Source organism: Typopeltis vanoorti, chromosome 7 (assembly GCF_054136105.1).
Source record: "Typopeltis vanoorti isolate ZY-2024b chromosome 7, IOZ_Tvanoo_1.0, whole genome shotgun sequence".
Classification (NCBI taxonomy): domain Eukaryota; kingdom Metazoa; phylum Arthropoda; class Arachnida; order Uropygi; family Thelyphonidae; genus Typopeltis; species Typopeltis vanoorti.
The window spans coordinates 127,365,209-127,471,155 of NC_143555.1; the positions used below are offsets into that span (position 1 = coordinate 127,365,209).

Consider the following 105,947-nt stretch of genomic DNA (forward strand, 5'->3'; position numbering starts at 1 on the left):
CTATAGGAAAATGTCTTGGCTTGGGGCCCCAAAGCTTGAGGCTCCCTAGGCACGTGCCTCATTGCCTTAATGGGTAATCCGCCACTGCCTTTAGCCAAACTCCACATACAGCACTTACAGGATCAAGCAATCAACTGGCATTTAAATAGCCAACACCCTATAATTCACGTTCCACTTAAACTGGAATCTAATTACTAAATAAATAGTCAAAAAGCTTCAGTTCAGCGATGTAAAATTACATAGCAAAGTGGATACTAGATCCATCATTATTTCAAAGCCCAATGTTTGTAGAAATTTAATCGGGAATCTGGAATCTAATGACTCTCTGCCCTTCCTAGATACATTAGTCACATGTCTTCCAAATGGTTCACTATCTTTTTCGGTTTATAGAAAACTATACATATTGGAAGATATTTGTACAAACAACCATACCGTCATCCATTTCGAAAATGTGTATGGTATTTTGAAAACACTAACTCATAGAGCCAGAGCTATCTGTTCTAATGATAATCCCCTTACCACCTCACTTACCTGCGCCACACTTTGTTTAACGAATGTCTATAATGCCCCCTAAAATTAAAAAAAACACTAAATCCCCTCATCGAAATGCCCTTCGTCACCTTATATACAAGAACAGAAAAAACTTACCATCCTATGCATTCAGGGCACATTGGCAAAGAGATCGCTTAATAAATATCAGCTCCTCACCACAGTTAAACAATATATCAAATAGGCAACTTGTATCATTTCACCTGACAAACTCTCTCCTTCATCAGATCTAGTAGTGTATGAAGTGCCCTATACTTGGGACCTGGCTTACTATGGACAGACAGGAAGAAAGGTTGACATTTGTCTTGAAGAACATAAAAATTACATTCGCTACCATCGTTATGGCAATCGGAGCAGATCATGCACTGGATCAAATGGGGAAAAAAAGTGCTACTTTATAAGTCAGAGAAACTCTTTCTGGAATACATAGCAGCTTTAAAACATTCCCTAAACCTCAACAACTATGGCTGTATCCAGTACCGTCGACAGGGTGAAGCATAGAGGCAGCCTGCCTCACGGCGCGGCTTAATAAGGGTACTCGTTCAGCCATATTGCGGTAGGCGTCACTACGCGAACAATTCTTGTTTAGCGTAGAAAGTGTGGAAAGAAGTTTTTCCAAGCTCAAACTAATTAAAAATTATTTGCAAACAGCAATGATTCAAGAAAGATTGGTTGGTCTAGCAACTATATCGACAGAGGCGGACATAGCTTATAATTTAAATTTTCAAGAGCACATAAACAGTTTTATTGTCGATATTGTGATATCGACAATAAAATTAATAATATTAATTGTTTGCTCAACTGTGATTAAGCAAACAATTAATATTATTATGTAATCGTTTTGCATTAATCTTGTAATAAAAAAATAGCAATTTGAGATTTTCTTATATTTTTGTCTTATAATCTATCACAGGAGATATTTAATTGTTTGCCTCAGGGAGCGATCTAATCTGGCGACGGCCCTATCTGTTTCAGTATACCAAAATCTGAGAGACAGTCATTTTAATATCATATTAATACTTGTTAAGTCTCTTTTTCCAACATAGATGGCGCCTAATTAGGACTTTAGTTCCTTGTGTTGTCCGTTTTAAAGTTTTAAACTGGTCCTACTGTTGAAATGAACTGTCAAAACAGAACCGTATCGGAGTTTTAAAGAAGATTGTTGTCATATTAACATATTATAAGCTCTTTAAAAGAAATTCATCTTTATTATAAATAAACATGTATAGTTTTAATTTTTATCCTATATTTATATATAACAATTTTATAATCTTTATTATAAATTAAAATTATAAAAAATATTTCAGAATTTTGAAACTTTCAATAAAAAATTAATATATTACAAAACACCATTCAGAATTATATGTCTATTTCATATATTAGTACTGAAGGAAAAAAGCATAAGCGGTATGTCACCTGGCATAAAAAGCACGGTTATTTGGATTTCGAGAAACACAGCAGCGTTGACCAAAGTGCTGTTTAATTACTAATTTAAGTACTAATTAATCAGTTTTGAATGGGAAAAAAGTTTAATAAGATAAGAGATTTTACGAATCTATCAGTGCCATATCCATCATATTAATCAATTTTGAATGGGCAAAAAGGTTAATAAGAGATTTTACGAATCTATCAGTGCCGTATCCATCATATAGTTAAACTACTTGTGTTGGTAAATATACATATTTTTTATCCCATGGTATTATTACATAGTTAAACTACTTATGTTGGTAAACAAAAAATATTTATATTTTTTTTATTGCATGGTATTATTACACCAGATCATAGAGGTCAAAATCATGTATTTTATACAGCACCTTTTCTGGGTTGTTATTAAGTTCACATTTGGAAATATTCATACAATTTAGTAAATGCATTGGCGATGCTTCCTCGATGTTACAGATTTTGCAGATGGGGAAGACTTTTATGCCATTGCCTAAAATAAACTTGGTTGGTCTTGAGGCGAGAGATAATGGTAGTGGCACAGCAATTAAACTTGGAGTTGATGGTAGCTCCTGGTTTTTCTGCTGAATACCAGTGGTGAATCATGTCCCGGAGAATCGTTCTTTTTATGTTTTCATTTTGAGTGGTTTTAATAAGATCGAAATCTGTGGTATCACTTAATGTTGCAGCCATTTTTACTATTTCATCTGCAGTTTCGTTTCCCTTTAATCCCACATGGGATGGAATCCATTGAAAAATTATTTCGGAATCCTAATGTAGTTTGTTTATGTTTTTTGCTATGTCTCTAAGTATTTCTTGATGGCTAGAGTAGAAATGTTTAATAGCTTGAAGGGCTGCTAAGGAATCTGTGAAAATATAAATTCCTTTGGGTTTTGTTTATCCAAATGTTGCAGTGCTGTGTTAATGGCTAATAATTCTGTATGGTATGAGTTGCATCCAGTACTGTCAGTTGTTTTTATTTATATATTTTGAGAGCCATAGATGAGTATTCCACTCCCAGAATTGTCATTTCAATTTTTGTAGCCATCTGTGCAGATCTTTATTGAGTCAGGTCCATATTCCATTATTTTTGAAAGAGCTAATGTTCTCCAGATTTCAGGATTTTCTAGGCTTTTTTTTTCTCTTGTTTCCCAATTTCAAAATTGATAATTATATTTTTCCTGTCTTGATTTGGAGGAAATGCTGGGTAGTTGGCTATTTTGTTTGGGCAATCCAAGGGAATTTTATTTTCAGTGATTTCGTGCATTGTTGATTTTTTCTTTATTCTGTTTGTTGGTTGCCAATTTTTAAAAAGTTCACTTGTTCTATGAATGGGCAAGGTTGGCTCTTTTTTTCTATAAATTTAGTAAGATTTTATTGCCACCTAATTTTTAAAGGAACAAGGTTGGATTCGAATTCTTCTATTTTTCCAGGAGTTGTATTCCTTAGTCCACATATGATTCTAGCTGCATTTTTCTGATTTTTTATAAGCTTGTCTAAACTGGTTTGCGATCTTTGCATCGAGATAAGCGAAGCATATTCCATTATGGGTCGGATAATAGAGGTGTATGTGACTTTTAAGGTTTTATCATCGGCTCCTCACTCTTTACCTAAGATGCTTTTCATGATATTTGGTCTTCTTTTTGCTATGACTGCAACACTGTTGATATGTTTATTGAAGCTTAGTGATGAATCCAGAGTAACTCTAAGGTATTTGGGGTTTTCATTAAATGTAATTGGTTGACTGTTTAGTTTAATCTTTGGTCTCCACTTTCTGAGGTGGTTATTAATGGTAAATACACAAATTTCTGATTTAATAGGGTTAATTTTGATATTTTGGTTTTCTCAGTATGTAGATAACTTTCAATTGCTTTGTTTAAGTGACCTTCTGCTGTTTCTAGGTTGCTGTGAGCTGAGAATAGGACCAAATCATCAGCAAACATAGCTATCTTTGTTTCTTTATTTATATTGTTATCTAAGTCGTTTAAGTAGATGTAAAAAGGAGTGGACTCAAAATACTGCCTTGAGGGAGTCCCTGTTTTATTTTCACTTTCTTGGAAAAGGTGTATTATTTATTTTTAACTCGAATTGTTATATTTCTTAGATAGTCATAGATCCAGTTTAGAAATTTCCCTTCTGTTCCAATAGGACAACGTTTGGAAAATAGTTTTTGCCTCCACACCTTGTTAAAGGTTGCTAAAATCTAAAAAAGCTGCAATGGTGGATTTGGTGGGTTTAGTCTGGAAGTTATCTTGAATTGTCGGGGTTAAGTAGAAACGTTTATCAGTTGTTGAGTGATTTCTTCTAAAGGCGCCTGAAAATGTGGTAATATACTATTTTTGTTTAGATAGTAATTCATTTTTTCTATCACTTTGCCTGGAATTGAAGTGTCAGTGAAATTGGTCTATAACTTCCTGGTTGGTCTTGAGGTTTGTTAGGCTTTAAGAGTGGTATGATTGTGGCTGTCTTCCAGTCTTTTGGAGCTTTTCCTTGTTTTAGGCTATTGTTGTATAGGCAAAGTAGCCAATATAGGGCTAGGGAAGGAAGATGTCTAATCGTAATTCCTTTTTTCGAAAAGTAAAATCAGGAGTGAGAGTTATATGCGAGGGCGAGTTATATGTGAGTAAGTACGGTATTTCAATTATGGATAAGTACATTGGTACCTTCTTTAAATGGAAAAATAGCTTGGATGACAGTGATAATACAAAACGAGTTTGTAATGACAGTTTGTGAGTAGTTTCTGAAGAGAAAGAGGTCTGTAACAAATCCACAGAAATACAGAATTCCCATCAGTTGCAATGTGATAATATTAATACGCTGAACGAAAGGAAAGATTTGCTGAACACTCGATCAGTGGATCTCATTCAAAGGTAAACACAATTGTTATTTTGTAGGAACATTTTTCTATTTTGTGACTTTTCTCCCTTTACGGTAATTATGTCTACATTATTGTGTTATTATTCAACAATTGTTTACAGTTTTGAATGTGTATATAAAGCAATATCAACAGTAACCTGATTACGAACGCTTGATGAAAGGGACGGGGAGGTTTGGAGCTTCCCCGGATAGTATTCAAAAGATAAATGCAATTGGTTATTTTGTATAGGGTCTCGAAACTTATTAGTTTAGAATTTAACCCCTGGGAAATAACTTTTACAAGAAATTTCTGTGGGTTCACGATCCATTTCAGGCTTGCAGTCACCAGAACGACCTTTCGTTATCGAAAAAAGAACAGCTAATTGAGCTCTGACTGTGGGCTTAAAATGCAATTCCGTGATCGTGTTTTGGCTCGATTCTGGATCTCGCCTTAACTGAGAAGTGAATTTCCCAAATTATCTGAAGAAGCATCGAAAATCGTCATGCAGTTTTTTACAACCTATCTTTGTGAGAAAGGATTTTCATCGCTTCTTCAAATAAAAACAAAATACAGAATTCGTCTTAGCGTGTGTGGCGATCTTCGATTGAAGTTGACCAATATTGAACCAGATATCCATTCATCTCATTAAAAGTAAATAGTAAATAATTCTATCATATTATTTATTTGTTTAATAAAAATTAAAACTTTGTTCGTTGATGATACACTTTTAATCGTTTACTTCCAAGTTAATTATGTTTCCATATATATTCAAAACATGCTTTTAGATTTATTATGTTATAAATGGCACAGTTTTTCCCAAATGTTGGTAATCCTCACATACGTTTTTTAAAAAAAATACATAACTTAGTGGTCCATAGAATTGTTTTAGGCATTTTACTTTTCCTTGGTCTTAAAAAAAAAGTGAGAAACACTGTCCTATAGTTGTCTGAGCCGGGCCAGAGAGGATCATGGGTATCATGTATTAGCGAATCATTGCAGATGCTCAGTCATAGGTCGTGTGCGATAAGCTCGTATTCTGTGCTATTTTGCATTGAGTGGTGTGTTGAAAAGCATGTCTTGAACTTGAAACTTCTTTCCATCTCTGAAGAGTTCAGAGATGAAAAGAAACATGTTTTTTTTTTAAAATTTACATGGCTTGTGTACTCTCAAGTTGAAAATAGTGCGTACTGTAAATATTATGTGTTTTTTGCACCTGCTAATGTTGGAAAATCTAAATCTGAAGTACCTGGGCAGTTAGTTACGCAAGGCTATAATAATTGGAAGAAAGCCATTGAAAAATTTAATAATCATCAAAAAACAAAATATCATATAACGGCTGTTATGACTTACGAAAGGCTAAACAATATTCGAGATAGAAAATGTATTCCAATCAATCGACAAATTGATGTAGATAGTGCATCACAAGCAGTTAATCGGAAACTATTAGAGCCGATTATCGTGATTATGGAGAATTTTTATTTGAACAGGAGTCAACCGCCAATGAAGACAATTTTTGAACTTTGTTAAGAACGAGAATCGATGCGGGTGACAAAAACTTGGCTGAACATTTTAAACATTCTGCCAAAAACGCTACCTACATTAGCTGGAACATACAAAATCAAATTATAAATGCATGTCATGAAATCATTTCGAACCTTTTGGTCGAAAAAATTAATTCGGCGAAATGTTTTTCAATTCTTGCCGATGAAACTTGTGACATTTCTACCACTGAACATCTTTGTTTGTGTGCCAGGTATATAGACGAAGAAAATGACAACAAAGTTTGTGAACAATTTTTACAATTTGTTCCTGTAACACGTACTACAGGAAAAAACTTATCTGACAAAATTTTATTAGAAAGATTAAATAATTATGGCATCGATTTGTCATATTTACGTGGGCAAGGTTACGACGGTGCCGCATCAATGAGCGGAACGTTTAATGGTGTCCAATCTCACATATCAGCTATATATCCACAAGCTTTATATGTTCATTGTGCATCACATAGTTCGGATTTGGCAATTGGAATCTCTGACTGAAATAAGAAATTGCATTGGCATAATTGAACAGGCACACAATTTCTTCAATACCCCTAAGAGACAGGACGTCCTTGTTAACAACATTGATAAATATACACCGGATACTAAGAGACAGAAACTATGCCAAGTTTGCCCGACTAGGTGGGTGGAACGCCATGAAGCCATCATGACCATGGTAGAATTATATGATGCAGTGATTCATAGTCTTGAAACAATCATTTCTTGGGAAGACAGAGACTCGTCCTCTAACGCAAAACTTTTGAATAATTCATTGTGTGAATTTGGTTTTATAATGTCATTATTTAGCTTGCAAAAAATATTTCTTGCGATTGTCTAAAATAATGCAAAAATCTGACAGTGACCTTTTAATTGTCCTAAATTTTGTTGATGATGTTGTGGCTCAATTAAATACCGTTCGTGAAACACCAAATTTTTCATTTAAAGATATTTACGATGAAGCATGTATAAAAGCCAATAATTTTAATATTGACATTAAAAAGCCAAGGACTTCATCAAAACAAACATTAAGGTCCAATGTTCCAGCCGATTCTGTAGAAGAGTATTTCAGAAGAAATTTTCATTCCATTTATTGATCAAATATTGACTCAACTTCAGAAACGTTTCACTCGGCACCGCAACATTTTGAAATATATTTTTTTCTCTTCTACCAAATGGAAAAGATGCTCCACCAGCAAGTGCAATGGAAGATTTTCGTCAGTTGTGTGAATTTTATGGCTGTGATTTGCCTTATACAAATCCAGCAATTTTGAACGCCGTATTCAATTTGTGGTATAAGAAATTTGAAAAACCGTTTGCAATAGCTCCATGCAAAATGCCGTTGATGCAGTTTCAATGTGACAAAATGATGTATCCTAACATCTATAACTTATTAAAAATATTTGCAACGCTTCCGGTAACAACATGTGTCAGTGAAAAGTCATTTTCTAACTTACGCCTTTTAAAAACCTATTTAAGATCTACCATGACACAATCACGATTGAACGGACTGGCTTTGTTGTATATACACAGAGAGATTAATGTAACCACGACTGAAATAATTCAAGAGCTCTATATATATATAAAAAAAAAGAAAACTGGATTTTATTCTTTAAATAAATTTTTATAATCACCTAATGAATTTTATTTAATGAATAAAATTTAACGAATTTTAGTTGAACGGATAAAAATATTTTTAATGCAAACTCATTGTATTAAAAATATTTTTATCCGTTCAACTCGTCCCCCACCCCCCAAGATTAAATGCGCCACTGCCTCCCTTATAATAATAATTTATGAGTTCAACAAATCTTCATCATCGGCCTGTAGAGTAAGATAGGCTGAGAGTCAGCAGATAGTAGGAGAGGAAATAAAGATATAAAGATAGAGTGCATAGTGGTAGAATCGGTAAAAGAGGCCTCACGGTCGTTGATTTTTCGCTTTAGAAAAAGGAAAAATCCTAAAAAGGAAACATGTAACAAAAACAAAAACATGAAGTACACTCCCTTATCCACGGGGTAGGTTCCAAGACACCCCGTGGATACCTGAAACCGCGGATAACACCAAACCTTATATATACTATGTTTTTTCCTATACATAAATACCTATGGTAAGGCTTAATTTACAAATTAGGTACAGTAAGAGCTTAACAACAATAACTAATAATAAAATAGAATAATTATTATAACAACATACAAATAAAAGTATGTTGTTATAAAAGTAATAAGTTATCTGAATGTGAATTGGAATCGTAGCAACCTCAGCACACGTTTTTTTATGATTTATCTATTATTTTATAAATTCGAGAACTTGCATCTTTTTTACTTAAAAGGAAGCACTCTGCGGATTCTCTCTGGCATATCCGAATTGCCAGTATCACTTCACTTTCACTTTGGAGCCATTATTAACTAAAATAAAGGGTTACTTGAACCCAAGCACTGCGATATCGTAACAGGTGATCTGATAAGCGAGAACTACTTAGAACGGCGACCAATTGATATTCCTGATTTCCGAATGGCTGCAAGAAGCGTGTAGCTTTCTCCACCTTTGCAAAGAGTTGCCCTGTTGTTGGACTACCTCTGGATGCAGTCGAATTGTCTATTACTAAAAGTCATACGGCTTCATTTCGGCAATGGAAAATTACATCGGCAAAGTAATCCAACATTATTTCAAAGCCATGTTTGTAGAAATTATGAAAGTTTCGTAAGTTAACCTGAGAGCTTATGAGAATACTATAATCGGCATCCCGAGTTTTTAAAAGGCAACTCGGGAATGCCGACGATTGCATTCTCATAAGCCCTCAGGTCAACTTAACGAAACTTTCTACGAATATTCGGTTTTGAAATAATGTTGAATCTAATATCCACTTTGCCGATGTAATATTAACTGTTTATTTCTAGAATTTTTCATTTAATAATTTCGGGCCGGGGTTGACCGTGGATAAGGTAGAACTGCAGTACTCTAATTTTGAAATAGAGTACGGGGGGGACGTTCTTCTTCACTGTTATTTTTATTATTTTTATTACAGTACTAAGTTACGAATATAGGTATATATCACATAAGCCAACGTGGGAAAAATTCTCATGTTCAACTTATGTCAGGTACAGCAGGTGACGGTTTGTTATAACCATTGGTGAACGTATTAAATCATTTGACTTGTTTTATCCGACTTTCGTAGACACTGTTCATCTAAGAAGTAATACATAAGTTGTCTTAAGCTATAGAGCAAAAAATTAAAAGAAATTGAAAAAATGTGAATAACAAATGCACGTCAACTGAGTATGTACGAGCTTTTATACAGGATAGTAAACTGAGCTCAGTTTTAAATGTGTTAAAAAATTTTAAAACATTTAAAATGAATATAATATTTATGTATAAAATAATCTTTTAACCTTTATTATATATTATATATTTAAATAATATTTAGAAATATTTAATATATTAAAAACAATTTGATATATTATATTATATAATACCTTTTATTTTTATATATATCTCTTGTATATATATTTAGTCGAGCGAAATTTCTTTGCTATTCGCTACTTCCGGCCGTTGCGAAGAGAGCAACGTGTTTCCTATTTCGAGAATAACGCTGTGAAGCGTTGCATGTAAAAAATGAAATTATGGTGATAATAATTTTTCAGAGCTGAATTGATTGATCCCGGTTTTACTTCCGAGTACTCACCTACATTGCAAGTGTTGTATTCTCTTGTTCGATATCCTTTTTCAACTGGCTCATCAAAAGAATAGTAAGTAAATCATTTAAATTCACGAAGTGAAGCCTTTTGACTCTTTATTATTTCATTAAGTAAATCATATTTAGGTAACCAGCCAATCTGCACAATGGCAATACCGGTAATTCAGTACTATCCGTTCCCGTATGTGGACTGGTTTATTACATTCACATTTATAGCTTATCTAATTCATATTTTCCATTTCTCATAACCATTCCATTCGTAATAAATAAATGTATACAACAGTGTTAATAAATATTATGTTGCTGTTATCGATATTACAGCCCTATGTAAAATTATACAATGGGTATTAAATTATTCTGGTATTTTATCTATTATTACTCTTTAACAGGAGCTAAATCATCAAATTCCAAGAAACTTGGAAGAATCATCTGAAAACAAGAAAACTATCTATTATATGGCATAACTATAAACTTCAATTACTTTACTAACTGTTTTCAGAGAACTTAATATCAGCGTAATATGTATATATTTTATAAAACATTACTATTTGATTTAACAAAAGCAAGTTAATATTTTCTAACCCCGTGTTTGCAGAAGCATTTAATACTTGGGTACCTTTGTTTTTCGCAAAGTTCACATAGTATGTCAATTGCAAATTTTTGGATAGCATTTTATTTATATTAGAATGAAAATATTCTTATATAAATTTATATAAGATTAATATATAAATTTATATAAGCCTTAAAGTACAAGCCGTTAGGAAAAAGAAAACCAGGACGTCCTCTTCAACGATGACTTCTAAGGCCGGAACAGGCCATGCTGGGCCTAAATCCTTGATACGCATGATGATGATGATATAAATATTTATATAAGAATATTTTTTTCAGAGATCAACGGACGCAGTGCACTGCGTCCATTGATCTCTGAAAAAAAAAAAAAAAATCTCGCATATGCTAGTATCTTGTTATTGATAGGGTAGAAGAGATCCTAATTAAAAAAAAAAACAAAAAAAACTCACGTAATGAACGTAGGATTAACGAAATAATTCCGAAGATGATTGGGAATTATTTATGTATATTTTACTATGCAAAAAAATGTATACCTCTCGTCAAAAAATAAAAGAAAAATTTTATAAAAAAAAGCGATATATATATAAATAAAGCGAAAATAAAATACTGGTCTAGTTAGTCGAGTAGTTAGCTGGTTCGGATCCCATTGTGGGTATGGATATTTGTGATTGTCTTTAGTCGTCCAGTGTGGCACTTGGGAAAAGGATTAAAACCAAGTATAAAATTTCTTGGTATCTTTAACATATATTCATTTATTTAACATGATGGGGATTGATGAGGGATCAAGAATTCCATGAAGGGTCGATGGTCTAAAAAGTTTGCCGATCCCTGAAATAGAATAATGTTACGGAGGTTAGCGACTGAGCTAGGCACTGGCATCGATGATGGATGCTGCATTCCACATGATCCCAGAAATGTTAGATAGATTTAAATCAGAAGAATAAGTGCGGTCAGAGGAGTATACTGAGTACTTGGATATTCTCCTCGAATCATGCTTGCATAAGGCGAAGTTTTATATACGAAAGCTCAATCGTCCATACCGATTGAGCTTTCGTAGCTCAATCGGTATGGACGATGCCCCGTGTTTGGAAAGTTCTTTGTTTGAATCCTGTTAAAAATGCATAGCGCGTTTTAGTTCAATTATCATCTACCAAAGCCCAGTTGCTATTTATTATTATTATTATTTTTTTACATATATATATATATATATATTTAGAAACATCCTGCAATGAGTCTTTCAACTCCATGAAGGGCTGATACGAGATAATGTCGTCGTTTATTGTTATTATTTTTAAGTTGTAGTCATTAACAGAAGGTGATTCATCCAATTACAATAATCCAGTGCTTTATTTTGAGAGACGATGGAGTACGGGCACCTTCATTAACAGTGGCGAATGACATAGTTGGATGGTGCAGTACAGCAATCCCTCGATTAGTGCGCCTAATGCGTTCTTTAAAACAGGCGCATTAATCGAATATAATAACCTATAGGAAAAAGTATAATTCGTTCCACAAATTTCTTTTTTGAACCTTAATTTTTTTTATAAAAGAATTAAGGTATATCTCAGGGCCTAGTTAAAGGAAAACCATGAAGCTGAAAGACAATAAAACATCTTCAGAATATAAATTTTATTATTCTGCTTCTTAACAAACAATTGAGCTAACGTAGTTTGGCTGGCATTTTGTTTCTCTTTTTTCATACAACCGACGGTATGGCCCTATTGCTTCTTCTGCAAATTTTACTGCTTCTCTCTTCCTCAGGGTCAGCCTCGAAGCATTGCTGCTTAAAAATTTCGATTGGACGAAAAATATTTTCAAATTGTTTCTGTGAAATCTCTTTTGGCTGACTATCAGTGGTTAAATTTTCTTCATATTCTTCGGTATCTTCCCGCTGTGCATCTAAATTTAGCAGGTCAGAATCACTCAATTCTTCAGAATGAGATTTAATTAACTCTTGGACGTTTATCATTGAAGGGGAGAAAGAAATGAAGGACGTACGAATTGGTTGCCAACACGCGAAACACGTGCTTCATAGATAAAATTTCTCAACTGTTATACAAGCAAAATAGTTCCCACTTTAAAAACTACAATGATCATAAAAGAGAACTTAATTTTCCGACGTGTAAATAACTCATCCCAGAAGACGGATTGATTACCCTATTATGGGAATGGATTCTACTTTTTGTGACATGTGTCGAAGGGTCTCGAATCTGTGGGCATTATAGCATACGACATAAATTTTGGCGGTAAAAATTTGGAACATACTATACATGGAAGTAGTATAGTATGCCATTAAAAATAACTTTGTAAAATATTTTAAATCGGTAACTAAATTATTTCATTCTAGGGAGTGATTTTTTAAAATAGTTAGCCAGAAAATTTTTAAAATCTGTAGCATTTATTTTTGAGATGTATATAGGCTCACGAATCGAATTTGAGTATCGAAAAAAAAATGACGCACTAATCGAAAGCGTTCTAATCAGGGGAGCATTAATCGAGGCTGTACATTTATAAATATGTAATATTTTTTATCTTTAAGCTTTGTTATTTAACGAGATGTGCCTTTTCACAAAGTCTGTTGTTAAGATATTTGCTATATAAAATTTTAGATCTATTTTTAGACTTTTAAATTACTTTCGTGTATATATATTAACACTTTCACTCTAGAATGTGTCTCTGTTGAGTTGCACCTTGTGCAGGACTTTAGCTTTACAATAAAAGCAGCTTTGTTCGGTTTACGACTAGGGAGCATGGTGTCTATTGAGGAAGGAGATTCATATATATAGTCATTTTTTAGCCCAGTTCTTTCTAATTACACTAAATACTCTAATTTTTCACTAAATACGGTGTGCATTGACAATGCCGGTGTATGTTTTAGTGGTACAATATAACAGTTTTAATTGCATCTGTGCAATAAGGTGTCCTAAGAAGTGTGTGTGTGGGGGGGGGATGTTCTTCAGGATCATTTTTATTATGCTAATTTACTAATATATCACTCGGGAGATCGCGGCGGTAATTTTGCAGTTTAGGAAGCTCCATATCTGAGAGATACGGTACATTCATTACTAGTATAGTACGCCCACAGATTCGAGCCCCTTCTGTGCATCCATTCCGATAATCAATCCATCTTCTGGGATGAGTTGTTTATTATTACATACCGGAAAATTAACTTCTCTTTTATGATCATTGTAGTTAACTATGTTGCTTGTATAACAGTTGGAAAATTTTACCTATAAAGCACGTTATTTCGCGTGTTAGCGACCAATTCGTACGTCTTTCATTTCTTTCTCCCCTTCAGCATGAATCGACTATTCTTGGCAAGTATCCAAGCGAAGATCTGTAAAGTGGGCATACAGATCTTTGCTTTTTTTTTTTTTGTTTTATTGCTAAAATGCAATAAAACATAAAGAAAAAACACTGCAAATATAATACTTAATCAATATCCACTTAATATGATTACAAATTAAGTGGATATTGAATCCAACATTATTTCATAGCCGAATAGTCAAGTTTGCGCCTGCACATAGTGCAAGTCTGAGGCAACTCGTTGCAAAGGTGGAGTAACCTCAGACTTGCACTATGTGCAGGCGCAAACTTGACTATTCGGCTATGAAATAATGTTGGATTCAATATCCACTTAATTTGTAAGTGGATATTGAATAAGTAAGGTAAGATCCGATCACTTTTCTTGGTATTTTCCTCTAATGCAAAGCACATTTTCATTGTCACAAAATATGCATTTTCCTCTAATGCATAGCATCATACATCCCTTGTGGAGATGTATGATGCTATGCCTTAAAGTTAATGGTCACTACCCAGACCGGTTTCGACCTTTATTGAGGTCTCGTCAGTGGAGTCAGACCGACATCAGATGTTATAACATATCTTGTTACCCTAATACGGCGCGTACCGCAATATGGCTGAACGAGCGCCCTTAATGAAGCGGCGCTTGAGGCAGGCTGCCTCTATGCTATACCCTGTCGACGGTACTTCTCGTTCCCCTATTTTTAAGATTTCACAATAATTTCCAAAACGTTTTGACACTTAATATTTATCTCATGTATTCTTACTACTAAAGTCTTCGGATGAGTTCTGTTTAACTAAATTTACACGTAGCTTGACGCGCTTTTCTTTTTTAAAGTTCCTATCAGGCATCGTACCTGTTAGGAAACTTTCCGTACGCTTTTTTTCTTTTCTAGGCCAGGAATGTTTTTCTTCTTACAGTTATGTATCCGCCATGCAGTTCTGATTTTTCAATCCTTGCAGACGACATCACAGGTTTCCATATCTAAATTAATTAGTGTTTTCTTCAGAGTTTATCACTGAATCTTTAAAGTTTGGGTCTTGTTTTCGAATTATTATATTTTTTTCTAAAATAATATTGAGGTGAGCATACAGTCGCCTGTAAAAGCTGATGTACTTAATTTTGTAAAACTTCCATAGATTTTTTCTTCTTAATACGATATTCGTTTTCATTCTGCATAAAATGAAGTGACACCGTCCAAGTGCTCTAACTTGAATTCTCTCAAAAATTATGGAGAAGATCATCAATAGCAAACTTCTGCATTACCTGGAGACCTACCAACCGATTAAAGACGTGCAGTATGAATTTCACCACTCTCGATTCGCCATCCACCTCTGGACTCAGGTCGTGGAAAAATTCGAAGAAACTCACATGATAGCTCTCGATATTTCAGAAACATCTGATGGGATTTGGTACAGCTTCAACTTAGCAAACTGCTAAATCTGTAATCTGCTTTCCACCCTTCGCAAATGGATCGCCAACTTTTTTTTCTGTTTACTCACCACGAGTCATGGTGGAAGGTCTACTCTCCTCAGATTTCCCAACCAATGCAGGAGTTTCCGGGATTCTGTACTTTCCGTCCCTCTCTTCTTCCTGTATATAAATGATCTGTTTTCACAAATTTCAAATGCTATTCATAGCTTCGCAGATGACAGTATACTCTATTCCTCCTTTTCATTTGACACTCTTGTAGTGACTAATTGTCGAAACATCCACCATGACGAATGTCCTGAAATCTGTTCTCCTCTCTATATTTCTATCAGGTAAGGACAACCTTGTAGACTTCAGTGCCACCAAAACTTAGTCCTTTCTGATCTCTCGCGAGAAAGAGCTTACGTCCATTCCCCCAATTTTCACTAATACTCAGATATCCAAGCATGATCAGCTTCCCTTCTTGGACTGACCTACACTCCCAACCTTTCCTGACACAAACATCTCAGTCAGAGCTTCTGCACCCGCCAAAAAACTCAGTTTTTCGTTCAAGACGCTACTTCACACTGCTGCTAATTCTATACAAATCTCAAATCCGCTAACTATGGAATATCTTCATATATATATGTTAAAGATACCAAGTTATTTTAAATATAAAGCTGTTTTTTTTTACTCCATTTCCCAAGTAAACAAACAGACAAGTCAGTCAAGTTTGCGCCTGCAAGTGTTGCAAGTCTAGCTGACCCTGCACGTAGTGCAAGTCCAAGGCAACTCGTGGTAAAGGTAGAATAAGATCTGATCACTATTCTTAATATTTACCATTAATGTACATCATTATCATTATTATTTCATCATTAAGGGTAAACATTAAGAATAGTGATCAGAGCTTATTCCACCTTAATGATGAAATAATGATGATAATGATGTACATTAATGGTAAATATTAAGAATAGTGATCAGAGCTTATTCTACCTTTACCACGAGTTGCCTTGGACTTGCACTACGTGCAGGGTCAGCTAGACTTGCAACACTTGCAGGCACAAACTTGACTTGTATGTCTGTTTGCTTATTTGGGAAATGGAGTAAAAAAAAAAAACCGGTTATATTTAAAATAACTTGGTATCTTTAACATATATTATACCCAAGGTAAAAAACTTTCTACATATATATATATATAGAAAAGTACCAAGGTACCAAAGAAATTTTATTCTTGGTTTTACACGCACATATAAATACATGAAAGATTACATCATTATGAGCTTCCTATCTACAGTTTTCAACCAAATTAGTCTGCCAGGACGACAATGCGGTCACATCTTATGCTCCGTATTCCAAGTCAGCACATAAAACTGGATCAGTATACCTCGTTCTTGGTCTTTCTCTGGGTTTTTTCCTTTCACCACAATGGTTGCACCTGTACCTTTGTGAGATGTGACATTGCTTGCAGACATTGGCTAATTAAATTCTACTGCTTTTAACCTCCTCTTTCATCATGTGTCCTTGCCTCATTTATTAAAACCCATTTGTTGAATTCGGTCTCCAAATTCCGCCAACCACTCTGACCTCTTCATTTTCCTTTCCATAAAGCTCTATCACCTGCAATTCAGCTGTCCGAATATTAATGTCATCTTCCTGAGTTACCATAACGTCCACACCGCGTCTCGTTTCCAACATCACCGATCAAGTTGGTAGAGATGTGGAAGTCTTTCCTATAAGCAGTGATCTAACACCAATAGTACATCTGCTAATCCGAATTCTTGTCTGTGTTAATCCTCTTTAGTCTCCCAATCTGTTGATCTCTTTTTAACCTGTCTCTTTCCAGATATATCTTAGAGATCATCTCTATACTCGGTAACTAAGTTCTCGATCTTCGCTAGTCTTCTCATAGAACGTCCTTTCTATAACAACTCCCTATCATGAGTCCTTTGGTATCTTGCAAGTGGGACTATATCCGGACTTTCCATGGTCTCAATATTTCTTCTGCTAATTTGATCTAAACAGCTTTAACGAGAGTGTGTGTGTGGTGGTGGTGGGGGGGATTTACATCAAGAACGCCAGCTGCATACTCAGCCTATGCTGAAGCATGCAATAAATTCATTAGCAAATCGGTCTTCTTTCTTAATTCTAACCATGACACACCTGCACCTGGACGGTTCGGGTGCTTAAAAGGGCCCGTTAAGCGCCGTGAATAAATAAATAAATGTGTGGGTGGAGGGAGAGGGATTAATTCAGTACTCTAAACAGTACATATCGAGGCAACTCTTGGCAAAGGTGGTTCAAGCTCTGTGCTAATAGTCGTTTAGCCTCGGTTTAAAAATACGCATTTTTAGTTGTCGTTAATGAGTATATACATTGGCTAGGTGCCTAGCTAGAGAGATATGTGAATCGTAAACGAAACAAACAAAACAAAAGAACGAAATTGCCGAACGATATAGTTTACGATAAAGATCCATCGTCTACTTAACTGGCGACCAGCAAAATGTTTGCCTAACTCTAAAGAAGTAAGGATAGTGTAAGACTAAAGTTAAAAAAAAGTTAGGAAAAAAAAAACACAAACAGTCTTTTGCGAAGTCCAAGACCAGCTAATATACTTACATCCCGCGATGAGTCTTCGGACTCCTTGGAGGTATCAGGAATAATAATAATACCGGTCAGTATTTAAGAGAATGGGGGAAAGTTTCATTCGAAAAACAATGCGCTGTATTAATAAATTGAGAGGGGACAATTAAAAAAAAAAAAACACAAACCGACTGCGAAATCCAAGACCAGCTAATATCTCCGATCTCAACTATGTTTCAATGCTAAACCAGCTATAAAATAAAATATAAAATAACAATTCTGATAAAATATTAACAAACTGAGAGGGGGCAATTAAAACAAACAAACAAAAAAAAAAAATATTAGCGAAGTTCAAGACCAGCTAATATCCCCTATCTCAACAATGTTTTAATGCTAAAATATAAAATAAAATTCTGATTTTATAGGCAATTAAAACAAACAAAAAAAAAAAAATTAGAGAAGTGCAAGACCAGCTGATAAATATTTGCGAAGTGCGAGACCAGCTAATATCCCCGATCTCAACGATCTTAATGCTAAACCAGCTATAAAATATAACATAAAATTCTGATATTATATTATTAGCCCTGTTTTTGTATTATATTATAATTGCATATGTTTTTGTATTATAATTTCATAATTAGCCCTGTTTTTGTATTATAATTTCATAGCAATGCCTAAAAGACATTGCGTTTAAGAGATTGATAAAGAAAGAATGTTCCAAAGAATAGAAGTGATGAACATAGCGTGTATAGCAACTTATAGGAATATGATCTAATAATCAAATAGGTGTACTAATAAAATCTGAGTTATTATGAAATAGTTTTTCTTTAACAATAATATTTTCAATAAGTTACTTCTAATAATTTATTTTAAACATATTTTATTAGAAATTAAACACTTATAGATAAAAATATTTAAATCGAATTGTTTCTACGAATGAATAACACCAAGCACTCCTATATATTATTTAATTGTGTTTTATTGTAATGTATATTGAATCATTAAATCAATACCCGATCTGGGTTATGACCCTTCCCATACTGCATAGATCATACATACGACAGGAGAAGGGTACTTTGTAGTGGGGGGGGGGGAATACTGAGGCAATTAATATAAAGCAACAGCTTCTCTATACAAGTAGCTTAGCCGCAAAGATACTTCACGTCAAACTTTGTTTACACTTTTTTTAATACACTCGAGTCAACATTATGACCACCCACCTATTAACATGTTAGGCCTTCTTTGGCCGAGATAATCTCTTGCACCCATCTTGGCATTGACTCCACTAGACCGCAGATGGTGATGTCGAATTGGACAGAATAACGTCCTGAAGGTCATCGAAGAGCAACGCAGTGGCATCAACCCCAATGTTGCATTCCATAAATGTTCAATGGGATTCAAATCAGGAGAATTAGGTGACCAAGGGGAACAAATGGAATGTGCTTTTTGAACAATATGAGCCTTATGACAGTATGCCTATCTGAAAGAGTCCGGATCCAACAGGCCACATTATTTCCATGTAGGACAATACCCTATCCGAAAGAATATCCTGATATGGGAATTGAATTCATGGGCATCACTGGGTCCTTTCATTCCCATTAAACATACCTTAGGCATACTTACTGCCAACAGACTGAATGGTTGGTCGGAAAGAGGCTGGTGCTCATAATGAGTATTAATCTCTTGTCAAGTACAAGATCGTATTGAATCCTTAAATCGTGTTTTCTGACAGGATGATATTACAATATAATTGTAATATCATCCCATTTCAGACATTTTCATATTTATTTTTAGCGCATATCTACAGTGGTAGTACCATTCCAAGAGCCTGCAAACAATGTACATATTTTGCTCAAATATAAGATAATCGCAAAATTAATTTTAAAGACATTTTTAATGATAATAAATGTTAGAATTTTTCAACTTTTTGGGAGTTTCTTTTTTTCTTTTTTTTTTTTTTTAAACTCTTTTCCTCATGATATTATTTCTGGTGTGAATCAGAAGAGGGGAAAAAAATGTCCAATTCTATTAGTTTTCTAAGCTGTATGGCGTACTTCATCAGGTAAAATATTTTGAATAAAAGCAATTATTCAAAACAACTTATCTTAACAGATTGATTCCTAATACAAAGACTACTATAGAACTCCCTTTTGTTGTTGTTGTTGACGTTTCTTTTTCTTTCTATCTATCCCCCCATTTTTAAATATTATACTTGAGTATTATTTCTGGGAAAACTCCCATGTTACCTCTTAAAATCTATTATTTTTATTTTTAGACATTTATTTTATTTTAGACAATAGACAGACAAGACAACGAAACAATGCTTAGAATATCGGAAACGATAGCCATAAAATGTGACGAGAACTCAATCAACATCCACCGATCCTACATAATGTTCGAAGCTCCATAACATAAAAATCAGGTCACAACCCCGACCAATAGGCGATAACACGAGCACTTCAAAGGCAGAAACACCAAGCCGACATTACATGGCATCCACTTCCTTCATGAGTTCAGAGACGACGACGACACACACACACGGTCGAAACGGCTCGCACCACGTTAACTCTCCCCCCAGCCCCCTTTTCCCATAAACTCTTCCCCCTCCCTCAAAAAAACAGTTTCTATTTTAAGCCCCCTCTTTCATCTCTTTTCCCACCCTACAAAAAAGCGCTTTGCCCACTCTTAAAAATAATATATATATATATATATATATATATATTATATAAAAAAAACAGGGTTTTTTCAAATTAATTCTCCAACAGTGCCTACCCTTACTTCCCTTTTAACGCGATAACAGCAGAAGTATGCACATCGCAGAAAGAAGACAGGCAACAACATCCAACTTCTATTATGCTACATATATTTTCTCTAAAATACATCTGCAGTGCCCAAAGAATGAGTAAAAAAGCCAATGACATTAAAAAAGGGGCACTACTAAACGAAAACAGGAAAAATAACCGTAAAAATAATTGTACTTCAGTTTTACCTTAATTTTCAGGTTATAATATAATATAATATCAATATAAGATCACTATTTTGATCAGTTAAACTCAGATTCAGCCCCTGAAATATCCAGTTGATCGACTATGATATGACTGCAGGATACCATACCACGAAATCTATATAAAACTAAGAGAACTATTGCATAATGCATGAAGCAGCATGTTAGAGATGCAGAATACCAGAGAAGTGACGAGGCCATCTCTCTCCCATCTCATGTATTGTCAGATATGGAGTTCTGTGGAATGAATTCGAAATCTTAAACAGGTGTTATGACAAAATATAAAGAAAAATCTGGAAATCTTTGGAAATGTTATTAAATCCTAGACAGTAGAATATGCATTTTACTTAATTTCTAGCATTCATTTGAATCATTAGCTAGGAAGCATTTATCTGAATGCTTCCTAGCTATGGCCAGCTAAGAACCCAAAAGAGAGTAGACCAACACGCAGCGTTCACATATAATTTAAATCTTTAAATTTCGAATACTATATAATAATTATATACGTGTAGTAGAGATGCTACTTTCTGACTGTCTGTTTGGCTATTAATTGCTTCTCTCATACCCGAAATCTTATGCAATTAAACTAGTCATATCTGAATAAATTGGTTACTTCTGTACTGTTTTTTTTTTTTTTTTGCTTTCTGTCTTTTATCTCATTCATTGAGTGAATCTTTCGCTAAACATAATAAATAAAGTATTTACTGCTATTTTCTATTATTCAATTTGATGCAAAGACATCACAAATACAGTATAGAATAGCCATATATCGTCAGTGCATTAAAGTGTATCAATGTTTTTATTGAACAGTCTGGGATTGCTTTTAAAGATTATGAGTGAGAGTGATATTTCATGACGGGAGAATTTTTTTAACCGATCTCGCGAGGATATCACAGATAAACTAGGTTACTTCGCCTAAATAACTCATTCAAATTATAACCTGAATTATCATTATTACTTCCTCCCCCTTTTTTTTATTAAAAAAAAAAAAACCTGCTCTCAGCATAGTAAAACACATTGCTCCCGCAGGACGCAGGACATATATGGCGCAGAAGGTGAAGCTTGACGCTTTTCATATTCCCTGTTGTCTGTTTCGGGAGCAGTGATGGGAGAGATTTGTGAGCTATTTTAGTTCGCCCTGAGTGGGCAGAAGTGGTTATTCGTCGTTGAGTGTTAGGATAGTTTTCGGTCTTTTATGTTTCCAGTGGTCATTACCGTCATAATTTCCGGCTTGTTGTATTAGTTGGTTTGGATGCGTAGATGTCTTCATAAAGAATTTTTCTGCTAGGGAGCGTAGTAGTGGAGAGATGTAAGGGATATTTATGTCCCGGTGGATCTGGGCTTTCCTGATAAACCACGGGGCGTAAAGTATCATTCGCAGACACTTGTTCTGTAGTCTTTGTAGCTTGAGGATGTTTGTCTTGGAGGTATGGCTCCAGGCTGGGGAGGCGTATATAATTGTGGGACGACTCACTGTCTTGTACAGTAGAATTTTGTTTCTTAGTTTGCTGTGTCTGTTGATCAAGAGGTATAGCTGGACGATAACTTTTGAAGCTTTGGTGCATGTGCTCTTGATGTGGCTGTTGAAGCATAATCGTTTATCGAGAAGTATTCCGAGATATTTAGCTTCAGTTTTCCAGGGAATTTTAGAGTTGAACAGGGTTATATCTCCTTTGGGGGATGCTCGTCTTCTTGTGGAGAGCATCGTTGTGCTTTTCTGGGGGTTTAATTGTAGTCGCCAGTCTGTAAACCATTTTTCTAGATTCAGGATGGTGTCTTGTAGTTTTTTGTTACGAGATGTCGTTGGCGGGATCTGGCTAGTATAGCCGTGTCATCTGCATAAAGGGCGATGGTGGATGTGAGAGGATTTTGAGGGATGTCTGCCATATAGATGTTGAACAGGATCGGGGCTAGCAGTGATCCTTGAGGAACTCCAGCGAAGATTTTCGTTGGGTTGAGACTATTTCATTGATTTTGACTTGCATCCTCCTGTTTGAGAGGTATGATTTGATCAGGTGTATCATGTTTAGTGGAAGGTTAGCGATGATAAGTTTGTAGAGGAGGCCTTGGTGCCAGATCTTATCGAAGGCTTTGGAAATGTCTAGGAAGACGGCTCCAGCGTGTTGATTCCAATTAAATCCTGTGGTGATGTATTCTACCAGTCTATGGATTTGTTGGGTGGTGCTGTGATTTTGACGGAAGCCAAATTGTTCTTGTGGAATTATATTTAGTTGGTTGACATGATCTTGGAGTCTGATGAGGATGATTTTCTCTGCTATTTTCCCTAAGTTGGATAGCAGGTTGATGGGACGGTAATTTTCAGGTAAGTGTTGGTCTTTGCCCGGTTTGTGAATTGGGATGATGTCAGCTATTTTCCATGATTGGAGGAAGTGCTGCCATTTGAGGATGGAGTTTATGATGTTTGCCAGATGTACTATGGGTTTGCGTGGTAGCGGCTTGATGACTTGGTTAGTGATGCCGTCAGGACCTGGGACTTTTTTGATCTTGAGATCGTTGATGATGCCGATTATTTCGGTAGGTGAGGTAGGCATTATAGGGCTTGGATTGTCATCGGCACGATTTACTGTGAACCCCACTTTACGATGGATCTTGTATACATGGCTGATGTTTAGGTTCTTATATGCAGGACTGCATTATTTCTCTAGGTTTCTTGCTATGGCTTCGGCTTTGTCAGCATCTGTGTATGCAAGGTGCTGTTCTGCTTGCAGAGGTGGGGGGAGGGATTTGCGCTTGTTCCTGAGGTTGTTTAGGAAATTCGATATAGAATGATCTGCTGTGGAGATGGAGGTGAGCTTGTTGTCCCATTGTTGATTCCTGTGGTTCTGTGAGCTTCTCGGACAGCTTTGTTTAATCTGTTGAGGGCTGTTTTGTCCTGGGGAGCATGAGTGTTGTGATATCTTTTTCCTTGTCTGTTTTTTCCCTTATCAAGTCCATGATTTCTTCTGGAAGATGGTTTTGTTTGTGGGTAATCGTGGATACTGTGGCTGCTGTTATGGCTTTATTGATTTGATTGGTAAGGTTCTTTATTGCCGTGTCTATTTCTTCCTTCGCTTTTATATGGGGAACCGGACCAATGTGCTCTGGTAGCACTTTCCTAGGTTTCTCCCAGGCAATGGGGGTTTTTGGGGGAGGTGATAAGTTTTTGTCTTTGTTCCCTAAGTGAAGTAGGATTGGGTTGTGGTCTAATGATAATTCGTTCAGTGCTTGAATGCTCTGCTGGTATTTGATGTCGTGTAGGATGACGATGTCTAGGATGTCGGCTGTGACAGTTGGGCTGTGGTGGGTTGGTTCGGTGGATCCTGTTACCACAACGTTGTTTAATTCTGTGTAGCTGAAGAGGATACGGCCATTTTTATTTGTGGTTCTGCTGTTCCAGGAGGGATGTTTGGAGTTTAAGTCCCCAGCGACGATGATGGATTCATTTACGCCTAGGACAGCATTCAAGTCAGAAAATAGCAGGGTCTTAGCGGGGGAGTTGTAGGCGGAGTAGATTTTAAGTCTTCCAGTTGAGTTTGTGTGGACTTCGACACTGGTGAGTTCTAGGTTGGAGGTTGTGGGGGGGGTGAGTATTCCATTGTGCTGATGCAGTTCCTGATAAATATGGCTGTACCACCGCCTCTGTAGTCCAGTTGGTCATTTCTATATAGTGTGTGGCCTCTCAGTTTTGGATTGTCTGCAGGTCTCAGATGAGTTTCATTAATTAGGATGATGTCTCAGATGATATCTGAGAGAGAATTCTTGAAACTCTAGTGTCTTGTTGTTTAGGCCATTGGCGTTCCAAGCGGCGATCTGTAGTGAGTCTGAGAGTAATCCAGTTTTGTTCATTAACAAGCATTGATAAGATGGTTTGAGTTTCTTTTAGAAATATTTTTGTGGAGTTTGGTGAAGGGTTCGACTTACTGAAGTCTTGAACCATGTTTGCCAATGAGGTTGTGATGACTGTTGTCATGTTCGGAACAATTTGGTCCTGCTGGATTTCTTTGGATGAGCGGGCTACTTCAGCGTATGTTCTGCTTCGACGGTGGCTTTCCAGACTGTTGGTATTTTCCATTTGTGAGAGCTGGTAGTTTATTGTCTTTTTTTGGGTGGCAGGCAACTGGGGAGCCGTCTACCCCTGTGGACAGGGTTGAGAGATCTGTTTCCTTTTGTTGTCTGTTTTATTCTTAGGGTAGTGACCTCTGTAGTTTGCCGGGTGGGGGCCCCCGCAGTTCGCGCATTTGGCTGGTGAGGTCCTGAATTTTGAGCAGGTTGCTGTGGGGTGGTTTTTTCCCACATTTGAGGCATTTGTAGTCTGCTCTGCAGAGTTTCTGTGCGTGTCTGTACTTCTGACATCTGTGGCACCGGCCCGACGAGGCTCTTTTCCTTAGTGGTTCGGTTGTGATTTTCAGACCACAGATCTTTGTTGTTATATATGTTCTTGTGTATGTTGAGTATCTCTACGAGTACTAGTGGCATTGGACTCTTGTCGGCCCGTAACATTCTACTGACTTTGACAGGTGGGAGATCGGGAGGCGGAGATCTTCAGTTATTTCATCTGTGCAGATGTTTTCTGTTACTCCCCTGAGTACAACGTTTAGATTTTTCTCCGACTTCAGAGAGTAAGTATGGTATTTAATATCTAACTCATCCATGGTTTCTGTGAGGTGTCTGTAGTCGTCTACTGTGGCAGGCTGGATTTTAACTCCGTCGCCTACGTTTTTTGCCCTTGAATAGGCAATTTGGTGGTTTTGAATAATAGGCCTGAGGGCCGTCCATCGTTCTTTTTCCCGTAATACAGTTAGAGGAACTTTTTCATTGTTGGGTGTGGGGAGGTCAGTGTTGGGGGAATCTTCTTCCATCCCCTCGTTTATCTGAGTCTCCGCTGTTTTTCGCTTTTTTCGAGCGTGAGTTTCAGTATCGTCTTTTGGTGTGGGAGCAGAGATTATTAGGTTCTTCTTCCCCTGGTGTTGAGTTGTCCCCTTCTGTGGAGTCGTCCGTCACTGAATATAGGTTTAGAAACCCTGGCCACTCTACCTCAAATTTCTTCAACAGTTTTTTCAGGAGGTCGAGCGCCAGCTTCTTATCCAGAGATTGGACAAAGTCGTGGGGACTTAAATTGTTCATGTTTAAAAGTATTCAAATATAATTACCTGAAAAATATTTATAATGGCAAAGAGAACTGCAAGGACTGGAAAATTACATCAAAAGTCAAAGTCTTACCTTGTATTCAGCTATCAAAGAAGATTCGCAAAATCTAAAACTCACTAATCACCACTAAAATCAAAAACATTCTTCGCAACAACAACCATCATGCCGGTATTCGTCTTCCGCCATCTTGAATCTCCCACACATTGCTCCTGAGATTCTTAGATGAATAAATCCATTAGTTATCCGGTAAAATTACGATATTTTACCAGACAATAAGTGTTTTAAGATTATTTAAATAATTTTTAAATTTATAAAATTTTAAATTATTCTTAAGGTTAACAAATTATTTTGTATAAAATATTTTTATTCATAAGCTATTGGTATTCAAAAAAACACAATTATACAGATACTTTTTTTTTTTTTGGAAATATTGAAAATTATGATTGAAATACTAATGATATGAATGAGAGAAATCATAAACGTCCATGTGGTATTGAGAATTATTAAGAAAAAAGATAATCAATATCCATCGCTAAAACAGAGTAAAGATTGGCAAGCAAGGCTTACTTTTCGCATCTTCTGAAATTTGGCAAGGCAAATCTCATACCACCTGTAGTACTATGAAAGGTTCCCTTAAAAATTGGAACTGGGATTCTACCATTTCTGGCAGAAGAGTAATCCATTTTACAAATCGATTTCGAACCACAACTTTATTAAAGTTTCAAATAATTCTTTTAGTGTTTAGTCGCTAAGAAAATATAATATTCAAACCTCTTATGTAATGTCCGACCACAGATGCGAGAAGCCTGACTGGCAGATTGCCAAGAAGAGTCAATTCATGTTGAAGGAGAGAAAGGATTATTCCTTTCTCTCCTTCTGGCGATGTACGAATTCGTCACCAATACGCGAAATCACATATTTTATAAGTAAAATTTTAAAACTGTTGTACCAGCAAAATAGTTACCACTTTAAAAACTAGAATTTTCTATTAACGTATAATAATAAAAAACACTCATTCCACGAAACGCATTGATTACCCTAGTTATCGAAATGGATTCGCCTTCTTTTGCCATTCGCAGAAGTGTCGAGGGTGTCGCATCTGTGGTCGGACAGTACTAGTTTACTTTAGTAGCGGAGCCAGGGCCGGCTCTATCGACAGTGCAAGACGTGCATTTGCGCGGGACGGAAATTTTTTTTGGGGCGACAAAATTAGCATAAACTATACGAAAAATAAGGGGGAAGGTGCAGCAAAATATGCTACTGCATAGGGCGACAAAATTCCTAGGGGCGGCCCTGAGTGGAGCGGCCTTCAACAGTGTTAGCCTCAATTCTGTTTTCTGGAACATACACACAGTACCACTTAAATGTATTTGTAGCCAGTTAAAAATACAAACGTGTGTTTTTAAAACTTACATAAGATAATCATTCCGCACTCCTCTAGTTTCTACATCCTGTGACTTCAGAAAAAATTCGTCTAGAAAATTAGTTACTTTATGAATCTTCTAATATGTACCCACATTCTTCTCATATTATAATATTCTGTTACAATATCCAGTAGTAGGCCCGCTCACGTCAGTGAACACTTGATGCCTTGTAAGCCTTTTAATCTCAGACAAATGGCTAATGGGTTTTGAAGGCTTGTTTTCATCGCAGCATAGCGCTGTTCTTTGAATGTGTTATTGTACTGAAAAGGGTTTAATATTTTATATATTAGTTCAAATATAATATACAATATCAAGCACACGTTTTTGTTTCCGAAGGTGTTAGCCTCGCTAACATGGTTAACATGGATCCTCCGCCCCTGGTTAAAGTTGCTCTTTATATTAGCGGGTCTGATTCCATCAAACACTGGACTGGTTTGTTCTTTGAGTATTTCTTTCATTGTGACTGATGGAAAAGGAAACGCCATATTGCTCACATAAGAGATAACGGGATCAATTTTGTTTTCTGTTTGCAATATTATTAATAAAGGTTTGTTGAATCTATTGACTATCTCTAAATCATTAGGATTAAATATTTTTAATATTTCATTCATTTCTTTTTTTTGCATCCTTTATTTTGGATTAAGAGAAGAATGCCATTGCTAATCCAGACTGAATATCTTATTATTCAGCATGGTGAGTAGTTACTTGTTTCTCACCTGTACAAACAAACATTTTCAATTAGGCTTAAAATATCTGTAGAATCCATAATATTGTGAAGCTCGGCATTTAGGTTTAGCTAGTACTTTTTAATAGTTCAAATATTGGCACCAAGGAGACTGATGTAAATTTCCGAATAAAGCGTTGACTAAAATTCTTGGAGGTAAGATAGGTTCCCAAGATGAATATTGTCCTCAGGATTTGATGATCTTGTTTAACTCATGACCAGTTTTGTATCAGTCTGCCGTAAAAAACTGATATTATTTTTATTGTTTAAGCTTGCAAATAGAAATCTCCGAACTATCGTGTCAGATCTTCTCAGATGGATATCGTCCTTTCCCGCAATTCAGTATTAAGCATCACAGTATAATCGTAATCTAGCCATTCCGTTTTTTTTTTTTTGTCTCTAATTCGCTTGTTGGTAAACTTGATTATAATTGTCTTCTAGTTTTTGAATTACCCGAGTTTTGTTCTATTATTCTGTAGGCTGTTTCGCTCTCCTCACTTTCCTTATTTACACCGTAATGCGTTATTTCTTTTTCTTAATGTTTCTGTTCTTCTGTCTGGTATGATCTTTATCTGTTGGTTTATTTTAAGATATTCCAGATTTAGTTGCTTTTATTTCTAATTTTAAAATATTGTGTCGCACTAAGTTATTAATTTCTTTAATAAGTTTAGTATGCCATAAAATTAGATTATTATATTTGGTATAAACGAAAGTAGGCTATATTAGCCATTAAAATAATAGTATATTTGATCTTTGATATCTCTGACAGTCTCCAGTCCTTCTTAGCTCTGTTATCGTTTTATCCAAGGAAATTTTCATAATTACTAAAAGTTTTTATAATCTGTCTCTCATGAGGTTCTTGAAAAGTTTCTCAATGAAATGTTTTAGTTATATCCTTTTGTACGTTCAAATCAAAATTCAGCTAACCTGTTTCTGGTATATCATCTGCATCTGTTTAGTTATGATCCTGTGTGTCCGTTGTACAGATCGATTTATTTTAGCTTCTGCACATGCCACCACACCGCACTAATTTGCATCTCGGACTTTGGCCTCCAAGTACCCTTTGCCAAACCAAACATGTAACGCCCATGTTGCCTGGGTCGTAATCTTTCAAGTGGTAGTCTGTCTTTACAGTGGCAGCCAGGGTCGTCGCCAGATTGTATATCTTGCCCTGAAGTAAACAATTAAATATCGACCCTGATGGATTATAAGGCAAAAATATAAGAAAATAGCAATTGCTTTTTTGTTTTTATTACAAGAGAAACATTAATGCATAACGAGTGCATAATAATATTAATTAAATGCTTGTTCTACTGGGATATCGCACAATAAAACTGTTTATGAGCTCTTCTAAATCTAAATTATAAGCTATATCCTCCTCTATCGATATAGTTGCTAGACCAACCAATCTTTCTTGGGTCACTGCTGTTCGTAAATAATTTTTAATCAGTTTAAGCTTAGAAAAACTTCTTTGCGCACTTGCTAAGCTAACAGGATAACAGGAATTGTTAGCGTAGCGACTGCGCCTACCGCAATATGGCTGAATGAGCGCCCTTATTAAACAGCTCCGTGAGGCAGGCTGCCTCTATGCTACACCCTGTCGACGGTACTGGTGGAAGCAATCAATGTTTACCAGTTGAAGAGGTTCTCAATAACCTTGCAAATAACTATGTAAAAACACATTTATTTTATCCAGATAATGATATTTCTAAACTCAAAGGGGAGGGAATATTATAGAAACTTTTGCTATAAATTTTTAGTTTGAATTTTTACTTAATTTTATATTCTGTGGAATCTTTTTTAACAATTTTATATTTTGAATTTTTACTTAAAATTACTGGTTTATTAAGAGCACAAAATTACACATCTGTTTCACGAAATAATAATTATCATAATAACACAAAAAGGATCTAAAACGTAAGACATAAATTCTGATAATCGCATTTTATGGGATACATGATTTACTTAGGAACCATTTCCACAGAAAATTAAGATTTTTCTTCGAAAACCCTGGTTTTTAACCGAAACACCATTTCAGGTAATAATATAAAATGTTAGGATTAGGCCCACTAAAGGGTGGATGGTGTTTGCTGTAATCTCCTCTAAGTTGCTTATGAAATCACTGATAGCATTAGGACAGTGTAAACACATTAGTAACTATTAAGAGTGGTGTTAGCTGGTCACAGATTTTTCAAGTCACTCAGGACCTTGAACAGCCTCACCTACTCCATTTGAGGAATAAAAGGAAGTATAATAATAATAATAATAATAATAATAATAATTACTATTATTATTATTATTATTAGTAGTAGTAGTAGTAGTATTATCGCCCTTACACTAGAAACTTATGTCCATCCAGGGTAGCAAAAACATGAAATGCACAAAATAGATTTATATTTATACACATAACTGAAACCAAAATGTATTCACATTTTATGTTGTTTCCAAGGTTATAATTGTTAGGAACCGAGGCTGTTGGGAAACCAACCCAACAACCTCTGTTCGAGAGCTACTAATTCAATGCGGGGGGGATGAACCATATACTGATAGAATACCAGGGGGCCAAACCGATAAACAAACTATGAATTTCACCACTGGCAGATAGTATTGCTTGTGTATATTCATTGATCTTATATTCTATCACTCTCTTTTTCTCATTTCTTTTCTCATTATCGTTGATAGCGTTGGGCAAGGTCTTAGTGGCATGTGGAGTTTAGCATGGTACCAGTCTTCAAAAATTTAGGACTAAATGGCCCCACTTACTCACTTGAGGAATAATAGGCGTTAGAGGATTTATTTTGTTTTATTATTTACTTCTAAGCCAGTGTGAAATTAGAATTAGCAAAAATATTGTACTAAACTAGCAGTATATAAGGTGTTTAAACCTACTTTTTGGATCTGAGAGTTGGGGCAGAAATAAAATAGTTTGATTTTTACCTGATAACTGTGGTCTCAAGACTAACAGACTAGAGACCACAGTTATCAGAGAAAAATTAAGGGAGTAAACACATGTTATGAATGGCAGAACCAGATTAAAATGAAGCTATTAGCAATTTGTCATTGGTGATATTCAGGCACGTATGAGAAAAACTAATCTGATGTGGTATGATCACTTAAACATAATAGGAATGGAAAAGTAAAAAAAAAACGGATATATATATATATATATATATATCCGTTCGATATATATAATTCGACTTATATATATATATATATATATATATATATATATATATATATATATATATATATATATATATATATATATATATATATATATATATATATATATATATATTCGACTTATATATATATATATATATATATATATATATATATATATATATATATATATATATATATATATATATATATATATATATATATATATAAGTCGAATGTAAGTCGAATGATGCAGATAGAAGTGCATCAGAAGACCAAAATATGAAATCTGACAGACAGACTAATTTGGAGGAAAATTGTACAGGATATAAATAACAAATGTAAGCTGAATAGTGTAGTTTTCTCGTTGCATCTTGTAAACCGCTTGAGGATACATATCAGGAAAAAAACATATTGATGATTGCTTGAAATATTACAGGAAAACCCCGCTTAACTCGATTAATTAATCCATCAATTCATGCGCGCTAAGCGAAATCGCGTTAAATGAACACGATAAACAATAGGAATAGTTATAATTCATCTATCAGTTAGCGTGAATTAGAAAAAATTACAGTATAAGCTATATTAGACGATAAAATCATCAAAGTTAATAAAAATCAATTGCTTAAATTTTTATTTAAATTCTAAACTTTTGATTCAGCTACTTTTTTTTTACTTAACTAAAGATGTTTGAATCGTGCTCGAATTTTTCATCTTGTCATGCAATTTGCAATAGCTGGCGATCGCTACATCAAGATTTAGGCGGACTTTTAAGCTTCGTTCCATATCATTATCAGCATCAAACAAAATTTCCTCAGCAGATATAATGTGATTGGAAACTAGCTGAAGTTCTATCGCAGTTAGTTTCTTAGTCGTAACATTCTCTTCTTGTTCTCACTCCTTATCTTCTTCTTCATATGCACGCTGTTCTAGTTGAAGGAGATCATTCTCACTTAACTATTCACATCTTCATTATCCAGTTCATTAAATCCAAGTTCTTTTCTAATTGTGCTGATTTCTTCAATAATGTTAGATCTTGGATTTTGCGCAATAAACTAACATAGGCTTGAGTTTAAATTCGCCTTCTGCATTGCCTCCTAATAAAAACGTAAGACGATCTTTGTATCCTGGTTGAGATGCTTCTGTTTCAGCTAAGAAAGTTGGTATAGTCTTGGTATAGTTAAACCATCCTAAACGCGTTGTAAAGCTTCCACATTCTTCTTTAAATTTGGTCTCTTTCAAATGATGTAAACATATTGAGAGCTTTTGCCTGAATATTCCAATAAAGAATACCCCATGTACTAAGAGGTATTCTTTTTTGGTTACAATTCTCAATCCAGAGTGATAGAAGACGTTCCATCTCGATCATTAAATGGCTTCTATTTCGGGTGATCTGCATGCTTAAAGAAGCAGTAGCAACTTTTCCTTGTTCTTTGTATTCTTTGTTCTTATTTAATATAGTCTAAACTGTAAATTCGCTGTATCCCTGGTCTCGTGCAGTCATTGTATTACTAGCGCCACTTTCATGTCTCTTAATGACGTCCAGCTTTTCCGCTCACTGCAGATTGGCGACAAAAAATTTCACATAACGTTAAAAATCGCGTTAACTGATTAATCACTCGCTTCAAGCGGGAAATAGTACTATTTCACTCAATCGCGCATATCGAATTCGCATTAAGTGAGGTTTTACTGTATTATTATTATTATTATACGGGAACCTCCATGGATTCAGTGGACTCATCGTGGGAGACCCCAACTATCCACACAATATCTATTATAGTTCTTCTTGATCTCATTGACAGATGAAGCACTTACAACTGAGTCTGGCAACGCATTTCATTTATTCATCCACCACTCTCCAAGCGAAAAATATAGTCCATACCCTTGTTAACCATTAACCACCCTCTTACTTAATTTCCAGGGATAACCTATTGTTTTTCAACCACTATCTCACTGTTGAAATGTTTCCACTGCATCAATCTTATAAAAAATCTTTTAGTAGCTTAAATGTTTCTATCATATCTCCTCTCCACCTAACAACCAATTTCTGTAATTCATTAATCCAATTCTCAATCTATTAATGCAGGGAGCATTCTTTACACCACTTAACAACTTGGTCACTGGCCTTTGAATCTTTTCTATCACTTCTTTATCTTCAAGGAATCCAAGCGACCAGACCTGAGCACAGTAATCCAGATGTGGATGTATGAACGCCTTATAAAGAGAAATAATAACTTCTTTATTTCTGCACGCTAGTGTGTTCTTCAATAAGTAAGTAATCGTATGAGCTATCTTGGACACTTTAGCAGTATGCCTTCTGAAGTTCAGTCGTTTCCGACCCTAGGTGACTCTGTAGGCATTACCCACAAAGTGTTCTTGGTGAGATTTTTTACGGAATAGTTCACCATTACTTTTCCCAACCCCCACACTTTTATCTAGACTCGGGACCGGCATATGGCTGGGACATATTCATGACTGTAATCTATGTGGGTGTGTGTTCAAGGGGTCGGTTAGCCTGTTCTTGGAGATGAAAAATCCAAGTTTCTGGCTGAAAAAAAACCCCTTACCTCCGTATGAGACGACTAATTCACCTTTCATCGAAAGAGATTAGATAAAGATTCCTCACACATCAATGTGGTACACAGCTTGTAATCTTTTAATCCTAAAATGCATAACATTATACTTTTCCATAATGAACCAATGTCCATTTTCTTTTGCCCATATTGCTAGCTTATCTCGCTACATCAGCTTGATTAATTATTGCGTTACCCAACTTTGCATCATCAGCAAACAACTGAATATCTCCCTTCAAATCATTTCCTTTATCATTTATGTACGAATTAAACAACAATGAAGCCTCATGGCACACGACTGATCACCTAATTCTTCCTGGACTCTTCTCCTCTATACAGTACCTTTTGGTATCTGTCCATGAGCTATTCTCTTATCCACATCACCAGTTTAATATCCATCCTGATTTGTTCTAATTTGCATAAGAGTATTCCATGGGGTATCCTATCAAATTCCTTAACAAAATCCAGTAGTATCATTCTGTAGTCATTCCCTTTGTTCAACTTAGCAGTCACTTTATTATAAAAAGTTAATAAATTACTAAGTCAAGACCGACCTTTAACAAAACTATGTTGGCCCCAGTAGAGTAACATATTCTTATCCACCCATTCCTGAATTCCGTCTTGAATCCACTTTCCCAATACTTTTACGGCTATTCCCGAGATGGTGATTGGTCTATGATTTTCTAGTGCAATCTTAGAACCTCCTTTATGCAATGGAACTATTTATCTTCTTTCAACTCCCTAGGGATCTTACCAGAGCTCAAACATCAGTTAAATAGTCAAGTAAGAGGCATTGACAGTTCATTTACGTATTCACATAATAACCGAACTGATATCCCATCCAAACCTACCATAGTATTTGTATTTAAATTCTGCAAAATCCTAAGTACCTCTGATTCATTAACTTTGTCACCAATTATCTCATATCAGCTATTGCTACAGAAGACAGATATATTCACTCGGGTGATAGACTCTTGAAAAGTGACTTTTCAAGAGTAGTGAGGTCACTGATGGTATCAGTGACCTCGATACCATCAGTGCCCACTAAGGTTATTCTTCCATAGTCATTTTCCATTTTTCCTTGCCACGTAGCTAAATAATTCTTTGGAATTTCCTTTGATCTGCTTGGCTAAGATTTTCCATAATCTGATTTAAAATTCCTTACTATGCTGGTGATTTTTCTAGTCCGAGCTTTGTACTGCTCATGACTATACTTATCACCTTTCTCCTTATAAATCTTTCATAATATTTTCCGATTTTGCAGATCAAACCTAATGCTATTCAGGGGCGTCTTAAGAAGTTTGAGTCCCCTGGCCTCAAAAAAAAAAAAAAAAAAAAAAAAAAAAAAAAAAAAAATTGGCGCCTTAATCACATTGGATTGAGCAATTAAATAACTTGAATTGCAAAAAATAAATAAAAATAAATAAAAAATATTTAAAAATATATCGACGTTGCACATTTTTATTTACTTCAACAATATTTATAATATAATAAAGGTAGTTTGTTTGTATTTTTAAAAATATACACAATAGAAAAAAGTTTAAAAAATTCTAATTTAATTTAAAAAAAAAAACAAAAAACATTTCAGCATACTCCGTTCTTAAGCGCACCTGGGCTATAGCCCATTTAGCCCAATGGATAAGGAGGCCCTGATGCTATTATTCATCCTTCTAACGCCTACTTTATTTGTCTTCCTGACCATGAGATTACATTCTGATTCTACTTCCTTCAGATACCCATGGATTATATCCCAAATACCCGTGGATTATATCCTATGCATTGCTAACATCTTTCCATTGCAATCTCTTATGCCATGGGACGGCTGTAAGCTGCCTCCAAAGCTTGTTATAATTACCTACCCTGTAATTCCGTTTATACCCCTTCTTAAGAGAGAATTCCACAAATTTTGCAACCTCCCAAGTCACTATAGCGTGATCACTCTCATCCATCGGACGTAACGTGGACACCATACTCATGCATACTTTTTCTGAACCTATGACCTGATTCAGCATTCACGCCACGTGCATTTTCAGTTATATGCGGTTTCAAGTAATTACCTCTTAGAAGGTGTATAAATTCAATTTCCTTTTTGCCACGTGATCTTTCCTTTTTCCAGTCGATATCACCGGAGTTAAAATCATCTGTAATAATTACTCAAGCATTCATTGCACTAATTTGCTGATACATGTCTTCTACATCATCCCTTGTATTCCCCTGCCCAAGACAGCGACTAACTGTATATTTGGCCACTTCACCCAGATCTCCTTAAATGAACAACCATTCACTTCACACGTCTAAACGTGTGAAGTGAATGGTTCTATCTTCTTGATATTCTACTTTTTTTGCTGCAACTCTATAGCTATCATGAGCTATAGACCCTCCACCCCTGTTCCATCTTCTCTATCTTCCCTGAAAATATTGTACCCATCACATTGAATTCCAGTAATTACATATTCTGATGTCATCCAAGTTTCACTATACCTATAACTTTTGGCGAGATTGCACTGACTAATGCCGAAAATGCCCCTCTTATTTCGAATGCTTCTTGTATTAATATTCAAAAACTGTAGATACCCTTTAGTTTTTATACCACCTTTACAATTGATGTACATTTTACTAGTTTCAGTATTCACAATAACCTCATACCGATTTTTATCCGCTCTATTCTCCAAATTATTCCGCGATAAAGGATCACCAAACACACATTCCCTACATAAGCTTCTCGGTCCTACTCTGAACCTTATCAATTCTAGTTTCCCTGTCCAACGACTTACTGAAACAGCAACATCTTCAAACACTTATGACCTTCCGTATTCAGATATGCTGTGAAGATTTTTGAAAACAATTATAAATCTTTGTTTGTTTTTTAATAATTTTCGGTCTTGTTTCATCATTTTCGATGTGGTTTTATGGTCAAAGCTAGTTGGCAACAGACAAAACTTAGTACTGATTGAAAATGCGTTTATTAAAAATACATTACTGAAAATTCTGTATTTATTAAAAAATTATCTAACGGTTTTTTCATTGTTATTACTTATTAGCGTAATGCCTTAGATTTATGTCTAGATTCTTCGTCGTGTTCTTCTATTTATTCTAGAATATCAAGTAAAATGCCATCTGGTGTTATATGTTGGCAATTCATTCTTAGTAAGTTTATAATCGAATTTGTTTATTGCTATTTGCATAAGTATATCATTGGATTTTTTTTTTTTTTTTTTTAATCGCAGGGTTTTCCTTTTCTTGTTTAGAGTAATACCGAAATGTATAAACTATAATAAACAACAGTGTTTCTACAGAAGACAGTACTGAAAGTGTTTAATGTAGCTGGTGTTTATACCTGAACGTCGCTGCAATGTTCACGTATGGTGTAACGATGCCGATTTTCGCTAATTGTATTCGAAGTGGAAAGAGTTTGTTGAGATGGTATGTATTATTTGTCCGTTTATTATTTGGGAAAGTTATGAAATAACTTAGGAAATTTGTATCAAGATTAGAGCATGACAAATGGACCGCAACTAAAGAGTCGTAAAAAAAAATGACTCAAGAAACTAAGGATAATTACAATTACAAGGCCCCTCAACAAAACAATGGACCAATCACTATCCCAGCTTCCAAACAATAATAATCAAATTGAAATAAAACAAGTAATAAGTCAAGAAACAAACGAAGAACCAATACAGTAAATGGTCTAAAGAAAATACTGAAAAAACTAAAAAATAGAAAAGTTATAGGACAAAATGGAATAAATTCAGAACTATACAAATACAGCTCTGAACCATGTCAATTATGATTAATTAAATTCCTGAACAGAATATGGGAAGAAGGAAACATCTTCCATTCTTGTGGGATGGCAATAGGTCTTAAACATATTCAAAAAAGGAAACAGAAAGGACTGCAGAAACTACAGAGGAATATCCTTATTAAATACATGCTACAAAATATATCTAGATATAATTAAAAGTAAATTAACACCATGGGCCAAGGAAATTATTGCAGAAGAACAATGCAGCTTTAGAAAAGGAAGATCTGCACAAATCCCACATTTACACTCACAAATTATAGAAAAAAGAATAGAATTTAACCTGCCAACATATATGGCCATCATAGATTATGAGAAAGCATACAATCAAATCAACAGAACAAAATTAATCAATATACTGTATGAAATGAAAGCTCCAGCTCAAACCACAAAAGCAATAGCAAATATAATGGAAAAAAGCTATATTAAAATTAAAATGAATGATGAAACAACCAAAAAAATTAAAACCAATAGACTTCTCATTCAAGGAAGTGGATTATCACCAATATTCTTCAATATATATATATATATATATATATATATATATATATATGAAAAAAATTTCAAGAGAATGGAGGAAAAACAAAATTAGGAATTAAAATAGGAAATAAAGAATTAACCAACCTTTTTTTTGCTGACGATCAAGTTATTTTTGCTGAAAATGAAGACCAATTACAGAAAAATCTACATGCATTGAACAAAACAATAGAACAGTATGATATGAAAATCTCAATAAATAAAACGAAATCAATAGCATTTCAAGGTAAAGAAATTAAAAGATGCAAACTAGTCATCCACAACAAGTAATAGAACAAGTGAACAAATTTAAATATCTAGGAAATTACATAAGCCCAATGAAGAAATCGACATTGCATATGAAAAGTAAAGATTCGCAGTCATTGGAACTTTGAATAGACACTTCAATAAACAGATGTCTAGAACAACCCAAATAAAACTATATAAAATAATAGCAAACCAATTTTCTGAAATATTGCAGTGAAACATGAACTTGGGAAGAATGAGATAAAAGACAAGTGGAAGCTGCAGAAATGAAATTCCTAAGACTGCTTGCAGCCATAAAAGAATAAAGATAAGAAATGAAGAAATAAGAAAAAGTTATCAATAATTAACATAACAGGAGACATTACGAACTATAGAAAGAACTGGAAAAACCACGTAGAAAAATTGAATGAGGACAGATGACCAAATATTGCTTGGAAATATAAACCAAAGGGATTCCGATCAAGAGGATGACCCAGGAAGAGATGGGCAGAAAACTTTTTAAACCCTTGAAAACATTACAGGCAAACAATTGCCTAATATGGGAAGCCAAGAAGATGAAGCAACTCTCCCAAACAGGTATTTAGTATACAAGTAACTTGTTTGGGGAAACAGAGTGGGTAGGAAACATGTTTAGGGAAAAGGAGATTGATATTTATATACATTTCAACATTTGTGTATGTTGCTGTATGATTAATTTCTTTATTATAAATGTTATCAGTAGGTGTTTTTATTGGGTATCAAAGTACATTGTTTTAGTCAGAGATTATTGCCTGCTAGTATTCAATCTTTAATGTCAAATCAAGAGTTGAAAGCCGAGACTTGAAAATTCATGAAAAATTAAATTCTACTCAAGAGGCAAATTAAACTGATCGCACAATAGACCACTGCTTATCTGTTTTTAATTCTGTATTTTTTTAAAGAAAATTAGACATTCATACATTGAGTGTTGTCCCATAGGAAAATTTTTATGTTCATGGATTATATTATTATTATTATTACATCAACTCTCCTGGAATCAAAGACTCATCGAGAGAAAGAGGTTTAGTTTATGCCATTAACAATTAAAAATATATAAGAAATATACATTATATTGCATTACAGTGTGAAATAAGTATATTACAAAGGTCCACAGACTTACAGAAAATCTCTCCTGCCTATAACATATATATATCATAATGAAGCTTAAACTCATTTACAACATGCTCTAGCAATGCATTCCACTCACCCATCACTCTATGTAAAAAAAATACTTCTCCCCCTCTTATTCACCACTTCATTGTGCAATTTCCAGGGATTGTCCCTTCCTTATTTTTCCACTCTGAAAAATCTCTCAAGAGCTTAAACATCCCAATCATATTACCCTTCACCTTCTATCAGCCAATTTCTGCAGATTACATGACTTCAGTTTATCTTTTAGTCTATATTTGAAAACATCTGGGAGTTCTAATAATTTTAGACTCCCCCCCCCTCTATTATTGAGCATTATAACACATCTTCTCCCACCTTCCAGAAACATTGCCCTGATCTAAATTTGATATCTAGCTTGATTGAAATAAATATTTGTTAATGTTAATATAATAAATATTACTATATTTATGTAATATTATTACATGTAACATTTATAAATTTTGTAATAATGCATTTATAAATATAATATATTACATTGCTAGTGTTTAGGTTTTACTAATCATTACATCACTTGACATTAACTAGTCACCAATCTTCTCCACATAAATTTTTCTGTCAGCAGTACAGAAATCAAAATTGCCTTTAAATGCCATTATATCAGTTTTTAAATTCAATTATATCAATCAAAATTGTATAGCTATTATGAACATACCTTTCTCTTCAACTTGATGTGAATAATGCACAGCATCTTGCAGTCTATATAATGGCACTTAAAGGCAATTTTAATTTCTGGTATTGCTGACAGAAAAATGCATGTGGAGAAGATGGGGTTACTGATTAGCAAAACCTAAATACTAGCAGTTTTATTAATGGACTTCACTTCAAAAATAGAATACATGATTCAAGAATGTTGCTAAATAGTTGGAGACATTTAGGAGTAATATAATAGAAATTAAAAGAACTGGTGGATTACAGCAGTTTTTTTAACAGGGAGAAGATGTTGAAGTGGGTTTTCTGAGGGAGGGTAAAATAGTGCTTCCAGAAGAGAAAAGTGCTGCCCTAAGCAGTTTCAGAATTAGATACCATATTTGTGAACGAAAGCTTCTAAAAATTACAGATATTTTATTTCTACAGTTATCTGCTATTTACTTCTGAAGCTAATTGCATGAAGTAAAACATTGTTTTTATTTTATTTATTTCGTTTTTAATAATAATTCATAGAAAGGGAGTTTGGAGACATTTATTTACTTATTTTTTTGTGTATGCACACATTTTTTAAACTGTCTTCTGCAATGCTTAATTGTTTTTACACAAAATTTGATATACAGTGTGTTTTCTGAAAGTATTGATAATTATACATGCAAGTAGGGGTAAAAGTATTTAATTTCAGTTTATCCATCCAGTAAATAGCCAATAAACTGGCTTTCTATTTCACTACTGCTCCCCATGACCATCCCATCGGCATTGGAAAAATGATGGTACATTGTGCCCTTTGATTGGAAAAAGCCTAAATTCAATTCTTGTCATGATGAGAGGATTCTTTATAACTCATTTTTCTCAATTGAAGATGAGTTAGCTGATCTCATATGGAGGTAGCAGAGTTTTTTCCTCCTGAAAACTCAGGTTTTTCATCCCACGTATAGACAAACCGGCCATGAAAACACACATAATTTACAGACAAAAAATTGTGGTGGGTAGTGGATGGCATTGTGTGTACAAGTTGATAACGATGATGGTCTTGGTGTTTTGTGCAGTTGGTAGATTAAATGGTGGAGATGGAGAGTCGAAGTGTAGAGCTCCCTCTCTCGATAAGTCCTCAGACATGTCATGTAATAATAATGTTAGCTTGCTTATCATTGAATATTAGTTAGGTACAGAAAATTTTTCCATACCATGCCATAAATTGCACATTATCTGGTCAGTCAATAGCAATTCAAAATTAGACTTGTACTGTATATCAGTAATTTCTAATTGGTCACACTGATGGATGAGCTGTATATTTATGCCATTACTTACATAATGAAATGAAGAATTATAAATGCAAAAGAAAAACTTTCAGTTGAATTTAAATTCCTTGGTATCAGTAGTTGAAATGAGTAGGAAAAATCAGTGTATGATTTCTTAGCTTTAATAGTATCAGTAAATTATTTGATAATAAGGAGGATTATGCCACTCTTCCTTTCTCAGGAGATATGACAGCCTTCCGTATCCTGCCCATTTCAGTCTCACTGATTTTATTTAAATCAAATAACTGTAGCTTTGAGACTCATAAGACAGATTCATGGAAATAGATGTGTATATAACTTTTACAGATTAAAAAAAAAATGTTTTTTTCAATGTTTCCTTTCAGATTTGATGTAAAATTTGTCAGTCTTAATGCAAGAGTTATGTTTCATGTTTCATTCATTTCATCAGTTTGGAGAAGTGCATCAAAAGTAAATAGAATTTCAGCATGTAAAGAGGTAATACATGTTTTTGTTACCTGGACTATATTCTTATTAAATTAACATTTCAGTTATTAAATTAAGATTTTGATTTTGGTTTTTCATTCTGTAAACTCAAGAAAATTGATTTTAGAACACACTATTTCAGACAATAAATATAGTGTTAGGATTAGGGACCATGAGATGGCTGTGCTTGTTAGCTGCCTCTCTTCACTGGATGCCGTGTACATTCTTGGGCCATCTTATTGGTTACTGGTGGAGATTGAACTGCATCTTCAGTTTCTAAAAGTTATATAGGGCTAAAACAGCCTGACTTACTCCCTATAGGGGAATAAAAAGATGTTAGTGGATTTTGTTTTTCATAATGCAGTATCATAATTGCTATTTTTTTTCTTTTTTTTTTGTTAGCCATCAAACCAACAATTAATTTCATTATTTGTTTTATAAGTTTTCAGCTGCATTGTTTAATTATCTCTTAAGTCAAATTTGATGAAAGCTTACTTTTTTGTCTTCTGTTCTCATTAACTGTGAACTTGTGAACATCTATGAACCTGTTATTAATTCCATCTCTGTTCATTTAGTTTTCTTCAGCTCTTATATGATCAATTATCACTATAGAAAGAATTGTTATCTTGAAATCACTTGCTATAACAAACCCCAGAAAAGTTGCAACCAAAGAACCATAACATCAGTGCTACAAAAAAAAAAAAAAAAAAAAAGGAAATTATAGCAAGTTTCCACAATAACAATTATTTCTTTTCACCCTGTAGGTTTGCTGTAATAAGATTTTACTGTAGTTCTAAGAAAAATGAACTGGAGGCCACTGAAGAATATTTTTTAAATAACTGTCTGTATTGACGAATCCTGGATCTATTTATTGAATCATTTGAATGCTTCTTTATTAAATATTTTCTTGAATCACTTATTATTCTTTTGAATTGTGGATTATGTTTTAATTTTTTTTCCCCTAACCACCAAAATTAACATTTTTCCTAATTGGTATATAATTAATCTTTTTTTTCAGGCAACCAGTGGACTGAAAACTTAATATCACATTGCTGATATAATGGATAAAAAAAAAAAAAAATACTAGTTGAAATACATTACAGCAGATAATTGAATTTCATTTTATTTGTTGCAGTGGAGTAGGAGATGTTCTCAGGAGGTTTCATCAGGATATGAGAAAAGTAAGTATTATTGAATAAAGAATTTTTACAACTTTTTTCACTGAGTACCATAATTAACAATGAGTTGTATTTATATTTGCAGGATACTTCCATAATTTTCTTAAAAGTTTTAGATAGATGATGTTTATCCAATGACATTTGTTTCCTTCTTCAGTTCCTTCTTATACAGAAACAGATATTAGAGAGAGACTGCTCCTGGTAGTGCCACCCCATGGGTGAGAAGCACCTTTGTTCAAAGTTATATTTCAGTGCTCCCATAAAATAGAATTGGCAAATTAAAACAAAATTTAGCTCGCCATTACACCCATTGCAGTGGCATTATCTGCATTATTGGAAATAGTCAAAACAAAAGTTGTTTCTGAGAATGCAGAGTGTGCTGATCACATATCAATGCAGTGAACATGTTCAAACCTGCTTTGCTGCACCACTCATGAAGCAGTACATTAAAGCAAAGCAGCTAATCGGGTTGTAGAATTTACTGTTCATTTTTTATTGCTTTACTGTTTATTTTAAGTCATGCAATCTATGAATGAAGTAAAGTTTTATTTCATTAATAAAAGCATTATATAAAAATTTACTATTATTTATCATTTTGAAATGACACCCCTCCTGATCAGGTGCCTTTGTACAGGGCACAACCTGTATGCCCGCACAGTGTGGGTGTACAGGTTATGCCCTGTAACCAGGAGCCCTGGCTCCTGGTTTCCACCACTGTACTACAACATTGTCTAAACCTGAACAAATTTGATCCCTATAGAGGACACCAGTTAGGACTGTAGAAGCCAGACTTTTGAAATCATTCTGTTTGCTTTCTTGCTGGTGTGCCTACATACACATATTTAGTATTTTTTTGTGCCCATGAAGCCTTGGTGACCAAGTTTAAATATTGACTTGTTTAAGAGATACTTGTGCAATGAGGGATTTCTTTAAATTAGCATGAAGAAATACAAGGGTTAAGTAATACTACAGGTAACCCTCGTATAACGCGGATGTTAGGTTCCACAGAAATGCGGTGTTATATAAATCGCTATGCGAGACTCAGATCACATAGAAAAAGTAGAGTTGTGTTCTGACATTTTTTTTTTAAATTATATAAACAACAATGACATATCCAGCAAAAAATTTTTTATTTAATTCAGGTAATTCATGTAAGTTAAGAAAACATATAAACTATGAAACAAATACATAGTATAAAATTATAAAACAAAATTATAAATTGTATGTAAACTTCATCGCACATAATGCATAAATGTTTTAGGCAAAATAAAATAAAGTGCATATTTTAATCGTCATTACTGTCTTCAAAGCGAACATTTCGTAGATGTTCTTTATTTATGAGTGGCCGGATGTCGTCATCACTTGAAATTTCTTGGACATCATTTGTATAATTCTCATTGCATGCTTCAGCTTGTTTAGTTATCAAGAATCGGTAATAAGACCTTGCTTACCGCTATGCTGCATTTTTTTTTTATTAAGTTCATAATATGGAGCTAAACAAATATCCAATTGTCTCGTGAATTTTCCAGAGCGCTCCATTGAGAGATCATCATCTGTAAAATAAATTCCTAACTTTCTTGCCAAGTCCAATCTTTCCCCGCCATTTGGTTCGACATCATATATTAATTGTACCAGTTCCTCCTAATTTAAATCTATTTTCCCATCAATTAATTCACTAATTTCATTTTCAACCATATTGCAAAAGCCCCTTAAGTGGCCATTACTATAAAAATAAAATGTTTACAGAAAAAAGCATTACGTATTGTATGTAACTCACCAGAAGATAAAGTGCTCAGCTTGAATTAACACATTTATGATTTTTAATGCACTCTCCTGGCAGAAAAATGACAATTTTCAACAATAAACACTTTATACGGTAAACAATTGACATACATGCGTGCTAAAGGTATTTTCCCCTAATATAAATTCACTACTTATAACTACGTGCGTGATACAGGCAGACACAAATTTAACGAAGATAAAATTTGATTTTTAACTCGCGTGGTGAAAAATATATGAAAAGATAAAGGGTTACTACAATTTGTAGATCGTGTTATATCGAAACTGCATTGTATAAGTACCGTGTTATATGCAGTACTATTTATTTAAGGCTAAATAAATATGGCCTTAAATAAATAGTATTACTTATCCCTTGTTTTTTTGTGTTAATTGTATTAACACAAATGAAATTGCATGCTCAACAATGAAAACACGTGAGCTACCTGCAAGTAACAGAGGGCCATGGTGTAAAATACATAAAGGTCCTAACATAATTTTAAAACAAGAGATATTGTTTAAACAAAAAAAAGAGAAAACACTATTGAATATTCATGACATGGAAGAATTATTATATACAACAGGGATAACTTCAGGTCTATAATTTCTGTTCAAATGTGATTGGTGATGCAAGGTGTTATAACTTTCTTTGTATAAATGTTCTAAGAGAGAATTGCTTTTGTGAAGGAATTCAGTGTTATTTCAGATGACTAGATCTATGTTCAATGGAGATGGCATGTTCTGCAAGTCTAGACTATGTGCAGAATTTAACATATTGAGCTGTTTACCATGATGAACAGTGTAAGATCTACAGTTTTGTTGGAGTATAACCAACAATAGCTATGGAATTTGATAAACACCAAGTAGGCTAAAGTCAGCTGTTCTTTCAGAAATTCTTGGGTAATGGCTTCACCGAGTGTTACATCAACAGGTTCATTAACAAGTATAGGGCTTCATCAGTTAAACAAGACGTAGTTTATCACGTTACCATTCCTTATGTTAAAGGTGTTAAAGGCAACTTGGGATTTAGCCAACCAAATTTTATTCTTATTGGTTAAACCAAAATAAAAAATGATGGTACAACATGACAAAATTTCATGCCGGCTGGGGCGTCGCCTGGTTAAACAAGGCCCCCGTTGTTTTCGCCAGGGAACCAGGGCGAACAACGAAAAGTCAGCTACTGGAACAAATCTGAAAACAAACCCCAACTCAACATCAGAGTTAAAGATCGGTACTATATCAACATAAGAAGCCTGAATGGCAAAGAAATGGAGCTAGCTGAGCAATTAGATAAGTACCAGATCGACATAATAGGGGTGACTGAAACAAAAAAGACAAAAAATGGTGAGATCTTTTTGAGCAATAAATACAAAATATTATATTCAGGCAATGACAATCAAGGAAAAGAAGGAGTAGCCATAATATTCAACACAAAATACGAGGCTAATCTTCTTGAATGGCAGTCAGTCTCAAGTAGAGTAATGTGGGCAAATATGAGAATGGGGAACTGGACAATGAGACTTATTTGTGCCTATGGTCGCACAGAAGGTTCTACTAAGGTAGAAGTGGAGGAATTTTTTGTGGCTTCAAAAAAAGCAACTGACACAATGAAAAAAGAAAAGTTGGTCCTGGTTGGGGATCTAAATAGTAGCGTAGGAAATGATTGTCAGACATACAAAAATATTTTGGGAAAAGTTGGAGAAAAGAGCAAAGCTAAGAATAATGGCAAATACCTGTTGGATTTCTGCTCAGGACATGGACTGGTTATTACTAATTTCATATTCCAACATAAAAATGTGCACAAATTCACATGGAGAGAAGAGGCAAGGAATAAGAAAAGTTTCATTGACTGTGTTATTGTTGATAGTGATGTTTTCTCCCTGGTGCAGGACACCAGAGTGTACAGAGGATTTGAAATTGGAAGAGATCACTATTTAGTCTTGAGCAGGATAAAATTGAATTTCATATTGAAAAGAAGAACATGTAAGAAAGTTTTAAAGCGAATAAAAGTTGAGCAGCTCTCAGATGTGAACTGTAGACTAAAATACACAAAGATTATTGAAGAATAAATGAAAGAGTTTGAGAACAGGAATCAAACCTTGGAGATTCAGTGGCAAACTCTGTAGAAAACATTGATTGATTCTGCCAGAGAGGCATGTGGAGATGTTGTCTGCAAGGATAAAAAAATCAGAACTCCCTGGTGGACATAGGAAGTTAAAGAGGCAGTGAAGGAAATGAAGAAAGCATATCAAAAGTTCCTGTCAAATAAGTCAGCTTTTGCTCTTAAAGAATACAGAGACAAATGCAAGAATGCTAAACACTGTGTAAAACTAACTAAACAAAAGTCATGGGAGGACTTTGGCAAGAATATAGTGTTGTGTCCCATTTTATGATTTTTGTTCTAACTAATGATTTCCTCTCATCTATGTTATACTATTATCTATTCTCGAGATATCACCAAAAAATTTACTAATACTTCAGTTATTTCTCCCCTTAGTACCCCTAATATTTGTATTATACTGTGCCTTTTGGGATATTTAGTTTGAGATATTATATACAAAAACAAAGAGAAAGAACTAAAATATGTCTGAAAGTGAAACAATGTTGCAGTCGTGACACTTTATCTCGTTTATTAACACACTAATTTCCCGTGTGATTAGGTTCGTATTTTTCAAGTGGTGCATTGGACAGCAATTTCAGACAACTTTTTTATCATTGAACAAATGTTTATTAAAATCTTTAACATGGTACAATTCAGTTTTTGTGGTTACTCAATTCAATGCTATACTAAATATTTACAAACTAACATTAGCTAATCACAAGTAATTAGGCTATGATCCTATAATTGGTATCATGATCATGTTCTATAACATTCTACACATAATTTCATGACATGGACATATAAGATTAATTCACACTGTTTAACTATCCAAACTTAAGTAGATTAACTAAACCTTTTACTACACTAACACATAACTATGACATCCAAAATTTTCTATACATTACAATGGACATGCAAAATTCTTAGGACATGTAATTACTTATATAATATTCATGTTAGCAAGCTTACTTTCATTATATTCTGTCAGATACTAAAGTCCTTGTATAATTTTTTTCCTTGGTCACTTCAACAGTTCAGTATTGGAATAATGATAACTATTACAGACGAATTATAGTTAACACGAGATATATTTTACAGTACCTTTCTTTCTTGATTTTTCCATATGGGCCTCTACCTTTTTCTGATCGAGCTATCTTGGTATAACCTCTCCGATAATCTGCTACTCCTACGTTCCTTTTGGAATTGAACTATGCTTACGCAGTCTTAACCTCTCGTAACTTAGGACACACTTTGAATCATCTACATAACGGCTGTACAACTCGCGACGTGGACATCGATTTCTTTACTTCTTTCCCTTTCTCGTAGTTGTCACTGGAGTTGAAACACAAAGAATATGCTTTCTTTTCTTTGACTATATGGCATTCTTCACTTCTTACATAGGAAGTACGGAATCAAAATTCCGCTCATTTCTGTTTCCGTATTGGAATAATGATAACTATTACAGACGAATTATAGTTAACATTAGATATATTTTACAGTACTTTTCTTTCTTGATTTTTCCATATGGGCCTCTACCTTTTTCTGATTGAACTATCTTGGTATAACCTCTCCGATAATCTGCTACTCCTACGTTCCTTTTGGAATTGAACTATGCTTACACGGTCTTAAACTTTCGTAATTCAGGACACACTTTGAATCATCTATTTGACGGCTGTGCAACTCGCAACGTGGACATCTATTTCTTTACAGCTCTCTTTTTCGTGGTTATCGCTGGAGTTGAAACACAAAGATTATGCTTTCTTTTCTTTGATGCTATGGCATTCTTCACTTCTTATATAGGAAATCCAGAATCGAAATCCCGCTCACTCTTGTTTCCATGTTGTGACGACGGAGATATAACCCCAATCTCCACTCAGGAAAACCCCGTGAAACCTATGCCACGGAGCTCGTAGAGAACTCCTCAGGAACAGAACCAAAACAAAAACCAAAAAGCCCTATAGGAGGGGTTTCCAACCCTTTTATACTTGCTCTCCTAATGGCACCCTCTTTAACTTCTTTTCTCCGTCCCCTACTTGTTTTTACTTCGCCGACCAATTAGGGTGGCATTTTTTTCTGCCAAACGTCCTTTGGTTGGCGAGCCAAACGATGTCTCAATCTGGGAATCAGCCCTGAGCGATAGTCTTGTTTTTCTTCCGCTAGCCTCTAACTTAATCCCCTTTCCAAAATTTCTCTATGAATTTACTTAATATTTTAATCTCTAGCCTCTCACATACCATCTCTTATGACTAATCCTTTTCTGTTTTATTTAGTTAAATTTTCTCTTTTATATCATATCACAACATTAATATATTCTTCTCCTTTTTTTTTTTTTTTAGTTAGTTCAACAAACACCTTTATATTTTACATATTTTATTGGATGCAAGAATATTTCTTTTTCTTTTTAATAATTCATCTATTATCTTTTATGCAGGATTTTTAATTTATTTGCTCTTCATGTTACACCATGATAGCTGAGAATTCTACATTCTTAAGATATTAGGGTGTAACAATAGAAAATAAATATCAAGAAGAATATCAAAATAAATATCATATTACAACATTAATATGATATTCTTTCTTTTGCTAGCTAGCTCAACAAATACCTTTATGTTTTATACATTTTATTGGATGCAAGGATATTTCTTTCTTTTTCTTTTAAATAATTCATCTTTTAGCTTTAATGCAGGGTTTTTAATTTGTTTGCTCTTCATGTTACACCATGATAGCTGAGAACTCTATATTCTCAAGATTTCAGGGTGTAACACAATACTGCATATACATACATTTTATAAACAAACTATGTCAAGTTCTAGAATAGGAAATTTTTGCCTAAACCTTATAGGAAAGTCTAGGGTTTTATGTACTGAAATTGCTCGTGTAATATTTCTCATGATAATTGTTCTCTTTTTTTTTGTCTAGTCATAACCTGTAAAATTGCAAGCATTAAATTTGCTTAAATCTACATAGCTTTTATGTACTGAAATTGCTCGTGTAATATTTCTCATGATAATTGTTCTCTTTTTTTTTGTCTAGTCATAACCTGTAAAATTGCAAGCATTAAATTTGCTTAAATCTACATAGCAAACAAATTAAAAACCCTGCATTAAAGCTAAAAGATTAAATCTTTTAGCTTTAATGCAGGGTTTTTAATTTGTTTGCTCTTCATGTTACACCATGATAGCTGAGAACTCTATATTCTCAAGATTTCAGGGTGTAACACAATACTGCATATACATACATTTTATAAACAAACTATGTCAAGTTCTAGAATAGGAAATTTTTGCCTAAACCTTATAGGAAAGTCTAGGGTTTTATGTACTGAAATTGCTCGTGTAATATTTCTCATGATAATTGTTCTCTTTTTTTTTGTCTAGTCATAACCTGTAAAATTGCAAGCATTAAATTTGCTTAAATCTACATAGCTACAAAAATCCATCACTGTCTGCACAAAGTCGAGTGACTGTACTGTGTAGAAAATAGACACTCTGAACAAATATGCTTCTACAGTTTGCCCACATGGTACATCCAAAAAGTAACTATTTTAGAGTGTATTAAATTGGAATGGGATAGAACAGTGTTTCTCAATGTGGGGCTTATGCCCCACAGGGGGGCACTTTAAATATTTTGGGGGGCAATTAGAAAATGTACATATACATATTTATATTATACTTTTTCTGTTATTATGACTATTATGCTAGAGAGGGGGGCATCAAAATCTTTGAGACGTTGAGGTGGGCATGGTACAAAAAAGGTTGAGAAACACTGGGTTAGAGTAATATCGGATTGGAGACATTAGAGAAATTATTAAATAAAATAAGTGATAAGTATGATTTATTATATAATTCGTTTTATGGTACCCTGAAAAATTAACTATAAATTAGAAATTCTGAAAGCAAACATTTTTGAGTCAATTGAATAAATTCATTTATGGTACACTGAAAAATTAACTATAAATTAGAAATTCTGAAAGCACACATTTTTGAGTCAATTGAATAAATTCATATGGAATAAGAGAGAAATTAGTCAGAACACTAAATTAGCTGTATACAAGACAGTGTTCAAACCAGTTTTAACTTATGGATCTGAGAGCTGGGTCAGAAGTAAAACACTTGACCAAAGACTAGAGACTGCAGATATGAGAGTCCGGAGAAAGATTATAGGCGTGAACAGATGGCATCAGCGGCAATATCATATTAAAAACGAGGATATTAGAAAAGAACATGACATTGTTGGCATCCAGGAATGCGTTAGCAGAGCTAATCTCAGGTGGTATGGTTACTTCAACAGAATGGGCAAAGAAAGATTAGCAAAACGTGTTCTCTGCCAAGTTGGCAGCAAAATGACCCATAGGAAGACCAAGATATAGGTGGATTGATATAGTACAATGTGCCTTAGACGATAGAAATGATAGATTTAATAGACGATAGATTTGATAATGATAATATTGGAGTCTTGACAAGTAATAGACTGATTTGGAGGAAAATTGTAGATAGGAAGTTAGTGATGATTCAAGGATATCTTTTTCCCCTGTTTTCATGTCATCTTTATCATCTCTATCTCCTTTTCCAGCACTCTTTTCTCCATTTCTAAGCTTCTTCAACAACCTCCAGAATATCTTACCACCTTCTTGATATTTATTTTCTATGTTCTTGCCAAAGTCCTCCCATGAGTTTTGTTTAGCTAGTTTTACACAGTGTTTCGATTTCTTACATTTGTCTCTGTATTCTCTAAGAGAAAAAGCTGACTTATTTCACAGGAATTTTTGATATGATTTCTTCTTTTCCTTCACTATCTCTTTAACTTCCTGTATCCACCATGGAATCCTGATTTTTTTCTATCCTTGCAGACAACCTCACCACATGCTTCTGTGGCTGAATCAATCAGGATTTTCTTCAAAGCTTGCCACTAAATCTCCAAGGTTTGGTTCCTGTTCTCAAACTCTTTCATTTTTTCTTCAATAATCTTTGTGCATGTTAGTCTTCAGTTCACATCTGAGAGCTGCTCAACTTTTATTCACTTTAAAACTTTCTTACATGTTCTTCTTTTCAATATGAAATTCAATTTTATCCTGCTCAAGACTAAATAGTGATCTCTTCCAATTTCAACTCCTCTGTACACTCTGGTGTCCTGCACCAGGGAGAAAACATCACTATCAACAATAACACAGTCAATGAAACTTTTCTTATTCCTTGCCTCTTCTCTCCATGTGAATTTGTGCACATTTTTATGTTGGAATATGAAATTAGTAATAACCAGTCCATGTCCTGAGCAGAAATCCAACAGGTCTTTGCTATTATTATTAGCTTTGCTCTTTTCTCCAACTTTTCCCAAAATATTTTTGTATGTCTGACAATCATTTCCTACTCTTCTATTCAGATCCCCAACAAGGACCAACTTTTCCTTTTTCATTGTGTCAGTTCTTTTTCTAAAGCATCAAAAAATTCCTCCACTTCTACCTTAGTAGAACCTTCTGTGGGACCATAAGCACAAATAAGTCTCATTGTCCAGTTCCCCATTCTCATATTTGCCCACATCACTTAACTTGAGACTGCCTGCCATTCAAAAAGATTAACCTCGTATTTTGTGTGAATACTATGGCTACTCCTTCTTTTCCTTGATTGTCATTGCCTGAATATAATATTTTGTATTTATTGCTCAAAAAGATCTCGCCAGTTTTTGTCTTTTTTGTTTCAGTCACCCCTATTATGTCGATCTGGTACTTATCTAATTCCTCAGCTAGCTCCATTTCTTTGCCATTCAGGCTTCTTATGTTGATATAGTACCGATCTTTAACTCTGGTGATGTTGAGTTGGGGTGTATTTTCAGATTTGTTCCAGTAGCTGACTTTTCGCAGTTCGACCTGGTTCTCTGGCAAAAATAATGGGGGCCTTTTTTTAACTGGGCGACGCCCCAGCCGGCATGAAATTTTGTCATGTTGTACCATCATTTTTTTATTTTGGTTTAACCAATAAGAATACAATTTGGTTGGCTAAATCCCATATTGGTAGCCCATCCTCGTTCGTTCATTATCCAGGTAGATACCCAACAGGGTGCACCACGAGAAGGTGAGGATCGGACATTAGGTCAGAAGCCCTGGTCGGTTCTCCACATTACTTTAAAGGCTATGTGGAGTCTCCTCTCAGTTATACAGCTTTGACCCTTAGTTAATAACAGAAAATATCTCTTTTTGCATGAAGAGAAAGTCTGGAGTGGAGTCTTCCAGTTTTATGGTAAGCATTTCATTCCTTCATTCTATGTGAAATGATTAAATTTTCTGTTAATTGTTCCAGAGGATCAATTTTTTAATGATTGTTGTTTTATCTTAGTGTATTTATAATTGAGGTTAGTTACAAATACCTCTATTCTAATTCAGCAATTGAAATGTCTCTGTAAAATTTTTACCAAGTTTGCAGCAAAATTTCACATGCACACACACAATTCTTCAAGCTCTTTTGCTGTCACCTTTTCACTAATTTGACGAACAGCTTGTGTGTGTGCTCACTTCAGCAGATGTAACTCAACGACTAATGCTTATAGCAGAATGGGGCAAATGGCAGTTTGTTGTTCAATCCTGCCACTATTTAAAAAGTTTGGTCTTTTTTTTGAACATGCCTCGTATTTTCTTCCCAGATACTCTGGATTTTCATCCCATAAAACAGACCAACTAGCCATAAGAACACATGTAATTAAGACAATTCCATAACCTCATAGTCTGATCCAAAACTATAATCTGACCATATTTAAGTGGAGTGAGGACAACCTTGCCAACTTAAATGCTACCAACACACAATCCTGTCTTATTCTGTACAAGATAGACCACATCACCTTCCTATTACCTTTGATAATACCCAAATCTCTATGCAAGATCAGAATTTAGCAGAATGGGGCAAATGGCAGTTTGTTGTTCAAATCTGCTACTATGTGCATTCAGTAGCTGCAATGCACTATCTGTGCCATTTGGCTTGCTATTTAAAAAGTTTGGTCTTTTTTTGAATATGCCTTGTGTTTTTTTCTCTTTTCTCTGGTTAACTTCACACCTCTAAGACGTTCCTAGCATTAGCACATTGCATGCATAGCCTCCTTCTCTGCAAGAAAGATCCACTTACAGAAGACATGCCTTCTCACTGTACAACTTCTAACAATACTGTATAACTTCTTACTGTGTCCAATCTTAAGATACTGTGCACACATTTCAAATAATACAAACTTATAAAAAATGCCAAAAGCGTGATACTCATTGTGGATGCAATGAGCAGGTGCCTTCTTTCTTTTTAACCATTTCTTACTTACAGTACTAATGTGCTGTATATAAATGGGCCCTTTCACAAGAGGTTGCAATAGGGTTTATTTATATATAGGATGATTTCAAACCATCATAAACTTTATTCTACATGTCATAACTAACAAAAAAAAAAGGTCCCAATAAACATGGGTTTAGAAACTTCACACTTGATAGTCCTTTTGTATAAATCTGGGGAATAGATCTGAATTCCAAATGGACTCCTAAAAGAAAACAAAAATTATGTTTACGGATAATCCACCCAAAACATATTATGAGTGGTTTAAGCATCAATGGATGAGTTGGTAAAAGATCAAGGTGATGTCGGTTGTGTTTTTTGATTGGAAAGGCATTGTCCATTATGAATTTGTACCACATGGTCAGATGATAAACAAAGAGTTGTACCAGGAAGTTTTAATGTGTTTGAGGGATGCTGTGTGCAGGAAGAGGCCTAAATTATGGGAAAATTGGATGTTGCGCCACGACAATGTGCCAGCTCACATGTCGCTCCTCATCTGCAGTTATATGGCAAAACATCAGACATCTGTTGTGCCCCATCAACCTTATTCTCTGGATTTAGCTCCAGCAGACTTTTTCCTGTTTCCCAAACTTAAAACCACTATGAAAGGATGACGTTTCCAAACTATAGAGGAAATTCAGGAAAATGCGATAAGAGAGCTGTACGCCAGGCAAAAGGAAATCTCAGACAGTTTTTTTATGTGCCAAGTAGGAGGAAAAATGACTATGGAAGGCACTTTCAACACAGAAAGTGCCTTCCAGGAAGCATTCCAACAATGGAAGAAACATATTTGAGGCACATTTTATATTCTTGTTACCTCTCTATGAGACCAGTTAACTCTTCTTCAATGTTGAAAAGCCACTGATAAAGGTTTGTGTCCTAGAGGATTTGAACTCCAGTCTAGGGAGGCTCTTATTTAAATATTACAAGGAGGATCATTGTTTAAGGCATTAGGTATGTATAATTTTGTAGCTTGGATATTTGAACACTGCAAAGTTTATGAAATGAACAAAACAAAACTACACTACTGTGTTAAAATCTTTTGTATGATATTAAAATAAGTTTTAGTGTAATTGACTATTATTGCACAGGCACCTTCATGGTGAATGGAATGGATTGATTCAAGCAATTCATTCCATTCACCACTCTCCAATCAAAATATCTAGTCCTCATGCCCTTGTTAATGACCCTCTCTCTTACCCACTTCCTGGGATGACCTCTTGTTATGCCTCCTCTAGCCAAGTGCTGAAATATTTCTGATGCATCAGTCCTTTAAAATTTTTGAAGTAATATAAATTTTTCTATTATGTCCCCCCTATGAACCAACTTCTGCAATCCACAAATCCTCAATCTATCCTAATAGGAAGCATTCCATAGACCACTCACCATCTTGGTCACTTTCTTCTGGATATTTCTATCACTTCCTCATCCCAAGAAACTCAAGTGACCAGACCTGAGCACAGTAATCTAAATGTGGTCATATCAAGGCTTTATAGAGAGGAATGATAACTCCCTTATATCTGCTTGTTAGTGTGTTCTTTAATAGCCAAATAATATTGTGAGCTACCCTTGCTACTTTAGCAATATGTTCTCTAAACTTCAACTCTCTACTACTTCCCCAAATCTCCAACTTCAATTTCCTGGAGTATAGTTCCTTTAATATGGCACACAGTTGTAATCTTTGTATCCCAAAATGCATAACTTTACACTTTTCAACATTAAATTGACATATATTACTGTTAGCCTATTGAACCCAACCAGCCATACATGTAAAAGTTACCATGGATGCGAAGCGCACATTAAAATTGTAATACCATTGATATTACATTGAAATATAGGATGGATACAAATTATATGAAGAGTGATGTATTTTATCCATATTGATAATGTGGTTAAATCATGCTGCAAGCCTCTACATCACTTCGATTAACTATTACCCTACCCAACTTTGCATCATCAGCAAGCAACTGAATATCTCCCTTAAAATCATTTCCTTTATCATTTATGTACAAATTAAACACACTAGTCTAAGCACAGAGTCCTGTGGCACACCACTAGTCACCTGCCTTTTCCTAGATTCTGCTTCTCCATATACTACCTTTTGGTATCTGTCCGTCAGCGGTCCTTTTATCCATATCACTAGTTTCATCATCCTCATTTGTTGCAGTATCATATAGCCATCCCTCACCCATCCAACCCAGATGTCACTCTTTGTAAAAGGTTAGTAGATTACTAAGGCAAGACCCTTCACTAAGTCATGCTGCCTCTCATAGAGTATCATATTCTTATCCACCCATTTCTGAATTCTCTTCTTTTGACCAACATTTCCAGTTCTACTTTTACCACCACCACTCATGAGATACTTATTGGTCTATAATTTGCTACTGCAGACTTGGATCCTTATTTATGGAAAGGAATTATTTTGCCCTCCTTCCACTCTCTTGGGACTTTGCTAGAGCTGAGACGTAAACACCCTAGTCAAAGTCATCGGCAATTACCCTGCACATTCTGTTAAAATGCAAACCAATATCTGTATTTGCATTAAGATTCTGCAATATCCTAAGTGCCTCCAATTCATCAACCTCCATTCTCACATTCTCTGTTCTTTCATCAGTGTCATCTCTGCCATAACAATATCCCTCACTTAGTTGATATGCACCTTGCAAAATGAGCCACTCAGTAACTCAACAATTTTGTCTATCTCTGTTACCTCTCTACTGCATGCACTCATTCAAGTTATCCTTCCATAGTCATTTTCCTCCTACTTGCCACATAAAAAACTGTCTGAGATTTCCTTTTACCTGCATGGCTATTTTCTCAGTATCTGATTTTACCTTATTTTTTTTTTTGTTTTCTATTTTGTTTTCTTTCTCTCTCCCTCTCTTTTTTTTTTTTTTTGCAGCTCATGCTTAATGTTACTACTCATCCATATAACTCCTATCTGATTTACCCTCTTGACCTTGGGTATACAGTATGATATTTTTTCCTCCAGATATCCCATGACTATCCCCAATGCACTGTGAACAATGAATGTTTTAAGCTGCCTTTTAAGTATGTCATAATCACCTGCCTTATAGTTCCACATATACCCTTTCTTAACTGGAATTTCCACACCAACTCAACACCACATGATCACTTTCCCCAGTTGGAGGCAATGTTAACCACCTTATTCATGGACAAATCTTCTGATCAGATCCAACACTCTTGTACACTGAGTCCCCTCCATCACATTGATGTTCCAAGTAATTATCTCTCAGTAAGTATATAAATTTTGTTTCCTTCCAACCATGTGATCTTTGCTCCTTCCAGTTTGTTTCCAAAGTTGAAGTCCTCCCATAATAATTATTTGACTTGCACTCATTGAACTAATCTGCTGATACATATCTTTCACATCATCCCTGGCCTATAGCAGCAAACAGTTTTAGATTTTGTCCTATTGAACTCAGTCTTACACCACATTGACTTAAAAGAACTGCTGTCTTCTTGACTGACTCCTACTCTTTTTTTTTTGGCTACAGTTCATCTGCTATCATCAGCAGTACCCCATCCATAGTCCTGTCTACTCTTATCCTCCTTGAAAATGCAAAATCCATCACATTCTATCTTTTTAGCTATGTCATCTGCTGTTAGTCAAGTCTCACTAATGCTATAGTTTTTGGAAAGGTTTCACTAACCAATGCAAGAAGCTCCTCCCTCTCATTCCTGATGCTTCTAGCATTAGTATATAGAAAATATTATATGTTTTAAAAAAAGTTTGAATAAATTAATATATTTGATTTAGCAATCAATGTTTCATGTTTGAATTGACACTGATAGCATTTTCATTTTTAAAGTGTCATTGTTGATATGATATGTATGTTTTTTTGAGCTGAGATGTTTTGCTGAAGATGTATACATATTTTCAAGCTAATAAGTCAAGATCAGATACTTGCAGTCTTACATTTCTGCAAAAATATATGGAAGAAGTGAAATTTATTTTAATGGTTGACTATAACATGGTAATGTGTTTTAATTGGACATTTGATGCTTTTTTTTTTTCATTTTGCAAATTTTGTATATAAGAATAATCTTGCATGAGCAAAGAAAAAATATAAAATGTTAAGAACTGAAGAATATTAAATAGCCACAGGCATCAAAGTGGCATTGCAAAAGTAATCCATAGTTTTAAAATTCTGATGATAATCTTCTGTATTAGGCTGCTTTCTAGATATTTAATTTCTGAATATGTTGTGAGTTTAATTGTTACAGATTTTTTATGCATTTTTTTTCTTTACTTGAGCGAAGTTTTTTTAGTGGTGTAAATTTATTCAAATATTAAAGTGTGTAATAGAAAAATTCAAACTTTATTATAGGTTTTAATAATGTCAAGCTTTTAGGAAGAGTAGGTATGGATCCTCAGCTTAGAGGAACAGAGAGTAGCCCAGTTGTAGTCTTTACACTGGCAACAAATACCAATTATAGATATGAAACTGGTAAGTGAAATAATTATTTTTAAACTTCAAATGGTTCTAGATTTAATAGTTAAAATGTAGGAAGTATGATTTACATTATTCTGATGCATATTTCATCTTAGGATGTGTCAGACTTAATGTTGTAAAATCATGTATACAAGGAAATTTATGCAAAACGCCTTATATACCGATTTTACTGGTAAACAAGATTCCAATAAAAATACTTGTGATTTAATAGTAAACATTTTTATGTTTAATGAATTGGAATTTATAAATTGTGAATAACTGTATATTGTAGCCTGTAAATGTTTTGTATTAGAACAAAAGAAAATAAGTGTAAAATAATTTGTGTCTAAAAGAATCCTCTAGTCAGCAATAATTCCAGATGGATTATCGTATTAAGCTATGACTTGGGGCAACTACCATCACGAAGGTCAACATTTCATGGGGGTTTCCTGCCTTAATGCAATGACTGGAAAAGGTGGCAGGTGCAGAACATCGAAATACCCAGGGGATGACAACGTAAGCTAACCCAAGGTCATCAGAGCTGGATAAATAGAGGGTCGCTAGTCGGGGATTTTCTTGTTCGGGTTATTCATCACACTAGTCAGGCATGCGGGTTGTGGAGTTTGAGTTTGTTCCGGAGTGGTGCTCCCGTTCTTGGGTCAGTGAGAAGTTATGAAGTCACGTGGAGTTCCGACCTGAGGTTACGATGTACGCAACGGCAGTGGAGCTTTGCTAACATTGTGGGAGATGATTTGTGATCACCATCAGAGGCCTATATTCCAGGCAGAAAATGCCAAGAGAGCAACGTGACTAAGATTAGTAGTTTTAGAAGAGATTAGATGCTGAGTTTCCAAGCCACCGAGTTCCTGATGCTCGCTGATAATAAAGAGCGATCTCACAAGCCCCAGAAAAGGTACTCGAGTTCAGTGCAAAAGACGAATGGTAACCGAAAGGGATGATTTCAAGGATCATTCAGAGAAGTCCAGATTTATGTTCAAGTAAGATCTTTCCATTGTTTAACTTGAAAAAAAGGATTGTGACGGTGTTTAATTAAGGTTTTGTTTAGATAGGATACTTGAGGACTTTAAGCCTAATGCTGATATTTGAATCGTTTTATCTTATGTGAGAGAAAGCCTAGTTTAGAAATATAGGTAATACATCTTGTGTTTAATGTTGCAGCTATTGCATAAACTTACAAATGTTTATCTGAGGATAATTTAAGAATATTTAAAGTTAATGTTTTAGACACATGGTCCTACTAGAAGTAATTGTGTTGAGGGACAAAATGTAAACATAATTTTTGAGTTATTTGAAGCATAGAAGCTAAATCTACTTGGAACTTATAATTGACCTTTTGTGTATTTCATTAGTGATGAATAAATTGTTTTCTTGTTTAAATAACTTGCCTGATTCATTTTTCCAATGCACTACTCATTAAACTCGAATCTGTGTGCCTTAAGGTAGATATTGCCATGACTGTAAATTAGAAGGGTTAAGCCGCTAGATTTAATTATTATTAAGAGAGGAAAGTTCTGTGTGTTTTACTGTGTATCTTTCTTTGGAGGGACATTCGCCTCCCATCCATGTATTTTGGTGGCACAACTAGAAATCAAACAAATTTTCCAAAATTCTGTTTAGAATAAACACCAGTAGATCAGACAAAGAGGTTAGCTCCAGCCTGAGGCGATTTCTTAGTTCTGTGAGCCTTGCACACGTGAGCTTTAATATTTGCGGCCAAACGGATAAGAGAATAATCAAAGTTAAGAAGATAAGTTTAAATGAGATAACGTAGATTTAGAAAGGTGCAGCAAGCAAGATTTAATAGTAGACTCAATAAGAAGTTTAATTAAACAACGATATTTTTACAATGTCTTTGCATTATATGTATTATGTCCAATAAATTACGTTCAGCAAATTTCCATCTGGACTTACTTCATAGGATGGCAGTAAGGTCAGACATTTATTTATCATATGGATGGAATACAAGAAATTATTGAGCAAAACTATTTACAGACTGACAGTTCAATTAACCAGTTGATGGGGCTATTTGGGAGTAAATGCAAGTTCCTGAGGCGTTCAGGAAAGGAGTGTATGGGGCAGTGATATGATGCATAGTCTACACAGCATCACACATGCAAAAGGGTGACTGAAAGTCCTCAGAGATGTAATAAGAGGGCACAGTGGCCTCATCCAGCATTAAATATGTTTATTTGACTCTAGAGGTGTCGAGGTAGATTGAATCCTAGTAGTTTGATAGTTGGATCTGTTATTGAGTACTTGTTTGTAGTTCATTCCAGTCTTCTCCACTAGTTCTGGGGACTATCTGGAGGCATGCTGGAGGTGAAGATATATCTTGTCGAATAGGAAGATACATATTTCTGATTTTGGAAAGGATTGACTTCAATTGGGCTTATATAAGTCAAATTTATTTGAAACTAAGTAAGAAATACCGAAAAGTTTCGCCAACTTAGCTGTTTGGCTTCTTCAGGGTAAAAAATATTAAAACTATTAAAATATTAAAATAGAAAAATTTAAACACTAAAACTGTTCATGAAGGAAAGAACTGAATACAATTGTATTTTTTTACAAAAAACAGAAGAACGTGTACATCACATGCATGGAGCGTGTATGATGTCAACTGTTGTTATGGAGGAACATTCTGTAATTAGAAGCAAGATTTAACTCTGGCATGCTTAAAGATCTTATGAGAGTCTACCAAATATCAGGCAGAATTAATCCATCATTATCAAATTCCTGCCAAGTATCCTCAAGGGGTGTACAGGATATGATAGTACTACATGAAAAAAATTACATCATCACTAACTTCCTATCTACAATTTTCCTCCAAATCAGTCTGACACTTGTCAAGGCTCCAACATTATCAGATCTTATATTTCTATCGTCTAAGGCACTTTGCACCGTATCAATCCACCTATATCTTGGTCTTCCTCTGGGTCGTTTTGCTGCCATCCTGGCAGAGAACACTTGTTTTGCTAATATTTTTTCGCCCATTCTGTTTAAGTAACCTTACTACCTGAGTGCTGACAATGTCAAGTTCTTTCCTAATATCCTCGTTTTTAATATGATATTGCCATTAATGCCATCTGTTCACACCTATAATCTTTCTCAGTGTTCACCATGGAGTTCTAATTTTTCTATCCTTGCAGACAACTTCACCGTATGCCACTCTAGCTGAATCAATCAGGGCTTTCTTCAAAGCTTGCCACTGAATCTCCAAGGTTTGATACCTGTTCTCAAACTCTTTCATTTTTTCTTCAACAATCTTTGTGTATGTTAGTCTACAGTTCACATCTGAGAGCTGCTCAACTTTTATTCGCTTTAAAACTTTCATACATGTCATTCTTTTCAATATGAAATTCAATTTTATCCTGCTCAAGGCGAAATAGTAATCACTTCCAATTTCGAATCCTCTGTACACTCTGGTGTCCTGCACCAGGGAGAAAACATCACTATCAACAATAACATAGTCAATGAGACTTTTCTTATTCCTTGCCTCTTCTCTCCATGTGAATTTGAGCACATTTTATGTTGGAACACGGTGTTAGTAATAACCAGTCCATGTCCAGAGCAGAAATCCAACAGGTATTTGCCATTATTATTAGCTTTGCTCTTTTCTCCAAATTTTCCCAAAATATTTTTGTATAACTGACAATCATTTCCTACTCTGCTATTTAGATGCCCAACAAGGACCAACTTTTCCTTTTTCATTGTGTCAGTTCTTTTTCTAAAGCATCAAAAAATTCCTCCACTTTTACCTTAGTAGAACCTTCTGTGCGACCATAGGCACAAATAAGTCTCATTGTCCAGTTCTCCATTCTCATGTTTGCCCACATCACTCTACTTGAGACTGCGTGCCATTCAAGAAGATTAGCCTCGTATTTTGTGTTGAATATTATGGCTACTACTTCTTTTTCCTTGATTGTCATTTCCTGAATATAACATTTTGTATTTATTGTTCAGAAAGATCTCACCAGTTTTTGTCTCAGTCACCCCTATTATGTCGATCTGGTACTTATCTAATTCCTCAGATAGCTCCATTTCTTTGCCATTCAGGCTTCTTATATTGATAGTACTGATCTTTAACTCTGGTGATGTTGAGTTGGGGTGTGTTTTCAGATTTGTTCCAGTAGCTGACTTTTCGTTGTTCGCCCTGGTTCCCTGGCGAAAACAACGGGGGCTTTGTTTAACCAGGCGAGGCCACAGCCGGCATGAAATTTTGTCATGCTGTACCATCATTTTTATTTTGGTTTAACCAATAAGAATACAATTTGGTCAGCTAAATCCCAAATTGCCAGCCTATCCTCTTTCGTTCAGTATCCAAGTAGATACCCAACAAGGTGCACCATGAGAAGGTGAGGATTGGACATTAGGTCAGAAGCCCTGGTCGGTTCTATGCATTCCTTTAAAGGCTGTGTGGAGGTCTCCTCTCAGTTATACAGCTTTGACCTTTAAGCACCCCCAGAATAATCCTTTGTTTCTATTTAGGTTGTGTTTAGAAAAGATAACTGTTATGGCTTCTTTTATGATACGGAGGGAATGGAGCTTTTGTCACATTCTATGGTATGGTTTGTCCCGGAGAAATGAAGTGCTAACCCCAAATTGTCGTCTCTGTTATTGTTTACATCTCCTACATGTTCTTTTTTTCTGTTTTCCAAACTTCTAGAGGTCTGACCAATATAGTTTAATCCGCATGAGAAGGCTATGTTATAGATGGCGAGATATTTGAAGAAAGCATGACTGTCTTTCGGAGATCTTAAGAATTGGCAGTTAGTTTTTTAAGGTTTAAAAGTCACTCATATTCGATGTGGCTTGAGGAGTGTAGCAATCTTTTTGGAAACTGTCCCAGTATAAGGAATTGCGACGGTGGAATTATAATGTATTTCTTCAGATCGTCATTGTGGGAATCACAGAAAAGTATCTTATGAATCAATTTTTTTGGGTAAATGTTGTCTATAAGGTTTTTTGATATCAGGGATAGTTCATCTTTGAGATCTTTATCCTCTGTAGTGATGCGAGAGGCCTTATTTTTTAGCATGTGTACGATGCTTAGTTTTTGGGAAATGTGGTGCGAAGATGTGAAGTGCAAATATCGACCTGTGTTGGTTGGTTTGCAATAGACTATAAGGCTGATGTGTGCCATCCATTTGTTTCTTAACTAAAGTATCCAGGAATGGTAATTGTTTGTCCTTCTCAAGTTCTAAAGTGAATTTTATTTTGTGATGGGAGGAGTTGATCTTGGTAAGAAAATCAAAAAGATCCTTTTCTGTGTTTTTCCATATAATAAAAATATCATCCACATATCTCCACCACACTGTGGGTTTAGGGTCTAATTGAGACAAAATTTCACTTTCAAGTTTCTCCATAAAGAGATCTGCACAAGGGGGTGAAAGAGGGCTTCCCATTGCAAGGCCTGTTAATTGTTGGTAGATTGTTTCATTCCATAAGAAAAAATTAGATTTTAAGCAATAATGGAAAAGAGAAGTAATGTCTTGAAGGAAGAGGTTTCTCAAAATGCTGATTACTTCATCTACTGGAACATTTGTAAATAATGATGTAACATCCAGGCTTGCAAGAATGGCTGTATAGGAGATCGAGATATCCCTCAATTTTTCAACGAAATGTTGTGAATTTCTTATGTAGGTATCTGAATTACAGATGTGTGCCTTAAGGAGACGTTCTATAATAAGTATGTGGTAGAATTAATTCCATCAACTATAGAGTGCAGCGGTATTCCATTTTTATGAACTTTGGGAGAGCCATATAGTCTTGGCGTTAGTGGATGCAATGACTTTAATCTTCGTTTTAAGTCTGTTGCAACAAGTTGTTTGTATCATTGTGATTTTAGATTCTGTGTTTTAGATTCAGACCCCACAGGAAAAAATCACAATGATACAACTTGTTGCATAATATGGATAAGATCTCCTCACCTATATCATCCACTTCTGTACACATGCCAGGGAAAGGTTTGGAAAACCTTGTGCTGTTGCACTTGACATTTCCAAGCATTTATGTAGGGTTTGGCATCAAGGACTTCTCAGTAAATTGCCATGTTATTGTCTGCCTTACATCCTTTTTAAGTGAATTCCCAGTTTTCTCTTGGAATGTTTACTGTATGTTATGGTGGAGGGTTTCCTCTCTTCAGATTTTTCTATCATGCCTCAGTACTTTTATTTCATGTACCGTATTCATCATCATCATCAAATTCCTGCCATGTACCCACAAGGGGTGTACAGGATATGACAGTACTACATGAAAAAATTACATCATTACTAACTTCCTATCTACAATTTTCCTCCAAATCAGTCTGTTACTTGTCAAGACTCCAATATTATCAGATCTTATATTTCTATCGTCTAAGGCACTTTGTACCGTATCAATCCACCTATATCTTGGTCTTCCTCTGGGTCGTTTTCCTGCCAACCTGGCAGAGAACACTTGTTTTGCTAATCTTTCCTCTCCCATTCTATTTAAGTGACCATACCATCTGAGATTAGCTCTGCTAACGCATTCCTGGATGCTGACAATGTCAAGTTCTTTCCTAATATCCTCATTTTTAATATGATATTGCCATTGATGCCATCTGTTCACGCCTCTAATCTTTCTCAGGACTCTCATATCTGCGGTCTCTAGTCTTTGGTCAAGTGTTTTACTTCTGACCCAGCTCTCAGATCCATAAGTTAAAATTGTTTGAACACAGTCTTGTATACAGCTAATTTAGTGTTCCAAATAATTTCTTTCTTATTCCATATGAATTTATTCAATCAACTTCCCACAATACCAGCTTTGCTGATTCTGTTGTCTATTTCTATATTTAGTTTACCATCTTCAGTAAAAATTGTGCCTAAGTAGCTGAAATGTTTTACTTGTTCCACAGGTTCTCCATTCACAACACAGTTGACATTTTCAATGATTCTGCCTATTTTCATTGTCTTTGTCTTTTGATTGCTGACCTTCATACCATATCTATTACAACAGCTATAAAGCAAAGAGCTGACATTAACATCTCCAATTTTGATATCAGGTTTAATACCACATTCCTTCATAATGTGATCCATATAGATAATGAATAACAGAGGGGATAATGTACATCCTTGTCTCACACTAGATTTAACATTAAACCATCTTCCTGTACTTCCTTCAATTCTAACTGCTGACTCACAACTCAAATAAAGACTAAGTATTGCTTGATATAATGCCCCATTGACACCATATAACTGCAGCGTATTGAATAGCTTCTCTCTTGGCACCTTGTCATATGCCTTTTCCAAATCGACAAAACTTAAATACAGATCTTTGTTATATTCCCATGCTTTCTCGACTATTTGTCGTAAAGTGAAGATCTGATCCTGAGAGCCTCTATTTGGCCTGAATCCCGCTTGTTCTTCACCAAGCTTTTCTTCCACAATTCTTCTCAACCGTTTCTCAAGTATACTTGCATAGATTTTGCCAGGAACACTCAGTAGGGAAATACCTCTGTAATTCTCACATTCAGTTTTATTTCCCTTTTTATATATGGGTACTATGAGAGCTCTACTCCAATCATTGGGAATTCGCCCCTCTGTCCAGGCTTTCTGAACTATGCAGTGCAGCCACTGTAAGACTCTTATACCACCATACTTCAGCATTTCTGGTCGAATATCATCTACTCCTGCTGCCTTTCCACATTTCAAGCCTTTGATGGCTTTTTCTACTTCAAGTATGGATATGTATTCCTGACTGCATGCCTGGTCAGTGTTTTTTATCACTGTGCTGTCATCACTGCTTGTTTCATTTAGCAGTTTTTCAAAGTAATTACTCCATACTTCAAGGATATCTTTTTCTCCTGTTTTCATTTCACCTTTATCATCTCTAATTCCTTTTACAGCACTCTTTCCTCCATTCCTAAGCTTCTTCAACAACCTCCAGAATATTTTGCCACCTTCTTGATATTTATTTTTTATATTCTTACCAAAGTCCTCCCATGACTTTTGTTTAGCTAGTTTTACACACTGTTTAGCTTTTTTACATTTGTCTCTGTATTCTGTAAGAGTAAAAGCTGACTTATTTGCCAGGAACTTTTGATATGCTTTCTTCTTTTCCTTCACTGCCTCTTTAACTTCCTGTGTCCACCAGGGAGTTCTGATTTTTTTATCCTTGCACACAACCTCACCACATGCCTCTCTGGCAGAATCAATCAATGTTTCCTTCAGAGTTTGCCACTGAATCTCCAAGGTTTGATTCCTGTTCTCAAACTCTTTCATTTTCTTTTCAATAATATTTCTGTATTTTAGTCTACAGTTCACATCTGAGAGCTGCTCAACTTTTATTCGCTTTAAAACTTTCTTACATGTTATTCTTTTCAATATGAAATTCAATTTTATCCTGCTCAAGACTAAATAGTGATCACTTCCAATTTCAAATCCTCTGTACACTCTGGTGTCCTGCACCAGGGAGAAAACATCACTATCAACAATAACATAGTCAATGAGACTTTTCTTATTCCTAGCCTCTTCTCTCCATGTGAATTTGTGCACATTTTTATGTTGGAACATGGTGTTAGTAATAACTAGTCCATGTCCTGAGCAGAAATCCAACAGATATTTGCCATTATTATTAGCTTTGCTCTTTTCTCCAAATTTTCCCACAATATTTTTGTATGTCTCACAATCATTTCCTACTCCACTATTTAGATCCCCAACAAGGACCAACTTTTCCTTTTTCATTGTGTCAGTTGCTTTTTCTAAAGCCTCAAAAAATTTCTCCACTTCTACCTTAGTAGAACCTTCTGTGGGACCATAGGCACAAATAAGTCTCATTGTCCAGTTCCCCATTCTCATATTTGCCCACATTACTCTACTTGAGACTGCCTGCCATTCAAGAAGATTAGCCTCGTATTTTGTGTTGAATACTATGGCTACTCCTTCTTTTCCTTGATTGTCATTGCCTGAATATAACATTTTGTATTTATTGCTCAGAAAGATCTCACCAGTTTTGGTCTTTTTTGTTTCAGTCACTCCTATTATGTCGATCTGGTACTTATCTAATTCCTCAGCTAGCTCCATTTCTTTGCCATTCAGGCTTCTTACGTTGATAGTACCGATCTTTAACTCTAGTGATGTTGAGTTGGGGTTTGTTTTCAGATTTGTTCCAGTAGCTGACTTTTCGCTGTTCGCCCTGGTTCCCTGGCGAAAACAACGGGGGGCCTTGTTTAACTGGGCGACGCCTCAGCCGGCATGAAATTTTGTCATGCTGTACCATCATTTTTTATTTTGGTTTAACCAATAAGAATACAATTTGGTCGGCTAAATCCCAAATTGCCAGCCCATCCTCGTTCGTTCAGTATCAAAGTAGATACCCAACAGGGTGCACCACGAGAAGGTGAGGATTGGACATTAGGTCAGAAGCCCTGGTCGGTTCTCCGCATTCCTTTAAAGGCTATGTGGAGGTCTCCTCTCAGTTATACAGCTTTGACCCTTAAGCACCCCTGTACTGTATTCCTGTTGTATATATAAAACTACCTTCTCTCACTGACTTTAAACCCTGTTCATAGTTTTGCTCATGATATCACTTTCTAATTCTCCTCATACACCAACTCTTGCAGTGCTCAAGCTTCACTGTTATTTACTATTAGTGTTTAAAACACTAATCATCTCAGGAGTGTTGATTAAATTATCAGGAAAGTTTAAGGACAGCACATGATGTGATATGATAGTTTTGTGTGAATAACTGCTGGTGAGAGAGATCCTTCTATAATGAGTGTTTAGATGGAGATGGTCATATAAATCATAATATCAGGACAAATAATTGTGCTATTAGCAAAGTGATTAATGACAGTTGAATATGGTTACTTGTCCTGTATAAATTTATTTTACCTTTATATGTTTTTATAGATTTAGTTTTCCAAAATCATAGCTGAAAATGAGTTTTGTTTTGTTTTAGGAGAAGTTCAGCAGAAAACAGACTGGCACTTTATTAGTATTTTTAAGCCATATCTAAGAAATACTGTATACCAGTATGTGAAGAAAGGGTAAATAGTTCTGTTCTCTAATTACTTATCAAGAATAATTTTTCATTAAGCTTAAAATTGCACCTATAATATGTTACTTTCTAGTTAAAACAAGCAAGATGATAACATATCCATAAATATATTATATTTATGTAGTACTTTATGACTAAGTTGGAAAAACCTTTGCTGCGATAAACCACATTTTGTATCTTATTGTGGCATGGGTGTTGCAAAACTTAAGCTGAAAATGGAAGGAATGTTTAGATTATTTTCATTGCTTAGAAACCCATTGCTCTGCTTATTGCTTAGAAACCCATTGCTCAAGTAGAACAGAAAATAAGAAACCAGGTTTATTTTCCATAGCAGAATTTTATTTACTGTATTAAAGAAGATCAAAATATAAATGAAACTTTACTATAACAGTCCTTTCACATTTTTTATAACATTAATGAAACAGTTTATGAATATTGGTTCCTTTTCTATTCTTATACAAGAACAATGCAATGAACAGCTGACTCCAGAATAACTGACCATCAGTTATAATATGTAAAACTGTCACTACATGTATCTAATACAACTAATTGAATTATCTTCTCATAACATGATCAGTTAGGATTCACAAGTTATAAGTGAATGGTATACCTAAATCATGCAATAACATTTAATCTGAGAACAGGGTGATTGGTTTCCCCCCCTCAATATGATTTACTCCTGTCTGTAGTTTTTCCTGTTTAAACATTGAATTTTTGCATACTTGGAGAAATAAAGGAAGCTTTATCGAGAAAGAGAGAGAGAGAGATTATAAAGTTACAACAATTACAGTTAGTAAATCCATCAGAGCAAGGTGTTATTGAAGAATTTTCTGCACAGTTTGGCATGGTACTTTGGATTTGATTTCCTGGCAGTTTGCAGAGAAAACTGCCAAACACCTCATTATGATCTGACAACATTTTTGAACATCGTTGCTTGAGTATTGACTTGGGTGGATATGCTTCCCAGTCTCCCTGATTCCCTGTAGGCATTATGAAAGATAAGGTTAATGTTAGCCTGGTTACTGAGTGGATAGCATATTCGCTTTCCAGTTTTTCATTTGAATTCCACTTTGGCATGGATGTTTGTGAATGTCTTGAGATAGTATATGATTTTCTTCACTCAGTATAATACCAACCTGCTTATTAGAAATGACATAGCTTGAAAAGTACCATGTCAAGTTTATTTGGTCTCTAAAACAAGATTTCAGATTATCTAGAGCAGCGTTTCTCAGTGTGGTCTATGGCAGACTTGTGACAATGTGGTTTTCCTGGTGTGCTGAGAGAGAATTTTCTTTGTAAATAAATTTTTTTATTATTATTATTATTTATCATCATCAATTTCCTGATATGTACCCTCAAGTAGTGTACATGCTACTATAACAGCACTACATCATTAAGCTTACCTTATCATTAGTCTATCAATAATCTTCTTCCAAATTATTAATAGATTTAGGGACACAAAAACACACATGTTAAAAAGATTATTAATTATTTTTATTACTGGTAAACTGAATCTACATTGTTAATTAATCTTTTTCCTAGCCTGACCTCTAGCGATAATTAAATAAAATAACATCAAACAAAAAAATAAAATAAAATAAAGATTAAAAAAATAATAAATAAAAATAAAATAAAAAAATTAAAAAAAATAATAAATAAAAATATGTAAATAAATAATAAAATAATATACAACTACAATAAACTGCTAAAGTCCTCATGTATTAATATTCTTCTGGATTCGTACAGTTCTGATTTCCTTCAGCTGCTGTTGAATGTTTAAAAAAAAAAAAATGTTGTTGTTGAAGGAATCGACAGCCCAAATTATCACTTAGCCAAAAAATTAGCAGCCACACTCAAGGAATTGGTAGATAAGTCCCCTTCCTACATAAAAAATACACATTTATAAATAAAATTAAAAACATTACACACTCAACGACCAAGATTTATTAGTCAGCTTTGACATAACTTCCCTTTTCACCAATGTCCTGATCAATGATGCTATCTTGCTCTTCGATACAAAATTAATAACAGAAAAAACTCACGTACAAAGATTATTTAATAGTATAATTTTCGCCTGTGTGTCACAGCCATCTTCAGTACATTAAGCTCAAATTAAACAATAACTGACAATTACAAAAAGTGCCACCTAAGTAGCTGGTGTAAGATAACTAAAAAGGTCAATAACTTTCCTAAAAATAAAACAAAATAAAATAAATAAAAAAAAATAAATAAATAAAAAAAAAATCAATACAATAAAAAGTTAGGTAAGATTAGCTGATTTGTAAACTACTATCTCCCATAAAGGGGATAGACGTAAACCATCGGATCTGTTTAAGTTAGGAGAATGAAGTAGAGTTTCACATGTTTCTTTATAAAGGCGTTCCATGAGAAACTGACTTTTGTGAAGAACTCTTGTCTTTCTCCAATGAACTCTGTGTCTAGTAAAGATGGCATGTTCTGCAAGTCCAGACTTTTCAGGTTTAAAGTATTCAATATAAGATTGGTGTTCTTCTAGATGAATAGAGGCAGATCTTCCCGTTTGTCCGAAATAAGATAATCCACAAACAGGAAGATCTGCCTCTATTCGGCTAGAAGAATACCAATCTTATATTGAATACTTTAAACCTGAAAAGTCTGGACTTGCAGAACATGCCATCTTCACAGAGTTCATTGGAGAAAGACAAGAGTTCTTCACAAAAGTCAGTTTCTCATGGAATGCCTTTATAAAGAAACATGTGAAACTCTACTTCATTCTCCTAACTTAAACAGATCCGACGGCTTACGTCTATCCCCTTTATGGGAGATAGTATTTTACAAATCAGCTAATCTTTCCTAACTTTTTATTGTATTTATTTTTTATTTATTTTATTTTATTTTATTTAATTTTTTTTAGGAAAGTTATTGACCTTTTTAGTTATCTTACACCAGCTACTTAGGTGGCACTTTTTGGAATTGTCAGTTATTGTTTAATTTGAGCTTAATGTACTGAAGATGCCTGTGACACACAGGCGAAAATTATACTATTAAATAAGCTTTGTACGTGAGTTTTTTCCGTTATTAATTTTGTATCAATATGTCTACTCACGGTATACCTCTTTTAAAACTAATCTTGCTCTTACAGAACATATTTCCACACGACATCACGACCCTCTGTGTCCACGTACTCCGCTCCGAATATTTCGTGTGGCAAAACAATTTTTACCTTCAAAAAGAGGGTACAGTCATGGGCTCACCACTTTTCCCCCCAATAGCTAACTTTTATATGGAAGACTTTGAGCAACGTGCTCTAGAGGCAGCATGCATAAAGCCTAAAATTTGGCTCAGATACGTCGATGATATTTTTGCCATTTGACCCCACGGCCACGAAGCACTAAATACATTACTTAGCCATCTAAACAAACAACACAAACGTATCCAATTAATCATTGAAATAGAAAAAAAACAACTCTCTTCCTTTCCTAGACACACTCGTCACACGTCTTCCCTCTGGCTGTCTCTCGTTCTCAGTCGACTGCAAACATACACACACAGGCCAGTATATACACAAAAATTGTTACCACCACCCAACACAAAAACTAGGTGTCATAAGCACCCTTCAACACAGAGCTCAAACTGTTTGTTCAAATGAACAAGCTCTGAACCAGGAATACAAGATCATCAACCAAACATTTATAAAAAATATTACAAAACTATTCACAAGATACAGAGATACCAGTAAGAACAAAAAAGATTTCAAGAATACTATTGCTATTCTTTATGTTAGAGGCATTTCTGAAAAAATAGACAGAACACTACACAAATACAAAATCAAAACCACCTTTAAACCCCCGACTAAGTTAAGACACCTACTCCTCATCATCGTCAAATTCCTGCCATGTACCGGATATGGTAGTACTACATGAAAAATTTACATCGTTACTAACTTCCTATCTACAATTTTCCTCCAAATCAGTCTGACACTTGTCAAGACTCCACAATTATCAGATCTTATATTTCTATCGTCTAAGGCACATTGTACAGTATCAATCCACCTATATCTTGGTCTTCCTCTGGGTTGTTTTCCTGCCAACCTGGCAGAGAATACTTGTTTTGCTACTCTTTCCCACCCATTCTGTTTAAGTGACCATACCACCTGAGATTAGCTCTGCTAATGCATTCCTGGATGCTGACAGTATCAAGTTCTTTCCTATATCCTCGTTTTTATCGTGATATTGCCATTGATGCCATCTGTTCACGCCTATAATCATTCTCAGGACTCTCATATCTGCGGTCTCTAGTCTTTGGTCAAGTGTTTTACTTCTGACCCAGCTCTCATATCCATAAGTTAAAATTCGCTTGAATACTGTCTTGTATACAGCTAATTTAGTGTTCCGACTAATTTCTTTCTTATTCCATATGAATTTATTCAGTTGACTTCCTACCATACCAGCTTTGTTGATTCTGTTGTCTTTTTCTATATTTAATTTACCATCTTCACTAAAAATCGTCAAGATGGTAAATTAAGTAACTGAAATGTTTTACTTGTTCCACAGGTTCTCTGTTCACAACACAGTTGACATTTTCGATTCTGCCTATTTTCATTGTCTTTTTATTGCTAACCTTCATACCATATTACAACAGTTATTCAATTTAGTCAGGTAATATTGCAAACTTGTAGGGGATTTATTTAGAAGTATAACATCGTCCACATAAAGCAAAGAGCTGACGTTAACATATCAAATTTTGATGTCATGTTTAATACCACTTTCCTTCATAATGTGATCCATACAGATAATGAATAACAGAGGGGATAATGTTCATCCTTGTCTCACTCCAGATTCAACATTAAACCATCTTCCTGTACTTCCTTCAATTCCAACTGCTGACTTACAACTCAAATACAGACTAAGTATTGCTTGATATAATGCCCCATTGACACCATATAACTGTAGAGTATTGAATAGCTTCTCTCTTGGCATCTTCTCATATGCCTTTTCAAGATCGACAAAACTTAAATACAGATTTTTGTTATATTCCCATGTTTTCTCAGCTATTTGTCGTAAAGTGAAGATCTGATCCTGACAGCTTCTATTTGGCCTGAATCCAGCTTGTTCTTCACCAAGCTTTTCTTCACAATTCTTCTCAACCGTTTCTCAAGTATACTTGCATAGATCTTGCCAGGAACACTCAGTAGGGAAATACCTCTGTAATTCTCACATTGTTTTATTTCCCTTTTTATATATAGGTACTATGAGAGCTCTACTCCAACCAATCGTCAGGAATTTTCCCCTCTGTCCAGACCTTCTGAACTATGCAGTGCAGCCACTGTAAGACTTTTATACCACCATACTTCAGCATTTCTCGAATATCATCTACTCCTGCTGCCTTTCAACATTTCAAGACTTCGATGGCTTTTTCTATTTCAAGTATAGATATGTATTCCTGACTGTATACCTGTTGTGTGTCTTTTACCACTGTACTATCACTGCTTGTTTCATTTAGCAATTTTTTGAAGTAATTACTCCATACTTCAAGGATATCTTTTTCTACAGTTTTCATGTCACCTTTATCATCTCTAACTCCTTTTACAGCACTCTCTCCTCCATTTGTAAGCTTCTTCAACAATATTATGAATATTTTGCCACCTTCGTGATATTTATTTTCTATGTTCTTGCCAAAATCCTCCCATGACTTTTGTTTAGCTAGTTTTACAAAGTGTTTCGCTTTCTTACATTTGTCTCTGTATTCTCTAAGAGTACGAGCCGATCTGTTTGCTAGGAACGTTTGATATGCTTTCTTCTTGAACTTCCTGTGTCCACCATGGAGTTCTGATTTTTCTATCCTTGCAGACAACCTCACCACATGCCTCTCTGGCTGAATTAATCAGGGTTGATGATTGACACCTACTCAGTTCTTCTAAAGATCCTCTTCCATACCTAGTCCACTCAGGGGTATACAAAATACAGTGCACATGTAATGCACATGTGCACTGTATATTTGCACTGTAGGAAAGATGAACACAAATGAGACATAAATACCTCCATTTTGGAAAAACCGGCCTTTCTGACCACGCGCTCCAAATAACCACAGAATTGATTGGAAAAATACCAATACCAAATCCAAAAATACCCACACTTCACCAAAACCTGGTTTGAAGGAAATTTAAAGAAGCATGCGAAATGCTCAAAGATGACCCAAATCTAAACAAAAATGATGGCCTAACCATTCCAAGAATGTGGAGGACCCATCTACAACCTGTATAACAACCAAAACAAGCCGAAGAAAAATCCCACTGTAAGAAGATAACTTGAAGTGTTTTTTTAACATTCAACAGCAGCTGAAGGAAATCAGAACTGTATGAATCCAGAAGAATATTAATACATGAGGACTTTAGCAGTTTATTGTAGTTATATTTTATTTTATTTTATTATTTACTTATTTTTATTTTTTTATATATATTTTTTATTTTTTTAATCTTTATTTTATTTTATTTTATTTTTTTGTTTGATGTTATTTTATTTAATTATCACTAGAGGTCAGGCTAGGAAAAAGATTAATTAACAACATAGATTCAGTTTACCAGTATACAAGGCTAGAGTATGTAGCTTGGTTCCCTATACGCATGTATCCTTCTGATGATGACCTCGACCCAGGGGTCGAAATGTCAAGTGTTATTTTATTAATATTTTATTAATAATTAAAAAATAATATTTTCAACACGTGTGTTTTTGTGTCCCTAAGTCTATAAATATGAATGCTGATCACCGTATAACCTTAAAAGAAAGAATTCTTCCAAATTAGTCTGTTACTTATGACTCCATTATTGTCATATCTAACATTTTGGTCTTCTAAGACACTTTTAACTCAATCAATCCATCTAGATCTTGGGTTTTTACTGCCATCTTGTCATCGACCCCTGTTTTGCTAACCTTGATTCTTCCATTCTGTGGCCACCTTAGATTAGTCCTGCTCACACATTCTTGAATGGCAGCAGTGTCAAGTGTCTTCTTATTGTCTTCATGTTTAATATGATTCTGCCATTGAGCCATCTGTCCTAATTTCACTCTCCTAATCTTTCTACGAACTCTCATATTTGTGGTCTCTGATCTTTGATCAAGTACTTTATTTCTAACCCAATTTTTTTCATCATATTTTGTAAATTTTCAGATACATTTTATAATATGATATATTAAAAATCCTATTAATTAAGTTATTTTAAATATGTTATTTAATTTCAGTAAAATAATATGTATAATATTTTGCTACATTTGTATATCTCAACATGCAAGCGCATAGTGGTACATAAAATGAGTCACTGTATACTGTCACCACAGTATACAGTGAGAAATCCTATCCTAATTTTCCTCCGACTTGTTTTCCATTGAATATATTAAGGTTGTTTTTCCTTCTCCACATTTTTGCATGTAGGGGGATGGTATATAAATGCCTCTAGTGGTTAAAATATGACCCAACAGGAAAGGGTGAGATATGGAAGCTAGTGGCCCACTCAGTTATATGCTTTGTCCAAGTGAGCTGTGACCAGAAAGATGTGAGAAACACTGATCTAAACTATAATGCATTACTAATAAACTATAAATTCTCAATGTCTATGTGGGACAGAAGGAATTCGCTCATCTTCTTTTTGAACAGCTGGAAGTTATTCCTTCTTCTCGAAGGCTGTCTAGAGAACAGTTTTACAGAAAGATGGGGTGAAGATGTGGGGAAAACAGGTTCATTGGATCAGTAAATGGATCTTGGGTAGTTGCTGCTCATGTTATTATAGACTTGGCAGAAACTTGGAGAAATGATGGATGTTAATTCTGTGGAACATCTTTGTTTCATAGAATTAATGTGACTACCTGTAGAAACAGTTCTAATTATGGGAGAGCAGGGTGAGTGAGAAAGAGAACTAGACAATTGAAACTAACATCTTGAGCATAAAAGGATACCAAGTTTTTTTTTGGAGGTTGAGAAAGCTACAGATGTGATATATGCTTGTGTCAGGAAAAGCTGTAGTGAAAGGCTAGAGATAAATATCAGCCCGGTAAGAGAGAGATCTGGTTTTGTCTAGTGAACTGTATGTTATCAGAGGTAAGGAGAAAGTGACCTAAGATCTTTTATTTGGTAAGAGAAAAAAAAGGTAGCAGTGACGGTGATTAGGTTGTCACACCATTGAAGAAATGGAATGAAGATCAGTGTTTAGAGCATTGTTGTAGATTTTGAAGCTTGGCATCGTTTGAGTAGTACTGCAAAGTTTGTTGAATCAGTTGGACGAATGGAATGTGCTATCATCAGAAAACTGAATTGAGTTTCAGGTAATTTAAAGGTAATGTATTATGGAGAAAGAGGATAGACATTATAAGAGCTTTAGATACCTTCATTGGTAGAGAGAAATCTAATGACTGTTATGCTGTTCACCATTATACAAGTTGCATGATTAGGGAGTGAGCTGGCTACTCATTTAAAAAGGGCAGAAGCCAGATCATGAGACGGTAATTTGCAGAAAAGTCCTAGATGTCCTTGCAAAAACCTGGGTTCAAATCCCATCTAGGACATACACAATCTAGAGCCCTTTGTCATGGCTTTTCAAGTGAAGGCTAGTTAGCCAGTATCATACAGAAGTGGCAGGGTTTTTCCTCCTGGAAACTGGTTTTTCATCTCACATAACAAGCAAACTGGCTATAAAACGTGCACAATTTAGACATAATACACTGACCCCATAGCCTTAGATCTTCAGCCATAAATTAAAAAAAAAAACCTCTGTCACATCCTATTGAATTCCCCAGATGGATTTACAATATTTTATGGGCAAGATTACCATCATTTTTTTCCCCCAATGCTTGAAATCCTAGGTAACTTGAGGAATAGAATATGAACAGCAATAAAAATGATAATTTAATGCAAAATGTTACGCATGAAGCTGAATTTTGTAAGTACAGGGGAAAAATTACTATTTATTAGCTCTAATGAGGATGAATTTTTAATTTTTGTGTGCCAATAAATGTAATTGCTCATATCATTTGTAATCATTTTGTATATGCACTTGTTAATGCTGATGAGGAAAAGTAAGATTTGTAATTCTGACAAGCAAAACTTAAAAAAAAAAAAAATGCAAAACAGATGACAAAATTGTGGCAACATTCTTTAAAATGGATGAAAAAAGAAGCTATTTGCATGCTATCTATGAGATACAAATAGAATCTGCTGTGCTGTGTTGATACTATAGTAAAAGTAAAGTTCCATTGAATGAACTTTATTCATCTTTAGTTATGTTACCTTAAAAAATTGGAATTTCTTAATAGGATCCTAGTATAGCAACACCATTATCACAAATTTTCTAAGAACTTTTTGACATGTGCATTATAGATATAATTTTTTCATTTGAAGTTATAGTGTCAGGAAAGAAGTATTATTATCATTTTGTCAATAAAGAATGAAATTAAAGAAAAACAAAAAATCTTTCATGGCAATCTTGAGCCCAAGACTTTATTAACAAAATTACTATAATGAAGTATGATCAAATAGATATTAGGCTTTGCAGATTCTTATAATTTGTTATATACAGTCTAGTTTGAGTTAATTTATTGTGAAATTCCTAATATGCATCCTTAAGGGATGTACGTGATGCTATTGATAATGCATGAAAGCTTCCATTTTTACTAACTTCCTCTCGACAGTTATTGGAGAAAAACTGCTGACAGGAAGTTAGACAAAACTGTCTTAACAGTATATCAGCTTTCTAAGCATTTTTAATTACATCATCTGACTTGTTTGCAGGTTTTTCCTTCTATAATTTTTCTTAATCTCTTAAGTATGCTTTCATAACTGTTATTTGGAACACTCAGTAGCAGAATTCCTCTTATTCTCACATTCAGTTTTATTTCCCTTTTCATAGATAGCTGCTTTGATAGCACTACATAATTCAGAATGAATGGCCAGATGATCAAATTCCAAATGATTGGAGCTACTCTCAAATTTTTACGCCTCCAAATTTGAGCATTTCAGATCAAATATCTGATCATCTTGGGAGGAACACTGAGGATGTGTGTTCAAGTTTAGCTAGGGTGTGCAGACGTAATAGTGATAAATATAAGTGAGCATCAAACACTTTGGATTTTGCATTTTGAATCTGTCTGGGGAGGGAAAAGAGCAAGTTGCCTAACTGGGCAAAACAGACTGTAGATTTAAGTATAACAAAAAGCAAGTAGATAACTTGTTATGTCTATACACAAATGACAGGAGCATTAGAAACAAAGTGGTTGTTTTGGTGAATACATTGTGGCCTAAAATTGTTGACATTAGTGAAACTTTGCCCTCAGAGTCAGATTGTGATTGGAATTGAGTGTGAAGGGTGTAGTATTTTTAGGAAGGACAGAAGTAATAGGAGAGGATGGGAGTACTGCTAAGGATATCAGATGACTTGAATCTGGTTAGATTAGAAACTCATGAAAACAGTAATTATAATAATGTTTTGTGTGGCAATGAGTTTGAGACTATCTGGTGTGAAATGGTGGCTAAGAGGATGAAATACTTGGCAGCGTGCTACAAAATGGTTATTCATTTTCTGCAGATGAAGAAATGCATCACGAATTTATCCAGATAAGTACTAAACAAATGATTATTATGGATGACTTAAATTATCTGAATATTGATTGTGTAGCAGAGAAAACTCATGATGAAGAAAATTTATTGAGTTGTTGTGAGACAACTTTCTCAAGCAGCATGCAAAAGATGCAACCTGGAAAGTAGCCAACTACATGAATGTTCCATTCAAGACAAATTACATGCTGAACCACAGGTCTGGAAATTATGAACAACTCAGGGAAATGCCATCTTTGGTTGCATTGTATCAATTACTGAATGGGAAGGATATTAGCAGTGCATGGGAAGCTTTAATGTTCACTATGAAATAGTTTTGAAACAAATATTTCATAGTGAACATTATTACCTGTATGCAATCTGATTTTTATTTTATTAATTTATTTAATTTCATGAAACAAGTTGAACAGTTAATAAACTATTTCCAATCCCAGCTGTTTCATATGATAAGAATGCTGGCAACACAATTGTACACCTCACCTCACATAAGTCTGTATAATGAAATAAGAGCATTAAGTGAAGTAATGTATTTTGTTATATTATTGTGTGTTAATTGCTGAAAACTGTAATCTGGTTACTTGTTATAAAATCCTCATTTGTGTGTGTGTGTATATGTTTTTTATTTATTTTTTAAATTTAGGAGTAGAGTATTTGTTAAAGGAAGAATATTATATGGGGAAGTCAAGGATGATAAAGGAATCAGTCATACAACCACTACTGTTGTTGCAGGTAAGATTTTGTGCTGATAAGCTGGTTTATCTTTTTCTATTCAATAAATTTGGAATGAAATTAGTTTTAACTTCTGATGAACTGCTTTCTAATCTTATATCATTAACTAGTTAATGATGCATGATCCTTTTGACTGCATACTTCTATATTTCAAGTAAATTAGTCTTCATCATCATTATTATTATTATTATGGTCAACTCCAGGGAGTCCTCAGACTCATCGTGGGAGGCCCAAAATCATGTTCTTCACAACTATTCGACATTCACACAGTATCTAATCATACCTCGCCTTAAACTCATTCACTGTCACAGCACCCACCACAGACTCTGGCAGCCCATTCCACTCATTCACCACTCTAAAAGTAAAGAACCCAGCTCTAACACCCTTACTAACCACACTCTTGCCCAGCATCCATGTATGTCCCCTAGTCCTCCCACAACCAGCCCTGTTCTCAAAAATAACTTCTGAATTAATTTTATAGAAACCCTTCAGTAATTTGAATGTCTCAATCATATCTCCCCTCCTCCACCTCTCAACCAATTTCTGCAACCCACAAATCTTCAACCTGTTCTCATAAGGTTCATTCTACAGACCTGCTATCATCTTGGTCACTTGCCCCTGGATCCTCTCAACCTCCTCCCCATCAAGAAGAAACCTAGGTGACCAAATCTGGGCACAGTAGTCGAGATGGGGTCTTATCAAGGCTCGATACAGAGGAACAATAACATGCTTGTCTCTGCTTGTCAACGAATTCTTCAGCAACCAAGTGATTTGATGAGCTGATTTGGCCACTTTTGCAATGTGCCCCCTAAACTTCAACTCCTTATCCACCAACACTCCTAAATCTCTTGCCTCATCAATTTCCTGGAATACAGTTCCACCAATGTAGTAAACTGCTGCTAATATTTTCACCCCAAAATGTAAAACCTTACATTTTGCCACATTAAATTGACATCCATTCTCCTTAGCCAAGACCTCTAATCTATCCAAATCATCCTGCAAAATTTTGAATCTGCATTCACTATTTCCCTACCCAACTTTGCATCATTTGCAAAAAAATGAACCATTCCTCTCAGATCCTTTCCTATATCATTAATGAACAAATTAAACAGCAGTGGTCCAAGAACAGATCCCTGTGGCACACCACTAGTCACAGGCCGTCTTTTAGACTCTACTCCTGAAAAAACCATTTTCTGATATCTCTCCGTCAACCACCCTCCTATCCATCTCACCAACCTTATATCCATTCCCATATGCTGCATTTTACTGATTAGAATTCCATGTGGTATCCTGTCAAAGGCCTTAGCAAGGTTCAGTAGAATCACTGTAAACCCATTACCCTTATCCAGTTCAGCCATCACTGTGTTATAATATGTGAGCAAGTTACTGAGGTATGACCTACCTTTCACAAAACCATGCTGTCCCCGATACAGTATTCCATTTTCACCTATCCAATCTTGTATTTTCCTCTTGACTATTTTCTCCAAGACCTTGATAACGATTCCTTTATGCTGATTGGCCGGTAATTTTCAAATGCAGCCTTGGAACCACCTTTATGCAGCAGAACTGTTTTCCCCTCTTTCCACCCCCTTGGGACTGACCCAGACCTGAGGCTGAAATTAAACAAAATGGTCAAGGGTACTGACAATTCTTTAGCCGCTTCATGTACGACACGAGCTGGTATACCATCCATTCCCACAGATGTATTGATATTGAGGTTCTGTAATTGACTGTTTACCTCTACTTCATTCATCACAATTCCAGTATAAGCTGTTGGTTCTTCCATTCCTGCAAAGTCACCACCTAGATGATATACGCTTGCAAAGTGCTCGCTCAGTAATTCCACTATATCGACTGATTCAGTTACCTCCCTACCCTCAGCATTTTTTAAAATCATTCTGCCATGAACATTTTTCCTTTTACTTGCAACATATTGAAAAAACTGTTTGGGATTCTCTTTAGCCTGCATGGCCAATTTTCTTTCATAATCCGCTTTTGCTTTTCTTACCACCCTTGTTACCATCCTGGCCTGAGCTTTATACTGTTCTTGCCCTTGCTGGTCACCTTTCTCCTTAAATTTCCTCCACAATTGTTTCTTTATTTGCAGCTCAAGCTTAATAGTGTTATTCATCCATTTAACATCTACTTGATTTATTATTCGGACTCTTGGTATACAGTCAACCATTGCCTCCTGCAAACACTTCTTAACCACCTCCCATGCACTATCAACATCCAGCCCTTGCAGTTTTATATGCCATGGCACTGATCCAAGCACACTCCTAAGCTTGTCATACTGGCCAGCCCAGTAATTCCACATGTACCCCGTCTTAATTGTAAATTCCACTCCTTTTGCCACCTCCCAAGTCATGACCTTATGATCACTCTCACCAATTGGTGGCAACATGGTCATGTTTGTTACAGCCACATTCTCAGATGTTGATTACTAGGTCAAGCACTCTCTTCCCCCTGGTATTTTCCATTACGTGCTGTCGCAGATAGTTGTCCCTTAATAACCGCATAAAATCCAATTCCTTCCTCCCATGTGCCCTCTCCTCCTTCCAGTCAATGTTACCATAATTGAAATCACCCATAATAATTACCCTTCTTCCGCTAATTTCTTCTATTTGCCTATGCAAATATGCCTATTTGTTTATTATATATGACTTGTTATAACTAATTTCACACTAATATATCTTAACTTTCTATTTTCTAACCACAAAAAAAAAAAGCAATTAATTTCTAATAGCATCATGTTGCCCAACATTTATATTTCAACACATTACATTGATATCGCCTGCCTGGTTCATTGAGTGGTTAGTGTACCTGCTCTCCAACCAACAGGGTGGGTTTGAATCCTGCTGTTGGCATGAATGTTTGATTGTCTTTAGGTGGGAGATGAATTTCATTGCCCTGCTTATTGGAGGCCTGAAGTGGCCTGAACAAGTTCCATGTTTGGTCTCTAGAGCAGGATTTCCATATTATGTAAAAAATAAATTAAAAATACAAAAAAAAAAATAAAATAAAATTGAAAAAAAAAGATGGAAGAAAAAAATCCTTAGCCCACCCCTGGTACGAAATGTACTATAGGTTTGCAAATAACCTTTTGTAGTTGGAAGTAACAAAAAAAAACAGTGTCATATTTGATCTTATGTATTTTAGTGTTTTGGGTGTGTGCATGTATGTGTTTATACATCAAACCCATAAGAGAAGTTGCAAAACTTATACAAGTCAGTGTCGTGTGTGTGTATGTGGAGGGACAAGTGGTCAAGAAGACTTTTCTAGGGCACAGAGTAGACAGCATGAAAGAAAGAAAGTAGGTTTAGTATGTCTGGAACTGAACAGTAAATGTATGCACCAGCAGCTGCTAATATGTGACTGACCTCACTAATGCTCTTCTGGAATAATGGAAGGGAATTACTGCAGTGATGTACCAAATGCAGTAACAAGTGGAAAACCTTCCCAGAAGATTAAAGGTCATAGCAGCAAAGGGTGGACCAAGTTCATATTAGAGTGAGAGTTGTGATGAGCAGGCATCTGGATTTTTTGATTAGATAGTGTATATGGGTTTGAGAGAATTTGGAGGAATGATGTCATCTATTTTTGACAGAACATTGTCCACCCGCTGAAGATGTGCAGAGCAAAAAAAAAAAAAAAAGCAGTACATTTATGAGTAGTGACTGGAGTTTAAGAGGAAGGGTCAGCAATTAACCAAATTGTCAACTTTGGATGCAACATCCTGTATGTGAGAACAGTATTCTAAGGGTGGATATGGAAGTTATACAGTTTGAAGTTGGATAGGTGAGAAATAATGTATTGAGCAGAAAAGAACACCTAGTTTATTAGATGTAGAGAGGATGCTTTGGATGTGATATCCTTAAGCCAGGAAAGGCTAGAGATTGTAAGTTGGTCCAGGAAGAGAGATAAGATTTTGTGTGGAGATCATTGTAATCTTTTTTGTGTTGAAATAAGGCAAGATTTTGTGTTATGGTATTGAAATTAACAAGGTTGTCTTCACTCCAGTGAAATATGGCAAGAAGCTCAGTGCTTAGGAAATTGATTATAGAATAGCTTCTAGCTGGATGAAGGGTATTCTGTTTGTATGCGAAGGTTTCTGTGGTTTAGCAGTTCATAAGAAAGATTCCGGTAATTGGACCACATGTTTATTATGCTAAATGAAAATAAAAAACAAACCCGACAAGTTTCGTAAGTCATTTGACTTACGTCTTCAGGGGTCAAAGGTAACTAAAAGTTTAAACACAAGAAATGAGAAATTACTCAAACTAATTCATTATATACAGTTGTGGCCATCTAACTGTTATTAAATTGAATATCCGAATGTAGATTCAGTGCAATGCTAAGTTTGAACAATGCTGGATGCTGCCACGTTCTGTTGTTCACATTCACATTGTCCGAGGTCTGACTTGGGTATATTTTTTATCAATGTTGACCAAACTTGATGTAGATTTCCAACGCAGTGTAACAAAAAACCTGGGCCTAATTCTACACCAAGTTTGGTCAGCATTGATAAAAAATATACCCAAGTCAGACCTCGGATAATGTGAACGTGAACAACAAAACGTGGCAGCATCCAGCATTGTTTAAACTTAGCATTGCACTGAATCTATTTTATTGTTTGTTTTTTTTATTTTCATTTAGTTTAATAAACATGTGGTCCAATTACCAGAATCTTTCTTATGAAGGGTATTCTGTTGGAAAGGTCACTTGTCTAAGGTAATGTTCTGAATTATCAAGAGGAAGCTGATATCTGGAGTGTATTTATCAGGAGAACTGGCTGAGTTGCTTCTCAGCCAGTTCTCCTGAGTTCAAGATTATCAGGTGTTGTGGGCAGGTGAACAATTTGTTATGCAAGATTAGTACTGATAGGGAATATCTTTGCATCTCTGCAATATCTTGTACAGTTGAATTGGAGAAGGGAAGCCATTGACTCATAAGTGTTGAGGTCCTCAAGAAAGATGACCTGACTGTTTGCGGATTTGGACTGTAGATGAACTAACTTAGATGAATTGCAGAATTAGAGTGGTTATCAGAATTTTGAAAACAGTGGAGACATCAAATAAATGTAATTGAATGGACAAGGAAATTTTGAGATTACAAATTGTAAAGAAGGAGATTCAAGGTTTATCGTTCTCTGGCATTGGAATGTCAAATTTCACAAATGCATAGATTCTATCTTCATGATGGGAATGACTGTGCTATTTAAATAATATTAAACAATATTAATTTATTGATATTAATTACTAGTAAATTAATATTAATTATTTGATATTTGTCTAATACAAATTCCAAGTATTCAATAGAAATTGATCTACCACTGAAATCTGCATACACTGCAAATTACTCATGTCTATAAAACACTGATTGCAACCTGAAACCATTACCACTGAAAGCTGCATACACTGCAAATTACTCATGTCTATAAAAAACTGATTGCAAACTGGCAGAGAATATTGTTTTGCTAATCTTTCCTCTCCCATTCTGTTTAAGTGACCACACTACCTGAGATTACCTCTAATAACACATCCCTGGATGCTAATAATGCCAAGTTCTTTCCTAATATCCTCGTTTTTAATATGATTTTGCCATCGATGCCATCTGTTCACGCTTCTAATCTTTCTCAGGACTCATATCTGCAGTTTCTAGTCTTTGGTCAAGTGTTTTACTTCTAACCCAGCTCTCAGATCCATAAGTTAAAATTGGCTTGAACACTGTCTTGTATACAGCTAATTTAGTGTTTTGACTAATTTCTCTTTTATTCCATATAAATTTATTCAGTGGACTTCCTATAATACCTGCTTTGTTGATTCTATTGTCTATTTCTATATTTAATTTAAAAATCATGCCTAAGTAGCTGAAATCTTTAACTTGTTCTATAGGTTCTCCATTCACAAAGCAGTTTATATTTTCATTGTCGTTGTCTTGTTATTGCTGACCTTCATGCCATATCTATTACAAGCGTTATACAATTTAGTAAGGGAATCTTGCAGACTTATAGCGGATTTATTTAGAACTATAACATCATCTGCATAAAGCAAACAGCTGATATTAACATCTCCAATTTTGATATCAGGTATAATACTACTTCATAATGTGATCCATATAGATAATGAATAACAGAGGGGATAATGTACATCCTTGTGCGACACCAGATTTAACATTAAACCATTTTCCTGTACTTCCTTCAGTTCTTATAACTCAAATAAAGTCAATAAGACTTTTCTTATTCCTTGCTTCTTCTCTACATGTGAATTTTTGCACATTTTTATGTTTGAACATTGTGTTAGTTATAACTAGTCCATGTCTTGAGTAGAAATCCAACAGGTATTTGCCATTATTATTAGCTTTGCTCTTTTTGCCAAATTTTCTCAAATTTTTTGTATGTCTGACAATCATTTCTTACTCTGCTCTTTCAATCCCCAAACAATTTTTCAGGGGTGCTTAAGGGTCAAAGCTGTATAACCGAGAGGAGACCTCCACATAGCCTTTAAAGGAATGCGGAGAACCGACCAGGGCTTCTGACCTAATGTCCAATCCTAACCTTCTCGTGGTGCACCCTGTTGGGTATCTACCTGCATACTGAACGAACGAACGAGGATGGACTAGCAATTTGGGATTTAGCCTACCAAATTGTATTCTTATTGGCTTAAACCAATATAGAAAATGATGACAAAACATGAGAAAATCATGCCGGCTCAGATGTTGCTTAGTTAAACAAGGCCCCCATTGTTTTTGCCAGGGAACCAGGGCAAACAGCGAAAAGTAAGTTACTGGAACAAATCTGAAAGCACACCTCAACTCAACATCACCAAAGTTAAAGATCGGTACTATCAACATAAGAAGCCTGAATGGCAAAGAAATGGAGCTAGCTGAGGAATTAGATAAGTACCAGATCGACATAATAGGGGTGACTGAGACAAAAACTGGTGAGATCTTTCTGAACAATAAATACAAAATGTTATATTCAGGAAATGACAATCAAGGAAAAAGAAGTAGTAGCCATAATATTCAACACAAAATACGAGGCTAATCTTCTTGAATGGCAGGCAGTCTCAAGTAGAGTGATGTGGGCAAATATGAGAATGGGGAATTGGTCAATGAGACTTATTTGTGCCTATGGTCGCACAGAAGGTTCTACTAAGGTAGAAGTGGAGAAATTTTTTGAGGCCTTAGAAAAAGCAACTGACACAATGAAAAATGAAAAGTTGGTCGTGGTTGGGGATCTAAATAGCAGAGTAGGAAATGATTGTGAGACATAAAAAAATATTTTGGGAAAATTTGGATAAAAGAGCAAACCCAATAATAATGGCAAATACCTGTTCGATTTCTGCTCAGGACATGGACTGGTTATTACTAACACCACGTTCCAACATAAAAATGTGCACAAATTCACATGGAGAGAAGAGGCTAGGAATAAGAAAAGTCTCATTGACTATGTTATTGTTGATAGTGATGTTTTCTCCCTGGTGCAGGACACCAGAGTGTACAGAGGATTTGAAATTGGAAGCGATCACTATTTAGTCTTGAGCAGGATAAAATTGAATTTAATATTGAAAAGAATAACATGTAAGAAAGTTTTAAAGCGAATAAAAGTTGAGCAGCTCTCAGATGTGAATTGTAGACTAAAATACTAAAATAAAACTAAAAGATTATTGCAAAAAAAAAAAAAGAAAGAGTTTGAGAACAGGAACCAAATCTTGGAGATTCAGTGGCAAGCCTTGAAGGGAACCATGATTGATTCAGCCAGAGAGGCATGTGGTGAGGTTGTCTGTAAGGATAGAAAAATCAGAACTCCATGGTGGACACAGGAAGTTAAAGAGGCAGTGAAGGAAAAGAAGAAAGCATATCAAAAGTTCCTGGCAGATAAGTCAGCTTTTGCTCTTAGAGAATACAGAGACAAATGTAAGAAATCGAAACACTGTGTAAAACTAGCTAAACAAAACTCATGGGAGGACTTTGGCAAGAACATAGAAAATAAATATCAAGTAGGTGGTAAGATATTCTGGAGGTTGTTGAAGAAGCTTAGAAATAGAGGAAAGAGTACTGTAAAAGTAGTTAGAGATGATAAAGGTGACATGAAAACAGGAGAAAAAGATATCCTTGAAGTATGGAGTAATTACTTCAAAAAATTGCTAAATGAAACAAGCAGTGATAGCACAGTGGTAATAAACACTCAACAGGCATACAGTCAGGAATACATATCCATACTTGAAGTAGAATAAGCTATCAAAGGCTTGAAATGTGGATAGGCAGCAGGAGGATGATATTTGACCAGAAATGCTGAATTATGGTGGTATAAAAGTCTTACAGTGGCTGCACTGCATAGTTCAGGAAGCTTGGACAGAGGGACGAATTCCCGATGATTGGAGTAGAGCTCTAATTGTACCCATATATAAAAGGGAAATAAAACTGAATGTGAGAATTACAGAGGTATTTCCCTACTGAGTTTTCCTGGCAAGATCTATGCAAGTGTACTTGAAAAACAGTTGAGAAGAATTGTGGAAGAAAAGCTTGGTGAAGAACAAGCTGGATTCATGCCAAATAGAGGCTGTCAGGATCAGATCTTCACTTTACGACAAATAGTTGAGAAAGTATGGGAATATAATATAAAGATCTGTATTTAAGTTTTGTCGATCTGGAAAAGGCATATGACAAGATGCCAAGAGAGAAGCTATTCAATACGCTACAGTTATATGGTGTCAATGGGGCATTGTATCAAACAATACTTAATCTGTATTTGAGTTGTAAGTCGGCAGTTAGAATTGTAGAAAGTACAGGAAGATGGTTTAATGTTAAATCTGGTGTGAGACAAGGATGTACATTATCCCCTCTGTTATTCATTATCTATATGGATCACATTATGAAGGACAGTGGTATTAAACATGATATCAGAATTGGAGATGTTAATGTCAGCTCTTTGCTTTATGTGGATGATGTTATACTTCTAAATAAATCCGCTACAAGTTTGCAAGATTCCCTGACTAAATTGAATAACTGTTGTAATAGATATGGTATGAAGGTCAGCATTAAAAAGACAAAGACAATGAAAATAAGTAGAATTGTTAAAAATGTCAACTGTGTTGTGAACGGGGAACCTGTGGAACAAGTAAAACATTTCAATTACTTAGGCACGATTTTTACTGAAGATGGTAAATTAAATATGGAAATGGACAACAGAATCAACAAAGCTGGTATGGTTGGAAGTCAATTGAATAAATTCATATGGAATAAGAGAGAAATTAGTCGAAACACAAAATTAGCTGTGTACAAGACAGTGTTCAAACCAGTTTTAACTTATGGATCTGAGAGCTGGGTGAGAAATAAAAAACTTGACCAAAGATTAGTGACTGCAGATATGAGAGTCCTGAGAAAGATTAGAGGCATGAACAGATGGCATCAATGGCAATATGATATTAGGAAAGAACTTGACATTGTCGGCATCCAGAAATGCATTAGCAGAGCTAATCTCAGGTGGTATGGTCACTTAAACAGAATGGGCGAGGAAAGATTAGCAAAACAAGTGTTTTCTGCCAGTTTGGCAGGAAAACGACCCAGAGGAAGACTAAGATATAGGTGGATTGTGATGGTACAATGTGCTTTAGACAATAGAAATATAAGATTTGATAATATTGGAGTCTTGAAAAGTAACAGACTGATTTGGAGGAAAATTGTAGATAGGAAGTTAGTAATGATATAAATTTTTCATTTAGCACTATCATATCCTGTACATCCCTTGAGGGTATATGTCAGGAATTTGATGATGATGATGAACAATTTTTCATTGTGTCAGTTGCTTTCTCTAAAGCCTCAAAAAATTCCTTTACTTTATTCCTCAACTCAATGAAAATAGGTAGAATTGTTGAAAATATCAACTGTCTTGTGAATGGGGAATCTGTGTCAACTGTGTTGTGAATTTTCAACTGTGTTGTACTTCCAAATGCTGATAAATCACTTCATTGCGTATTATTCTTTGGTTGATCATTCTTCTTTGTATAATTAGTTACTGATGGTTATTTATTCTTTAGCACTCATTTCTCAGGAGTGTTATTGGTTGGCTTAAAAATTTTTCTTTCTCTAGAAAAATTGTACTAGTAACCTATTTCACTAAAACCTAGGAAAGAATTTTATTGATAATTTGACCCTTTTTTTTTTTATTTAAACCTTCATGTTACCGAAAAATTGAGTAACAAGGTCTGTTCAGCTACCAACAGATTATTGCTGCAGGTGAGTTGAGCTTTCAATCGTGCAATTTTATATTAAATGTTTTTGGTGAAGTACACCAAAATGAAATAGTCTTGCTACTATTTTGATTATGAAGTTATAGCAAGGCTTAACTTTAAGACACGTGTAATTTGTATATGTGTATCGGTGGCATTCCATGCTCATTTAGGTTGGGTGTGCTGTTATGTGACTTATGCAACCCATGCTACAAAATTTATGTCAATTTGACCTTATGATTGCATTGTTATTGATGTATGAAAGAAGTTTTGAGAGTGCATAGCATTTCAGTACTCATCTTAATTGGTCCAATGTAATTAGTTGCAGGATAACTTTGAATACTTTAATTTATCAATTAATGTAATTTTAAATATGAAAAGTATAAAGGTCAAATGAACAAAAGCTATGCTTCACCATGCCGTTTATGTGAGAGCACAAAGGGTTTACACTTCGTGGTGAGATTAGATTATCATTGCCAAATACTAGCATGAGATATGGATAATTTGACTTTTGATAAGATTTTTAAATACAGCGATATAATACGCATAGAAATCGGAAAAAGTAATCACTTGGGAAATTATTTTTTCGGATTGAACCAAGAAAGGCAGAAATAACTAATTTTACTTATTTATACACAAGTTCCAAACTTTTTCCACTATAATCTGTGGCAGAAAAACGGGACATTCAGTAGATCGTCAACACCATTTCCCATTGTAAATATGGACAGAAAGTTATAAATTTTTATAGAAAATTATATTACCTTGATGGACCTGTGTTTCAATCAGGATTTCTCCATGAGTGCAGGTCACAAAGACACCTCCAACGATCTCCTCTCTTCCATGTTATACCCATAGATTTCATTAGTGGATCTTCTCATCTTGTAGGTGGTCTTCCTGGTTTTCTCTTTATTGGTTGCCAGTTGAGTATTCTATATGTCCATCCGTTATCCCTCAGTCTGACTGTGACCTGCCCGTCTCATCTTGCTTTCATATACTGCAGTTACCACATCTTTTATGCCTGATCTTTACCTTTACTGATGTTACAAATCCTGTGTTCTATTGCACGCTGAGTTATTCTGAGAGTCTCTTCTTCATTCTTTCATATGTGAATGATGGAAGAATGTCACTATTAAATAGTTTTGTCTTTGCAAAGAAGTCAAGATTTGGATCAGTAAGTGTTTCTTTAGTCTGTTTAATGATAGCCATGCAGCTTTCTTTTTTTTTTGCTAGTTCTTCAGATAAATTGTTATTCATTTTTATTGTTTGTCCTAAGTAATTGTAGGAGTCAACTTGTTCTCTAGGGATGATTTCAATACATAGGTGACTGTCACCTGTGTAGATGTTTTTGATCCATTTTGTTTTTTATAGATTCATTTCTAAGCCTATCTTACTGCTGCTTGTGTATATTTTTTCACCCGTTTCTTCTAGGTCTTTTGGGTTGTGGAATATCAGTACTAGATCATTGGCAAACATAAGGATTTGTAGTTTTTCGGCATATATGCTTATTCCTCCAGTTAGGTCTATTTTTTTCAGAATGTATTCTAAAGTGCTGGTAAATAGATTTGGGGAGATCACATCGCCTTGCCTGACCCCTCTCTTTATATCTATAGATTGATCGAATAGGGTTATTTGTGTGGTCTGATTTTTGTTAATTTCTTGTATCATATGGAGATAAATAAATGTAGGGTCCACATTTATTTCCAGTAAGGCACTGATGACTGCATTGTGTTCTATGGTATCAAATGCTTTTTTAAAATCAATAAAGAGGAAACATAGGAAACAAACTGGTAGTTGTGAAATGACCTGGATATGATCTATTGTGGAGAAGCCTCTTCCGAATCCTTCCTGCTCTCTACTGGAGTTGTCTTCGAGAATGTTTTTGATTCTGTTCAGTATTACTCTGTTCATAATTTTATATATGTGAGAGGTTGGACAATAGTTTTTTATGTCTTCCTTGTTCCCTTTTTTGAATAGAAGTATGGTTTTTGAAGTCTTCCATTCCTCTGGAATCTTTCTTTCTTTGAAGTACCACGTGAATCTGGCAGCCAAGGCTTTGAAAATATTGGTCCACCTTGTTGGATTTCTTCAGCCTTAACATGATCAAGTCCCTTAGGCTTTACCTTTACTCATTTTCTTAAGGGCATGTTCTATTTCTTCTGGAAGTACATCTGGTATATTGCTTGGTTTTGAAACTTGGAACAGTTGCATAGAGATCATTATAAAAATTCTGCACAATTTCTTCTATCCTTTTTCTCCTGTAAAGCAGATGGAATCGACTGTTTAAAATTTAAGTCTTTATTAGAAAGATTACCAAAACAAACCTTAAAGTACAAGCCATTAGGAAAAAGAAAACCAGGACGTCCTCTTAAACGATGACTTCTAAGGCTGGAACAGGCCATGCTAGGCCTAAATCCTTGATACACATGATGATGTCTTTATTTTTTTCAGACTGGTCTTTGCCTGTACTGCTTCTTAGTTTTTGTATCCCGAAAGTTTTGTAGTCTTCTGGAATTCTTTTCCTTGGTAGCTTACAGATAATTTTGTATTTTAGAAAATTTTCTTCAGACTTCTTCAGTTGTTTTCTCTTATTCAGTAGTTCTATAGTTTGAGGTGAGAGTTGTTCTCTTTTCTTTCACAGGAATTTCTGATTTTTTTCTTGCACTAGTTGAATTTATTAATAAAGTCAATATAGTCATCATTTATGTAACAGTTGTTAATGGTTCATTCGGTCTCTTCTATGTACTTCCTGAACTTGTGGTAGTCTATTTGTTTGGATTGTCTTTTGTGGTTTGATGTTGCCCTGATATGTTGTTCTTTTTTGTGGTCTGTTCTTATAATGGCTCTGTTGAAGTATGTTTTGCATGTGTACCAACATTTTGTACCAGTCTTTTACAGTCTGTTAAAATGTAGTCAATTTCATCTTTTTGTGTCTCCATTCAGTGATTGCCAAGTCCATCTTCTTCCTGGGTGTTTGTTGAAAAAAGTGTTCATGATAGTTATTCAGCTAATCTCTCCTCCTCTTCTATTTCTTTCTCCCAAGCCATGTGGTCCTATAAACTTTTTGTTTTCTTTTCCATATCCTATTTTGGCATTAAAGTGGTAACTTGAATGCCAAAATTTTTACATGAATCTTGAACAAGATTCATGTAAAAATTTTCTATTTCTTGATTATCAGCTACAGATGTTGGAGCATAGCAGGATATTAATTTTATTATATATTGTTCTCTATTCCAATTACGAGTACACCTATTCTTTCAGATATGATGTTACAAGAAAGGATCGACTTGGTGAGCATAGATTTAACAATGAGGCCCACTCTGCCTTGTTTGAGGATGCTCTGAGGAGTATCTGTGAGCCATTGTACCATCTTGCTGTCAGTTCTTTCAGTCTTTTTGTTTCATTCACTAGCAAGATATCCAAGTTGATATTGATTAGTGCTTTGATTAATAAATCTATTCTGTAGTCTCCTGCCAAAGTTCAAGTATTGAGGGTACCGATTGCCATTTTCATAGATTTAAGAGGCGGCCTGTTTTCATCTGCGAGATCTTAGCACCCCTGGCCTCACTTGGTGCCTTACCGCCACTGTAGAAAGGTGAGTGTGGGCTGTGCAGGACTTGGGGCGCTGTTTCTGTTGTAGTGGCATCTTTGCCATGGCTGCATATACACTTCTCCTGACCAGGGTTCTGAAGTGTTCGCCAGAGCTCTGTTAATGGTGTTGGGTCCAGATCTGATAATGGTTAGAATTCCCAACACCCTCAGGGTGCACCATGGGGAGGTAGAGTTCGACTATTGCACCAGAAAATTATATATGCATGCAAAACAGATGAAACTCAGAAAACAAAAACAGCAACTCATGACAATGTTCAGTTGGATAGGTTGATACAATAACCAATGACAGCCACTGATTTCTAGGTGCTATTGTCTAAGCTCACGCCCTGCTTTGCCTTCTGGGTGGTTTAAAACCACTTGAATGCTAAAAATTTGACCTGCTGTTCATCTGTGTCTGTATTGGTGACTGCACACACCCAGGCTATTAATGCAAATGTGATGCATGTTTGCATGCTGAAAAACGTCCTCTTCACGAAGCATTAGTATATTGTGTTTAATTTTAGGAATCACATAAGGCCAGGAAACAATCAGGGAAGTCTCTAACAGTAATAAAAGCAAAAATATAATATCGGTGATGTTGCTATTCCATGGGTGTACACTGCACACCTCCAATATATGCCCTTGGTGTGCATGTAAACATCAATAGTAAACAAATGACTAGAGAGAAACATAATTTATTGAAATGAATACATGAAAAGCATCCAATTTTAATTTTGTTGGTAATTCAACATTCACTGTGACTACCAGTTTAATTTTTTTTTTTTAATTGTGTTGTGTTGAAAAGAAAATTACTATATGAAATTAATTTGAAGATTCTACCTTTTGAAATGCCAGTTTTAAATGGTGTTGTTCTGATACCAAACAATGTTTTTGTTATCGTCGTCATCATCACATTCCTGACATGTACCCTCAAGGGGGTGTGCACAGGATATGATAGTACTACATGAAAAATTTACATCATTACTAACTTCCTATCTACAATTTTCCTCCAAATCAGACTGTTACTTGTCAAGACTCCAACATTATCAGATCTTATATTATTGTTCTGTATCAATCCACCTATATCTTGGTCTTCCTGTGGGTGAGAGAACACTTGTTTTGCTAATCTTTCCTCGCCCATTCTGTTTAAGTGACCATACCACCTACGATTAGCTCTGCTAATGCATTCCTGGATGCTGACAATGTCAACTTCTTTCCTAATATGATATTGCCATTGATGCCATCTGTTCATGCCTCTAATCTTTCTCAGGACTCTCATATCCTCATATCTGCAGTCTCTAGTCTTTGGTCAAGTGTTTTACTTTTGACCCAGCTCTCAGATCCATAAGTTAGAACTGGTTTAAACACTGTCTTGTATACAACTAATTTTTCTCTTATTCCATATGAATTTATTCAGTTGACTTTCTACAATACCAGTTTTTTGTTGATTCTGTTGTCTATTTCCATATTTAATTTACCACCTATACTAAAAATCATGCCTAAGTAGCTGAAATGTTTTACTTGTTCCACAGGTTCCCCATTCAAAACACAGTTGACATTTTCAATGATTCTACCTATTTTCATTGTCTTTGTCTTTTTAATGCTGACCTTCATACCATATTTATTATAACAGTTATTCAATTTAGTCAGGGAATCTTGCAAACTTGTAGTGGATTTCTTTAGAAGTATATAATAATAATGGCAAATATGTTGGATTTCTGCTCAGGACATGGACTAGTTATTACTAACACCATGTTCCAACATAAAAATGTGCACAAATTCACATGGAGAGAAGAGGCTAGGAATAAGAAACGTCTCATTGACTATATTATTGTTGATAGTGATGTTTTCTCCCTGGTGCAGGACACCAGAGTGTACAGAGGATTTGAAATTGGAAGTGATCACTATTTAGTCTTGAGCAGGATAAAATTGAATTTCATATTGAAAAGAATAACATGTAAGAAAGTTTTAAAGCAAATAAAAGTTGAGCACCTCTCAGATGTGAACTGTAGACTAAAATACACACAGATTATTGAAGAAAAAATGAAAGAGTTTGAGAACAGGTATCAAACCTTGGAGATTCAGTGGCAAACTCTGAAGAAAACATTGATTGATTCTGCCAGAGAGGCATGTGGTGAGGTTGTCTGCAAGGATAAAAAAATCAGAACTCCCTGGTGGACACAGGAAGTTAAAGAGGCAGTGAAGGAAAAGAAGAAAGCATATGAAAAGTTCCTGGCAAATAAGTCAGCTTGTGCTTTTAGAGAATACAGAGATAAATGTAAGAAAGCTAAACACTGTGTAAAACTAGCTAAACAAAAGTCATGGGAGGACTTTGGCAAGAATATAGAAAATAAATATCAAGAAGGTGGCAAAATATTCTGGAGGTTGTTGAAGAAGCTTAGGAATGGAGGAAAGAGTGCTGTAAAAGGAGTTAGAAATGATAAAGGTGACATGAAAACGGGAGAAAAAGATATCCTGGAAAGTATGGAGTAATTACTTTGAAAATTTGCTAAATGAAACAAGCAGTGATGTCAGCACAGTGGTAAAAGACATTGACCAGGCATGCAGTCAGGAATACATATCCATACTTGAAGTAGAAAAAGCCATCAAAGGCTTGAAATGTGGAAAGGCAGCAGGAGTAGATGATATTCGGCCAGAAATGCTGACGTATGGTGGTATAAGAGTCTTACAGTGGCTGCACTGCATAGTTCAGAAAGCCTGGACAGAGGGACGAATTCCCGATGATTGGAGTAGAGCTCTCATAGTACCCACATATAAAAAGGGAAATAAAACTGCATGTGAGAATTACAGAGATATTTCCCTACTGAGTGTTCCTGGCAAGATCTATGCAAGTATACTTGAGAAATGGTTGAGAAGAATTGTGGAAGAAAAGCTTGGTGAAGAACAAGCTGGATTCAGGCCAAATAGAGGCTGTCAGGATCAGATCTTCACTTTACGACAAATAGTCGAGAAAGCATGGGAATATAACAAAGATCTGTATTTAAGTTTTGTCGATTTGGAAAAGGCATATGACAAGGTGCCAAGAGAGAAGCTATTCAATACGCTGCAGTTATATGGTGTCAATGGGGCATTATATCAAGCAATACTTAGTCTGTATTTGAGTTGTAAGTCAGCAGTTAGAATTGAAGGAAGTACAGGAAGATGGTTTAATGTTGAATCTGGAGTGAGACAAGGATGAACATTATCCCCTCTGTTATTCATTATCTGTATGGATCACATTATGAAGGAAAGTGGTATTAAACATGATATCAAAATTGGAGATATTAATGTCTGCTCTTTGCTTTATGCGGACGATGTTATACTTCTAAATAAATCCGCTACAAGTCTGCAAGATTCTCTGACTAAATTGAATAGCTGTTGTAATAGATATGGTATGAAGGTCAGCAATAAAAAGACAAAGACAATGAAAATAGCCAGAATCATTGAAAATGTCAACTGTGTTGTGAATGGAAAACCTGTGGAACAAGTAAAACATTTCAGCTATTTAGGCACGATTTTTACTGAAGATGGTAAATTAAATATAGAAATAGACAACAGAATCAGCAAAGCTGGTATGGTGGGAAGTCAATTGAATAAATTCATATGGAATAAGAGAGAAATTAGTTGGAACACTAAATTAGCTGTATACAAGACAGTGTTCAAACTAGTTTTAACTTATGGATCTGAGAGCTGGGTCAGAAGTAAAACACTTGACCAAAGACTAGAGATCGCAGATATGAGAGTCCTGAGAAAGATTATAGGCATGAACATATGGCATCAGTGGCAATATCATATTAATATTAGGAAAGAACTTGACATTGTCAGCATCCAGAAATGTGTTAGCAGAGCTAATCTCAGGTGGTATGGTCACTTAAACAGAATGGGCGAGGAAAGATTAGCAAAACAAGTGTTCTCTGCTAGGTTGGCAGCAAAACGACCCAGAATATAGGTAGATTGATACGGTACAAAGTGCTTTAGATGATAGAAATATAAGATCTGATAATGTTGACAAGTAACAGACTGATTTGGAGGAAAATTGTCGATAGGAAATTAATAATGATGTAATTTTTTTTCATGTAGTACTGTCATATCCTGTACACCCCTTGAGGGTACATGGCAGGAATTTGATGATGATGATGATGTATAACATTATCCGCATAAAGCAAAGAGCTGACATTAACATCTCCAATTTTGATATCATGTTTAATACCACTTTCCATCATGATGTGATCCATATAGATAATGAATAACAGAGGGGATAATGCACATCCTTGTCTCACACCAGATTTAACATTAAACCATCTTCTTGTACTTCAATTCTAACTGCTGACTTACAGTTCAAATAAAGATTAAGTATTGCTTGCTATAATGTCCCATTGACACCATATAACTGCAACATATTGAATAGCTTCACCTTGTCATATGCCTTTTCAAGATCGACAAAACTCAAATACAGATCCCTGTTATATTCCCATGTTTTCTCAGCTATTTGTCGTAAAGTGAAGATCTGTTGTTTTTGTTATTAAGAAGATAATTGTTTTGATTGGAATTTTTATTTTTTTATTGCATTTTTACTCTATGTATCATATCATATACTTGCTGTGAAGTTAATAATCCACATATCTAATAACATAATAATAATTGGTTTCTTTTTGTTTAGATGCTGTTATCTTTTTAGATCAAAGAGAAAAGAAAAATGAATAGAAGTGATTATACAACTAAGAATGTGATATTACCACTCATGCCAAACCGTTTCATCAGTAGATATGCCTTGTATATGATTTATAACTTTTGTAATTAAAGTTCAAACATATGTTATGAAGCAAATCAGTGCAATTAAATAGCTTTTTTGAAATTCTTGCTGTATTCTTTATAGTGTTAAGCTTCAATTACTAGCAACCCTACTGGCTATATTTTATTTATTTTTTTATTACTCCTACCTGCAAAAGGTGGTAAACCCATGGTATAGTTCGTCTACCGTTTGTAGGTCTCTGCTTGGCATCTTGCCAAGAATAGTCGATTCATGCTGAAGGGGAGAAAGAAATGAAGGACGTACGAATTGGTCGCCAACACGCATGCTTTATAGGTAAAATTTTCCAACTGTTATACAAGCAACATAGTTAACTACAATAATCATAAAAAAGAAGTTAATTTTACAACCTGTAATAATAAACAACTCATCCCACAATATGGACTGATTACCCTATTATCAGAATGGATTCTTCTTTTTCTGACATGCGCAGAAGTGTCAAAGGATCTCTAATTGGTGGGTGAACTATACAATAGTATTGTAAGGGGTTTACACAATCAAAATATGGATGTGATGTTATACCAGTTGAAATACCTTCAACATGAAGTGCACGATGGCTGATATAGTTTATCCACCATGGCCAATTGCTTTAAATCTCATTTAAAATAATAAATAAAAAAAAAAACCTAATGTTAAACTCACTCAAATTGAACATATTTTTTTAAGAATAATTATTGACAATATAGCATAGACATTAATAGTTTCTTCTAGTGATACACAAATGGAAAATCAGCATACTAAGAATACATTTTATTATAAAGTAATGTTAGCAAAGTTATAAACAAAACCTGACTCGAGGAACAGAGTTAGTAAATAAATACCTTTGTTTATTACGGTGGCTGAGAGTTCAGATCTCACATGAGGCATGAAGTTTGTAAAACCCTACTGTGACTTAACTAGTATATCTTAATTAGAAAAAAGTACTCAGCACAGCTGCTCTCACACAGCTAGCCACAGTATAAATATGTTTGCCATTTGGTGTCAAAACAACAATGCCAACAATAGAAGAAAATAATGACCACCCAAAAATTTTACAAGTTAGATACGCAATAAAAAGATATAAAACAATAAAGCACCAGGCATTGATACTATCCCTACTGAACTGTGGTCATTTTGAGGCAGCATATCAATAGAATATTTAGGAACTCTATTCAATAAAATACTACAAACAGGAGAGATCTCAGATGACTGGAGAACTGGAAAGATCATCTCAACATACAAGAAAGGAGACAAAAGAGACTGCAGAAATTACAGACCAATCAATTTACTCTCTCACACCTATAAAATATAAGAATTATACAAAATAGATTTAAAAAACACCTATGAAGAAATGATAGGCATAGAACAAGCTGGTTTCCGAGGAAACTATTCAACAATAGACTAAATTTTCACATTGCACCAACTAGCAGAGCTCCGCTGGGAAGACCATAAAGAACTATATTGTTGTTTTGTGGACGACTTTAAACAAGCTTTTGATAGCATCAACAGAGAAATCCTTAAAATTCTACTAGAAAAAGCAATAGACAAATATATAATACAGTTTCTGATAAAATATTACTCTAAGACAAATGCAATAATTAAAAAAGGACACACAACAGAACCCATAGAGCAAAAAGGAGTAATGCAAGGATGCCCATTATCCCCTTGCCTATTCAACATATATCTAGAAGAAGTTGTAAAGAAGGCAATAGACAACGAGCCTGGAATCAATGTCAATGGTTTAAACATATGAAATATGCGGATGATCTCTTCCTTCTTGCAAGAACCCCAAATGAACTACAAAAGTTGATAAACAAGCTAAACGAAACCTGTAAAACATATGACATGACAATAAATATACAAAAGACAAAAGTGATGAAAATAGGGAGGAACGGAACTACCATCTCAGCCACCCTAAATAGAGAACAAATAGAACTTCATATACCTTGGATCAAAACTAACAGAAACAATAGATGAACTCAAAACAGTCAAACACAGAATAGTGATAGGATTGACCACCATGGGAAAATTACAGAAAATCTGGAAAACAAACACGATATCTAAGCAAGCCAAAATCAAATTATATGAAGCAATAATTATACCAACAGTCATCTATGGAGCAGAAGCGTGGACAGTTAAGAAAAGAGAGGAGAAAAAAACTGCTGGCAATTGAAATGAAATGCTTAAGAAAAATAAATAGAACAAGTTGAATAGAAAAGAAAACAAACATCACAGTCAGACAACTATTGTATAAAAAGACAATAATAGAAAAAATTCGAAAACAACAACTGAGATGGTTTGGCCACACTGTATGCATGGATGCAGACAGACTTCCTAACCAATACTTTTCCAACCGAAAAAAGAAGACACAGAAGACCAAGAATTACCTGGCTGAAATTAATAAAGAACATCTCGGGATGCAGAACATACAAGGAACTTTTTCGAACAGCAAGGAATAGAGAAGACCAAGAATTACTTGGCTGAAATTAATAAAGAACATCTCGGGATGCAGAACATACAAGGAACTTTTTCAAACAGCAAGGAATAGAGAAGACTCAACCCGTCTTAGACAGAAGAGAAAAAGAATTTGGTGTCATGTGCTGAGTTGTATTAGATTGATTTTTTAGACAGCCATGTCTTCTATTTCTGACCACATCAGTTACATGCTTTTTTTTTTTAAACCAATAGCTGCAACCTTTATAAAATGGATAAAATGCTATACAGTCAACCCTCCTATAACGCGATTAATTTGTACCGTGTTATAAGAAACTCAGATTTAACGTGCAAACCAGGTTAATTCGTGCCGCGTTATATGGAAACCGCGCTATAAGAAACTCAGAATTAGTACGAATCAGATTGATTCGTACCTTGTTATATGGGAACCGCGTGGAGTGAAACTCGGAAGTAAGTAAAATCACTGGTTAATCAGTTTGATTCGTTCTGCGTGTATGAAAATTGCATTTTCAGAGCATTAAGTTACAGTGCATAGTTGTGGAAAGAATTTTACAAACACAAAAGGCAAGATAATATGTTAAGTACAATAAAATTATCTTTATTGAATCGAAGAGTTCATACAAGGAAATGATAAAAAAAATCAAACTAAAACTAAACTAAACTAAAAAAACTGTTTTCCAACAAAACCAAGAAAATTATGTAAAATTGCATAACATAATTTCATGTGTATTGAATGCTTTTAACACTCATCCTCGCTTTCAAATATGAGTGGCCTAACTCTTCGAATTTTAATGGGCCAAATGTCTTCCTCACTTGACAAATCTTCATGTTGATTTTCAATCGTAGCTTTTTTTCCTAACTGTACTAAAACCTCTCTATATGGAGCTCTCTTTTAAACTTTGCGCTGTGCACCATTGAACTATCATTTTGAGCGAAATGAAGTTCTAATTCTTTAGCCAAATTTAGCCCTTTTTTCCAAAGCATATAAATTGAGATTTGGCACCCATTCGTTTTTCATATTTTCGTCTACCAATGCATTTGAGGTAGATGCTTCAAATAATTCCATCAATTCTTCCTCATCTAAGGTTTCTTCCTGAAGTAGTTCTACATCTTGATGGTTTAATGCAAATCCTTCGCCGCTTAAACGAGAAGCAATGTTTACTATTTCTGCAACTGGGAGTGAAATATCATTTCTTGCTTGAACCATTTGAGGCAAAAGAGTTTCCAACATGTATTAAGTGTTGATGGTTTAATTTCCGTGCAAGCTGATGACACAGTTCTAATACAATCTAAAATAGAGAATTCCTTCCACGCTTGAATAAGAGTTTTATTTTCATCATTTTCTAATCTGTCGAAAATGGTTTGGAAAAATCAGCGTGTGTAGTACATTTTGAAAGTTTGAATGACTCCTTGGTCCAAAGGTTGTATTAATGTCGTACAGTTAGGAGGAAGGAAAACATTTTTACATTTGGATGATCCAGTTCCTTGTGGCAACCAGCGTTATCAAGAACCAATAAAACTTTAAAATACAAATTTTTTTTAGCATATAGTTTTCCACCGCCGGGATAAAACAATTATAAAACTAGTCCTTAAATAAATCTTGAGTCATCCAAGCTGTTTTATTAGATCGCCAGAATATAAGCAATTGGGTCTTATTAATGTTTTTCATTACACGAGGAGTTGAAGAATGATTTATTATCATTAGTTTTATCATCAGATTCCCTGATAGATTGCTGCACATATGAAGAGTGATATGTTGTTTTGAAGGTTTAAACCCCGGAGCACGCCTTTCATTTTTCGAAATGAAGGTTCTAGATGGTAGTTTTTTCCAGTATAATGCCGTCTCATCGGCGTTAAAAATCTGATCAGGCGTATACCCTCCTTCATCGATAATTCGAGCTAGTTCCAGCTTATAATTTTCGGCAACCTCTGCATCGGCTGAGACCTGCTCTCCTTGAAACTTAATATTGTGCAATGAGTACCTTTCTTTTAATTTTTCAAACCATCCTTTACTTGCACTAAATGAACGATCTTCTAGCCCTGCAGAAGAATGTCCAATATTCCTTAAATGCTCGAAGATTTTAAGTGCTTTCTGCTTGATAAGATTTCCACTCATTGGAATCTTTTTGGCTATACAGTCTTCCAACCAGATCATTAATGCTCATTCCATTTTAACCATATTAATGTTTCGCACGTGGGCGACACGTTTCGCACCTAACAAACAGCCATCTGCCATAGTTTTCCTTATCTTTTCCGCATTTTTCTTTACGGTTCGAATTGTAGATTCATTCAAATTTATTGATTTTGCAACAGACAATATTTTTTCTCAACCCTTTAAACGATTTAAAATTTGGATTTTGTCCTCAAGAGATATAAACTTTTTAACTGTTTTCTTGTTTCTTTTGTGTCTGACATTATGCAAACCTGGGGTTAACAATTATTTTACAACAAATAAAAAATATTACCTACAGTATTGTGTAATGTTGTCCAATTACGATAACACAAATTAAGCGAGCAAAATGCAATTTATTGAACACTAATCGTGATATGTACGTCTGCACAGATTTACAGAGTTTCCTACTAAGTTGCACTTAAAATTGATGACAAAGTGGGTGGTTGCAACAGCGAAAGTTCGGCAGCGCTATTGGATAAAAAAATTCACACAAATACGCAACAGCCAATCATACGGTCTATTTTAAGCATTAAAACAGAGCACTGTGAACAATCTCGCATCGTTTCTTTGCTTATAGGGGAATTCCATGATAACTGAAATTGGAAAATGGTGGTGTACCTTCACCAAAAAGAAGGGAATTCCCCGTTAATTTCAACTGTAAAAATTTAACACAGATAAATTCATGCTATAGAGAATCTTCTTAAACCAATTAAGTTGATGGAATGTTGTTGAACGGAAACCGCGTTATAGGAGGGCTGTTGCAATTTTGGCTCCGCGTTATAGGAGGGTTGACTGTATACCCTTCAGTTCCCATCCCAAAGACCAAAGCAAATGTCTGTCTTCTGTATTGAGGATCAATATGAAAATAATTATTTAGTATTTCAGTACTAAATAATTATAATCTTGATGAAGGGGTTTTGCAACTGAAAACCACTGAGTGTGAAGAAAGATTTTATTATTATTAGTCAAATTCTGTTGTTGGGTAACTGTAATTGATTCTCATAGGAGTCTGTAGTGAAAGTTTTCTTCTAAATATGGCATGGTGGAAATATTCCAGTCCACTGTATGGGTTGAAATTGAGTTATGGTAGGCCAGACCAGGTCTATATTTTCTTTTATGCGACACATCTCCAATGTTCTTTCTCACCTCAAATCCACAGCTCATCTGCTCTGTGTAGGCTGGACAACATGAACATGGTATTCTATAGACTCCTATCTGTAATGCAGGGTGCTTTCTTTAGGAGACGAGACCTAAAAAGGCTGCAAACAGTTTGAATCAGCTTGAAAGTCACCTGAAGTTATGATTTTTGAACAGAGAATTCCTAATGGGTAGATTGCCAGTGTATGTAGTGGCAATCAAATCTTGTCAATTTTTGGGGGGAATAACCATTAAGAGCAAATTAATGAGAGAAGGCCTGAAGTTTTGTCTTAAGATGATTTTAATTATTTAAAATCAAACATGCTCAAGTTCTGAGGGTGTGGATGAGCTTAGCTTTTGAGAAGGACAGTGAAGGGATGAAGTATGAAGACAGTGTGAGCAAGCTTACTATATATACCTCCAGAGTGACTTCATTTTCAGGTTTCTTGGTGATATGGACATCTAGGAATGTGAGTTTACCATCCTTTTCTAGTTCTAATGTAAAATTTAATTGCGAGTTTTAAATGAAATGAGAGAATAAAGAAATAGCTATAGACATGAGAGATCATGTTTCCAAGTAATGAAGATATCATCGATGCATATCCATGAAACAATGAAACAGTTATTATCAGTTTCCAAGTAGTTTGAGCTAGTTTCTTCAAAATTCCCCTTGAAGAGATTAACTGATGGATTGAAAGAAATTGGATCAGAGGCAGTACTCAGTTTGATGTCAGTGGATAAATATCTCCAACAAGATCTAACACATCATCTGTTAGCAAAGGGAAATACTATGTTGGCACTAGCAAGGATGTCAGAAGATGGTATGCATATATTAATTTCTGAATGAAATGAGCTGAATTCTTGATGTAAAAGTCTGAGGACCTGATGTTATGTCCTAATAGACCAGCAAGATGTCTTGATAGCTGATGCCATCCATTATTGGTTTTAAGAGATATAAGGCATGTGTATGTTAGGAGCCATAGAATAGTGGAAGAGTGAGATGTAGTGATTTGAGTTTTTGTAGTAAGTCTGGTACCAGTTTGGGGTCTTAAGCAAATCACTGGTATTTTTCATGGGTAGCCTTGATAGGATCATGATCTAGTATTGAGTAGGCAGAAGAGTCAGAGTAAATGAGAAATATTTCATTATCTTTTGTGTTTATAACTACTGCAGAGTTTCCCTTTGTCTGACTTTAAAATTACGATATCTCTATTCTTTTTAAGAGAAAGCTTCTCTTTCTGAAATAGCGATATTAGGTTTTGGTAATGATGAGTAGCAACTC

The 105,947-nt window shown here is 35.0% G+C and overlaps 1 protein-coding gene across 3 annotated transcripts; it reads left to right on the plus strand.

The window, feature by feature from the left end:
- Positions 1 to 9,954: 9,954 nt before the first annotated feature.
- LOC150105050 (single-stranded DNA-binding protein, mitochondrial-like) lies at positions 9,955 to 98,967 on the plus strand. Of its 3 annotated transcripts, none has more exons than XM_090396115.1 (7): positions 9,955 to 10,130; positions 42,038 to 42,149; positions 43,273 to 43,318; positions 58,843 to 58,962; positions 68,887 to 68,974; positions 80,204 to 80,292; positions 98,773 to 98,967. In XM_090396115.1, the coding sequence occupies exons 2-7, from the start codon at positions 42,075 to 42,077 to the stop codon at positions 98,814 to 98,816; spliced, it is 462 nt and encodes a 153-aa protein (XP_090252241.1). In that variant the 5' UTR covers positions 9,955 to 10,130; positions 42,038 to 42,074; the 3' UTR covers positions 98,817 to 98,967. The 3 variants fall into 3 exon arrangements, with proteins under 3 accessions (XP_090252241.1, XP_090252240.1, XP_090252243.1); XM_090396114.1 differs by lacking the exon at positions 9,955 to 10,130 and adding an exon at positions 37,148 to 37,400; XM_090396117.1 differs by lacking the exons at positions 9,955 to 10,130; positions 42,038 to 42,149 and adding an exon at positions 37,148 to 37,400.
- The last annotated feature ends 6,980 nt before the right edge of the window (positions 98,968 to 105,947 follow it).

Excerpts from the sequence above, each read along its gene's own strand:
- LOC150105050 (XM_090396115.1), top strand. The coding sequence starts at position 42,075 with ATGTTTCATGTTTCATTCATTTCATCAGTTTGGAGAAGTGCATCAAAA. Across the intron at positions 58,963-68,886 it reads CAATTATAGATATGAAACTG|GAGAAGTTCAGCAGAAAACA; the intron begins GTAAGTGAAATA and ends GTTTTGTTTTAG. Across the intron at positions 80,293-98,772 it reads AACCACTACTGTTGTTGCAG|ATGCTGTTATCTTTTTAGAT; the intron begins GTAAGATTTTGT and ends CTTTTTGTTTAG.